This window comes from Pinus tabuliformis, chromosome 1_1, assembly GCF_031772625.1.
Source record: "Pinus tabuliformis cultivar Carrire ecotype Pingquan chromosome 1_1, CPIR1, whole genome shotgun sequence".
NCBI lineage: Eukaryota > Viridiplantae > Streptophyta > Pinopsida > Pinales > Pinaceae > Pinus > Pinus tabuliformis.
Window position 1 is genome coordinate 55630558 of NC_142297.1, and position 144179 is coordinate 55774736.

Genomic DNA, 144179 nt, shown 5'->3' on the forward strand with positions numbered 1-144179 from the left:
TATTGGAATTGTGATTTTGAAGTCTCATGTAGAGCTTACATCCTAGATATGCAAGATATGGTGTATAGGATCGTTCTCAAGGGAATATTGTTGATTGTTTCTATCTCTACCTCCAAACCAGTTGTCATCTCAGCACCTAGGAAGTGCCTCCTAACTAGAGTACTGGTACTCTCACCTCCTAGATGACATCCCAAGAGTTGGATTCTTTCTCCTCTTCTTGAAAATCACATGAGGAAGTAAATGTATATTTCTTCCAATTCCAACTCCTGGTATTTAATTATGAATATTTCCCAATAAGCATCCCGTAAACTAATCATGTAAGGCAACAGTTCCATTTTAGCTCTTAGTCATGTAGTCCCAAAGAACTTCAGCAATCCACAGTTCCTCAAAGCATTTATACATTCTAGAAATTGGGCTACGTGTCGGTCTTCTTCTTCTTGGCCTATTTCTTTCCGTTCTAAGACTACGTTGGCCAAAATCTCCTGCAAAACATCATTAAACATAGCTTAAATTCTTTTTCATCCATCAAAACTTAAACATTTTTCTTCAAAAGAGATATTTCCTTCAGAAAATTCCACCTCATGATCATTGCGTCTATTTTTAATTAACACGCGATGATATTGCGTGGTCCTTTAGGCTTGGAAACGATCATCATAGGTCCGATGAGAAAACCTGTGATGATCGCCCCAACTATTAAAAATAGAAATCCATCCCTCTCGCAAGAAAAAATCTGATGAAAATTCATTAAAATGTAATGAATTGCAAGAGAAAACGTAGAGCTCTTACTTGCTGAAAATGGTTCAAGGAATGATGCTCTCGATCTCCCACACTGATCGCCTAAAAATCGAGGAAAATAGGGCAAAAATGCACTGTCAAACTTACTTTAGTGAAATGGTAAAAATGCTTTTACTTATGGGTTTTTTATAAGTTTTAATTTCATTTTTGCCTTTATTTTACTAATAGTTTATTATTTTTCCTCAATATCAGTGATGGGTGATTCGCTTTGTGCAGTTATAGCTAGTTTTGTTGGATACAGTTGGTGGATACAGTGATTGTTTTTTACAGATTCAATGAGTTTTGTTTTATCTCTTTTTAAGAGTCATTAAAAAAAAACGAAAAATGAACCCCTTTGGAGTCATATTTAAGCTCTTTTCTTACTCGAGAAACATCAAAAGATCATCAAGTACCTATCTTCCCAAAAGGAATTGATGTTGTATCAATATACATTTACCCATTTTTCAAGTTGAGATTGACTATTTACGAAAAAGGTACACCTTGTTCGACATGGTTAAGAGGTTCTCCCAAATATTGTTGTCTACCTTTTCAAATTCGACAGACAAATTATGAAAATGGATTCGATGGAGTTTTCTTTTTCATCTCTTTTCCAAACTCTACAAATGTGAAAAAGATACCGAGTTATTATTCCATCGGACTCGTTAAAAAACCTTATGGTGAAAGACTCGTCACCATGATGAAACCAAGTTTCTCCTTCCTAAGACTCATAAAACTTACTAGGATGGATTGATTCAAAGAATGAACTTATATGACAAGCATATGCTATCTGTTTCAAGCCTGTGATAAAAAATAATGTGGTACTCACTAGAAACAGTGGGGAAAAATGAAAGTGAAACATGTCTTGTATAAGCAGCATGTCACTCTTTAACATGACACTCTTATGCTTCTCGTGTTGGGTTTGAGATATCGTCGCTTAGTCACTTGTCCTCTCAGGTTTGGGTGATCTATTTTACCTCTCATCTGAATTTTCCATTCCATCATCATGACCCTTAGTCTTATGATTGAGTCAAATGTTGCCTCACTCCAGAGTTGTGTCGTCGATGTTCAAGAGAAGTCCTATATGCAGTTTATTACCTATACATTGCCTGACCTTTTGTTATATTCTTGGATCCTATTCATTTCATTCCATTTTACTCCTCGTTTCATGTCGATGATGGGGGACTCATCATGGCCCTCCTTCGATGGGTCACTTACTATCGACTTCAGCACATTATCCAGGAAGACGATTTAGAGACCTTATTTCAGTACCTTAGATCTTTCATGCCTTAGTGACAAGTTATTTGCATCAGATGATAGGTTTTCATCATTGGCTTTTGATCGGGTGATTCCACAAGTGTTCAACTTTGGCATCATTTTTCACATTCACGATTATAGTTTCATACCTTGAGGGCCATTATCATTACTGGTAGTTTCTCTCATGCTTGTTAGCGGTCCACATCATTGTCCGACAATCAGGTACTTTTCTAGCATGTTCGACTTTGACACATTCATTCGCATGTTAAAATTCATACTTTAATCAGGTTGGGATGGAATGCAGACCCTGAGTTTTGTCTAATATGACTCAGGCTACGTAGAGTTATGTTCATGATTGTACACATGTTTCTTCTATATGGGTGGTTGTGACTATACCGTGGGACTTTATATTTTTTAGTATCCTTCTATACCAGGTGGCTGCGTCCATTCCTTGGATCTTAGATTTATAGATGATACTTCTTATTCATATTGTTTTGCCCATGCCACGAATCTTTTCTATATGGATTTTTGTGTTCATACTATGGATTCATGTTTTGATATTAGATATGTATATGTATATATGCATCCTTGATTTGTAGGTTTCTTGACAGTGGTTTTCTTGTCCTTGCAAAATCTCATAAAGCATCTCATCCATCACTCCATGTTTTGCCTTCATGTTTTAAGGGGCATTTGTTACACAGTGTTCCGTCACAACTCTCGCACTGCCCTGTGACATACCCTAAAGTGCCTAAAACACAACCATCATACAATGTACTCATCCGATATACAACTCATCTCCTCCCTATTGCTTTGATTGGAAAATGCCTTGAGCTTCCCTTGAAGGGAATGGCTCTCAAACCCTAATTTTACAATCATCGCTCTTTTGGTAATGAAAGTCGTGATAGTCGCTAGTTTCACTATACTAGACCTATGATGCCATCGCTCTACTTACTTGGATAGCCATGGTGATCCCTAAAAGGAAATTTTCCTAAAGAGGATGAGAAGCTTCCAGAGTGACGAGATGGAGGTTTTTCACCATGGATGACGTCGCGTTCTCTCAACTTGGCCTTTTCGTCTTATCCAAATGTGATACTTCCTTGAGATGAGGGCCTTGTCCTATCTTTGGAGAGATCCTGACTCCCTTTCCCTGCCTATATATTCATCTTTTCCCATTCCCAAATGGTTTGTATTTGGCTATTTGCACCCTTGTGCTGAGATTGTGCCTATATTCTGCTCATTTGACTTGGAGAGCTTAAGCTCGTACTTGGACATCCATTAAAGGAGAGCCTATCAACATCAAGGCTTGGTTGTATGCTTCCCCTTATTTTCTATTAATATAATACAACTGGTTCATTTTCCAGAGATGTGTATGCTTATGTATCATTTATCTTAACACTCCTTGATCTGTTAAGTAGATTACTTTCGAATATGCTATTTGTATTTGCATCCCTTATTATTTCTTGATCTCTTGTGCGGGTGTTTAAACACTATAAACAGTAAGACCGAGCCCATGATGCAATTTATTCAAGGTCTTCAACGAAGGAGGATGTTATAGCATTAGAGTGAGGTAGGTCACCTTCTTCATCTCCCTTTTCAATTGTAACTGAGGAAATTATCTAGTAGCTTGTCACGTAGATTGCTAGTCCCACTCATTAGGATAAATCGATAGGTCGGTTTGGGAAAATGTTGAAAATATATTGGCAGGTTTGTTTCAGACTTTTGTGGACTCTTTGTTTCCCCTAAAAACATCTTTTAGGGCCTGAAAAAGGCTCCGGAAGTTCAGGACGTAAAAAACTGCCAAAAATAGTAAATTGTGCTACAATTAAGGAAACTAGAAAACTGAAAGAGACATTGTTGGGGGTCCAAGTGGAATAGATGGGTGGTCACCAATATCCACCTTGATCATGTCTCCTCTAGCTTATTTTTCCTTTCGACTATTATCTGATTTCACCCTACGACCCAAAGTTCTAAGGATGCTTATCCTATTCTTTCTTCAATATTTTTTTTCGACTAACCTCTTTGGTGAACCATTTACACACTACATATAATTGATGAATGGAATGGCTCTCAAACCTTAATTTTACAATCATCGCTCTTTTGGTAATGAAATCCGTGATGGTTGCTAGTTTCACTATACTAGCCCTATGATGCCATCGCTCTGTTTACTCGCATACCCATGATGATTCGTAAAAGGAAATTTTCCTAAAGAGGATGAGAAGCTTCTAGAGCCATGAGATGGAGGTTTTTCACCATGGATGACGTCGAGTTCTCTCAACTTGGCCTTTTGGTCTTATCCAAATGAGATACTTCCTTCAGATGAGGGCCTTGTCCTATATTTGGAGAGATCCTAACTCCCTTTCCATGCCTATATATTCATCCTTTCCCATTACCAAATGGTTTGCCTTTGGCTATTTGCACCCTTGTGCTGAGATTGTGCCTATATTCTACTCATTTGACTTGGAGAGCTTAAGCTCATACTTGGACATCCATTAAAGGAGAGCCTATCAATATCAAGGCTTGGTTGTATGCTTCCCCTTATTTTCTATTAATATAGTACAACTAGTTCATTTTCCAGAGATGTGTATTCTTATGTACCATTTATCTTAACACTCCTTGATCTATTAAGTATATTACTTTCGAATATGCTATTTGTATTTGCATCCCTTATTATTTCTTGATCTCTTGTGCGGATGTTTAAACACTATAAGCAGCAAGACCGAGCCCATGATGCAATTTATTCAAGGTCTTCAACGAAGGAGGATTTTATAGCATCAGAGTGATGTAGGTCACCTTCTTCATCTCCCTTTTCAATTGTAACTGAGGAAAGTGTCCAGTAGCTTGTCACATAGATTGCTAGTCCCGCTCATTAGGATAAATCGGCAGGCCAGTTTGGGAAAATGTTGAAAATATACTGGCAGGTCCGTTTCAGACTTTTGTGGAATCTCTGTTTCCCCTGAAAACATCGTTTAGGGCCTAAAAAAGGCTCCAAAAGTTCAGGACCTAGAAAACTACCAAAAATAGTAAATTGTGCTACAATTAAGGAAACTAGAAAACTAAAAGAGACATTGTTGGGGGTCCAAGTGGAATAGATGGGTGGTCACCAATATCCACCTTGATCATGTCTCCTCTAGCTTATTTTTTCCTTTGGACTATTATCTGATTTGACCCTAGGGCCCAAAGTTCTAAGGATGCTTATCCTATTCTTTCTTCAATATTTTTTTTCGACTAACCTCTCTGGTGAACCATCTACACACTACATATAGTTGATGATCAATATCTTACATTGGAACATTTTACTCTATGTGATGACTCACCTACCATCTAGTCCTCCATGTTTAACTTTGTGGGGGGGTGACTCTAGGCCTCCTCTAGAAGTTCATCCCCTAATCCTTTCTAGCTTTGATTCTTCACCAAGAAACATCTTTCCATGAAGCATTAAGGTCATTGTTTTGACAATTCATCTGGAAGCCTTTTTTTCCATGATATGTCAAATCTAATGCTATTTAAATCAAATTTCTTCAAATTTGTATCTTGCACTTGAACACCGCCTTGTATTTTCACTTGTTGTCTATTTGCCAAATTTCTCCATGAGTAGCCATTATTTTCTCTTATTTATATCATCTCCTTTAGGCCCATTTCCCATGGAATTGACATATTAGTAACATCATTCCATTCATAGCAATTTAATATCATTCCATGGATATGTCCTTAGGGACCCCCACACTTGGGTAGGTGGATCAACATGTCCATATCTTCCATTTTCCACCTGTCGAGTGTTAGAGCCTTCTTCACATGGGCACGTTAGCACCATTAGCGTATGCATTTTGGTGACCATGCTATTTCATCTCCTGCACTACAGGAGTCCAATTTGTCTTCATACCAGAGCCAACATCACTTTCATTTCTCATTTTCTTCTTGGCAACCCATGTCCCCCCAAACTTCTCCCTCTTCTTACCTCTTGGTTTACCCGAAGAGGGCATTGTAGCACTTGTACTTAGTTTTGTGAGTGACATCACCATTGACTTACGCTTATTCAGAGCATCAAACAGGAGTGACCATTATGTCTGGTTGAGTATGGTTAGAATCATATTGAGTCCTATTAGTGTATGTCAACACCACAGTGCCTTGTACCCATTTTGTACTGCTTAGATTTGACCTCCATATATTTTAATGTGTTTGTGAAAAGCTCTTTACGAGTAATTGACTATCCCCTTTGGAATTTTTTCAGTCATTGCCACGTCACCTAAAATACTGTCATCTAAAATTATTTATTTGTGTTTTTATAATATTATATAAAATTATATTTTGCTCATTAAATAATATATAAAATATATGTCCTTTTAATTAAAAAATAGAATTTGTAAGTCGAAGTGCCATATTTTGTTTCAACCAATGTCCATCTTCATAAATTATGGATGAGTTCACTGGTCCAATTGGATGAATGTATAATTAACAGTATAAAATTCATTTGTGCTCATCTATGGAAAGTTAAAAGGCATACCCTATACCATTTGAAAGGTCTTAGAATAAGCTTTCGAACAATATACCTTATGCTCCCATTTGAGCTAGGTAATTGGAGTAAAAAAATCTTTAAAGATAAGGTTTCCAAATGGGGGCTACTTGTATTTTAGTTTGTTCATCTTGAAAATATATTTTGTATATCCTTATTCTTATGGAATTAGAGAGAGTTCCATATAGCGTTTGAAAGGTCTCAGAATTTCATATTTGATCACTATGTAGTATCCTCTTGGATTTGGACAACATTTGACATCAATAACAATCATTTCCAGGAGATTGAACAATGACTTGTCATTCATTTAATGAGGTAAGTAAAGTGAGAGGACCCGAAAGCACCCACCTAGGTTACAAGATCATATTTGAATTCCTCCGCAAAATGGTTATGCTTTTTGATCTTCTATTTCCAATTAATTTTATACAAGGCCACATAGGCGAGTGTTTAAGTGTGTAGTTATTTTTGTTTGTTTAACCTCACACTGAGATGATAAGGTTTTTGATTTTGGGAAGATGTTAAAAATGATGATCTCATTGATTATTCATATTTGCAAGACTTATATTTTATATGTCTTAGGTTTAGAGCTATTTGAAAAGAAAAATATCAACTTTAATATTAAAAAGTAAGTACTTACTTGTCACCTATAATAAAAAAAAAAAGAGTATCACAAAAAATGATTGATTTTCTTATAATATTATATTATATTTTCTGCAACAAATTTTTCAATTTTTTAAAATTACACGAAAAACTCTACCGGGCAAATTCTTTTCATTTGTTTATAATATTATATTTTCCTAATAAAGTCTATGTACTTTCTATCTGAGCCGACTTGGCCTACTTTTTTCGAAAGAGGCTCAATCTTGATACATGTATTATATATATGTAGTCGTTGGAGAGTTAATTTTTTCGAAAGAGTTTCAAATCTTGGATTCTTTATTGGTCCTTCTGCTTTGTATTGTATTGGTCCTTCTGCTCTGTATTGTATTGTATTGGTCCCCATTTAGTCGTGAATATGGAAATGGAAAATGAAAATGAAAAGGTCGTGAATATGGAAATGGAAAATGAAAATGAAAATGAAAAGGTGGGTTCATGGTGGAACGAATTGCCTACTGACTTTCAAACGGAGATATGTGCGCGTCTGCCGGTGGATTTTGTGTATAGTTTTCGCATGATCTCCCAGCAATGGAAGGACCTCCTTTCATCGAACTACTTGTTAACCAAGTGGGTTGAGGCAGGGGTTAAATTTGATGCCCGTATGCCCGTATTTCGCAATTTTCCCTATAAAATACATTTTAATTTAAAACCTCCACGTCATACGCAACTTGTCATTCATTTTCAAAACCGTCATATTGACGGGCATGTTTAAAAATTAAAAGTTTTAATTTTTTTTTTTATAAATTATATATCTATATATCTATATATATATATATATATATATATATATATATATATATATAAGTTTATAACCTATGGCAGGTCCGTGTGACATGATCGGATGGCTATCACCGATTCACCGTATGGTATTTTTAATATAGTGTACTGTGTGACAGTGATCGGATCTGCGGTGCAGATTTTACATTCAATTCACTACGAGCTTACCACCTGTAAAAGTTAATACGTATCAGATTCCATTAATGAGTCGAGTCCCCAATTTACCACCGTTCTCAATTTACCACCGAATTTGGGTTCTCAGCTTCAGCGACCCGGGGAAATGTAAGCATAATCTCATGGAATTTTTCGAGCCAAACACCACGGAGCCGAAAGACTCCCGTTAAAGTGATTATATTTACCATGTTTCTCACAACCTCTGCACTCATTTCTGCTTGTGCCTGCACCTGTACCCTGCTTCTGACCTGTATCTGTGGAAAATGATGAGAACTATGAAATAATCTATTAATTTACCACCGAATCCCCAATGCGGCAGACACTCAAGGGGGATGTTTAACGCGACGAGTCGGCAATTAGTGCTCAGAGCTCTCGATTCTCGAAATATGCAGTAGGGCATTTCGTTTCGAAATTCCTTTTTGGTGTAATCCCTAGGAATCGAACCTTACGCCCAGACTCCAGTGGTCGATAATCTCCTCGTTATCATCGAGCAGTTAACACAGCGTTCTTTCCAATGTTCTCAAGTGTTCTTTCAACAGTTTAAGACTTTTCTGTATTTTGTTATATAATTTTGGAACATGTTTCTTCTAGATTTAAAGAATTATTTAAGTCCTTTTTGTATGTATCGTTGGTGGAGTTAAATCCATTTTGTAGCTGAAGGGCCAGGGTATATTTATGCCGAGTAATTGCAGAAACAAAGGAAAAGAGAGTCAATCTAGGTTTGGTTGCATTTTAAATGGTCAAATCTGTGCTTATTTTGAATTTTTCCAGATATTTGGTTGTGTATGAAATGTTTTATATAAAATCGTTTATAGATTATATTGTTTAAAAGAAATCATATAAATTTAAATTTATAAATTATTTGCGTTAAAATTAGTTTAAAATTAAAATGTAATTAAATTATTTTAGTGTAGTTTTAAATAGTAACTAAGTTTTAAATTACAACTATTTTTCTTAACCTCAAATGTTGCAGGAGTGCCAATTTTGGCTCTCATTATGAGTTTTTCCAATCTGTGATAGTATCCGTGATAGTTTAGCTTAGTTCAATTTTAATGCTTGATCATTTGTTTTTTAGTTTACTTTGTTTTAAATTGTATTTTTGTATTTTGCTTTCTTCTCTGCCTTAAGTGTAGAAAGTGTAGAATTCATGTAAACAATTTCTTAATTTGATTATATATTCATTATTCAAATTTAACCCTTGGCTACCATTTTCATTGATTATTCACAACTTTTTCACAACTAGGAGGGATGAATAATTTACTTGCCATGAATACCAGCAGTGAATATCAACATTATTTCACAAAAATTACTATTTGTGGTATCCTGCATATTATTTTTTGTTGTTTCTATATATATTTCCCTTCTATTTTATCACTATTTCCATTTTAAACAAAAAAACTCAGAACATTTGAACAATCTGGAAAATTTGTTGAAAAATTTGATCAGCAGGTCTCAAAACAAAGTGTAGCAATGAGACTTGAGCCGAATGGTACAACAAAGAATGGAAACTTTGAACAATTATGAGTACAATTTGATATTAGATGAAACTTGTACAAATAAATTTTAAAAGTCATATGATGGGCAGTTTAAAAATAAAAACGTCACAAAAAAATTCCTTGATGGGTAGGGTCACCCGTCAAATTTAACCCCTGGGTTGAGGCACCTCTCAACAGGAATCAACCACGGCTGGTTCTGTGTGATTTGACTACCAGGAAATCCATCATTTCAAACCCTCTGTGGGAGGGCTCATCTTGGCCACAAATATGGATGGAGGACACTGTAGCAGGCTCTGCAATCCTTATACACGAACGTTCGTTGAAATTTCGGCCCCATACCGAAGGATCTACGTCGAATGTATGGTTATGGATGAGAAAAATAATGATTACAAAGTTGCAGTTGTTGGGACACAGTCGCTAGATGGAGATAGATTTGAGGAACGACAAGATTCGGTGGAAATTCACGAAGCATCCCAAAAAAATGGAAAATAGCGGGATACTTTCCGGAGAATTTAAGTCTGGATAGAAGTTTAAAATTATAGTTTTGTTAATATAGAACGAAAACTAATTACAATGTGAGCATAAGATGGATTATTTTTTTTAAATTTGGAAGCAATAATATTTTTAATATTACCAATATTTTTATGTTGTCCTTACTTGTTTCAAAGATAAGAATTTAGACAAGAGTTAGAAGTAGTAGAGTAGATTAATTTCATCACATGAAAAAATTATGTTAGTTACTAAACTATTTATTTTAATTTTATTCTTTTCACAATTAATTTTATATATTAATGATTTTGTTTCTCAACTATCCTAGGCTCATCGTAACCTAACTAGTCTAGAACCATCTTGATTAAAGTGTTGTTTACAATTTTCTATTTCTATTGAAACCTACTTCAATGTGCTCCTAACATCAAAATCATTTAGGAGCACCTTTTCCTCATCTCAATTTGCTCGAATTTTGCAAAGGTTGTGGAAAAAATAGTTTTTCCTCGTAAAACTCCACTAAAACTGGAGGAACTCCAGTTAACTCAACTAAAACTGGAGGAACTCCAGTTAACTCAACTAAAACTGGAGTAACCACAGAATTTGTCGGTCTGCCAGAAATGCCACCAAACTTAATTGTGAATTTAATTAGTGGATAAGTGCATTTAATTATCATTAAATGTGATTACACATGTCATGGTAACCCGACGGTTTATTGTTGTGGTTATGCTAGTCGTTGGTGTGGTCACATGCGGAGTTAATAGTTGACAGTTGTAGATAATGGTGTGTTTATCTGGCTATCAGTTTTGTAGACTGGTTACGTGGGAGGGGCTAGCCCATAGGCTGGCTCCCTCCTCCCCCCAACTGTTAACATGTTACACACTAAATATAATCAACAACCATAACAGTTAAGAACCAAAGTGTGAGTGGAATGGTAAGGCATGTGGTTTATGTAGTGCAGGTTTTGGGTTTGACTCCCGAGCTTGCCATAAAACTTTCCTCCACGCTCATAACCCAACCTAACCTTTGGGGCAGGACACGTGGTGGCCTTCGAGCTTGCTACATGTCCCTTTTTCATTACTCCACCTCCGACCAATAGAATCACTCCAAATCACCAACCTACAAACCAACCACAGTATGCCACGTGGTGAAACCTGGTTGAACATTGACCAATTCGTTGACTTGCCCAATCACCTGTGATGTTAGTAGTATGAATTGTTGACTGTGCAGTGACTGTACCCATTTTTTTTTTAATTCCTCAATGAAATTCCTTGCCTTATTGATGTTGCTCTGATCATCAATGGTGAAATTTTTATCAAAGATGAAGTCCAATGGCCATATTGGGAGGTACCCTGCCTTATTGATGTTGCTATGATCATCAATGGTGAAATTTTTATCAAAGATGAAGTCTAATGGAAATCTTGGGAGGTACCCAAAACATGTGTCAAATGACGATGTGTTTGTGGAAGAATGCTTTGCTTTGTTGTGTGCATGTTGTATGTAATGCAACTGTTCATCTCACAACTTGGGATGTTTTCTGCAATATCCTCTAAGAAGATGAATTTAAAATAATTAATAAACATAAATTTATAATATTTTTCTAACATATTTTTAGAATTAATTTTTTTTTAAGATGATAATTATGAAAATTGTTAAAGTTTATTAAGATTTATAAAAAATTTCATATTTATAAGAAGACAATAAATTAATGATAATTTTTTAATATCTTAATTTCATGTGTGAACTAATATTTGAGTAGTAGTTTAAATTTATAGTTTTGTTAATATAGAAAGAAAACTAATTAGAATGTAAGTATAAGATGGACTATTTTTCTTAAATTTGGAAGCAATAATATTTTTAATATTACCAATATTTTTATGTTTTCCTTACTAGATTCAAAGATAAGAATTTAGACAAGAGTTAGAAGCAATAGAGTAGATTAATTTCATCACATGGAAAATTTTATGTTAGTTACTAAAGTATTTATTTTAATTTTATTCCTTTCACAATTTATTTTATATATTAATATTATTACTATTTTAATCATTGTATAACCACTGTTCCTAATCATCAAATACCCTTCATTAACTTGTGTTTATGGAATGAGCAAAAGATTAAAACTTATTCATATTGTTAAAATTAAAAACAAATGAATCTACGAAGTATTGTGTTAATAATTTTTTGTATTCAGGAGAATTTCAAATAAGTGATTTTGTTTTTCAACTATCCTAGACTCATCCTAACCTAACTAGGCTAGAACCATCTTGATTAAAGGGGTCAAATATCTAGAGGTTCAAACCTCATTTTTTAGTGCGAAACTTGCTGAAAGGCTTGCACCTTGAGGGATTTGATTCCTCTTGGTGCTTAATGGATCTAGGTTGTTTTGTGTCATGTGCACTAATTAGAATTTTTGTGAACATATGAATACCCTCATTATTTTAAATATGTTAAATATATATATATTTTTTTCTAAATAAGTCTAAGATCTATTACTGTAACAAAATGATACAAGGAGGCTCTGGCCTCTGCAGTTCTGAGCCAAGGTTCATGGCATAATGCAGCAAAAACAAAATTAAGGCTACTCAAAAGTGCGAAACCAGTCCAATCGAAAATAAATTTGCTACCCATGCAGGGGAAACCAACATATGGACATGGTGCAATCTTCTATTGAATTCATTTTCAAGATTAACTATTTTGCTAAAAAATTCAAAAGTAAACCCATAGACTTGGTTGCCGATAACCTAAAACCTAAAGAGGCGTGGTGAATTAGGCTTTGGGGTCGTCCTCGTCTTTCGGCAGTGTGCTCATGTCATCCTTTGGTAGAGGTTCTCGATTTTTCTCTACTACAGAAGGCTTGCCCTGAGCATTATCACTCTTCTCCATTTCACGAGTGGGGCATCCTTCGTCGTTGGAAGGCTCCTCTTCAAAGGTAACTGTGATGGTAGCCTTGATGAGTGGTCGATTCAGAGACAAATGGTAAATGAATTGGGTAGAATGGTTGGACTGCTGAGAGGTGGAAGGGATATTAGTAACTGGAATGGAGGTTTACACAAGCTGGGAGTGGACAGCGTGAGTGCAGCCTCTGCCACTGTGAGTATCGGGATAATGAGATAAGACATAATTTGACGAGGGGGAAGAGGAGTCCGACACTGTTGAGGGTGGAGAACGAGGCAGTCTCCCTCTACTGCTACCCCTCCTGCTATGCATTTGTTAGCGCAGTCGAGCCATGATGGCGTGGGGATGAAGAGACTACCTTTGAGAGGTTAGCACTGAGCGGAGCTCTAAGGTAGAAGGCTCAGAAGGCTCAAAATCGAAAGTCAGGTTGTAGATCAAGCTCTGAGAGTAATGGTTGCCCTTTCCAAAGTCTATGCAATAGAGAATATTGCATCGCTTGCCTATTGCAATGTGTGTTCTCGGCTCCACTACAGCCAAGGGGCACTTGCAACTTAGAGGTGGAGGAGTAGAAATAGAGGAAGTGGGTCGAATGTTACAGGAGGGCTCTGTGATATAGAGCCAAGGTGGGATGGCGCTGGGGAATTGGTTTGGGTACCGCATTGAATGGAATTTACTGCTGTTGTGAGATGTTTTATTGCTCTATGTATGATGTTACAGGTGGCCATGTAGCTATGCCATTTGTCGTCCTGTGCTGTTGCCATCAAGTCACTCTTTGTGTACACTCACATCCAGGATAAACATGTTAAATATAACTAATATTAATAATTATGATATCCAAAAGTAAGATGGATTGTAATTAATGTGATCAATTTTAATGTGTCGATATGTCAAATATTAATTTGATAAGCTACTTATCTTTTATATCTAGACTTCTATTTTTATTAGGTACATAAGCTCTAGCATTTTAGTGCTTAACGTTCATTTCCTCATTCCTTTGTTTGGTTAACTAAAATTTGTTGACTAAGTTTACCTATAGAATTTATATTTGTCAGAGCCTTCTAATGAAGCATGTCTATGCAAAGGTTTATTCACATGAAACTGGGAAAGTTTGTTATCACTCAGGGTTTTCCCAAAATTTGTAAGAAAGGGAATACTGCTGAGGTAACCACAGACCAATATTTTAGATACAGGATCTAGCCAATCTGTATCTAGAGAGGGATCTCTCTTTAAGATTTAGCTTTGTTTTTAAAAGGTATTAGGCTAGTTATGAAGTTCAAGGGTTTTGTTTTGAGTTTGGGTGGTGAGATCCAATAGAACAGTGAGGTTAGACATAATATTTCAGTCCATTGGGCTATGGAGTCAATGAAGATGGATTTCTGGATTTTGTTTCTTAACAGAGGATGGCTTCACAGAGAAAGGTAGTCAAACAGAGAACAAATAAAAGACTTGAAGTAAAAGGAATGGGCTCAAATGGGTGAAGGGAAATTAAGAATCCTTCAACATATTGAAAGAGGGAAAATGAATGAATATTGATAAGGAGCAGTTAAGAATTCTTTACCAAATAACCAACATGAAAGAATCAAGAAATAGGAGCAATTAAAAATTTGTTGTTTATTCTAATTCTGAAGAAAACACAGAGAATAATAAATACTGAATACAGAGTACAGTCACGCAAATTCTTCATTAATCATTTTCTTTATCATTTCGACTATGAAACACAGATGATATAATAAACCAAAAAACTATAAAACACAAGATATAGGGGACTTATTGATCCGGAGGTTGATTCAAGAATTATGTGACATGTCCTCTGCTTCAATTATTCATCTAGTAGGCCAAATAATAGTTGGTTCCAACAGCTTTGTATTCCAAAATATTCAGTATTACAGCAGAGTCTAGAAAAATTCACACACCACAGACTTTCCAATCCTCTCATGGAGGGGGTATTTACACAACAAAATATGTACAAACAATATCTCATAACAGTTGAGAGACAATATCTGGTTTTAACCTAAAATAATTTACAAGCAACATAGAAGCGTCTCGAGAAAGATAACTGATGTTGTGCTAGAGGCAGGTATTTAGGCTTCATCTTGCAGTTGTCTTCTGATGTAGCTTTGCGCCAACTATCTATCTTAATTGATCCATTAATTCTGATATGATAGTCTTTAATTCTTATCTGCTGTCTTTAATTAAGCTCTAATACACTTTAATGCTTGTTTGATACTCTTTGACTTGTTTTAGTGTGGATCAGATACACTTTAATGCTCATTTGATCCTCTTTAACTGTGCTTTGACTCCTGTTCACCATTGTTTGATGCTCTAGTAAAACAAAACTGTGAACATGTATTCACACTACTTTTCTATGGAAATTCATATATCTGATGTTTCTGGTTAGCTAGTGGAAATGCAACCTCAAACGACTTTATTCTGTAAGATAGCATGGGGCGCCGTATGCAAAAAATGTAACAAAATGACCTTTTTCCCCTTTTATTTGACAAACGAAGCTTTGGCAGGAAAATTTGATTTGACCGGGAGGATGACGTTAGTGGGAGTATGGGACAGATGACGTGGTAGTGAAGGATGGATGACGTTAGTGAGGGATGACGTGAGAGGATGATGTCAGCAGGAGGATGGTGGTAAGGGGTTTTTCCCGCACCACTTTTAGGGTTGGGCAGTTTCAAGCGGGGAGGGGCCGAGCATGGCAAGAGCGTGACGTGTGGCGGGAGTATGGCAGCAAAACCACCAATTCCCGTGAGTTAAACAACAGTGGTTAGGGGGGTCAAGAAATGGATTCGGACCGTCAGATGGTTAGGGATTGATCGGACAACAGACGCACTGTGGAGATGGCGGAGAGTTTAAGCAGCGGGTTCAGCGCAATAAACCAAGGTTTTTAATGGTGTCGGGCATGATTTTATTGGTTGCGGGGTTGGTTTGATTATTAATCAATGAGGGGTTAATTAATCCTTTGATCGTGGGGTGGGGAGGTTATTAATAGGTTCCAAATAAATCTATTAATCCCTTGCTTTATATAGTGACTATGGTTATAGTTAACCGGGGGGCAGGAATATTAATATTTGGGGATTTTTAATGTATTTTTATATATAATACGGGATTAGGAAATACAGTATGGGAGTTACATAATAGTGTTAAGAGTTAATATGAAATAATAAATGAAAGCGACAATGCTAAGTCATATGGTTTAAAACCTAGGCTTTAAAAGGGAAACATGGTTTTATATGACAAATATGACTATTCCCTAAGTAAAACATATTTTTACTTAGGCAATCACTTTGAAACGGAATGAGTGGTTCAAGTATATTAAGAAGATCTTAATATCTTTTGGGGGGAAATTAGGAAATGATTAGGGAAAAGCATGAAGGGGAGTTAGTTATGTAATCTACCTTGCTTGAGCTGCATCAAAAATATATGTCCAGGCTCTTTAGAAAGTAAGTATTGTTCCCTTGCAATGCCTAAATGATGAATGGCCCTTTCCACAGGAAGTCAAACTTTCCATGTTTTCCTTTGTCTTCTCTCCTGGAATCCGATCTTAGAACTTTGTCTCCAAGGTAGAAGTCCTTTTCTTTGGTCCTTTTATCAAATATTTTCTTGAGTTTTTCTTCTAACACTTGGGATCTTTGGTGCACGTCTTCTCTGGTCACTGCAAATGGATGGTCTTATTTATTCTTATTTGAATGTCATTTGGTTCCACCTGATCTTCTTGCAGTTATTTCATCACAGGAACTCCTAGAGATGAAAGAAACACAACCTCCATGCCATAAACTAGCTCATAAGGGCTAGTTCCAATAGATCTCTTTGTAGTAAGTCCATCTACCCATAGTGCATTTATGAGTTTCTTGTGCGAGTTTTCTTGTTCTCTTCCAATAATTTCTTAATAATATTGATCCGACTTTTATTTGAGGATTCATCTAGACCATTACCTTGAGGGTAATAGGTTGTGGAATGGTCTAAAGTGATATGTTATTTGCTGCAGAAATTTATCAGTTTGTTAGACTTGAAGGTAGCAGCATTATTGGTTATGATCTTTTGAGGACAGCCAAATCTAGAGAAGATGTTGGTTTCTAAGAATCCTATAATCACTATATCATTGGCTTCTCTAGAAGGAATGGCTTCTATCCATTTGGTGAAATAGTCTGTGGTAGTAAGAATCCATTTGGGTTGGCCAGAAGAGGGAGGATGTATTTTTCTAATGAAGTCCAAACCCCATTGTTGAAAGGGTTTTTCAATGGCAATTGGTCTCAAGGGTAAGGGCAACAGTTTCTTTTTGCCTTCAAAAATCTAGCATTTGTTGAAAGTAGTGACAAACTTCCTTACATCAGTGAACATGGTTAGCTAGTAGAATCCATCCCTTAGGTTTTTGTCTACAGTTGTGTTGTAGGGAAAAGTATCCGACTCGGATGACCCTAACCCACTCTAAGGGTGACAGTTCCTTAGCAACAACTGTAAAAAAAACTACTTAAGGTTTACTTTTTTATGAAAGCAAAAGAGAATGGAGGAAGCACTAACCGTTGCCTTGCGCTTAATGTCGAATCCAAACTCTTCTCTTTGGCCGCTTGCTCCTAGCTCTTTGTCCTTTTGCTCGCCCAGCTACAATGAGATCCTGCAAAACAACAAAGAAGGAAACTACAAGAGGCATGCAATCATAACTGGTTCATGGATTAGTGTAAACCAAACATGCAATCATCACAATATATAATTGAAACAAGAGCACATAGAAGAACCTCAATAGCTTTTATTAATAAAGAAATAAAGGTTCTGAGAGTATTACAACCATTGCAGGCTCCAACCCAGCAACACCTCCCAGTAGAAAGAATTGCTCTTCTTCACCTCTCTCAAACAATCACCCAATAACTCGAGAATGAAACCAACAGCATATCATTACTTTGCACAAAATTCCAGCCTCCTGAGCTCATAGGAGAGAGCTCAATATATAGATGAATTGAGAAAGGATGAGTCAGCTTGCAACTGATGTGTAGCTTCCTTGTGTCCTCTCTCTCTTCAGTTAATCTTTAGTTGATCTTCAGTTCTTGAGTCCACTTGGTGAACCTTGCTTCCACTTGGAGAAACAAAGCCTCTGACTCATCACAAGGCGAAATACCTGATCCAAGTGTCATTTTTGGAAGATTCCAAAGCAATGACTCACTGTGCCACATGTCCAAACTCGCCCAACGCAGGTGGGCTTTGTTCTACCTGCTTTGCAACGCAGGTACACCATGGAGCAGTTGTGTTTCAGTGCAGAAGCCTAGTGGAGCACCTGCTTTGATTTCAGGATTGCTTGTTTTTGAGTGTTTTTAGGTGGAGAACTGATCTGAGAGCTGTTGGTTTGCTGACCTTGTTCCTCTAGGGGTAGCAACATCATGTTTAGGGAACTTCGGATCCCTTGGATTATTGACAATTCATGCTTGTTGCTGTAAGGCACAAAATTGTCTATAACAGATGCCCCCTAAAGTACGAGGTCGTTTATCGGGTGAAATGCTTTATTGAGAGGATCCGAAGTTCATTCAATCTGCTGAGAAGTGTCCTGTAATAAGATACAATACAATACATTATTTTTCATACATTTTTCATGATCTAGCTGAGGCGGGCATTCCCATGCTCAGCTTTATAAATACATTTTGGTACATAGAACAGACGATCGTCTGATTGTAGACTAATAATTCTCTACCGAATTTATCATCCTTTGAAAAGGATGATCATCTGCTGCAATGATGTACATATCAAATGTCTTTATGCCCTGAATATATATCGCAGCCCGGATGGATGAAACTAGATCCGGGGTCTTCAATCTCTTCCGATCTTCACTCGATGTACAAGTCGATCCATGTGAGAATTTCTTGAAGTCGAACATGGAAAGACATCGCTTGATTACCGGTCAATGATGTAAACCGTTAACAAGCGCGAGAGGAATCACCGATAAGGATGATGACCCTTAAGGTACAACAGTACAATCTACATGGTGGGAATAAAGGACTTGGCGTCGACCACCATGCAAAATCTTCTGGTCGAAGGTCATTGATGTATACCTGTCGCCGGAAGTGAGAAACTTGCCATTGAGGCATGCAAGCTTCAAAGTACTGAGGGGGGTGTTCCTAGATCAACTCCTTGGATAATGAGCTGATGTCGACAAGGAGCGATCTGTCAAAGGAGGGCCTTAATGAATCCCACATCAGTGACACGAAACGGAGCTAGTGATTGTGATGAGGTGAAAACAAACTGTGATGTATGATTCAGGGTAGCGGTCATGAAGTGGATGAAGGATAATGTATGGAAGTGGGTGGAACACAGTTGACTCTTTACAGAACCACATCTCTTGAACATATAACGACACTGATGTGATGGATTGGTAGCATTACCCCAATTGTGGATGGTGTGGCGAGGACCATGATTCTGTGACCGGTGAATGAAACAACCCAACCCGATGCCGTACGGAGGACAAAGTGCCATGTTCAAGAGCGACTTGCTACCATTAATGCTGTGAGGTTCTCCCAATTTTTTCCCCAGTCATTGTTGACCAGTACCTCTTTATTTTTGTCAAGCTTGAGGAGGATAACATATGCTTGTTCTATAACCTGCCCTTCGGGCAAGCCCATCGCTATGTTTTAACGAGCCTAGCGATAGGGAAACTCGTTCTCGTCTAAAGACAAGTTTGTCGCTATTTAATCATTTTAACGAGTCTAACGACAAAGAAAACTCGGTTCTTTTCATTTTTAGAGAGTCTGAAAAGGTACGAAAAGTTAACTCCACAATTCCTTTTTCGTCTTCTAATCCCTTAAGTCCGAAAAAGTATAAAACAATACAGAAGGGATGAATTTTCGATTGCTTTAACGAGCCGAACAAAACAATCGCTCGATCTTTTTTTGCAATAATCCCTCAGGTCCAAAAAGATTAAAATCTAGAGGAGGGATAGCTTTCCGGTCGCTTTAACGAGCTGGAAGGCCAAAACTCGGCAAGCTTTTCATATTTTACGAGTCAGTGAAAAGAGCTCAAAGAAGACTCATCTTTTGAGGAACGAGTGATGAACAGGGATAGCAGCAGATTCCAGGTACAGGTTGGAATTCTCCAATCACGGCAGTGTCACAAGGATGGCTAAGTGAAATCATTCTTCGCAGCTGTTCCTCAAAATGGGTAAACACACATATGGAGGTGAACGATTGGCCAAATGAACGGATGGAGGTGATGGCATATAAACACGACCAAGGGTTTTTAATATGGCTTTCAAAGGTTACATTTCTCGAGGTTGTTTACCGGTTCATTTTTTCTGGGTGAGCTTGAACTGTTAGGGAAAGATTGCTCACAATTTATGTTTATTTTTTAACGAGCATGAACTCCACACAAAAACTGCTCGATTCTTGCGTTTATTTTTTAACGAGCATGAACACCGCTAAAACTGCTCGACTTATACCAGTCTTAATACAAGGAATGCTTTAGGTGAGGTAATCTTATTTAAGGAGTGATACTTCACTAATTACTCCAATTTGGCAGGTTTTAACTTTTTCCCTTCATCCTTTCTTTATGCAAGCTGGAAACGGCTAATCCTACGAGTTTAACGGGTTAGACCTACAGGTTTAAAGGGAGGACCTAAAAATTTAAAAAATAAATAGTCGTCCCGTGCTTGCACTCCAAAAGGCTTGCATGCCCCCAAGTATAAAGTATAATTTCTAGAGACTGCCCTCTTACTTATTATCCGAAAAATGGTTTTGTTTGCTGCCACAAACTAAACTCTCTTTTCGGCGATGTCTATCATTAGGTTGCTAAGGATGGTGACTACTTGTTACAGTAATTTCCTCTCTTTCTTTGAAGACTGCCCCTACTTCTCCTTTAAAACATGATGTTTTAATGGGTGAGGCTTGAAATTCAAAGATGGTGCCTTCTTGCTGTCACAAATAGACCCCCTCCTTAGGAGAGCCCACTTCTTTAGACAAAGGGAGCGATTCTTTCGCTTCAACATAACTTTGCCAAAAGAATTTTATCCTAGAACAACCCTCTCTTCCTCTGTCGGACGGGGTACATACTAGTCCATCCTTCTGCGGAAATTAACTTTATACCTAAGGTTTTCTCTGGCCGAGGCAGGCCAGGGTGCATGCCCCCTGGGTCCCCATTCTTTTCTTCTCGAATTACTCGCATTCATCGGGAAGTAGAACCGGGGGCGGTGGCATTCCTTGAGTGAATAAACCGTTAAGGGATGGTATTTGACTATTTGCAATGCGTGATCCTGGAAATGAAAGTTGGTCTACGAGCTTGACCATTCTTCCTTCGTGCGGAAAACACATGACTCTAAAGAGCGAGGACACTATTGCCTCCATGCAATATATATAGTCTCGTCCAAGGAGTAAGTTATATGCCAAGGGTCCCTGGACGATCATGATGTTCATGCGAACTGTCTTCCCTTTCAATGTAACTGGAACATTGGGGAGAATCCCTAACGGGTGACTGGTTCCTTTATCAAAACCTGATAGATTTCTCATCTCAGGTAAAAGCACCGGGCAACCCAGTGCTTTCCAAGCAACAGAGGAAAGGATACTCACAGATGCCCCTTCGTCAATGATAGTTCCAGCCATCACCATTCTGTAGATTTGGACTATGATTCTGAATGGGATACTGGCTGGTAACCGGGGTCTGCCTAGTTGATTCCAATCAAAGGATACAACTAGGTTGCTTGGTGGTGGGACCGAATATACGGCCGGATACGACTCTGACGATGTTCCTTCCTGCGATAAAGGAGTGGGCGCATTGCCCTGATGCTCATCAGAGTCTGTGTTGATGAAAAGAATATGGATGGTGTCATCCTTATCCTCTTCAGTGAGGGTGTCATTTGAAGATGGGTCTTCAATGATGGGGTCATTGGACGATGATACCTCTGAAGGAAGAACCGGGTCAACTGCCGTTTCGACCTTTAGACTTTCATCTGGTCTGGATTCAGTAGGTTCATTCTCAATGACCGACACTTCAGCTGACCACTTGAGCGGGTCAACTGGATTTTCAACTATCGAGGGATTAGGCACGAGCTTTTGGTATCCAGGAGGAAGTCGTAACGGTGAAACCGGGCGATCTTCCAAAACTCTCTTTGCCTCATCTAAGAATGGACATCGGTGGATGGCATGCTCGCCTTTACACAACATACAGGGTGATCTTGGTCTCCCTCTTCGTCCTTCACTCTCGCTAGTTGACGGACTGCAATCAACATGACTACCAGAGGTTGATGCTACCGGATTGTGCAACCTTGGGGACCAGTCCCTTAGTATCCGGGGAATACAAGGACAATCACGATGGAAGTGTGTCCCTTTGCAAATGACACATGGCGATTTAGGCCCGGTTGGTGCAGTGTGTGGGTTTTTGTCAGCTGTCTTTTGCTTTCCCCCAGTCGCCTTCGCCATAGGCTCCTTCTGCTTCTTTTCTCTCTTCTTCTTTTCCTTCTTCTCCATGGGAGGCTGACTTTTGCCGGCTCTACCTTGTGAAGATGAAGGATGAGAGGAAGAATTGTAAGAAGTGGAAGGCTGGTGGGTAGCTCTAGATTGGTCTGACTGTTGATTCAACTGCTCAGGATTAGTGGCGATCTGGACTACATTAGTTGAAAAGAGCCATACAGGTAGGCCAATTGTCAATCCTGGAAGTGACAATGTTGCCATATGAGGCGCACCAACATCTCCCCAAGAGGAGAAGGGATTTGGACTTCCGCCAAGGTTACTTCCTTGGTTGGTGGGCTCCATACTTTTCAACTGGAAGATCAACGTGGGAATAACAGGTGATTATGTTCCGCTTAAAATAAATTTTATTGACGCTTTTAGACACAAACTTGCTTTTTCATGTTTTAAGAGTCGAGAAAAAGCTAAAGATGACTCTAGTCGCCTTCGATGTTTTAACGAGCCCGAAGTGACAAATGCTCGTATGGACTTTTTCAGTTATAGAGTTTGAAAAAGGCCAAAAGAAACTGCTCTGGAGTTCTAGGCAGAGGGTGTGCCAAACTTTTCGCGAAACCACAGAATACGTTTTACGGTACGGGTGGTCGATCTTCTTGAATGCTGTGTTCACTGCATCGCGATCAGTAGGGCGGTCGACACGACTTCCTATCTAGGGAGTTAGTATCTCTCCAAAGATAGGACAAGGCCCTCATCCTGGCATAGGATGTATATCTCCCTCTTTTGGTAGATTCTGCTACTTTCACGAATGATCCTATTGTATTACCTACTCCTTCTAAGCTCTTCGGATCCCAGAACTCCATTGGCAGTCCAAAGAGTCTAATCTAGATAGGAGCTGCTAACCTTTTCTCCACGTCTGGATTGTAGCAATCTTCCCAATGTCGAATGAATAGGCCTGCATTATTCATGAATTAGGGGCCTCCCTCGAAAATTATTTCCTTATCTTTTATATTAGAGAAAATTACCGTGAAAATCCCCTTGGCGCCCAATTTTAATTCTACATGGCCTTTTGGTTTCCATCGCAGTTGTATCCATTTGGATAGGTCTTTCTCTGACGGCCAAAACCCCACAAACTTACATATTAAAGCATAACCTCTCATGTAGCTTCTATCTTCTTCAATTTTATTGTTAGGAATCACAAACCTGGGTTTTTTCGCTTCCCTTGGATGGCATTTTCCACTTAATCTCGTCTCCCAACTAGTTCCCTTTGCAGGGTTCTCTCCGTCGTTTGCCCTCGGCCCATTTTGTGATCGATCTCTACTTGATTCCCCTGTTGTCATGTTCTTATAGGAGGGGATCTCTCCCCTCCCTGCACTTGGTTCCATTTCTCCTACAATTCTCACTGATTTCTACACACTCTCCTCTACTAATGGAGGCCGATTCCCAACTTGTTCCATCGCAGGCGTACTTCGCCGCCCCTCGTATGGTCTTAGCTTCAAAGCTTCCTACATGGCCGTCTACTCACACCGTCCCTATCGCTAAAAACCTAGCTTGATCGCGTCCAGCTTTCAAACCCTAATTTTATAATCATTGCTCTTTTGGTAATGAAAGCCGCGATGGTTGCTAGTTTCACTATACTAGCCCTATGATGCCATCGATCTGTTTACTTGCATACCCATGATGATCCCTCAAAGGAAATTTTCCTAAAGAGGATGAGAAGCTTCTAGAGCGATGAGATGGAGGTTTTTCACCGTGGATGACATCGAGTTCTCTCAACTTGGGCTTTTCGTCTTATCCAAATGAGATACTTCCTTCAGATGAGGGCCTTGTCCTATCTTTGGAGAGATACTAACTCCCTTTCCATGCCTATATATTCATCTTTTCCCATTCCCAAATGGTTTGTCTTTGGCCATTTGCACCCTTGTGCTGAGATTGTGCCTATATTCTACTCATTTGACTTAGAGAGCTTAAGCTCGTACTTGGACATCCATTAAAGGAGAGTCTATCAACATCAAGGCTTGGTTGTATGCTTCCCCTTATTTTCTATTAATATAGTACAACTGGCTCATTTTCCAGAGATGTGTATTCTTATGTATCATTTATTTTAACACTCCTTGATCTGTTAAGTAGATTACTTTCGAATATGCTATTTGTATTTTCATCCCTTATTATTTCTCGATCTCATGTGTAGGTGTTTAAACACTATAAGTAGAGACACCGAGCCCACGATGCAATTTATTCAAGGTCTTCAATGAAGGAGGATGTTATAGCATCAGAGTGAGGTAGGTCACTTTCTTCATCTCCCTTTTCAATTGTTACCGAGGAAAGTCTCCAGTAGCTTGTCACATAGATTGCTAGTCCCACTCATTAGGATAAATCGACAGGTCGGTTTGGGAAAATGTTGAAAATATATTGGCAGGTCCATTTCAGACTTTTGTGGACTCTCTATTTCCCCTAAAAACATCGTTTAGGGCCTAAAAAAGCTTCAAAAGTTCAGGACAAAAAAAAACTGCCAAAGATAGTAAATTGTGCTACAATTAAGGAAACTAGAAAACTGAAAGAGACATTGTTGGGGGTCCAAGTGGAATAGATGGGTGGTCTGAGTCGACTTGCCCAATTTTTTTGAAAAGAGGCTCAATCTTCATACGCGTATTATTGATATATATATATATATATATATATATATATATATATATATATATATATATATATATATATATATATATATATATATATATATATATATATATATATATATATATATATATATATATAGTCGTTCGAGAGTTATATTTAGTACATTGGCAAATCTTCGATTAGTAGGAGTTATATTTCGTACATTCACATATCTTGGATTCTTTATTGGTCCTTCTGATCTATCTTGTGTTGGTCCCCTTGAGGTATAAATATGAGTTATTGATGACTTACCGTCCCATTCTACTAAGTGTCATTACAATTTAGACCACCTTGGATCCATTTTTCTATGTTGTCAACATTACAACATTCATCTTAATCCACATAAGTGTGTATTTTGCGTTGAATCTATTCACCTTTTGGATTTTGTTGTGTCTTGAGAAGGCATCCGAACTAGTCCTCTAAAAGTTGAGGCTCATGTCGAGAAGCTTGCATTAGAAGCTATCCATGTTGTTCAAAGCTTTCATCATTATATTCTTTTACAAAAAACCACGGTGATTTCTGACTACAACCCCATGACTTATATTTTCACCCATCAATTACTTGGGGAAAAATACTCTAAATGGATTTTCATCCTACAAGACATTGATTTGGAATTTATTGCCGCCAAATCAAAGAAATCACTTGTTTTTGTCGAATTTCTTTGTGCCCTTCCTTCCACAAACACTTCCACTGATTTTATTTAGAATATTCCTTATGAAACTTTGATTCTCATTGGCTCTCTTGACCTGTGGTATGGATATGTCATCGTTTATATTCATACCTATACCTTCTGATATGATTTGTATCAATCTGATTGATGTCGCATTCGGCATCGATATCAACTCTATCAGATTCTTGGTAATACATTATACCAAGTAGGTGTTGAATTTGTTCTTCACAGATGTCTAACACTTGAATAGGTTGAACGAGTATTGAATGACTACCACTCTATGGCATGTGGTGGTCGCATGCCACAATATGCCACTTCTCAGAAAATCTTCCAAGCTGATTATTTCTGGCCTTCCATTTTTAAGTATTGTATTGTAGTTGTTCACAAATTCCATGAATGTCAAACCTAAAACCACAAATAGTGTGCCCCACTAGCACCCTTACACCCAGTGATTACTATTGGCCCATTTGATATATGGGGCATAGACTTCATGACATGTAACCCTCGCTCAGCTGGGGGGCATACCTATATTATCATTGTTGTCGACTACATCACTACATGGGCCAAGACGATGCTGACATATAATGCTAACGTTATCACTGCTGCTCAGTTCCTATTCAACCGTGTCATAGTAATTTTTGGTGACCCTTAAGAAATTTTCATTGACCATGGATCACATTTTCATCAGTACATGATGGCAGAGCTGACTACTCAATTGGGCCTTCACCATGATAGCTCGACTACTTACTGTCCATAGGCCAATGGGCAAGTCAAAGTAGTTAATAAAGTGTTGATTAGTATGCTCCAATGCACCATTAGGAAGCATGAAAAGGATTGGAACCTTATTATTTTCTCAGTTCTTTGGGCTTACCAAAATTCAACTAAGACAACCACTCAATTTACTCCATTTCATATGGTTTATGGTTTAGAGGTAACGCTCCCAATAGAATGCTAACTCCCTTCGTTAAAACTAGCTATTAAACTTCTTCTTAATACCTAGTCTAAAGAGATGTGGTTACTCTATATTGAGAGGCTTGATGAGACCTGTCGTATTGCTACGAATTGAATCCCAAAAGGAATGTGTCAAAGATCATTTTGATTAAATGGTTTCTCCACGAACTTTTGCTGAAGGTGACCTGGTCCTCCTTTATGATCAAGACAATGATATGTTTGGAGCATGAATGATCGAATTGATGTGGCATGGGTCATATATTGTAAAACGTGTCTTACAAAAGGGTGCCTATGAGATAGTTGATTATGAAGAAAATGGATTGTCACAGCCCCGCAACAGTTGTCCAGACTTAATGTGAAATTCGTGTGATTACTTTTTGTACATTGGTGTGTGAATTCATTTATGTGTGCTTTTGATTTTTGTTGTGCTTGTTTGATTTGAAGACATGTGTTTTTATGCTTACCTTGTGTTCCACATGGTTTGCAGATGTTTTCAAATCATTACATTAGTTTTGTTGATGGTGCTTGTCATAGCACAAAGAACTTGTCTTCCGTAGCTTGGGCACTCTTTTCCCCTAATGGAAAGTTGATTGATTTATAAGGTATTTTTTTGGGACAGACAACTAATAACATTTTTGAATATAATGTAGTGATTGAACTATTGCCAGAAGCAGTTTCTCTTGGCATTAGAGATTTAGCTATTAAGTTAGATTCACAACTCATTGTGTTACGATTAAACAATCATTACTCAACAAGAAATCCACAAATTTTGTGTATGTATCTACGTGTTCGATTACTGGAAATAAATTTTGATTTTCTCACATATCAACACATTCCACATAATTTGAATACATTAATATATGCATTAGAAAATTATGTTCTTAATAGACATTAGTGTCATTTGTAAAGTAACCATATCATCATGGTACATGGACACATAGGTAGAAAATAAAACTTGTATATATATACATATATATATATATATACATATATATATATATGTGTGTGTGTGTCTGTGTGTGTGTGTGTGTGTGTATATGTATATATATCGCGTCTGTTGGATTAATTACATCAATATCTCCAAATATGAAGTGTTCCAAGACACATGGCTTTCAAAGCCTTCAACATGTGCAAAAAACACTAGAAAGGCTATACACCCACATGATGCTCGTGACAAAACAAGACTGCTTTAATTGCTTAGACTAAAAATCGACGTAGTCTTGTGGATACTCCCACTGTGTGCCTCTCGTATCGCAGTGGCACCTCATCTATGGTGGCATATTTTGAAAGCCCTTGGGTGATCACATGTAGATTATGCTCCATCTCTACTAAAGGGTCCTCTCCTTCCTCATAACCAGCATATAGTATCTGCTGGGCTACTTGTCGTGCTATCGGTGGCATGCTAGGAAGTATTTTTGGTCCAACATCTGCACATGTATCACAAGTTAAGTCTCAGCTACACTTTCACAAAAGAATTCATAAAACTTGAAAAAATCCAAAAAGAAAAAACAAGTTTTACCTACATCAATCCATTGGGAGATATAGATCCCATCTTAAATCCGTGTCGGCATAAGCATAGTCATGCATGACGAGTAATTGGCGATGTAGCCAAATGAAAAATTACGGACGGAAATGCATCTGCTATCCCCCTCCTCCTCGGGGCATGAGTTCGTTCCAATGGGCTAACCTCAGATCTTGTTGGTAAGGATCTTCTACCTCCACCCTCTGATACCAAAATAATGGCACACACTCTAAAAATAAAGTAACAGCATTGAACCAAAACCAAATTATTTCAAGTTCCCTCACTTACCCTTTGTCACGTGCCTTTTCATATTTTCCACTAATACCCCACACGAGTTGAATATTGTTGGAGTAAGACAATCTACTACATATTGGAATTGTGATTTTGAAGTCTCATGTAGAGCTTGCATCCTAGATATGCAAGATATGGTGTATAGGATCGTTCTCAAGGGAATATTGTTGATTGTTTCTATCTCTACCTCCAAACCGGTTGTCATCTCAGCACCCAGGAAATGCCTCCTGACTAGAGTACTGGTACTCTCACATCCTAGATGAGATCATAAGAGTTGGATTCTTTCTCCTCTTCTTGAAAATCACATGAGGAAGTAAATGCATATTTCTTCCAATTCCAACTCCTGGTATTTAATTATGAATATTTCCCAATAAGCATCCCGTAAACTAATCATGTAAGGCAACAGTTCCATTTTAGCTCTTAGTCTTGTAGTCCCAAAGAACTTAAGCAATCCACAGTTCCTCAAAGCATTTATACATTCTAGAAATTGGGCTACGTGACGGTCTTCTTCTTCTTGGCCTATTTCTTTCCATTCTAGGACTATGTTTGCCAAAATCTCCTGCAAAACATCATTAAACATAACTTAAATTCTTTTTCATCCATCAAAACTCAAACATTTTTCTTTAAAAGAGATATTTCCTTCAGAAAATTCCACCTTAGGATCATTGCGTCTATTTTTAATTAACACCGGATGATATTGTGTGGTCCTTTAGGCTTGGAAATGATCATCGTAGGTCCGATGAGAAAACCCGTGATGATCGCCCCAACTATTAAAAATAGAAATCCATCCCTCTCGCAAGAAACAATCTGATGAAAATTCATTAAAATATAATGAATTGCAAGAGAAAACGTAGAGCTCTTACTTGCTGCAAATGGTTCAAGGAATGATGCTCTCGATCTCCCACACTAATCGCCTAAAAATCGAGGAAAATAGGGAAAAAAAGCACTCTCAAACTTACTTCAGTGAAATGGTAAAAATGCTTTTACTTATGGTTTTTTTATAAGTTTTAATTTCATTTTTGCCATTATTTTACTAATAGTTTATTATTTTTCTTCAATATTAGTGATGGGTGATTCGCTTTGTGCAGTGATAGCTACTTTTGGTGGATACAGTTGGTGGATACAGTGATTGTTTTTTATAGATTCAATGAGTTTTGTTTTATCTCTTTTTAAGAGTCATTAAAAACAAACGAAAAATGAACCCCTTTGGAGTCATCTTTAAGCTCTTTTCTTACTCGAGAAACATCAAAAGATCGTCAAGTACCTATCTTCCCAAAAGGAATTGATGTTGTATCAATATACGTTTACCCCTTTTTCAAGCTGAGATTTACTATTTACGAAAAAGGTACACCTTGTTCGACATGGTTAAGAGATTCTCCCGAATATTGTTTTCTACCTTTTCAGATTCGAGAGACAAATTATGAAAATGGATACGATGGAGTTTTCTTTTTCATCTCTTTTCCAAACTCTCCAAATGTGAAAAAGATACTGAGTTATTATTCCATCGGACTCGTTAGAAAACCTTATGGTGAAAGACTCGTCACCATGATGAGACCAAGTTTCTCCTTCCTAAGACTCGTAAAACTTACTAGGATGGATTGACTCAAAGAATGAACTTATATGACAAGCATATGCTATCTGCTTCAGGCCTGTGATACAAAATAATGGGGTACTCACTAGAAACAGTGGGGAAAAATGAAAGTGAAACATGTCTTGTATAAGCAGCATGTCGCTCTTTAACATGACACTCTTGTGCTTCTCGTGTTGGGTTTGAGATATCCTCGCTTAGTCACTTGTCCTCTCAGGTTTGGGTGATCTATTTTACCTCTCATCTGAATTTTCCATTCCATCATCATGGCCCTTAGTCTTATGATTGAGTCAAATGTTGCCTCACTCCAGAGTTGTGTCCTCGATGTTCAAGAGAAGTCCTATATGCAGTTTATTACCTATACATTGCCTGACCTTTTGTTATATTCTTGGATTCTATTCATTTCATTCCATTTTACTCCTCATTTCATGTCGATGATGGGGGACTCATCATGTCCCTCCTTCGATGGGTCACTTACTATCGACTTCAACACATTATCCAGGAAGATGATTTAGAGACCTTATTTCAGTACCTTAGATCTTGCATGCCTTAATGACAAGTTATTTGCATCAGATGATAGGTTTTCATCATTGGCTTTCGATCGGGTGATTCCACAAGTGTTCAAATTTGGCATCATTTTTCACATTCACGATTATAGTTTCATACCTTGAGGGCCATTATCATTACTGGTGGTTTCTCTCGTGCCTGTTAGCGGTCCACATCATTGTCCGGAAATCAGGTACCTTTCCAGCATGTTCGACTTTTACACATTCATTCGCATGTTAAAATTCATACTTTAATCAGGTTGGGATGGAATGAAAGACCCTGAGTTTTGTCTAATATGACTCAGGTTGTGTAGAGTTATGTTCATGATTGTACACATGTTTCTTCTATATGGATGGTTGTGACTATACCGTGGGACTTTATATTTTTTAGGATCCTTCTATACCGGGTCACTGCGTCCATTCCTTGGATCTTAGATTTATATATGATACTTCTTATTCAGATTGTTTTGCCCATGCCACAAATATTTTCTATATGGATTGTTGTGTTCATACTATGGATTCATGCTTTGATATTAGATATGTATATGTATATATGCGTCCTTGATTTGCAGGTCTCTTGACAGTGTTTTTCTTATCCTTGCAAAATCTCATAAAGCATCTCATCCATCACTCCCTGCATAGCCATGATGATCCCTAAAAGGAAATTTTCCTAAAGAGGATGAGAAGCTTCCAGAGCGACGAGATGGAGGTTTATCACCATGGATGACGTCGAGTTCTCTCAACTTGGCCTTTTCGTCTTATCCAAATGTGATACTTCCTTGAGATGAGGGCCTTGTCCTATCTTTGGAGAGATCCTAACTCCCTTTCCTTGCCTATATATTCATCTTTTCCCATTCCCAAATGGTTTTTCTTTGGCTATTTGCACCCTTGTGCTAAGATTGTGCCTATATTCTACTCATTTGACTTGGAGAGGTTAAGCTTGTACTTGGACATCCATTAAAGGAGAGCCTACCAACATCAAGGCTTGGTTGTATGCTTCCCCTTATTTTCTATTAATATAATACAACTGGTTCATTTTCCAGAGATGTGTATGCTTATGTATCATTTATCTTAACACTCCTTGATCTGTTAAGTAGATTACTTTCGAATATGCTATTTGTATTTGCATCCCTTATTATTTCTTGATCTCTTGTGCGGGTGTTTAAACACTATAAACAACAAGACCGAGCCCATGATGCAATTTATTCAAGGTCCTCAACGAATGAGGATGTTATAGCATTAGAGTGAGGTAGGTCACCTTCTTCATCTCCCTTTTCAATTGTAACTGAGGAAAGTGTCAAGTAGTTTGTCACCTAGATTGCTAGTCCCACTCATTAGGATAAATCGACAGGTCGGTTTGGGAAAATGTTGAAACTATATTGGCAGGTCCGTTTTAGACTTTTGTGGACTCTTTGTTTCCCCTAAAAACATCGTTTAGGGCCTGAAAAGGGCTCCGGAAGTTCAGGACGTAAAAAACTGCCAAAAATAGTAAATTGTGCTACAATTAAGGAAACTAGAAAACTGAAAGAGACATTGTTGGGGGTCCAAGTGGAATAGATGGGTGGTCACCAATATCCACCTTGATCATGTATCCTCTAGCTTATTTTTCCTTTGGACTATTATCTGATTTCACCCTAGGGCCCAAAGTTCTAAGGATGCTTATCCTATTCTTTCTTCAATATTTTTTTTCGAATAACCTCTCTGGTGAACTATTTACACACTACATATAGTTGATGAATGGAATGGCTCTCAAACCTTAATTTTACAATCATCGCTCTTTTGGTAATGAAAGCCGCGATGGTTGCTAGTTTCACTATACTAGCCCTATGATGCCATTGCTCTGTTTACTCGCATACCCATGATGATCCGTAAAAGGAAATTTTCCTAAAGAGGATGAGAAGCTTCTAGAGCAATGAGATGGAGGTTTTTCACCATGGATGACGTCGAGTTCTCTCAACTTGGCCTTTTGGTCTTATCCAAATGAGATACTTCCTTCAGATGAGGGCCTTGACCTATCTTTGGAGAGATCCTAACTCCCTTTCCATGCCTATGTATTCATCTTTTCCCATTCCCAAATGGTTTGTCTTTGGCTATTTGCACCCTTGTGCTGAGATTGTGCCTATATTCTACTCATTTGACTTGGAGAGCTTAAGCTCATACTTGGACATCCATTAATGGAGAGCCTATCAACATCAAGTCTTGGTTGTATGCTTCCCATTCTTTTCTATTAATATATTACAACTGGTTCATTTTCCAGAGATGTGTATTCTTATGTATCATTTATCTTAACACTCCTTGATCTGTTAAGTAGATTACATTCGAATATGCTATTTGTATTTGCATCCCTTATTATTTCTTGATCTCTTGTGCGGGTGTTTAAACACTATAAGCAGCAAGACCGATCCCATGATTCAATTTATTCAAGGTCTTCAACGAAGGAGGATTTTATAGCATCAGAGTGAGGTAGGTCACCTTCTTCATCTCCCTTTTCAATTGTAACTGAGGAAAGTGTTCAGTAGCTTGTCACGTAGATTGCTAGTCCCGCTCATTAGGATAAATCGGCAGGTCGGTTTGGGAAAATGTTGAAAATATATTGGCATGTCCGTTTCAGACTTTTGTGGAATCTCTGTTTCCCCTAAAAACATCGTTTAGGGCCTAAAAATGGCTCTGAAAGTTCAGGACCTAAAAAACTACCAAGAATAGTAAATTGTGCTACAATTAAGGAAACTAGAAAACTAAAAGAGACATTGTTGGGGGTCCAAGTGGAATAGATGGGTGGTCACCAATATCCACCTTGATCATGTCTCCTCTAGCTTATTTTTTCCTTTGGACTATTATTTGATTTCACCCTAGGGCCCAAAGTTCTAAGGATGCTTATCCTATTCTTTCTTCAATATTTTTTTTCGACTAACCTCTCTGGTGAACCATCTACACACTACATATAGTTGATGATCAATATCTTACATTGAAACATTTTACTCTATGTGATGACTCACCTACCATCTAGTCCTCCATGTTTTACTTTGTGGGGGGGTGACTCTAGGCCTCCTCTAGAATTTCATCCCCTAATCCTTTCTAGCTTTGATTCTTCACCAAGAAACATCTTTCCATGAAGCATTAAGGTCATTGATTTGACAATTCATCTGGAAGCCTTTTTTTCCATGATATGTCAAATCTAATGCTATTTAAATCAAATTTCTTCAAATTTGTATCTTGCACTTGAACACCGCCTTGTATTTTCACTTGTTGTCTATTTGCCAAATTTCTCCATGAGTAACCATTATCTACTCTTATTTATATCATCTCCTTTAGGCCCATTTCCCATGGAATTGACATATTGGTAACACCATTCCATTCATAGCAATTTAATATCATTCCATGGATATGTCCTTAGGGACCCCCACACTTGGGTAGGTGGATCAACATGTCCATATCTTCCATTTTCCACCTGTCGAGTGTTAGAGCCTTCTTCACATGGGCACGTTAGCACCATTACCATATGCATTTTGGTGACCATGCTATTTCATCTCCTCCACTACAGGAGTCCAATTTGTCTTCATACCAAAGCCAACATCACTTGCATTTCTCATTTTCTTCTTGGCAACCCATGTCCCCCCAAACTTCTCCCTCTTCTTACCTCTTGGTTTACCCCAAGATGGCCTTGTAGCACTTGTACTTAGCTTTGTGAGTGACATCACCATTGACTTACGCTTATTCAGAGCATCAAACATGAGTGACCATTATGTTTGGTTGAGTATGGTTAGAATCATATTGAGTCCTATTAGTGTATGTCGACACCACACTGCCTTGTACCCATCTTGTATTGCTGAGATTTGACCTCCATATATTTTAATGTGTTTGTGAAAAGCTCTTTATGAGTAATTCACTATCCGCTTTCGAATTTTTTCAGTCATTGCCAGGTCACCTAAAATATTGTCATCTAAAATTATTTATTTGTGTTTTTATAATATTATATAAAATTATATTTTGCTCATTAAATAATATATAAAATATATGTCCTTTTAATTAAAAAATAGAATTTGTATGTCGAAGTGCCATATTTTGTTTCAACCAATGTCCATGTTCATAAATTATGGATGACTTCACTGGTCCAATTGGATGAATGTATAATTAACATTATAAAATTCATTTGTGCTCATCTATGGAAAGTTAAAAGGCATACCCTATATCATTTGAAAGGTCTTAGAATAAGCTTTCAAATAATATATCTTATGCTCCCATTTGAGCTAGGTAATTGGAGTAAAAAAATCTTTAAAGATAAGGTTTCCAAATTGTATTTTAGTTGGTTCATCTTGAAATTATATTTCATATATCCTTATTCTTATGGAATTAGAGAGAGTTCCTTATAGCGTTGGAAAGGTCTTTCATATTTGATCACTATGTAGTATCCTCTTAGATTTGGACAACATTTGACATCAATAACAATCATTTCCAAGAGATTGAACAATGACTTGTCATTCCTTTAATGAGGTAAGTAAAGTGATGATCCAGGTGGATATTGGTGGCCACCTGCCAAGTCCACCTGGACCCCCACCATTGTCTTTCTTAGCAATTTCAGTTTCCTTAATTGTAGCACAACTTACTATTTTTAGCAGTTTTTCGGGTCATGAACTTCCGGAGCCGTTTTGAGGCCCTAAACGACATTTTTTGGGGAATCCGGGGGCAACACGAGTCCATGGGATGGACTGGTGTTTCCCGTTCCAAAAATGATAGTGCTCGGATAGATATTTCTAATGAGCTATTGTACGCATCAAACAGAGATCATATGCCAAAGTTACGACCCCGGGAAGTTGATGTACCAACTTACCCCCAAACGGGGCCCACAGTTTGGCGTTTCATCTCCTAGGGTTAGGTTTTGGAATGTTAAGGGTTTTTCCATTGTTTCTCAACAATAAATAGGCCTTCGAGCCTCATTGTAACACAGTTCAGAGGCATGTAGCCATCACATCTCTTCTCAGAGATAAGCTACCATCGCCCTAGCTAGTTTATTGCCATTTCTGTTTGTAAGCATATTTCAGTATTTTCCATTAATGAAATGAAGTATTATTTCCACTGCATCTTTGTGTATATGGTTATCTCTGTAATTTGTTGCGTTCCTGTTTAAATCTGGATCAGTGGTATCAGAGCGGTCTGCTTTTTCTCTGTTTTTCTTTGCATGTCCCCAACAAGGTCGGGATATAAGGAGTTAGGGCTTGAACTGGTTGAACCTTTGCAAGACTAGCCTCACAAATCCCGACGGCCTCCCATGGCGGACGAGAAGAAAGATGAGGGGGCAGGAGATCCCATCAAAATCTTGCTCGAAGAAGGGCTCGAGCGACAACGGAACGCGATGATGGACAACTTTGCGCAGATCCTTCAACGGCTACCCAGAAGCGGCGCATCGGCTTCCAGCAGCTCCTCTGGAAACGCCACACCCTTTAAGGTACAAGTTAATTTTGAAATCCCCATATTCGAGGGTCAGATAGACGCCGATGCCGTAGATAAATGGTTAAATCTGCTAGAGGGTTATTTTTCTATTCATGAATTTTCGAGTCGGGAAAAGATTGTTTTTGCTCTTCTCAAAGCAGCCCCCACGTCAAGGACTGGTGGGAAACCTACTGCGAGCAGAAGGATGAAAGTACTGGCTCACTATTTTCAGCCGCACCCACCTGGGATTCGTTCCGGGATGCCATCAAGGAGCAGTACTACCCTGTCGGAAGCTATGAGGATGAATACATAAAGTGGACCACGTTGCGGCAGGGAAGGGACCAAGACGTGCCGGAGTTCACCAATCTTTTCCATACCCTTCACACAAAGTTGGGTATCAAGGATTCGGAGCAACATTTGATACTCAAATACCGTGGCTGCCTGCACAAGTACATCCAGGAAGAAATACAGTTCCTAAACATCCCCTCGCTCGGCGCAGCATACCGGTATGCCGTCAAGGTCGAGCAGAAGTTTAAACAAAAGAAGCGAGACTTTGGATCTGCGAATCCAAAGTAGGGGAAAGGTGCCCCTAAACCACAGAACAAAGGACAAAGCCAAGGCGGGACAGCCCAAGACAACCAGCCGAAGCTGCAAGCAAAGAGAAATGCCGCGAAGCCGAGAAAGGACAATGGAAAATGGTGCGAGTTCCATAAGAGCTCCACTCACAACACAAGTGAGTGTTGGGCCAAGCAGTCACTGGTGGCTGAGCTAAAGGTTTCAGAATCAGATGCATGTTCCGACTCTGAGTCAGAACCCGATAAGGGGTATGAAAAAGGGAAGCAGATCATTGATGCGGATCCCAGCGCCACTGTTGCTACCGCAAAGATCCAGAAAAATGAACCCGAAGATCCAGAGGAGGAGGAGCGTCTCTTCCACTCCCAGATGTGGGTAAAGGGCTCCCCGATACAGTTCATTGTTGATAGCGGGAGTCAAAAGAACCTCATTTCGACAGAGGTCGTTAAGCGGTTGGGCTTACCGACCACAGCACATCCACAACCATACACCATTGGGTGGCTTCACCAAGGGCGAGATCTTCGCGTGAGCCAGCAGTGTCGCCTTCCATACAACATCAAGCCCTTCACGGATGAGGTATTGTGTGACATTGCTCCCCTTGAAGTTTGTGATGTATTACTAGGACAACCATACTTGTGGAAGCGACATGCTGTGTATGAATCAAGGCCCCGTGCTGTTATTATTACATTGGGAAATAAGTTGTTCAGGATACCAGAGGTAGCACTACCTGCCGCCATCTCTTTGATTACTGCAAAACAATGCAGTAAGATCATTTCCAAAACCAGGAAATTTGTTTTCCTGATGATACGCCCTCAAAGGAAGAAGAAGACAGTGGCCGCGGTCTCCAAACGGGTTCCCTCTACACGACAGCTACAGATGGACAAGATTGTGGAGGAGTACGAAGACATCTTCACCTCCCCGGCAGGGGTTCCTCTGCACTGTCAAGTCAAGCACTCCATCGATCTGACCCCAGGTGCGCCGCTACCCAATGGACCAATTTATCGGCACTCCGTTCTGGAGAACAATGAAATCAAGAGGCAGATTCAGGAGCTCCTGCAGAAAGGTCACATCCGTCCGAGTTCTTCGCCCTGTGGGAGCCCGATAGTGTTGGTACAGAAGAAGGATGGGACGTGGAGACTCTGTATTGACTATCGGGCGCTGAACAAGATCACTGTCCGTAATAGGTACCTGATCCCGCGGATTGATGACCTCCTAGACCAACTAAAGGGGGCAAAATATTTCAGCAAGATCGATCTGAAGTCAGGATATCACCAGGTACCAATTGAACCCTCAGATGTGTGGAAGACTGCCTTCAAATCCAAGGAGGGCCTCTTCGAATGGTTGGTCATGCCTTTCGGATTGACGAATGCTCCTGCAACCTTTATGAGGCTAATGGATGACATCTTGCGGCCATTCACCAACTCCTTTGTAGTAGTATACTTGGATGACATTCTGATCTTCAGCCAGAGTTGGGAAGAGCACCTTCACCACATCCGACAGGTTCTCCAAACACTGCGGCAACACAAGCTATGTGCCAATTTGGAGAAATGCACTTTTGGCATGACCGAGGTTCAGTATCTGGGATACATCATTGATGAACAGGGGGTGCATGTCGATCCAGCCAAGGTCCAAGTCATTCGGGATTGGCCCTCTCCAACCACTCTAACAGAGCTCCGCAGCTTTCTAGGTCTTGCCAACTTCTACCGCAGGTTTGTGTTGGGATTTTCTCATATTTCTTGGCCCTTGAGTCAAGTCACCAAGGGCGGGGCGAAAGCAAAATTCTTTTGGTCTGAATCTCAACAGAAGGCATTCAGGGAGTTGAAGGATCGCCTCTGCACGGCACCAGTGCTCGCGTTACCAGATTTACAACAACCATTTGAGGTCGAGACAGATGCCTCTGACTATGCTATTGGGGCAGTCCTTACTCAACATGGACATCCAGTGGCATATCACAGTGAAACACTTTCAGACACAGTCCGGAAGTACCCCACTTATGATAAAGAGATGTATTCCATTGTACAGGCCTGCCGACAATGGAAGCATTACATTTTGGGGAAGGAAACGGTCATCCACACAGACCACCGACCTCTGCAGTTCATACAGACCCAAGGGAAATTGCAGAATGATCGCCATCAAAAGTGGTCTACATACCTGCAACAGTTTCACTTGAATATCAAGTATAAAAAGGGCAGCACCAATAATGTTGCAGATTGCCTCAGTCGACCACCGATCATGGCGCTAACCACAGTGCTCAACTCTTGCGGGCACGAGACTTCTGATTGGCCACTTCTCTACAAAAGCGACCTAGAATTCGGCCACACATACCAGAAACTCTTGGAGGGTCGGCAGGTTGCAGATTTTCACCTCCAGGATGCCCTATTATGCCACCTCGGTCACCTCTGTGTTCCTTCAAGCGAGCGTGCCAAGATGATTTGGGAAGCACACTACAGTCGGGCTGCTGGGCATTTCGGGGTCGAGAAAACAGTGGCAGTGCTGCAAAACTATTTCTATTGGCCGAATCTTCGACAGGATGTTGGGAAGTACATCCGATCATGTACTGCCTGTGCCATTGCCAAACCGACCATTAAGAAGCAAGGCCTCTATACCCCGTTGCCTACCCCTAGTCAACCTTGGGAATCCATCTCCATGGATTACATGTCAGGCCTTCCTTCCACTAAGCATGGAAATGACTGTGTTTTTGTGGTCGTCGACAGGTTCTCAAAGATGGCCTGCAAGAAGAATATCACAGCAGAAGCCACTGCTAAACTCTTCTTTGAACGAGTGTGGGTGCACTTTGGGATCCCACAGTCTATCATCTCAGATCGGGACAGTCGGTTTCTCAGCACCTTTTGGTCCAGTCTCTGGTCAATGTTGGACACCAAACTCACGAAGTCCACAGCCTTCCATCCTCAAACTGATGGCCAGACAGAGGTTATTAACAGGATGATTGTGCACATTCTGCGCATGTATAACTCAAAGCATCCACGCACATGGGACGAGAGCCTCCCCTACGTTCAGCACAGCTACAACCGAGCTCTTCACAGCTCCACTGGCCATAGCCCTTTTCAGGTGGGTTTGGGATTCCAGCCACTATGCCCCATTGATGTGGCCATGCCACTTGCAGCTACTCACATGAATTCAGCTCATGTCCAGTCCGAAACAGATAAGGCCACCAGCTTCATTGAGCGCATCCAACATATTCGCCAGCAGGTCCATGACATTCTTGAGAAATCAAATGCCAAGTACAAGCAGCGACATGATCAACATCGGGTGCCACACAAGTTTCAGGTGGGCGACAAAGTCTGGTTGCATTTGCAAAAGGAACGCCTTACTGGAGCCTATCGGAAATTGAGACCACTCCGATATGGTCCTTACACCATTACTAAGGCTATGGGAGACAATGCATTTGAGCTCAGCATTCCCCCATTCCTTGGCCTGCACCCAGTATTTAATGTGGACCGCCTTCGGCCATACTTTCCACCATTGCTAGACACATCCGACATTGCAGAACAACTCAAACCCACATAATTAAATCCAGATTGCATGGAACAAGCTGCAACTAATCAGATCATGGACACACAGATCAAGAACACTCGCCAACATAATATCCAACTGTATCGAGTTGTCAAAGCAGGCCAACTCCTTCAGCAGGGCAAGTGGCTCACAAGGGAACAAGTTCAGCAGAAGTTTCCTCATCTCATGGAGGAGCTCAACGCAATGGGGACCATTGCTTCCTAAGGGGGGAGGAATGATCCAGGTGGATATTGGTGGCCACCTGCCAAGTCCACCTGGACCCCCACCATTGTCTTTCTCAGCATTTTCAGTTTCCTTAATTGTAGCACAACTTACTATTTTTAGCAGTTTTTCGGGTCCTGAACTTCCGGAGCCGTTTTGAGGCCCTAAACGACGTTTTTTGGGGAATCCGGGGGCAACACGAGTCCATGGAATGGACTGGTGTTGCCCGTTCCAAAAATGATAGTGCTCGGATAGATCTTTCTAATGAGCTATTGTACGCGTCAAACGGAGATCATATGCCAAAGTTACGACCCCGGGAAGTTGATGTACCAACTTACCCCCAAACGGGGCCCACAGTTTGGCGTTTCATCTCCTAGGGTTAGGTTTTGGAATGTTAAGGGTTTTTCCATTGTTTCTCAAAGATAAATAGGCCTTCGAGCCTCATTGTAACACAGTTCAGAGGCATGTAGCTGTCACATCTCTTCTCAGAGATAAGCTACCATCGCCCTAGCTAGTTTATTGCCATTTCTGTTTGTAAGCATATTTCAGTATTTTCCATTAATGAAATGAAGTATTATTTCCACTGCATCTTTGTGTATATGGTTATCTCTGTAATTTGTTGCGTTCCTGTTTAAATCCGGATCAAGTGAGAGGACCCGAAAGCACCCACCTAGGTTACAAGATCATATTTGAATTCCTCCGCAAAATGGTTATGCTTTTTGATATTCTATTTCCAATTAATTTTATACAAGGCCACATACGCGAGTGTTTAAGTGCGTAGTTATTTTTGTTTGTTTAACCTCACAGTGAGATGATAAGGTTTTTGATTTTGGGAAGAAGATGTTAGAAATGATGACCTCATTGATTATTCATATTTGCAAGACTTATGTCTTATATGTCTTAGGTTTAGAGCTATTTGAGAAGACAAATATCAACCTTAATATTAAAAAATAAGTACCTACTTGTCACCTATTATAACCTATATAAAAAAGAGAGTATCACAATTTTTTTTTATTAACTCTCTTACAATATTATATTATATTTTCTGCAACAAATTTTTCAATTTTTGAAAATTACACGAAAATCTCTACTGGGCAAATTCTTTTCATTTGTTTATAATATAATATTTTTCTAATAAAGTCTACATACTTTCTATCTTAGCCGACTTGGCCTATTTTTTTTGAAACATGCTCAATCTTGATACGTGTATTATATATATGTAGTCATTGGAGAGTTATATTTAGTACATTCGCAAATCTTGGATTAGTTGGAGTTATATTTCGTACATTCACAAATCTTGGATTCTTTATTGGTCCTTCTACTCTGTATTGTATTGTATTGGTCCCCAATTAGTCGTGAATATGGAAATGGAAAATGAAAATGAAAAGGTCGTGAATATGGAAATGGAAAATGAAAATGAAAACGTGGGTTCATGGTGGAACGAATTGCCTACTAACTTTCAAACGGAGATATGTGCGCGTCTGCCGGTGGAGTTTGTGTATAGTTTTCGCATGATCTCCCAGCAATGCATTCCAGTGGCTATCACATGGTTCCTACATAAAACGTGAAATAATACTGACTGCATAAGATATATCAGGACGAGTATTTGTCAAATAAATCAAGCTGCCAATCAACTGTCTGTAAGTTGTAGTGTCCACCTTTTCCCCCCTTTCAAATTTTGAAATTTTCAAGTTTTGTTCCATGGGGATAAGAACGGGCTTGCAATCCTACATGCCAAAGCGCTGAAGAACCTCTGCTGCATACTTACTCTGAGAAATGAAAATATGATGTGGACGTTGGAAGACTTCAACTCCAAGATAGTAGTGAAGTAATCCCAAATCTGTCATCTTAAAACCTGCATGTAACTCCTTTTTCACCTGTGCAATATGATCATCATGGTTGCCAGTAATGATCAAATCATCTACATACATAACAAGAATTACCAGATATTTTCCCTGTTGTCGCACATACAAAGTATCATCAGATTCACTTCGTTGAAAACCAACTTTCTTAATGTATTCATCCATCTTTGCATACCAAGCTCGGGGAGCTTGTTTTAATCCATATAAAGCCTTGATCAATTTGCAGACTTTATGTTCTTGTCCTTCAACTTCAAAACCTGGCAGTTGGGTCATATACACTTCCTCTTGTAAATCTCCGTTGAGAAAAGCACTTTTCACATCCATTTGATGAACTTTCCATCCATTCTAAGCGGCCAACGCAAGTGTTAATCGGATGGTGTTCCATTTAGCTGTTGGAGCAAACGTTTCTTCATAATCAATGCCTTCCTGTTGTGCAAAACCCTTTGTGACAAGTCGTGCTTTATACTTTTCAAGTTCACCCTTCTGATTATACTTAATTCTGTAAACCCATTTACATCCTATGGGTTTAACATTTGCTGGACAATCAACAAGTTTCCAAGTGTTGTTATCAATTACTGCTTGATATTCTTTAACCATAGCCTGTTTCCATTCTTTATGTTTTACTACTTCTTTGTATGTGGAAGGTTCAGTAAAATCATTTGCTATCAAGGCAAAATTGCCTTCACTTCTATGTGCCCTTCTGGTGTCACTTTTATTCTGTTCATCAGGCTTTACATCTTTCAAAAGTTGAACTACCCATTTTGGAAGTTGGTGCTCACTTGTTTGTGCTTCTGTAAAGTCCCCATCATTGTAAATAGGATTAATATAAACTGATGTTCGTCGTTCAGGTGAAGAATGTGGAGAATCACTGTCAGAAGAACTGCTGCTGCTTGGAGATGCGGATGAACTGCTAGAAGACCCAGATGATGTTGTTGATGTAGATGGACTGGAGGACTCATCTTCAGAGGAGGGAAAATCAAGTTCATACCAATTTGGTGAAGTTGGTTGACTTTGCATTTTTCCATTTCTTTTACTTCCTTTAGTTTCTAACTTGTGAAGAAGACTTTCAATTTCTTCAGCACTCTTACTCTATGTTTCATCAAAAATGACATCGCTGCTCACAATGAATTTTCCATTGGTCAAAAGACGATACCCTTTCTTCTCATCAGAATAGCCAATCATTGTGCATTTTAAACTTCTTGAGTCAAGCTTAGTTCGTTTTTCTTTCGGAACTAAGGCATAACACACTGACCCAAAAACTCTAAGATGTTTAACTCGAGGTTTGAAACCAAACCAAGCTTCATAAGGTGTGATTCCGTCTAAAGAAGTAGTTGGAGATCTGTTTCTTAAATAGACAACTGTATGGATTGGTTCTGCCCAATATGTTGGACTTAACCTTTTGAAAGTTAACATGGATCTTGCCATGCCTAACAAAGTGGGATTCATTCTTTCGACTACTCCATTTTGCTGTGGAGTGTAAACATTAGTAAGATGTCGTCTGATGCCATTTTCACTGCAATCAGTTTTGAATTCATTTGAAGTGCATTCTCCCCCATTATCTGTCCCGAGAGTACCTATCTTTTATTTAACTTCATTTCCAACACGTTGGCGAAAAATTTTAAACTTATCAAATGCTTCTGACTTGTTCTTCAAGAAGTAAACCCGAGTCATTCTGCTGAAATCATCAATGAATAGTAAGAAATATTTGCAACCACCAAATGAAGTTTGTAGTGGACCACAAACATCACTGTGAACTAGTTGTAGCCGCCTGTTTGCACGCCATGAACTTGTTGGAAAACTTTCTCGATTTTGTTTGCCATAAATGCAAGCTTCACATTTTGCATTTTCCCTTTTGAATGTTGGAAGTCCTTTAACCATTCCTTGTTTCTGCAATTGAGAAAGACTCTCAAAATTCAAATGTCCATATCTTACATGCCATAGTCTTATAGGTGAAATACCTGTAGTCACTGCCCCTGCAAAATTAGAATGCCTTGGAATAACTGTCCCTTTCATCTGTAACAGTTTTCCATCTTCATAACCTGTCATGACTATTTTCAAGTTCTGTTTCACTGAATTAATCTTCACTAAACCATCTTCCATAATCACCTGATGTCTTGCTTGTCGAATCATGACTAAAGAGAGAAATGTTTTCTTGAAACTGGGTATATACCATACATTGGAAATCATTTTTTCTCCAATGCCAGGGAGAAAATTTTTTACTACTCCTTTTCCATAAGGAGTATGTTTTGTATCATCAGCAAGAAAAATGGAATTAAGTTGGCAATCTTGAAAATTCCAGAAAAAATCACGTCGACAAGTCATGTGCTGAGTTTCCCTGGAATCCAAGATCCAGGCATCTTCATAGTCACTTCTAAGATGGGATGAAAGTTGTGATGCTGGTGAGGAAGTAAAAACATATTCTGAGTTATCTTCATCTTGATCATTTGCAAATTGTGCTGAATGCTGCTGAAACTTGGGAATTTTATTAAGTGATGTTCAACAATCTTTAGCATAATGGCCAACTTTGTTACATCTTCGACACACAATTTGACTTAAGTCTCTTCCTCTTCCTGTATATTTTCCTCTGCTTCTTCTTTGACTTCTATTTTGAGATTGTCCTCTACCTTGATTATTATATCTTTGTCCTTGAAAATTGCCTCTTCCTTGGTTGTTTCCTCTACATTGAAAATTATTTCTTCCTCCTCTGTTAAAATTGTTTCCTCTGCTTTGGCTTTTAGACCTTGATTATGTGTAGCTTGATTCTGATTCCATCTGCCTCTGCCAAATGACTATCGGCTGATGACTTACTAGTGTTGGCCTCTGTGAGAAAAACATCTTCACCAACTTTCTTCTTCTTCCCAAAAGTTTTATCATGTTGAGTTAACATTTCACAGAGTTCATCAAACTTTAATTTCTGTAATTTCCCAGTTACTTGTAGAGTCTCCAAAAAATGCGTATAGGAAGAAGGAAGCCCCGCAATTACAATTGTGACCATAAAGCTATCATCAATTGCGGAAAAACTAGCATTAATAATTTCTTGCCTGATATTCTTAAGTCTTGAGATATATTCAAGAAAATCACCGCCTTCAGTTAATTTTTGTTGCAACAGTTTTAATTGTAGATCGACTTTCTTTGATTCAAGCTAAGTATCAAAGAGGTCTTTAAAAGTTTTCAAAGCAGTCCATGCATCTAAAGCATTTTCTCTATGGACATACATTTCATCATTCACAGACGATTTAATAAGAGCTAAGGCTTTAGAATTCTTGATTTCCCATTTTGCTAGTGCAGCTGCATCTGTGGGTTTATTCGGCTTAACATCTCCATTACATATTCCCTGCCATAATTCATTGTAAATGAGTGTGCTTTCGATGAGACGATGCCATGTTTTATAAGACTGGGTGCCTTTAAGTTTGTCGGAATCAGAAAACAAATTAATGAACTTAGACATTTTAGCATTGAAGCATCGCACCAAGAATCAGAACAGAAATGACAAGATAGTCAACACAACACACCACGCAAAAAACACGATCTATCGGGGCTTGGCCTTGACCCTTGTATAGTCGTTTGAAGTAGGAGAAAAATGACTAAGCTTTGCACTTGGCTCTAGTCAATTTCTCAAAAATTACAGGGCAACTTTCAAAATTTGAGTTTTACAATGATGCTCTTGCAAAACTTTGGTAAAAAAAATAAAAAATTACTCCCCCTCAAAGTAAAATTACTTTGAGCTACAATATCATACTTATCTCTCCAAAGAAAAATTAAAGATAATATCCCCTTATTACTCCAAAAATATTTTTTAGAAACAATAAATTCCCAAAATACAAAAATCACCAGATCTCTCCAAAAATATAATATTCCTTATCTCTCCACAAAAATTACAAACAATGGAAAAAACCTTACCACTCCATTAAAATTACAAAATTAAAAAATATTTCTTATTGCTGGCATGCTGACTTGTTGCTGGAAGACTAGCTCACACTGGCTTCTAGCTCTTTCCATAACCTCTGCACGCTCTAACTCTTGAATGGGCTTTAGTTTGCCCCAAAGTTATGAAAGATGATGCTTGTCTCAGATCAACATCACTCCATAGCAAAGTTCACTGAAATATTTATATCAAAGCCACATGAAACCCATTCCCATCTGCTAAATGTTGTTCTGGATGGTACAGATGCAATTTTATTATGTGCAGAAACATACCGCGGATTATACGCTTTTCAGGCGATCTCAATAATAGGAAAGATTTGTGCAGAAGTAAAGAAAGTGTACAATCAAGCTATTTATTTTAAGAGAAGTATGAAATATAGCAATGATCCACCTTGGAATCTATTGCAACTAGTGTGGTAAGTGCAACAATCAAAGTGAACGATTTGGTTATTGTTAATAGAAAATTCTTAGCCTACGACTTGATCCCAGTTGAGTACAGTGAAAATTTCATCACTTCCAGCCAAAATGCATTCGCCTGCAGCGCTGTTCAGTTTCCTTGGCGTTAATTGCTGGTGTCATTTTCTAATTACACTCTGCTCAATACATACGCACTCCGTGACAAAATAATTTAGATTAAAATAAAGCACTAATTCAGAAAACCGTTGACTGAATTTTGCTTCTGCCAATGCGGCGGGAACACCCTTCCCAATGTATCATTATACTTATATTGAAACGAAGCTCTCTAGTCAACTATGACAGCCGGCGCGCACTGCAAGAAGTAGCCCAGCCGCATACAGTGCTCACAACCTGGGCAATGTGTCAAATGAAACTCGATGGGTCAAAAATTAAATATGGTCCAAAGTATGAATGGCTTCGGCATTCCGAACGCAATGAATTTTCCAGATCCCTTGTCGGCCATTGAATTTCAGAGTTTCACTGAAAATTTGATTGGACACAATTACATAACACAAGAGGAAGAAAAATCTGAAAGAAGAAATCGAAACGTAAGGACTGAATGGCACGATTTGCCCAACCACAGACTCGCCAACATGTGCACAATCCAAACCCACCGATAGGAACTCTAGACTCACCAAGTGTCTTCTTGTTCTCCAAAATCTTCCCCAATAATGGTTTAGGCATTCAATTTGACAGGACACAGTGGCAGCAGTAATTCTCACAATTGATTTTCAGATTTAAAAAAAAAATCTAAAATCACTAAAATAATAAAATTTCATTTCTTTTGAAAATAAAACTGGACAAATTCATACCAATCATTTGTTGAGCACTTTAATGGAGTTTTCCAAAAACTTGTAGAGCTGGAATCTCCTCTTCACATCTACTGTAACATTACTGGAGCTCTGATACCACAATAATGGCAGAAGTGTCCTCAGACACGTAATTTTATTAATCATAAAGAAAACAATTACATAATTGATTTTGCAAGAGTTTACACCCAAACAACACAAACACTCTTGCAATGAGCTATATATAAGCTCCATGTCCTAACTACCTCTAATTATGGATCACTTATTAAATAACAAGTGTCCATTTACAATAAATGCTATTCAAACCAACTAGCTAACTAATCTCCTAAAATAGAGCCTAAGATACGACACATTTGGAGAGTCATATCTAGTTACAACAATATGCTAATTCTAAAAGTCTCCATTAAATAAATAAACATTCTAGAATAATAATTATTAATTTAATATCTTAAATTAATAATTATTTTATTCTAATTTTATAACCTATGACAAAATTGTATTTTTGGATCATCTAACAAAATATGAGCTATTTGTTGAGCTGTAATTGTATTTTTACATGGTGTTAGAATACACATCCCACTTATGAGGCCGCCAATTATGGAGCTATAGCAGCTGAACCAAATCCACGTATCAAAATCTAGTGAAACAATTTTGCAGTGGTGTATCTAGAATAAAATGTGTGTTTACATATTTAGAATTTTGACGTTCAGAATTTGTATTTATGAATTTAGTGATCAATGGATGTTTTGTCTTTTCCAAATTTATAATTTGGTAGGGGTTGTTTAGTCTTTTCAATATTTATAATTTTGTGGGGGAGAAAAATAAAATAAGTATATAATATTTAAAATAATTAATAAAAATAAATTTATAATATTTTTCTAAAATAATTTTAGAAATAATTTTTTTTAAGATGATAATTATGAAAATTATTAAAGTTTATTAAGATTTATAAAAAATTTCATATTTATAAGAGGATAATAAATTAATGAGAATTTTTTGATATCTTAATTTCATGTGTGAACTAAAATTTGAGTAGTAGTTTAAGTATAAGATGGACTATTTTTCTTAAATTTGGAAGCAATAATATTTTTAATATTACCAATATTTTATGTTTTCCTTACTTGATTCAAGGATAAGAATTTAGACAAGGGTTAGAAGCAATAGAGTAGATTAATTTCATCACATGGAAAATTTTATGTTAGTTACTAAAGTATTTATTTTAATTTTATTCCTTTCACAATTTATTTATATATTAATATTATTACCATTTTAATCATTGTTTAACCATCGTTCTTAATCATCAAATAGCCTTCATGAACTTGTGTTTATTGAATGAGCATACGATTAAAACTTATTCATATTGTTTAAATTGAAAACAAATGAATCTATGAAGTATTGTGTTAATTATTTTTTGTATTCATGAGAATTTCAAATAAGTGATTTTGTTTCTCAACTATCCTAGACTCATCCTAACCTAACTAGGCTAGAACCATCTTGATTAAAGGGGCCAAATCTCTGGAGGTTCAAACCTCATTTTCTAGTGCAAAACTTGTTGAAAGGCTTGCATTTTGAGGGATTTGATTCCTCTTGGTGCTTAATGGATCCTAGGTTAAGATGGATCTAGGTTGTTTTCTGTCATGTGCACTAATTATAATTTTTGTGAACATATGAATACCCTCATTATTTTAAATATGTTATATATATATATATATATATATATATATATATATATATATATATATATCTATATATATATATATATATATATATATATATATATATATATATATATATTTCTAAATAAGTCTAAGATCTATTACTGTAACAAAATGTGTTATAGATCTGATATGAAAATATAAGACAATGCAAATAAACCCAAGAAATAACAAGATCTGAATATAGATAGAAATGATTCACTTTATTGATCAAACCCTTAAGGTAGGGCAACACCATATATTCACTCCTTAGGGAAGGAGAACACTCCACAAGCCATATGCTTGTTCATTCAATAATCCTTCATATCCCTCAATGTGGAGTCTCTAGCCTCTTTATAGGCCTCATACATATAACACCATGGATCATTACCATGGTTCCCTCAATACCATTTATCTAATACCATGGGCCCATTACATTATTACTAACTACTTGTGGTCCCTTACATGATATGGGTTAAGCACCTTATTTATTACTATGGCCATCCCATTATTACATTATTCCCTTGGGTACCTCCCTTTGTACCCCATGTTATCCCCCCTGGGTATATAACATTCCACCCCCCTTAACATGTTTCGTCCCCGAAACATGAGAAGAACACAAATAATAAGATCTAATCAAAAGAGTAGTCCACTGGTACCATGCACGTGCATCTAGCCATCAAAGAAAAAGGTGAACCCTCGATCTCGCTGGTGCCTCACTCGCATGAGATGGAAGTTGACCGTGGCAGCTCTTCTGTGTTGATGTGTAGTAGGTAGATCTTCCCTCCTCTCTATCTGTCATGCGGGGGTTGTTGTCCTTGTCACTAATTGGTTGCCATTTTGTTGGTTGTTTTCTTGCGGAGTGATCTGGGTGATGATATGTTGAAGTTTTAAACCACGGTGTCTTTTTATTTAATTCACCCTGTTGTGGTGTCTTATCTTCCAATATTACTTCAACCACTATGCCCTCATCTGATGTATCAACACCTGTATCCTTTTCTGCTTCAGCCTCTGTTTGTGTTTGATTTTTGATCATCAATGGCTCATCATTTGATATGTTAGTCCTTGGAACACCTTCTGCGTCAACTTTAATGGACTCTACCTGTTTATTGATGGAAATATCCTGTAATGTAATTTTCTTCTTTTTATACCAGAGCTTTAGAAATTTCTTCTGCACATTAATATTGATAGTACCCACGAATTCCATCCAAGGATATCCGAAAACAACATCCATATTATCCATCTCTGAAGTATAAAAATCACCATGCAACACATACTTATCCATAGGAATCTTCAAATCCTTATACACTTGAACATCCTCATCATCCACCTGTGTGTTTTCAATGTGTTTTGCTAGAACTTGCAATTTTTTTGCCAAATGAACATTCATAAAATTATGCTTGCAACTAGGATTTATAGATACAACGATTTTCTCCTTCTAAATCAATCCATGAACCTGCAATAAGGAGACACCCGTAGAAAATAACCCCTTACGTGTCTCATTCTCCTTTTTTCTAGTCCGAGACCATTTGTCTAAAAGGACTCATTCAAATTCTGCATCTGAAAGTTTGGACAACTGCTTGTCGTCAAGTGAGAAATACCATTTATGAGCCTCATCTCTGAAATTAAGCCACACTGAATCCTTCCAATTTTTTTCCCATACTGACTTATTTTTCTCTATTTATTCTTCAATAGTAGGACCATTACCTTTTCCTGTAAAACATAGAACCGCCATGAAGAGGGTTTTGAAAAAAATTCACTTACTTCGCAAAAATTTGAAATGGCCACAAATTCCGTCAATATTGCTTAGAATCCCTATTATGACCTATTTTCGGAAATGGAACAACCATTCTGCATCTTCTCATGTGTTAGAAATCCCGATCCAGGCACTGGAATTTCCGATCCACGCTGCAACTATCCCATTGTCACAAAAAAATTGCTGAAAATAGTTGATTTTAAATCAACGATATCTACCTTATCTGGACTCCGATTCGACTGATTTTCTTTTGAAATCGGGTATTTTTTCACAAAGAATCTAGATCTGCAATTAGATTTTGCAAATCTTGCACCAGGACGTCTAGATCTGCACCGTAAACTCTTTTCCCCGAAAAATTGTCTACAACACCACTAATATTTAGATCAGCGATATCTCCTTCATCCGGACTCCGATTCGGCCGTTTTTTTTTTTTTTGAAATCGGGTACTTTTTCACAAATAATCCAGATCTGCAATTAGATTTTGCAAATTTTGTACTAGAACACCTAGATCTCTACCGCAAACTCGTTGCCTGAAAAATTGTCTGCAACACCACTGATTTTTAGATCAGCAATATCTCCCTCATCCGAACTCCGATTCGGCCGATTTGTTTTTTGAAATCGGGTATTTTTTCACAAAGAATCTAGATCTGCAATTAGATTTTGCAAATTTTGCACCAAAACGTCTAGATCTATGCCGCAAACTCGTTGCCCTAAGAAATTGTCTACAACACCACTGTTTTTTAGATCAGCGATATCTACCTCATCCGGACTCTGATTCTACCGATTTTTTTTTTTGAAATCGGGTGTTTCTTCACAAAGAATCTAGATCTACAATTAGAATTTGCAGATTTTTCACCAAAACATACAGATCGGATCTGCAAACGCACTGCCCCAGAAAATTCCTGCAAAAAAAAAAAAAAAAATCTCCTCTTTTGCCCAAGAAAGTGCTCTTATACCACTTGTTATAGATCTGATATGAAAAGACAATGCAAATAAACCCAAGAAATAACAAGATCTAGATAAAGATAGAAATGATTCACTTTATTGATCAAACCCTTAAGGTAGGGCAACACCATATATTCACTCCTTAGGGAAGGAGAACACTCCACAAGCCATATGCGTGTTCATACAATAATCCTTCATATCCCTCAATGTGGAGTCTCTAGCCTCTTTATAGGTCTCATACATATAATACCATGGGTCATTACCATGGTTCCCTCAATACCATCTATCTAATACCATGGGTCCATTACATTATTACTAACTACTTGTGGTCCTTACATAATATGGGTTAACCACCTTATTTATTACTATGGCCCATTCCATTATTACATTATTCCCTTGGGTACCTCCCTTTGTACCCCATGTTATCCCCCCTAGGTATATATCAAAATGATACAAGGAGGCTCTGGCCTCTGTATTTCTGAGCCAAGGTTCATGGCATAATGCAACAAAAACAAAATTAAGGCTGCTCAGAAGTGTGAAACAGGTCCAATCCAAAATAAATTTGCTGCCCACGCAGGGGAAACCAACATATGGACATGGTGTAATATTCTATTGAATTCATTTTCAAGACTAACTATTTTGCTCAAAAATTCAAAAGTAAACCCGTAGACTTGGTTGCCGATAACCTGAAACTTGAAGACGCGTGGTGAATTAGTTGTCATTTGGTGTTGACGGGTGTTCTTCAATAATTAGACACCTGTAGGCTTTGGGGTCGTCCTTGTCTTTTGGCAGTGTGCTCGTGTCATCCTTCGCTAGATGTTCTCAATTTTGCTATGCTACAGAAGGCTTGCCTTGAGCATTATCGCTCTTCTCCATTTAGCGAGTGGGGCATCCTTCATCGTTGGAAGGCTCCTCTTGAAAGGTAACTGTGATGGTAGCCTTGATGAGTGGTCGATTCAGAGACAAATGGTAAATGAATTGGGCAGAATGGTTGGATTGATGAGAGCTGGAAGGGATATCAGTAACTGGAATGGAGGTTTACACAGGCTGGGATTGGACAGCGCGAGTGCATCCTCTGCCACTACGAGTATCAAGATAATGAGCTAAGACATAATTTGACGAGGGGGAAGAGGAGTCCGAGAATGTTGAGGGCGGAGAATGGGGTAGTCTCCCTTTGCTGCTACCCCTCCTGCTACGCATTTGTCAGCGTAGTCAAGGCATGATGGTGTGGGGATGAAGAGACTACCTGCGAGAGGTTAGCACTGAGCAGAGCTCTAAGGTAGAAGGCTCAAAAGGCTCAAAATCGAAAGTCAGGTTGTAGATCAAGCTATGAGAGTAATGGTTGCCCTTTCCAAAGTCTATGCAGCAGAGAATATTGCATCACTTGCCTATTGCAGTGTGTGTGCTCAGCTCCACTATAGCTGGGGGGCACTTACAGCTCAGAGGTGGAGGAGTAGAAAGAGAGGAAGTGGGTCGAATGTTAACGGAGGGCTCCGTGATGGAGAGCTGAGGCGGGATGGCGCTGGTGAATTGGTTTGGGTGTCGCATTGAATGGAATTTATTGCTATTGTGAGACGTTTTATTGCTCTATGTGCGATGTTACAGGTGGCCATGTAGCTATGCCATTTGTCGTCCCGTTCCATTGCAATTAGGTCACTCCTTTTGTACACTCGCATTGAGGATAAATATGTTAAATATAACTAATATTAATATGATGAGATCCAAAACTAAGATGGATTGTAATTAATGTGATCAATTTTAATGTGTCGATATGTCAAATATTAATTTGATAAGTTACTTATCTTTTATATCTAGACTTCTATTTTTATTAAGTACATAAGCTCTAGCATTTTAGTGCTTAATGTTCATTTCCTCATTCATTTGTTTGGTTAACTAACATTTTTTGACTAAGTTTACCTATAGACTTTATATTTAGAGAGATTTTTCGGCGAAAATCACATGGAATACCATTTGTCAACGCGTTTCGAACCAACAAGTGTGGTTCATGACGATGAACCACACTTGTCGGTTTGAAACGCGTCGTCAAATGGTATTCCATGTGATTTTCGCCGAAAAATCTCTCTAAATAGACTTTATATTTGTGAGAGCCTTCTAATGAAGCATGTCTATGCAAAGGTTTATTCACATGAAACTGGAAAAGTCTGTTATCACTTAGGTTTTTCCTAAAAGTTGTAAGGAAGGGAATACTGCTGAGGTAACCAAAGACCAATCTCTTAGATACAGAATCTAGCCAATCTGTATCCAGAGAGGGCTCTCCCTTTATGATTTAGATTTGTTTTTAAACGGTATTCAGGTAGTTATGAAGTTCAAGGGTTTTGTTTTGAGTTTGGGTGGTGAGATCCAATAGAACAGTGAAGTAAGACATAATAGTTCAGTCCATTGGGCTATGGAGTCAATGAAGATGGCTTTCTAGATTTTGTTTCTTAACAGAGGATGGCTTCACAGAGCAAGGTAGTCAAACAGAGAACAAATAAAAGACTTGAAGCAGAAGGAATGGGCTCAAATGGGTGAAGGGAAATTAAGAATCCTTCAACATATTGAAAGAGGGAAAATGAATGATTACTGATAAGGAACAGTTAAAAATTCTTTACAAAATAATCAACATGAAAGAATCAGGAAATAGGAGCAATTAAGAATTCGTTGTTTATTCTAATTCTGAAGAAAACACAAAGAATAATAAAGACTGAATACAAATTACAGTCACGCAAATTCTGCATTAACCATTTTCTTTATCATTTAGACTATGAAACACAGATGATATAATAAACCAAAAAACTATAAAACACAAGATATAGGGGACTTATTGATCCGGAGGTTGATTCAAGAATTCTATGACATGTGCTCTGCTTCAATTATTCATCCAGTAAGCCAAACAATAGTTGGTTACAACAGCTTTGTATTCCAAAATATTCAGTATTACAGCAGAGTCTAGGAAATTCACACACCACAGACATTCCAATCCTCTAATAGAAGGGGTATTTACACTTTAATGCTCCTTTGATACTCTTTGACTTGTTTTAGTGTCGATCATTTGGTTCCACCTGATCTTCTTGCAGTTATTTCATCACAGGAACTCCTAGAGATGAAAGAAACACAACCTCCATACCATAATCTAGCTCATAAGAGCTAGTTCCAATAGATCTCTTTGTAGTAAGTCCATCTGCCCATAGTGCATTTATGAGTTTCTTGTGCCAGTTTTTCTTGTTCTCTTCCAATAATTTCTTAATAATATTGATCAGAATTTTATTTGAGGATTCAGCTAGACCATTACCTTGAGGGTAATAGGGTATGGAATGGTCTAAAGTGATATGGTATTTGCCGTAGAAATTTATCAGTTTCTTGGACTTGAAGACAGCAACATTATCGGTTATGATCTTTTGAGGACAGCAAAATCTAGACAAGATGTTGGTTTCTAAGAATCCTATAATCACTATATCATTGGCTTTTCTAGAAGGAATGGCTTCTATCCATTTCGTGAAATAGTCTATGGTAGTAAGAATCCATTTGTGTTTGCCAGAAGAGGGAGGATGTATTTCTCTAATGAAGTCCAAACCCCTTTGTTGAAAGGGTTTTTCAGTGGCAATTGGTCTCAAGGGTAAGGGTAACAGTTTCCTTTTGCCTTCAAAAATCTGGCATTTGTGGCAAGCAGTGACAAACTTCCTTACATTAGCGAACAGGGTTGGCCAGTAGAATCCAGCCCTTAGGTTTTTGTCTGCAGTTGATTTCCAGTACAGGTGTCCACCGCAGTCCCCTGCATGAAATTCTCTGAGAACTTTGTCAGCTTATTCTTTTATTAAACAATTCAATATAATACATCCATGATTTTTCCAAAAAAGAGCACCATCTAAAATATATAATTTTGAAGCTTTCATCTTTAAAAACCTTTTCTTTGTTCTGGATAACCCTGTAGGAGCCTACAGGCTTAAAAATACATGAATTATATCAGCATACAAAGGTGATTCTAAGAAGGCCTGACTGATTTGTGGAATCACCATCTACTGTTCGTTATCCAGTTCATTAATATCCAGGGCTTGAAAGTTTGTTTCAGTAACGAGTTTTGCTAATCCCTATCCTTCTATAATCTTTGCCAGTTTTATTTGAATGTCATACTCCAATATTTTAGCTATCCATTTACCTCATTTGCCTTCAATTCCATCACGAGTTAGGATGCCTTTAACAATATCATTTGGTACAAAAGCTACTACATGGGATTACAATATATATACTCTAAAATCTTGAGTGGCTTTCACAAGAGCATCAACTTTCTTTTCCATGATTTTGTATTTCAGAGGTGCATCTCTAAGTACTTTATTGAAAAAGGCTATGGGTTTTTCACATTCTTGGTCATCCTTTTGTAGTAAAACAACTACTATAGTGTGTTCTAATGCAAATGAGAAAATTATGAAGTCTCTATCAAACTTTGGACTTGTGAGGACTAGTGTTCTGGTCAAAGCCATTTTAATTTCTTCAAATGCTTGTTTGGCTTCTGTTGTCCATTCAACCTTTGAATCCTTTTTTAACATATTGTTCAAAAATCTAATTAATTCAGCCAGATTAGATATGAATCTTCTCAAAAAGTTGATCTTACCTAAGAAAGCTTGAAGTTCTTTGACATTTCTGGGGTGGGGTATTTTCAGAATAGTTTCTATTCTAGTAGGATCAATTCAGATGCCATCTTTGGAGATGATATGGCCTAAGAGTTTGCCTTCTTCTAGACCAAACAAATAACTTATGGGATTTAATGAAATACCATACTCTCTGCATTTTAAAAACACTTGTCTCAACTAATCTAAATGTTATTGATCTGATCTAGAAAACATAGTGAGATCATCTAAATATACAACCAGAAAATCGTGAATTTCTATTGCAAAAGCTATGTCCATTGCTCATTGAAAGGTTGCCCCTACATTCTTAAGTCTGAATGGAATTTCAACGTATTTGAAGATACCCCATGGTGTTGTAAATGAGGTCTTTTCTTGGTCATTAGGATGAACCAAAATCTGATTAAAACCTGAAATCCCATCCAAAAGTGAAATTATGGAAGCACCTACTACTCTTTGTAAAATATGATCCATCTTAGGTAAAGGGTAGTTATCCTTCAAAGAAACCTTGTTTAGATTTCTTAAGTCAACACATAATCTGGTTTCTCCTGTTTTCTTCCTTGTAGGCACTAAATTAGATACCCACTCTGAAAATCTGATTGGAGTGATTATCCCTGCATCACGCATTCGTTTGATTTCCTTTTCAATTAAAGGAAGAAGTACCGGGTTGATTCTTCCGAGCTTTTGTTTGAATGGTTTTTGATTTTCCTTGAGGGGTATTGTATGTTGAATTACAAAGGTGTCATAAGACCTCATGTCTTCATAGCTCCAAGCAAAAAAGAATTGGAATTCTTTGATCAGTTCAACATATTTAAGCTTTTGATTAGGGGGAAAAGATTTGGATAATTTTACCATTTTTGGGTTCTATTCAGTCCCTATGTTGTAGTCTTCAATGTTTGATTTTAGAGGTTCCATTTGGGGATTCTTTAGAATATCATTGAAATCAAAGAGATCTTCCAAAGGAGTTAATCCTTTGGGAAAATGATTGTCTTTCAAATTGATAATTTTAGATTCTCCTTCAATAATATCATCAACATTTGTTTCTTTAAGATCCTATATTTCCTCTTTGGTAAATTTTGTTGGATAAAGCATTTGAATTGTGTTTTCTGTTGAAATGTCTGTTTCCATCTGATTTGCTAGATCAAACTCACTAACTATACCTCCATCTGCGTTAGTGCTCGAAAATTCCTCTTCTAGGGTTAAAAAATTGTTGATCTGGTTATCACTTTCAAACACTTGCCAGTTCTTTACATTATCAGGAATAACTGGCCTGTGTCTAATTTCAGCTGTGAATTGATGATTTGGTTCAAATGGTAATTTATAGGTGCTGGCGAACATTGCTAGGCTGTGATCTTGCAAGTTATGTTTTCTTGGGATTTTGGCAAATTGAGTTTCCAAAAATGTTTTAAAGGAACCTATTTAACTCATCATCATCATCAAAAACCTTCCAATGGTGGACATTATCAGGCAAAGAGGGTCTATACTTCATTTGCACCTCATAAACTAGTTTGGGAGGCGATGGAGGGATGAACAAACTAGCTGAAACAGTAAGGGAATCAACAAGCTGATTTTGGGCTCTAGGAATATATGAAATGCAGAAAATATCAAAGAACTCTTTGACTCTCCATACCTCATCTCTGTAAGCTCTCAGCCTTGGATGCTTTGCTTGGAATGTTTTATTTACTTGCTGAATTATCAGATCAGCATCTCCAAACACCTTCAGATTTTTTATTCCTCTATCTTTGGCTGCATGAAGGCCCAACAACAGTGCTTCATATTCTTCTATGTTGTTTGTCACCTGAAAAACCAGCTTTAGGGACAACTGAATTGTTTCTTGTTGTGGAGATACTAGCACCACCCTTGCTCCTGCAGTCTCCTTGGTTCATGCTCCATCAAAGAACATCTCCCAAATCTGACCTCCTCTATCATGCTCAGCCTCAGCTGTTTGTTTCCTGATCTACAATGCAGCCTTCTGAGATTCTTCTATTTGGAGAATGCAAGCCCCAAAATCAGTGTCCACTGCATATATGGGATGGTTTGTAGGATTATTCTCATCCCTAATGATATATGCCAGATGTGCTTCTCTATATAACCTCCTGCTCTCTCCTCCAAACACTGGAACAATTGGATAAGAAAGATCATTCTGCAATGTCCCACCTAGTCTCTTAATCCCACCTTCTAGACAACAGCATACCAAACTTCGGAGGAACATCGGCCACCACTATATCCATCATCATACTTTTCATGGGCAGCTGGGTTAAGGTAATGGCCAGATCCTTAATTAATCCAAGGCATTTTACCTTCCTTGAATCAAAAGAGAACAAATCATGATAAGGTCTAGTGATATCAAGGCCTAACTCTTCCATGACAGTTTTAGGCATTAGATTGTGGCTAGCCCCTGTGTCTAGTAGGCAATTGTGGAGGATTTTATCATGGATAGTTAATGAAAAATAGAAATATGGAGAACTATTATCAGTAGGTTCAATCATGGGGCTAAGCACAATAGCAGGCTTGTCATATTGCAAATTGACAGAGTCAATGGAGGTTTGTTTAGATTCTAATTCAAGGGCCTCAAGGATGGGTTTTCTAAATAATTCACTCTTCACCAACTCAGCCAGAGGCATGGATATTTTCAATTTCTGAATTTCTGACTCAAAACTAAAAGAAGAGAATACTCTATCAGTAGTTTTTACCTCTTGAACTGGAGCTTTGAGGGTGACACGATCAGCTGCTGGTCTTCTTTGCCTGGTATTCTGTGGCATTGTTTGAGCAGCTGCTTCTTGTTGAACATTTTCTTTGACATTCTTTGCATTGGATCATAGATTATATCTTTGCTGCTACTCACCAGATTGCATAACAGCACCACTGTCCTACCTCTGATTGTTTTGCTCTTGCAGCAATGACTCTTCATATTTGGCCAATGTTAAAAATGCAGCGCTGCCTTTATCTCCCAAGCAGCGGATTTCATCCTCATCTTCTTCAAATTGTTCCCCCGCCACGACTACATTTTGAAAGGGAGCTTTAACTTTATGATCTTCTTTTGTTTCTTCACCCCTTTTCATAATTTGTAGCTGCTCATTTGCTTTTCTAAATGGGTTTGGATTTCTTGGAGCAAATGTGTTTTGCTGCCTTGTTTTTCCTGAAGTTTGCTCAACCTTTAACTTAGAAATTTCAGCAACCAATGACTCAATCATCTTAGTCATTTTGTCTAATTTAGGCTCTGAAGTTGAGGCAGGGGAAGAAGAAGCCTCACCTCTCAGCCTTCTTCTATCAACTTGACTCTTTAACTTCTCTGCTGCCATAATATTGGACTCCACCTCCAGGGCTGCATCTTGCATATCACTCAGAGTAGCACATCGTCTTTCTCTCAACAATAAGCAGAATTCAGAGTCAAAAGCATTGGCATATGTGAGTTTGGCAGCAGTGGGGGTAGGCTTTACCTCAGCTGGTATTTTACTATACATTCTATTAAATCTTTTATTGAAGTCAGGCAAAGACTCACCCTTTTCTCTTTTCAAGTTTCCAAACTCTGTATGATAATACAACAAGTCCTTCTTATCTCCCCATTGCTTCAAAAATGCATCATCTAATGCTTCAATATCTGTTATAGATCTTTGGGGTAATTCTCTAAACCACTTCCTAGCCTCTCCATCAAGGCTTTGGACAAAAACTCTCATCCATACATCATTCTCACATATATCTAAATTATCAGCATAACTATAAAAAGCTTCAAGATGTTCTTCTACTGTCACTCCCTCTGTTCCTATAAATTTAGGCATATATTTTTTATATTCTCCTATAGGCATGGCATTTAAAGGTGTAGGCAAGAACAAAGGTCCATACCTAGCAGCAACAATCCTCTCAATCCTAGTAGGTGCTTGTTGTCCTGCCATGTTTGGAATATGTGGAAGAACACTAGCAGATGGAGCAGTAGGAAATAATGTAATGGATGGAAGAGATATTGGGATGTTTTTGACAGTATGGGAAGCATTCTTTGGACTGATATTCCAAGGGGAACTAACTGCACAAGGGGCTGAACCAATATTTGAAGGAATTTCTATATTAACAGTGCTGGGATCTAAGCCTTCAAGCTGTAATTCTTCAGTTATGAACTCATCTTTTAGAGATAAATCAGTGTTTTTAGGCTTACCTGATCCTAATGTCCCTTTCTGTGATGATTTCTTCGATTTAACAATTTTCTCAGTGTCATGCAATGGTTCAATTGGAGACTTCTGAGGATTTCTTCTAGTATGCCTCACAAACTGAGCCAGAACTTCAATGTGGAGTCACCAAAGGATGGTCTTCCACCAATGGAGTCGCCAGAAAGAAGATTACAACCAATCCTGTGTTCAAACCTTATCTGTCATCAAATCTTGAAACTATGTCATTCTCCCAGGGAAGCTTGAGCTCTGATTCTCCTCTCCCCGGCAACGGTGCCAATTAATGTTATCACCCCAAGAAACTCACCTAGGTTGTAACTCAGTGATGCTCAGGAACATTATAAATTCAACAATTATGGTTGGATAAGATGATGGATAAATGGAGATATGTTGCAAATTTGAGCCAGATAACCACTCCTACTATGATTATCCCCAGACATGGGTGAAGACCCCCAAACTACAAGGCTTTGAACTGACAACTACTCACAGTTTAAGGTAAAGGTGATGATGGAGAAGACTAATTACACCAGCAGATGCACATGACCCTCTGAATGGCCAACTACAACCAGTTAGAAGATCTGCAGAACTATTGTTTAATACACAGACCATATGATAGCTCCCTGATAATAAAACAACAACAATCTGCAAGCAATTTAAATGAACCACTAAATTATAATACAGAGGTGGGATGACAGCCCCTCTGATATTAAACATTCACAGCACATCAAATGGATGCAAGCAGGCACACCCTGGAACAAGAAAGAGAAGTGGAAAGTGAACAAATGATAGCAAAAGAAGCTTGTATTAGTTGAAAATCTAGACCAGAAGCTGCAGGTCTCATAGTATTTACAGTCTCCATAAGTTAAAGGCAAAAACAAAAACTCTCATTCATCAAACACTCATCAACCTTGTTACATCTGTTTTTTTCAGTATATATGGTGTTACATTACAAAATATCTCTGCTACCCATGCGTGGAGGAGACAATAAATGGCCACCAACCACATTTACATTCAGAAATGGGCCTCTGATACAAATCTGGTTGTGTTGTAAATTGATTTGACCCTTTTGGTGCTCTGTAGTCCTCCTTTGAGCAGGTGGCGTGAAATAACAATGGAACCATAACCATTGAATGCTCTGATCAGATAAGAGGTGTCCTACTTCCTCCTCGGCCATACTGCTGATTAATTTCATGATCCAGATTTAAACAGGAATGCAACAAATTACAGAGATAACCATATACACAAAGATGCAGTGGAAATAATACTTCATTTCATTAATGGAAAATACTGAAATATGCTTACAACTAGAAATGGAAATAAACCAGCTAGGGCGATGGCAGCTTATCTATGAGAAGAGATGTGGTGGCTACATGCCTCTGAATTGTCTTACAATGAGGCTCGAAGGCCTATTTATTGTTGAGAAACAATGGAAAACCCTTAACATTCCAAAACCTAACCCTAGGAGATGAAACGCCAAACGGTGGGCCCCGTTTGGGTAAATTGGTACATCAACTTCCCGGGGTCGTAACTTTGGCCTACGATCTCCGTTGGATGCGTACAATAGCTCGTTAGAAAGATCTATCCGAGCACTACCACTTTGGGAAGGGCAACCTTGGTCCATGGACCCATGTTGCCCCCATATTTCCCAAAAAACGTCGTTTAGGGCCTCAAAACGGCTCCAGAAGTTCAGGACCCGAAAAACTGCTAAAAATAGTAAGTTGTGCTACAATTAAGGAAACTGAAAATGCTGAGAGAAACAATGGTGGGGGTCCAGGTGGACTTGGCAGGTGGCCACCAATATCCACCTGGATCATTCCTCCCTGCTTAGGAAGCAATGGTCCCCATTGCGTTGAGTTCCTCCATGAGATGAGGAAACTTTTGCTGAACTTGTTCCCTGGTGAGCCACTTTCCCTGCTGAAGGAGTTGGCCTACTTTGACAACTCGATACAATTGGATATTCTGTTTGCGAGTGTTCTTGATCTGTGTGTCCATGATCTGATCAGTTGCAGCTTGTTCCATGCAATCTGGATTTAATTTTGTGGGTTTGAGTTGTTCTGCAATGTCGGATGTGTCTAGCAATGGTGGAAAGTATGGCCGAAGGCGGTCCACATTGAAGACTGGGTGTAGGCCAAGGAATGGGGGAATGATGAGCTCAAATGCATTGTCTCCCATAGCCTTAGTAATGGTGTAAGGACCATATCGGAGTGGTCTCAATTTCCGATAGGCTCCAGTAAGGCGTTCCTTTTGCAAATGCAACCAGACTTTGTCGCCCACCTGAAACTTGTGTGGCACCCGATGTTGATCATGTCGCTGCTTGTACTTGGCATTTGATTTCTCAAGAATGTCATCGACCTGCTCGCGAATATGTTGGATGTGCTCAATGAAGCTGGTGGCCTTATTTATTTCAGACTGGACATGAGCTGAATTTATGTGAGTAGCTGCAAGTGGCATGGACACATCAATGGGGCATAGTGGCTGGAATCCCAAACCCACCTGAAAAGGACTATGGCCAGTGGAGCTGTGAAGAGCTCGGTTGTAGTTGTGCTGAACATAGGGGAGGCTCTTGTCCCATGTGCGTGGATGCTTTGAGTTATACATGCGCAGATGGTGCACAATCATCCTATTCACAACCTCTGTCTGGCCATCAGTTTGAGGATGGAAGGCTGTGGACTTTGTGAGTTTGGTGTCCAGCATTGACTAGAGACTGGACCAAAATGTGCTAAGAAACTGACTGTCCCAATCTAAGATGATAGACTAGTGGATCCCAAAGTGCACCCACACTCGTTCAAAGAAGAGTTTAGCAGTGGCTTCTGCTGTGATTTTCTTCTTGCAGGCCGCCATAATGGCCATCTTCGAGAACCTGTCGACGACCACAAAAACACAGTCATTTCCATGCTTAATGGAAGGAAGGCTTGACATGTAATCCATGGAGATGAATTCCAAAGGTTGACTAGGGGTAGGCAATGGGGTATAGAGGCCGTGCTTCTTAATGGTCGGTTTGGCAATGGCACAGGCAGTACATGATCTGATGTACTTCCCAACATCCTGTCGAAGATTCGGCCAATAGAAATAATTTTGCAGTACTGCCACTGTTTTCTCGACCCCGAAATGCCCAGCAGCCCGACTGTAGTGTGCTTCCCAAATGATCTTGGCATGCTCGCTTGAAGGAACACAAAGGTGACCCAGGTGGCATAACAAGCCATCCTGGAGGTAAAAATCTGGAACATGCCGACCCTCCAAGGGTGTCTGGTATGTGTGGCCGAATTCCGGGTCGCTTTTGTAGAGAAGTGGCCAATCAGAAGTCTCGTGCCCACAAGAGTTGAGCACGGTGGTTAACGCCATGATTGGTGGTCGACTGAGGCAATCTGCAACATTATTGGTGCTGCCCTTCTTATACTTGATATTCAAGTGGAACTGTTGCAGGTATGTAGACCACTTCTGATGGTGATCATTCTACAATTTCCCTTGAGTCTGTATGAACTGCAGGGGTCATTGGTCTGTGTGGATGACCGTTTCCTTCCCCAAAATGTAATGCTTCCATTGTCGGCAAGCCTGTGAAATGGAATACATTTCTTTATCATAAGTGGGGTACTTCCAGACTATGTCTGAAAGTGTTTCACTGTGATATGCCACTGGATGTCCATGTTGAGTAAGGACTGCCCCAATAGCATAGTTAGAGGCATTTGTCTCGACCTCAAATGGTTGTTGTAAATCTGGTAACGCGAGCACTGGTGCCGTGCAGAGGCGATCCTTCAACTCCATGAATGCCTTCTGTTGTGATTCAGACCAAAAGAATTTTGCTTTCGGCCCTCCCTTGGTGACTTGACTCAAGGGCCAAGTAATATGAGAAAACCCCAACACGAACCTGCGGTAGAAGTTGGCAAGACCTAGAAAGTTGCGGAGCTCTATTAGAGTGGTTGGAGAGGGCCAATCCTGAATGACTTGGATCTTGGCTGGATCGACATGCACCCCTTGTTCCTCAATGATGGATACCAGATACGGAACCTGGGTCATGCCAAAAGTGCATTTCTCCAAATTGGCACATAGCTTGTGTTGCTGCAGTGTTTGGAGAACCTGTCGGATGTGGTGGAGGTGCTCTTCCCAACTTTGGCTGAAGATCAGAATGTCATCCAAGTATACTACTACAAAGGAGTTGGTGAATGGCCGCAAGATGTCATCCATTAGCCTCATGAAGGTTGCAGGAGCATTCGCCAATCCAAAAGGCATAACCAACCATTCGAAAAGGCCCTCCTTGGATTTGAAGGCAGTCTTCCACACATCAAAGGGTTCGATTGGTACCTGGTGATATCCTGACTTCAGATTCATCTTGCTGAAATATTTCGCCCCCTTTAGTTGGTCCAGGAGGTCATCAATCCATGGGATCGGATACCTATTACGGAAAGTGATCTTGTTCAGCACCCGATAGTCAATACAGAGTCTCCACATCCCATCCTTCTTCTGTACCAACACGATCGGGCTCCCACAAGGCGATGAACTCGGACGGATGTGACCTTTCTGCAGGAGCTCCTGAATCTGCCTCTTGATTTCATTGTTCTCTAGAACGGAGCGTTGATAAATTGGTCCATTGGGTAGTGGCGCACCTGGGGTCAGATTGATGGAGTGCTTGACCTGACAGTGCAGAGGAACCCCTACGGGGGAGGTGAAGATGTCCTCGTACTCCTCCACAACCTTGTCCATCTGTAGTTGTCGTGCAGAGGGACCCCGTCTGAAGGCCGCGGCCACCGTCTTCTTCTTTCCTTGAGGGCGTATCATCAGGAAAATAAATTTCCTAGTTTTGGAAATGATCTTACTGCATTATTTTGCACTAATCAAATAGATGGCGATAGGTGGTGCTACCTCTGGTATCCTGTACAACTTATTTCCCAATGTAATAATAACAGCACGAGGCCTTGATTCATACGCAGCATGTCGCTTCCACAAGTATGTCTATCCTAATAATACATCACAAACTTCAAGGGGAGCAATGTCACACAATACCTCATCCGTGAAGGGCTTGATGTTGTATGGAAGGCGACACTGCTGGCTCACGCGAAGATCTCGTCCTTGGTGAAGCCACCCAATGGTGTATGGTTATGGATGTACTGTGGTCGGTAAGCCCAACCGCTTCACGACCTCTGCCGAAATGAGGTTCTTTTGACTCCCGCTATCAACAATGAACTGTATCGGGGAGCCCTTTACCCACATGTGGGAGTGGAAGAGACACTCCTCCTCCTCTGGATCTTCGGGTTCATTTTTCTGGATCTTGGCAGTAGCAACAGTGGCGTTGGGATCTGCATCAATGATATGCTTACCTTTTTCATTCCCCTTATCGGGTTCTGACTCAGAGTCGGAACATGCATCTGATTCTGAAACCTTTAGCTCAGCCACCAGTGACTGCTTGGCTCGACACTCACTTGTGTTGTGAGTGGAGCTCTTATAGAACTCACACCATTTTCCAGTGTCCTTTTTCGGCTTCGCGGCGCTATTCTTTGCTTGCAGCTTTGGTGGGTTGTCTTAGGTTGTCCCGCCTTGGCTTTGTCCTTTGTTCTGTGGTTTAGGGGCACCTTTCCCCTGCTTTGGATTCGCAGATCCAATGTCTCGCTTCTTTTGTTTAAACTTCTTCTTGACCTTGACGGCATATTGGTATGCTGCGCTGAGCGAGGAGATGTTCAGGAATTGTATTTCTTCCTGGATGTACTTGTGCAGGCAGCCACGATATTTGAGCATCAAATGTTGCTCCGAATCCTTGATACCCAACTTTTTGCGAAGGGTATGGAAAAGATTGGTGAACTCCAGCATGTCTTGGTCCCTTCCCTGCCGCAGCGTGGTCCACTTTATGTATTCATCCTCATAGCTTCCGACAGGGTAGTACTGCTCCTTGATGGCATCCCGAAATGAATTCCAGGTGGGTGCAGCTAAAAATAGTGAGCCAGTACTTTCATCCTTCTGTTCGCAGTAGGTTTTCCACCAGTCCTTGACGTGGGGGGCTGCTTTGAGAAGAGCGAAAACAATCTTTTCCCGACTCGAAAATTCATGAACAGAAAAATAACCCTCTAGCAGATTTAACCATTTATCTACGGCATCTGCGTCTATCTGACCCTCGAATATGGGGATTTCAAAATTAACTTGTACCTTAAAGGGCGTGGCTTTTTCAGAGTAGTTGCTGGAAGCCGATGCGTCGCTTCTGGGTAGCCGCTGAAGGATCTGGGCAAAGCTATCCATCATCGCGTTCCGTTGTCGCTCGAGGGCTTCTTCGAGCAAGATTTTGATGGGATCTCCTGCCCCCTCGTCTTTCTTCTCATCCGCCATGGGAGGCCGTTGGGATTTGCGAGGCTGGTCTTGCAAAGGTTCCACCAGTTCAAGCCCTAACTCCTTATATCCCGACCTTGTTGGGGACATGCAAAGAAAAACAGAGAAAAAGCAGACCGCTCTCATACCACTGATCTGGATTTAAACAAGAACTCAACAAATTATAGAGATAACCATATACAAAAAGATGAAGCAGAAATAATACTTCATTTCATTAATGGGAAATACTGAAATATGCTTACAACCAGAAATGGAAATAAACCAGCTAGGGCGATGGCAGCTTATCTCTGAGAAGAGATGTGGTGGTTACATGCATCTGAACTATCTTACAATGAGTTTCGAAGGCCTATTTATTGTTGAGAAACAATGGAAAACCCTTCACATTCCAAAACCTAACCCTAGGAGATGAAAGGCCAAACGGTGGGCCCCGCTTGGGTAAATTGGTACATCAACTTCCCGGGGTCGTAACTTTGACCTACGATCTCCGTTTTACGCGTACAATAGCTCGTTAGAAAGATCTATCCGAGCACTACCACTTTCGGAAGGGCAACATCAGTCCATGGTCTCATGTTGCCCCCATATTTCCCAAAAAAACGTCGTTTAGGGCCTCAAAATGGCTCCATAAGTTCACGACCCGAAAAACTGCTAAAAATAGTAAGTTGTGCTACAATTAAGGAAACTGAAAATGCTGAGAGAAACAATGGTGTGGGTCTAGGTGGACTTGGCAGGTGGCCACCAATATCCACCTGGATCATTTCAACTGCTGAACATTAAAAACGGCTCCATTATGACTGTGTTGCTTTAAAACAGTGAAACGCTGCCCAAACTGTTCATTCCCGCCCATCATTGTTTTAATTTTGACCTTTAAATGGTTCAAGCATGGTTCATTCAACTATCGGGTCTGCCTCTTGGGTTGCAATGCATATTTAACAGGCCAATCCTTTGTTTTTTAATATTTGACAAATACACACAAAACTGCTGCAAAACCATGAAAAATGGCTTTGGCGGATTTGAATCATATATATATTTTGTTTCTGAATCCTTTCGGAACCGAAACCCATCGCAATCACACCATCCCAGGCATCCTTTGTATTTTCTTATATTTCCTTATATACAGAAAATGTGCCCAAAACCATTGAAAATGGCTTAAGCGCGGACTTGAAATTTTAAGTAAAATGATTCATAAACTATCAGGTCTGACCCATCGGGTCCGAATTCCATCGCAATCAGCATCTGCCAAAGGCTTCCTTTATATTTTCTTTATACAAAGAAAATACACAAAAAACATTAAAAACGCGAAGGGCGCGGACCTGAAATTTTATAAAATGGAGTGTTGTATAGCCGTCGAGTCCGGCCCATCGCATCGCAACATAACTCATGTTAATGCCCCGCCCCTTTGTAATTGCCGATAGCGATACGCCGATAGCGATATCGGCGATCACTCATCACACAATAATAAAGCCCTCTTGTAAGTTCTCCATTGCGATACGCTGATAGCGATATCGATAATCACTCATCGGCGATGTCTCATGTCATTGCCGCTGCCTCCCCCGACTTGTGATATGCTGACACGATCTGGACCGTTGATCAGCCAGATCCAACAGCTGAGATGAATTCGGATCTTTAAGCCTGTAATTTTGATTTTGCATGGTTTTTGGAGTATTTTCGCCTCCCGATAGTGTATTTCTGCCCTCCAAAGGGCTTTCCTCTTGCAGCTTTTTTGATCGGTGGAAGGCTTTTAGCCAACATTTGAGGATTTTAACAGCAACAATGGATCCTTTGGCATAATTATAAGTGTATTTGCAGCCTTTGAGAGCGTTTTGAATCCATTTTTGATCCTTTTGCATAGCAAAGCTAACAGAGTCTAAAAATATATTATAAAGGAATAACATGACTCTATAACTCAACTATGTGAGTTTGACCTTCCTATCACCAATGACTCATACATACATCAATCCCCTAATCAAGTGGGGATATACCAAATTTGACTTATCCACCCAACCAAGTGGGGATATACCAATTGTTTATACATGACAGAAATACAATAAATATTACATCATCCATCCCATGTAAAGTGGGGATACAAATTACATCATTTGTCCAATAGGAGTCATTCAAATGTATGAGAAGTCATATCACACCCTCGAATTTTACATGACTCAAGCAACAAATGGTATAAATATATGAAGCCATAGATGGACTCAGCAACCATAATTCCAACAATGCAGAATTCGTGTGAAGGCTAATTCTCCCCCTGAACTTGTGCTACCTGTGCATTGTTAACAAGTCATTAATCAAGGCATCTTTGTCAGTCAAAAAAAATAATAATGAACAAAGCATATCTTTAGACTGTAATCATCAACATTAGACAAAGCACACATATCAGAGTCTGACCCATTGTTTTTCCTGTCAGAAAATCATATACGCTTCTTCATCCACAGAAATCCGCATGTATACATGAGTATACTTCATGAAAACTCCGTATAATAACCTTCCTTTAAAAAAAATAGATCTAATAGCAGGATGATGCAGCAAATACTCCCAGCTTTTCTCTGAGATATTCAAATGTCTCTTTGGGCAGTGGTTTAGTGAATATATCAACAACCTATTCTTTGGAGGGAACATACTCCAATTTGACCTTTTGTTCATGCACTTGTTCTCGTAGAGAATGGCACTTGATGGGTATGTGCTTGGTCTTGGAGTGCATGACTGGATTCTTTGAAATATTGATGGCACTTGTATTATCACATAGGATGGAGATGGGTGGAGTACATGTGATATGAATGTCTTGCATAGTTTGCATCATCCAAAGTAGTTGTGTGCAGTAAGATGCAACAGCCACATATTCTGCTTCAACTATAGATAAAGACATTGAACTTTGTTTTTTGTTGAACCAAGACACTACCCTGGAACCAATATAGAATGCATCACTGTGGAGTACTGAAGAAGGTATGCCTTTATTGACTATTTTGTCATATTTTCTTTAGAACTCGTAACATCTTTGCATCATGAACTAGGTAGATAATGGGAAATCATAACAAATCTATAAGATTTATATGCAACATGAAAACGCTAATAATTTCCATTTCTTATGCAGGAAAAGGGAAAAAATAAAGATTTCCGCTCCAAAGAAAAAGACAGGGCCAAGCTAACTATTATCCCTTTGGCGGGGAACCATATGAAAACAAGACGATCTAAATTAAAACATCTCAACCAAGGAAAGGTAAAGGAGATATCGACATGGCACAAGAAAACAACCAGATAACTGAGGATTAACAGCTTGGCGAATCTTTAATTGTTTTCACATCCTTGATATCTCCACTTCAGCTGTTATAAGTAGGGGTAGCACTGCTAGCCTAGGGGGGAAACTGCTAATTTTTATGTAACTTTTCTCTATATTTGAAACTTTGATCATCGACTCTCGTTGATAAGTGATCCACTTTAACTCTGTTTTAATGCTTTAATATAAATCTGGTTGTTGTTCCATCTTTGATCCTAGAATAATTTCAAGTGGTGTGTCCCTGGAGGCTAAGGGCCGGCCCTAGTGGAACACTTGCTCCCGTATCATTATCTTTAGTTCGTGTGTGGTTTTTGTTATCAGCTTTGATTGGTAATCTGGTGTGTTTCGTTATTTTATATCACATCTCTGTTATATTTACAATATCGTTCTCTGCAACAGGAAAGTTGTATTGTTCATTTTGACCTTATAACATATTGTTGTTCCTTTAAGTCATTAATGTAACATTACTGTTCTTTACAACATGCTATTGTTGTTCAATTGCAGAGTAACCGAGCTGTAATATTCTTAAGTTGGTATTACTGTATTCATCTATGGTTTATACTTCATTACGATTGTTGTTTAATTGACATTGTTGTTCCATTATGAATTGCGATCGTTATCCTTTTTAACTGAGATCAATATTCGTGGTATCAGACTCAGATTACTATTTCTCTTAATATCTTCGTGTGTTGTGTGTGTTATTTATTTCGGTACTGTATGTTCAAAATTGGCTCTAAGCGCAGTTCTATATTTTATTAGTAATTGGTTGCTATTCCATTTCTATTTGCTGTGTGATTTATCCTTTAAGTAAAGGTTGCCATCTTATTTCTATAGGATAAGATTACTGCACTTGTTCTTGTAGCTTAAGTTGTTGCTATTCATCAGACTTAGTTGCTGTTACATTTCTTAGTTGCTATTCCATTTCTTGTTATCTGCGTTATTGTCGCTTTGGTGTGCAGAACGATCTGAAACTGTAGTGGGCGTTGGCATTTGTTGTCTAGTCCCCATATTGAAGATCTGTTCCTTGATTACCTTTAGTTACATCATTTTCCAAAGCGAAGAGTTATTGTTACTGGACTGTTGATTGATAAATTTCTTAGTTTTCCGAGTGCATGATTTAGTTTTCAAAGTATTTTGCTGTAAGTAGATCTTGTTTCAAGCATCCGTTTACTCTTGTATTTTCTTGAGCTATACTACTAGCATTACTCTAACAAATGACCGCCTCAAAATGAGTACATTCTTTGAGATAACAAATCATTCCTGGATTGAAAAGTTAATGTGAGGTAATTAGAGGTGAAAAAGACACTTTTTACGGCTCGACAACCACCACTAGTGCTTTTTCTATCATCAACACTTCCTGCCCAATTTGCATCTGTATATGCATGAAGAGTAAGATCTGCATCTCTAGGATACCATAATCCAAAGTCCTGAGTTCCTTGAATATATTTGAAAATTCTTTTGACTACCTTAAGGTGTGATTCCTTTGGATTTTCTTAGAATCTTCCAACTATTCTTACTGCATGCATGATGTCAGGTCGGGTACCTATTAGATAAAGCAGACTTCCAATCATGGATCTGTAAGTTAGTTTATGTACTACTATTGATTCATGATTTGAGCTTTGACTGCATCTTGTTACCGTTGGAGTACATACAAGTTTAGAATCTTCCATTCCGTACCTTTTCAAGATCTTCTTGAGATATTTTATTTGTGAAAGAAAAATAAATTCTTTAGTTTACTGAACTTGTAGACCAAGACAATAGGTAACTTCAACAAGCAAGAACATTTCAAATTCTTGCTGCATTACTTAAGCAAAATAATGACTCATGGATTCTTCATTGATACCAAAAATGATGTCATCAACATAAACAATAATAATTATCAATTTTATTATTTTCAATCTTTGTATATAAATTGCTATCTGCAGAACCTTTTGTAAAACCATGTTGGTGTAAATTTTTGTCAAGATGGTAATACCAAGCCCTTGGAGGCTATTTCAAACCATAGAGAGCCTTTTTGTGTCTGCATACAAGTTTTTCATCATTTCAAAGAATGAATCCTTCTAGACGTTCAGTATAAACTTATTCCTATAAATCTCCATTAAGGAAGGATGATTTTTACATCCATTTGGTATACTTTGAATTTTTGAAAATTGGGAAGAGCAAGAAACATTATTATGGCTTCATGTTTGGCAACAGGTACAAAAGTTTCTTCAAAATCTATACCTTCTTATTGAGAATATCCTTTACAAACAAGTCTAGCCTTGCTTCTAATGACTTCTCCATTTTCATTCAGCTTGTTCTTGAATATCCATTTAGTTTCTATAATATTTTTATCATGAAGTCTAGGAACTAATTCCCAAGTGTCATTTTTTTCAGTTTGCTCAAGTTCTTCATCCATGGCCTTGACCCAACATTCATCTTTGCATGCTTCATTTACATTTTTAGGTTCGGTGGAGGATAGTAATGCTAGATAGCTTGAGGTCCCTGTAATAGTTCTTGTCTATACACCAGCCTCCCTTTCTCCTAAAATTTGAGTTTCTGGATGATTTTACTGAACATACCTGGACGAAGTCTTTTCTTCTACCAATATATCTACTTTTGGTGCTTCATTGGTTTCTTCTTCAAAATAATTTTTTATTTGATGTGGGAAAGTAATCCCCGTGTTCCTCATTGTCATAATCTTCTATTGATTTTATCTATTTTGGAGTTCTGCATACTTTATCAACTACAACATCAATGCTTTCAACAATTTTCCAAAGTCTTTTATTATAACATTTATATCCTTTACTTTTGTAAGAATAACCAAGAAGAATCCCTTCATCTACTCTGGGTTCAAACTTACCAAGTTTTTCATCAGTCCTTTTGATAAAACATTTTCTTTCAAAAGATTTAAAGTAATTTACAGTAGATGTCTTACCATACCAAAGTTCATGTGGAGTTTGAGTGCTATTTACTTGAACATTTTCTTTGTTGAGAATAGTCATGGCAGCGAATGCGGCTTCACCCGAGAAGGTTGTAGGAGTTCCATATTCATATAGCATGGCTCGAGCCATTTTTTGAATTGTTGTGTTCATCCTTTCTACTACACCATTTTGCTAAGGTGTTCTTGCAATGGATAGTTCCCTTTTTATTCCATGTTGTTCACAGAAGTCAAAGAATTCATCCAATATAAATTCCCCTCCTCGATCAGATCTAAGGCATTTTATTTTTCGATTCGATTCATTTTCAACCAAATCTTTGAAGGCTTGGAAATTTTCAAATGCTTCATCTTTATGCTTTATAAGACCTATCCAACACATTTAGGAAAAATAATCAATGAAAAAAATAAAGTATTCTTCTCCATGAGGTGACTTTTTCCTTGTTGGTCCACATAAATAAGTATGGATAAGTTCAAGGGCTTACTAGCTAACCCTTCTTTTTCAATGAAGTGAACTCTAGCTTTCTTACCGATTTCACATGGTTTGCATATTTTATTTTCTTGGATTTTGATATCTGCAAGATCACAAACAACCCTGAATTTTCATGTTTTCATTATTTGAGAAAAGATTAGATGTGCCAATCTTCTATGCCACAGCTAGTTTTCGTCTTTTTTTCTTAGATATCACTGTTGTTGTCCTCCTTTGAGTATGTATAAGTTGTTTGGATTTCATGTACCTTTGATCAAAATCTTTACTATATCAAGCTCACGAACAACACCTTTGTTTGATCGAAACACCACTTCATTTTCTTGATCACACATTTGACTGACACTCAACAGGTTATGCTTTAAACCATCTACATACATAACATTTCCATCTTTAACCTATTCTTTCTAGAAAACATAACCTTTACCTTTTATGATAGTTGGAGTGTCATTTCCAAATGAGACATTATTTTCCTTTTCTAAGGCAATATATGAATGAAGTTTCTCTTTGTCACTTGTCATATGTTTGGAGCATCCACTATCAATGTACCATTAATTTTCTTGTCCTTCTGCATACAAGGATATACCACATTTTTCTGTTTGAGATTCTTTCCTTCTCCATATTTTGGGATTTAATGGTGTTCGCTCCTTTGTTCCATATCTTGATCTGTTCTTCTTAATCCTCCTCTCTTTTCTGCTAAGGACGTGATCATATTGAAATCATCGCCTATTATCAATGGCATCTCTGGGTATAGTCTTCGGATTGCTTTCACATTCTGCAAGAATCCTTTGCATTCATTTGGTGAGTGCGGACCATACACTCCTGAGAGTAATACTCACTCTGATGAGCCTATCAAGTTGAACATACCTGAGAGGTTCCACGGGAAACTAGTCCAATTGCCAAATTGTATTTCCTCAAGTTTCCATAGGATTGCCAATCCTCCTGCCCTGGCTGCCGCATCCTGCCCCATTATTTCATACCTAGTATTCCATCTTCTCATTATTTCTTTCATTTTTTTCATGCTAATCTTTGTTTCTTGAACTATCATATAAGTCTGGATATATCCCAGGACCTTATTTACTACAAAGGAGCATTCTACACATGTTGTTGTTCAGATATAGCGTCTTTCACTATTCCCTTACCCTTAGAGGAGGGAAGCGGTACTTCACCTATAACCATTCCCATGCGTTTTGTACCATTCCCTCACAAGTGGGGGAACCGTCGTAATTATCATCATTCGCGGTTGATCACCTGCGGTTCCCGTCTCCTATTTGTCTCTGCCTACATCGATTTCGATACGAAGCACAACACCGTGCATATGATTAGTGTGTGGGAGTTTATGTTTAAGAGTGAGGAAAGGCAGCCGGCGTCAGAGTGGGAATGGGAAGAGATTGAACAGATGCCTTCCTCCCTTTGGAAAGAGTGGAGGAGAAAGTTTAAACCAGATCCTTTATTTTGGGATTGCACAGGAGTTGGAGATCACGTTTGTTTCGTACCATCGGGAAGGCCTCTATCCAGCGAAGTAATACATGCAGTTATTGTTTTCAGTTTAATTGATAACACATGGAGTTGGCTTCCCAACTGTCCCATAACCCATGAGGCCGAGGCCCAGGCTCAGGCCGCCCGTTACGGATTTATAGCCGTCGAACCAAATCCACGTACTACTCTCAAATAATTGGTTCATCTATTTAGAATAGTATTCCAAATCCATAGTTTTGGTAATTTAGAATTGAAGAGAGATTGGTAGCATGAAAAACATTATGAAAACAAAACATAATGTAAGTATAAGATGGATTATTTCCTTAAATTTAGAAGTGATAATATTTTTGATATTATCATTACTCTTTTTGAGATTATTGGTAGCATGACAAATATTATGAAAACTAATTATAATGTAAGTATAAGATGGATTTTTTTCTCCTTAAATTTAGAAGCAATAATATTTTTTATATTATCATTACTCTTTTTGAGATGATCTTCTCCATGAAATTTACCAAGTATCCCAAAAAAGATGGAGAATAGGGCGATACTTTCCATAGAATTTAATGTCGCCAATATCCCTGGAACTTAATTACTACAAAGGAACCTTCTACACACATTGTTGGGTGAACCTTCTACAAATATTGTTGGGGTGGCCTAAGTGGTATCTCGTCTTTCACCATTCCTTTAGAGGAGGGAAGAAACTCCCTCAGAAGTTGGGGAACTGTTGTCTACATTCGCGGAATATCTTAATTTCATGTAGTAGTTTAAAATTATAGTTTTGTTAATATAGAATGAAAACTAATAACATTGTAAGTATAAGATGGATTATTTTTCTTAAATTTGGAAGCAATAATATTTTTAATATTACCAATATTTTTATGTTGTCCTTACTTGTTTCAAAGATAAGAATTTAGACAAGATTTAGAAGTAGTAGAGTAGATTAATTTCATCACATGAAAATTTTATGTTAGTTACTAAACTATTTATTTTAATTTTATTCTTTTCACAAATAATTTTATATATTAATATTATTACTATTTTAATCATTGTTTAACCACCATTCTTAATCATCAAATACCCTTCACTCACTTGTGTTTATGGAATGAGCATAAGATTAAAACTTATTCATATTTTTAAAATTGAAAACAAATGAATATATGAAGTATTGTGTTAATTAGTTTTTGTATTCATGAGAATTTAAAAAATATTAATAAGTGATTTTGTTTCTCAACTATCCTAGACTCATCCTAACCTAACTAGGTGAGAACCATCTTGATTAAAGTGTTGTTTACAATTCTCTATTTCTATTGAAACCTACTTCAATGTGCTCATAACATCAAAATCATTTAGGAACACCTTCTCCTGATCTCAGTTTGCTCGAATTTTGCAAAGGTTGTGGAAAAAATAGTTTTTCCTCGTAAAACTCCACTAAAACTGGAGGAACTCCAGTTAACTAAACTAAAACTAGTGTTACCACGGAATTTGTCGGTCCGCCAGAAATGCCACCATAATTTATTCTTGTGTGCCTCTTCTTAGGTTCTCATACTCTGATAAAATGTGGAGAGGATCTTTATTCTTTTCCCATATTTTCAAGAAGATTTGATAAAGAGCTTGTGGGTCATTGATATTGTTTGCAGGGAGGGCTCTAAACTAGGTTCTAACATCTCCAGTTAAACTTTGAACAAATACTTTCATTCTAACATCATCATCATCAATCTCATAACTTTCAAGATAGTTGGTCATTTTATTGGTACGTTGTTGAGCTGTGTAAGTGCCAGTACCTTCAAAAGAAGGGATTTTACTTTGACAGTCTTTAGGCATAGCCCCTGGATTGGCAGGTAAGTTTAGGGGACTATATCGGTTTTCCATGGTTGTAGAAGTAGATGTGACAACTGGAGGAGTAGGGATAACAATGGAAATGTGAGTTGAAGATGGAGGAGTGGAAAGGATGACTTGAGGTGCTGAAGGTGAACTTGGAGAAGCTGCAGTAATCACAGAAAGGTTTGGTGTTCTTTCAGAGGTAAGTTCAGATTGAAAGGAGTTCTGCAAATGTCTATCAAAGTGTGAAATAGCAGAATTTCCTTGGTTCTCTTGACTTCTAAGAATCCTAGGAATCAGATTAGGATTTTGATCTACGTGTCTATGTATCTACGTGTTCGATTACTGGAAAATAAATTTTGATTTTATCACAAATCAACACATTCCACATAATTTGAATACATTAATAGATGCACTAGAAAATTATGTTCTTAATAGACATTAGTGTCATTTATAAATTAACCATATCATCATGGTACATGGACACATAAGTAGAAAATAAAACTTGTATATATATACATATATATATGTGTGTGTGTGTGTGTGTGTGTGTGTGTATCGCGTCTGTTGGATTAATTACATCAATATCTCCAAATATGAAGTGTTCCAAGACACATGGCTTTCAAAGGCTTCAACATGTGCAAAAAACACTAGAAAGGCTATATGCCCACATGATGGTCGTGACAAAACAAGACTGCTCTAATTTCTTAGACTAAAAATCGATGTAGTCTAGTGGATACTCCCAATGTGTGCCTCTCGTATCGCAGTGGCACCTCATCTATGGTGTCATATTTTGGAACCCCTTGGGTGATCACTTGTATATTATGCTCCATCTCTACTAAAGAGTCCTCTCCTTCCTCATAACCAACATATAATATCTGCTCGGCTACTCGTCGTGCTATCGGCAGCATGCTAGGTAGTATTTTTGGTCCAACATCTGCACATGTATCACAAGTTAAGTCTCAGCTACACTTTCACAAAAGAATTCATAAAACTTGAAAAAATCCAAAAACAAAAAATAAGTTTTACCTACATCAGTCCATTGGGAGATCTAGATCCCATCTTAAATCCGTGCCGGCATAAGCATAGTCATGCATGACGAGTAATTGGCGATGTAGCCAAATGAAAAATTATGTAGGGAAATGCATCTGTTGTCCCCCTTCTCCTTGGGGCATGAGTTCGTTCCAATGGGCTAACCTCAGATCTTGTTGGTAAGGATCTTCTACCTCCACCCACTGATACCAAAATAATGGCACACACTCTAAAAATAAAGTAGCAGCATTGAACCAAAACCAAATTATTTCAAGTTCCCTCACTTACCCTTTGTCACGTGCCTTTTCATATTTTCCACTAATACCCCACACGAGTTGAATATTGTTGTAGTAAGACAATCTACTGCATATTGGAATTGTGATTTTGAAGTCTCATGTAGAGCTTACATCCTAGATATGCAAGATATGGTGTATAGGATCGTTCTCAAGGGAATATTGTTGATTTTTTCTATCCCTACCTCCAAACTGGTTTTCATCTCAGCACCCAGGAAATGCCTCCTGACTAGAGTACTGCTACTCTCACCTCCTAGATGAGATCCCAAGTGTTGGATTATTTCTCCTCTTCTTGAAAATCACATGAGGAAGTAAATGTATATTTCTTCCAATTCCAACTCCTGGTATTTAATTATGAATATTTCCCAATAAGCATCCCGTAAACTAATCATGTAAGGCAACAGTCCAATTTTAGCTCTTAGTCTTGTAGTCCCAAAGAACTTCAGGAATCCACAGTTCCTCAAAGCATTTATACATTCTAGAAATTGGGCTACGTGTCGGTCTTCTTCTTCTTGGCCTATTTCTTTCCGTTCTAGGACTACGTTGGCCAAAATCTCCTGCAAAACATCATTAAACATAACTTAAATTCTTTTTCATCCATCAAAACTTAAAAAATTTTCTTCAAAAGAGATATTTCCTTCAGAAAATTCCACCTCATGATCATTGCGTCTATTTTTAATTAACACGCGATGATATTGTGTGGTCCTTTAGGCTTGGAAACGATCATCATAGGTCCGATGAGAAAACCCGTGATGATCGCCCCAACTATTAAAAATAAAATACATCCCTCTCGCAAGAAAAAATCTGATGAAAATTCATTAAAATGTAATGAATTGCAAGAGAAAACGTAGAGCTCTTACTTGCTGAAAATGGCTCAAGGAATGATGCTCTCGATCTCCCACACTGATCGCCTAAAAATCGAGGAAAATAGGGCAAAAATGCACTCTCAAACTTACTTCAGTGAAATGGTAAAAATGATTTTACTTATGGTTTTTTTATAAGTTTTAATTTCATTTTTGCCATTATTTTACTAATAGTTTATTATTTTTCCTCAATATCAGTGATGGGTGATTCGCTTTGTGCAGTTATAGCTAGTTTTGGTGGATACAGTTGGTGGATACAGTGATTGTTTTTTACAGATTCAATGAGTTTTGTTTTATCTCTTTTTAAGAGTCATTAAAAACAAATTAAAAATGAACCCCTTTGGAGTCATATTTAAGCTCTTTTCTTACTCGAGAAACATCAAAAGATCATCAAGTACCTATCTTCCCAAAAGGAATTGATGTTGTATCAATATACATTTACCCATTTTTCAAGCTGAGATTGACTATTTACGAAAAAGGTACACCTTGTTCGACATGGTTAAGAGGTTCTCCCGAATATTGGTTTCTACCTTTTCAGATTCGAGAGACAAATTATGAAAATGGATTCGATGGAGTTTTCTTTTTCATCTCTTTTCCAAACTCTCCAAATGTGAAAAAGATACCGAGTTATTATTCCATCGGACTCATTAAAAAACCTTATGGTGAAAGACTCGTCACCATGATGAGACCAAGTTTCTCCTTCCTAAGACTCATAAAACTTACTAGGATGGATTGATTCAAAGAATGAACTTATATGACAAGCATATGCTATATGTTTCAAGCCTGTGATAAAAAATAATGGGGTACTCACTAGAAACAGTGGGGAAAAATGAAAGTGAAACATGTCTTGTATAAACAGCATGTCGCTCTTTAACATGACACTCTTATGCTTCTCGTGTTGGGTTTGAGATATCGTCGCTTAGTCACTTGTCCTCTCAGGTTTGGGTGATCTATTTTACCTCTCATCTGAATTTTCCATTCCATCATCATGACCCTTAGTCTTATGATTGAGTCAAATGTTGCCTCACTCCAGAGTTGTGTCGTCGATGTTCAAGAGAAGTCCTATATGCAGTTTATTACCTATACATTGCCTGACCTTTTGTTATATTCTTGGATCCTATTCATTTCATTCCATTTTACTCCTCGTTTCATGTCGATGATGGGGGACTCATCATGGCCCTCCTTCGATGGGTCACTTTCTATCGACTTCAGCACATTATCCCGGAAGATGATTTAGAGACCTTATTTCAGTACCTTAGATATTTCATGCCTTAATGACAAGTTATTTGCATCAGATGATAGGTTTTCATCATTGGCTTTTGATCGGGTGATTCCACAAGTGTTCAACTTTGGCATCATTTTTCACATTCACGATTATAGTTTCATACCTTGAGGGCAATTATCATTACTGGTAGTTTCTCTCATTCCTGTTAGCGATCCACATCATTGTCTGGCAATCAGGTACTTTTCTAGCATGTTCGACTTTGACACATTCATTCGCATGTTAAAATTCATACTTTAATCAGGTTGGGATGGAATGCAGACCCTGAGTTTTGTCTAATATGACTCAAGCTGCGTAGAGTTATGTTCATGATTGTACACATGTTTCTTCTATATGGGTGGTTGTGACTATACTGTGGGACTTTATATTTTTTAGGATCCTTCTATACCAGGTGGTTGCGTCCATTCCTTGGATCTTATATTTATAGATGATACTTCTTATTCAGATTGTTTTGCCCATGCCACGAATCTTTTCTATATGGATTGTTGTGTTCATACTATGGATTCATGTTTTGATATTAGATATGTATATGTATATATGCATCCTTGATTTGTAGGTTTCTTGACAGTGGTTTTCTTGTCCTTGCAAAATCTCATAAAGCATCTCATCCATCACTCCCTGTTTTGCCTTCATGCTTTAAGGGGCATTTGTTACACAGTGTTCTGTCACAACTCTCGCACTGCCCTGTGACATACCCTAAAGTGCCTAAAACACAACCATCATACAATGTACTCATCCGATATACAACTCATATCCTCCCTATTGCTTTGATTGGAAAATGCCTTGAGCTTCCCTTGAAGGGAATGGCTCTCAAACCCTAATTTTACAATCATCGCTCTTTTTGTAATGAAAGTCGTGATAGTCGCTAGTTTCACTATACTACACCTATGATGCCATCGCTCTACTTACATTCATAGCCATGATGATCCCTAAAAGGAAATTTTCCTAAAGAGGATGAGAAGCTTCCAGAGCAACGAGATGGAGGTTTTTCACCATGGATGACGTCGAGTTCTCTCAACTTCGCCTTTTCGTCTTATCCAAATGTGATACTTCCTTGAGATGAGGGCCTTGTCCTATCTTTGGAGAGATCTTGACTCCCTTTCCCTGCCTATATATTCATCTTTTCCCATTCCCAAATGGTTTGTATTTGGCTATTTGCACCCTTGTGCTGAGATTGTGCCTATATTCTGCTCATTTGACTTGGAGAGCTTAAGCTTGTACCTGGACATCCATTAAAGGAGAGCCTATCAACATCAAGGCTTGGTTGTATGCTTCCCTTATTTTCTATTAATATAATACAACTGGTTCATTTTCCAGAGATGTGTATGCTTATGTATCATTTATCTTAACACTCCTTGATCTGTTAAGTAGATTACTTTCGAATATGCTATTTGTATTTGCATCCCTTATTATTTCTTGATCTCTTGTGCGGGTGTTTAAACACTATAAACAGTAAGACCGAGCCCATGATGCAATTTATTCAAGGTCTTCAACGAAGGAGGATGTTATAGCATTAGAGTGAGGTAGGTCACCTTCTTCATCTCCCTTTTCAATTGTAACTGAGGAAAGGGTCCAGTAGCTTGTCACGTAGATTGCTAGTACCACTCATTAGGATAAATCGGCAGGTCGGTTTGGGAAAATGTTGAAAATATATTGGCAGGTCCATTTAAGACTTTTGTGGACTCTTTGTTTCCCCTAAAAACATCGTTTAGGGCCTGAAAAAGGCTCCGGAAGTTCACGACGTAAAAAACTGCCAAAAATAGTAAATTGTGGTACAATTAAGAAAACTAGAAAACTGAAAGAGACATTGTTGGGGGTCCAAGTTGAATAGATGGGTGGTCACCAATATCCACCTTGATCATGTCTCCTCTAGCTTATTTTTCCTTTCAACTATTATCTGATTTCACCCTACGACCCAAAGTTCTAAGGATGCTTATCCTATTCTTTTTTCAATATTTTTTTTCGACTAACCTCTCTGGTGAACCATTTACACACTATATATAATTGATGAATGGAATGGCTCTCAAACCTTAATTTTACAATCATCGCTCTTTTGGTAATGAAAGCCCCGATGGTTGCTAGTTTCACTATACTAGCCCTATGATGCCATCGCTCTGTTTACTCGCATACCCATGATGGTCCGTAAAAGGAAATTTTCCTAAAGAGGATGAGAAGCTTCTAGAGCGATGAGATGGAGGTTTTTCACCATGGATGACGTCGAGTACTCTCAACTTGGCCTTTTGGTCTTATCCAAATGAGATACTTCCTTCAGATGAGGGCCTTGTCCTATCTTTGGAGAGATCCTAACTCCCTTTCCATGCCTATATATTCATCCTTTCCCATTCCCAAATGGTTTGCCTTTGGCTATTTGCACCCTTTGTGCTGAGATTGTGCCTATATTCTACTCATTTGACTTGGAGGGCTTAAGCTCATACTTGGACATCCATTAAAGGAGAGCCTATCAACATCAAGGCTTGGTTGTATGCTTCCCCTTCTTTTCTATTAATATAGTACAACTAGTTCATTTTCCAGTTATGTGTATTCGTATGTATCATTTATCTTAACACTCCTTGATCTATTAAGTAGATTACTTTCGAATATGCTATTTGTATTTGCATCCCTTATTATTTCTTGATCTCTTGTGCGGGTGTTTAAACACTATAAGCAGCAAGACCGAGCCCATGATGAAATTTATTCAAGGTCTTCAACGAAGGAGGATTTTATAGCATCAGAGTGAGGTAGGTCACCTTCTTCATCTCCCTTTTCAATTGTAACTGAGGAAAGTGTCCAGTAGCTTGTCACGTAGATTGCTAGTCCCGCTCATTAGGATAAATCGACAGGTCAGTTTGGGAAAATGTTGAAAATATATTGGCAGGTCCGTTTCAGACTTTTGTGGAATCTCTTTTCCCCTGAAAACATCGTTTAGGGCCTAAAAAAGGCTCCGAAAGTTCAGGATCTATATCTTATATATCTTAGATTTAGAGCTATTTGAAAAGACAAATATAAACCTTAATATTAAAAAGTAAGTACTTACTTGACACCTATAATAAAAAAAAAAAGAGTATCACAACTTTTTTTTATTCAATTTTTCAATTTTTGAAAAGTACACGAAAAACTCTAGCGGGCAAATTCTTTTCGTTTGTTTAATATATTATATTTTCCTAATAAAGTCTACGTACTTTCTATCTGAGCCGACTTGGCCTACATTTTTCGAAAGAGGCTCAATCTTGATACATGTATTATATATATGTAGTCGTTGGAGAGTTGGAGTTATATTTCGTACATTCACAAATCTTGGATTCTTTATTTGTCCTTCTGCTCTGTATTGTATTGTATTGTATTGGTCCCCAGTCACCTGTGATGTTAGTAGTACGAACTGTTGACTTTGCAGTGATTGAACCCATTTTTTTCTAATTCATCAATGATATTCCTTCCCTTATCGATGTTGCTATGACCATTGATGGTGAAATTTTTATCAAAGATGAATTCCAATGGAAATCTTGGGAGGTACCCAAAACATGTGTCAAATGGCGATGTGTTTGTGGAAGAATGCTTTGCTTTGTTGTATGTAATGCAACTCTTCATCCCACAACTTGGGATGTTTTCTGGAATATCCTCTAAGAAGATGAATGACTATCTTGTTGACCACCTCGGTTTGTCCATCTATTTAAAGATGAAAGGTTGTACTCTTCTTCAACTTAGTATCCATCATGTCCCACAAATTGGACCAAAAATTCCCAACAAATCAAGAATCTTGATCACTTACAACGAAAGTAGGAAGACAAAAATGAATCCAAATATTTTGAAATAAAATATAATGGCAGAAGTGTCCTCAGACACGTAATTTTATTAATCAGAAAAAAAAAACAATTACATAATTGATTTTGCAAGAGTTTACACCCGAACAACACAAACACTCTTGCAATGAGCTATATATAAGTTCCATGTCCTAACTGCCTCTAATTATGGATCACTTATTAAATAACAAGTGTCCATTTACAATAAATGCTATTCAAACCAACTAGCTAACTAATCTCCTAAAATAGAGCCTAAGATACGACACATTTGGAGAGTCATATCTAGTTACAACAATATGCTAATTCTAAAAGTCTCCATTAAATAAATAAACATTCTAGAATAATAATTATTAATTTAATATCTTAAATTAATAATTATTTTATTCTAATTTTATAACCTATGACAAAAATGTATTTTTGGATCATCTAACAAAATATGAGCTATTTGTTGAGCTGTAATTGTATTGGCCGCCAATTATGAAGCTATAGCAGCTGAACCAAATCCACGTATCAAAATCTAGTGAAACAATTTTGCAGTGGTGTATCTAGAATAAAATGTGTGTTTACATATTTAGAATTTTGAAGTTCAGAATTTGTATTTATGAATTTAGTGATCAATGGTTGTTTTGTCTTTTCCAAATTTATAATTTGGTAGCGGTTTTTTAGTATTTTCAATATTTATAATTTTGTGGGGGGAGAAAAATAAAATAAGTATATAATATTTAAAATAATTAATAAAAATAAATTTATAATATTTTTCTAAAATAATTTTAGAAATAAATTTTTTTTAAGATGATAATTATGAAACTTATTAAAGTTTATTAAGATTTATAAAAATTTTCATATTTATAAGAGGATGATAAATTAATGAAAATTTTTTAATATCTTAATTTCATGTGTGAACTAAAATTTGAGTAGTAGTTTAAAATTATATTTTTGTTAATATAGAAAGAAAACTAATTAGAATGTAAGTATAAGATGGACTATTTTTCTTAAATTTGGAAGCAATAATATTTTTAATATTACCAATATTTTATGTTTTCCTTACTTGATTGAAAGATAAGAATTTAGACAAGAGTTAGAAGCAATAGAGTAGATTAATTTCATCACATGGAAAATTTTATGTTAGTTACTAAAGTATTTATTTTAATTTTATTCCTTTCACAATTTATTTATATATTAATATTATTGCTATTTTAATCATTGTTTAACCATCGTTCTTAATCATCAAATACCCTTCATTAACTTGTGTTTATGGAATGAGCATACGATTAAAACTTATTCATATTGTTTAAATTGAAAACAAATGAATCTACAAAGTATTGTGTTAATTATTTTTTGTATTCATGAGAATTTCAAATAAGTGATTTTGTTTCTCAACTATCCTAGACTCATCCTAACCTAACTAGGCTAGAACCATCTTGATTAAAGGGGTCAAATCTCTACAGGTTCAAACCTCATTTTCTAGTGCAAAACTTGTTGAAAGGCTTGCATTTTGAGGGATTTGATTCCTCTTGGTGCTTAATGGATCCTAGGTTAAGATCGATCTAGGTTGTTTTCTGTCATGTGCACTAATTAGAATTTTTGTGAACATATGAATACCCTCATTATTTTAAATATGTTAAATATATATATATATATATATATATATAGAGATATATATATATATATATATATATATATATATATATATATATATATATATATATATATATATATATATATATATATATATATATATATATATATATATATATATATATATATATATATATATATATATATATATATATATATATATTTCTAAATAAGTCTAAGATCTATCACTGTAACAAAATGTGTTATAGATCTGATATGAAAATATAATACAATGCAAACAAACCCAAGAAATAACAAGATCTGAATATAGATAGAAATGATTCACTTTATTGATCAAACCCTTAAGGTAGGGCAACACCATATATTCACTCCTTAGGGAAGGAGAACACTCCGCAAGCCATATGCTTTTTCATTCAATAATCCTTCATATCCCTCAATGTGGAGTCTCTAGCCTCTTTATAGGCCTCATACATATAATACCATGGATCATTACCATGGTTCCCTCAATACCATCTATCTAATACCATGGGCCCATTACATTATTACTAACTACTTGTGGTCCCTTACATGATATGGGTTAAGCACCTTATTTATTACTATGGCCATCCCATTATTACATTATTCCCTTGGGTACCTCCCTTTGTACCCCATGTTATCCCCCCTGGGTATATAACATTCCACCCCCCTTAACATGTTTCGTCCCCGAAACATGAGAAGAACACAAATAATAAGATCTACTCAAAAGAGTAGTCCACTGGTACCATGCACGTGCATCTAACCATCAAAGAAAAAGGTGAACCCTCGATCTTGCTGGTGCCTCACTCGCATGAGATAGAAGTTGACCGTGGAAGCTCTTCTCTGTTGATGTGTAGTAGGTGGATCTTCGCTCCTCTCTATCTGTCATGCGGGGGTTGTTGTCCTTGTCACTAATTGGTTGCCATTTTGTTGGTTGTTTTCTTGCGGAGTGATGTGGGCGATGATATGTTGAAGTTTTAAACCACGGTGTATTTTTATTTAATTCACCCTGCTGTGGTGCCTGTTGTGGTGTCTTATCTTCCAATATTACTTCAACCACTATGCCCTCATCTGATTTATCAACACCTGTATCCTTTTCTGCTTCAGCCTCTGTTTTTCTCCTTTGATTTTCGATCATCAATGGCTCATCATTTGATATGTTAGTCCTTGGAACATCTTCTGCGTCAACTTTAATGGACCCTACCTGTTTATTGATGGAAATATCCTGTAATGTAATTTTCTTCTTTTTATACCAGAGCTTTAGAAACTTCTTCTGTACATTAATATTGATAGTACCCAGGAATTCCATCCAAGGATATCCCAAAACAACATCCATATTATCCATCTCTGAAGTATAAAAATCACCATGCAACACATACTTATCCATAGGAATCTTCAAATCCTTATACACTTGAACATCCTCATCATCCACCTGTGTGTTTTCAATGTGTTTTGCTAGAACTTGTAATTTTTTTGCCAAATGAACATTCATAAAATTATGCTTGCAACTAGGATTTATAGATACAACGATTTTCTCCTTCTAAATCAATCCATGAACCTGCAATAAGGAGACACTAGTAGAAAATAACCCCTTACGTGTCTCATTCTCCTTTTTTCTAGTCCGAGACCATTTTTCTAAAAGGACTCGTTCAAATTCTGCATCTGAAAGTTTGGACAACTGCTTGTCGTCAAGTGAGAAATACCATTTATGAGCCTCATCTCTGAAATTAAGCCACACTGAATCCTTCCAATTTTTTTCCCATATCGACTTAGTTTTCTCTATGTATTCTTCAATAGTAGGACCATTACCTTTTCCTGTAAAACATAGAATTGCCATGAAGAGGGTTTTGAAAAAAATTTACTTGCTTGGCAAAAATTTGAAATGGCCAAAAATCCCGTCAATGTTGCTTAGAATCCCTATTATGACCTATTTTCAGAAATGGAACAACCATTCTGCATCTTCTCATGTGGTAGAAATCCCGATCTAGGCACTGGAATTTTCGATCCATGCTGCAACTATCCCACTGTCACAAAAAAATTGCTGAAAATAGTTGATTTTAAATCAGCGATATCTCCCTTATCCGGACTCCGATTCGACTGATTTTCTTTTGAAATTGGGTATTTTTTCACAAAGAATCTAGATCTGCAATTAGATTTTGCAGATCTTGCACCAGGACGTCTAGATCTCCACCGTAAACTCGTTGCCCCGAAAAATTGTCTACAACACCACTAAGTTTTAGATCAACAATATCTCCTTCATCCGGACTCCGATTCGGCCGTTCTTTTTTTTTTTGAAATCGGGTACTTTTTCACAAATAATCCAGATCTGCAATTAGATTTTGCAAATTTTGCACCAAAACACCTAGATCTCTGCCGCAAACTCGTTGCCCGAAAAATTGTCTCCAACACCACTGATTTTTAGATCAGCGATATCTCTCTCATCCGGACTCCGATTCGGCAGATTTCTCTTTTGAAATCGGGTATTTTTTCACAAAGAATCTAGATCTGCAATTAGATTTTGCAAATTTTTCACCTGAACGTCTAGATCTATGCCGCAAACTCGTTGCCCTAAGAAATTGTCTGCAACACCACTATTTTTTAGATCAGCGATATCTCCCTCATCCGGACTCTGATTCTACCGCTTTTTTTTTTGAAATCGGGTGTTTCTTCACAAAGAATCTAGATCTGCAATTAGATTTTTCACCAAAACATACAGATCGGATCTGCAAACGCACTGCCCCAAAAAATTCCTGCAAAAAATTAAAAAAAAAAATCTCCTCTTTTGCCCAAGAAAGTGCTCTGATACCACTTGTTATAGATCTGATATGAAAATATAAGACAATGCAAATAAACCCAAGAAATAACAAGATCTAGATATAGATAGAAATGATTCACTTTATTGATCAAACCCTTAAGTTAGGGCAACACCATATATTCACTCCTCAGGGAAGGAGAACACTCCACAAGCCATATGCCTGTTCATACAATAATCCTTCATATCCCTCAATGTGGAGTCTCTAGCCTCTTTATAGGTCTCATACATATAATACCATGGGTCATTACCATGGTTCCCTCAATACCATCTATCTAATACCATGGGCCCATTACATTATTACTAACTACTTGTGGTCCTTACATAATATGGGTTAACCACCTTATTTATTACTATGGCCCATCCCATTATTACATTATTTCCTTGGGTACCTCCCTTTGTACCCCATGTTATCCCCCCTAGGTATATATCAAAATGATACAAGGAGGCTCTGGCCTCTGTATTTCTGAACCAAGGTTCATCGCATAATGCAACAAAAACAAAATTAAGGTTGCTCAGAAGTGTGAAACAGGTCCAATCCAAAATAAATTTGCTGCCCACGCAGGGGAAACCAACATATGGACATGGTGCAATATTCTATTGAATTCATTTTCAAGACTAACTATTTTTCTCAAAAATTCAAAAGTAAACCCATAGACTTGGTTGCCGATAACCTGAAACTTGAAGACGCGTGGTGAATTAGTTGTCATTTGGTGTTGACGGGTGTTCTTCAATAATTAGACACCTCTAGGCTTTGGGGTCTTCCTTGTCTTTCGGAAGTGTGCTCGTGTCATCCTTCGCTAGAGGTTCTCGATTTTGCTATGCTGCAGAAGGCTTGCCCTGAGCATTATCGCTCTTCTCCATTTAGCGAGTGGGGCATCCTTCATCATTGGAAGGTTCCTCTTGAAAGGTAACTGTGATGGTAGCCTTGATGAGTGGTCGATTCAGAGACAAATGGTAAATGAATTGGGCAGAATGGTTGGATTGATGAGAGATGGAAGGGATATTAGTAACTGGAATGGAGGTTTACACAGGCTGGGATTGGACAGCGCGAGTGCAGCCTCTGCCACTGCGAGTATCAGGATAATGAGGTAAGATATAATTTGACGAGGGGGAAGAGGAGTCCGAGAATGTTGAGGGCGGAGAATGGGGTAGTCTCCCTTTGCTGCTACCCCTCCTGCTACGCATTCCTCAGCGTAGTCGAGGCATGATGGTGTGGGGATGAAGAGACTACCTGCGAGAGGTTAGCACTGAGCAGAGCTCTAAGGTAGAAGGCTCAAAAGGCTCAAAATCGAAAGTTAGGTTGTAGATCAAGCTATGAGAGTAATGGTTGCCCTTTCCAAAGTCTATGCAGCAGAGAATATTGCATCACTTGCCTATTGCAGTGTTTGTGCTCGGCTCCACTATAGCTGGGGGGCACTTACAGCTCAGAGGTGGAGGAGTAGAAAGAGAGGAAGTGGGTTGAATGTTAACGGAGGGCTCCGTGATGGAGAGCTGAGGCGAGATGGCGCTGGTGAATTGGTTTGGGTGTCGCATTGAATGGAATTTATTGCTATTGTGAGACGTTTTATTGCTCTATGTGCGATGTTACAGGTGGCCATGTAGCTATGCCATTTGTCGTCCCGTGCCATTGCAATCAGGTCACTCTTTTTGTACACTCGCATTGAGGATAAATATGTTAAATATAACTAATATTAATATGATGAGATCCAAAACTAAGATGGATTGTAATTAATGTGATCAATTTTAAAGTGTCGATATGTCAAATATTAATTTGATAAGTTACTTATCTTTTATATCTAGACTTCTATTTTTATTAAGTACATAAGCTCTAGCATTTTAGTGCTTAATGTTCATTTCCTCATTCATTTGTTTGGTTAACTAACATTTGTTGACTAAGTTTACCTATAGACTTTATATTTAGAGAGATTTTTCGGCGAAAATCACATGGAATACCATTTGTCAACGCGTTTTGAACCAACAAGTGTGGTTCATGACGATGAACCACACTTTTTGGTTTGAAACGCGTCGTCAAATGGTATTCCATGTGATTTTCACTGAACAATCTCTCTAAATAGACTTTATATTTGTCACAGCCTTCTAATGAAGCATGTTTATGCAAAGGTTTATTCACATGAAACTGGAAAAGTCTGTTATCACTTAGGTTTTTCCCAAAAGTTGTAAGAAAGGGAATACTGCTGAGGTAACCAAAGACCAATCTTTTAGATACAAAATCTAGCCAATCTGTATCCAGAGAGGGCTCTCCCTTTATGATTTAGATTTGTTTTTAAAAGGTATTCAAGTAGTTATGAAGTTCAAGGGTTTTGTTTTGAGTTTGGGTGGTGAGATCCAATAGAACAGTGAAGTAAGACATAATAGTTCAGTCCATTGGGCTATGGAGTCAATGAAGATGGCTTTCTGGATTTCGTTTCTTAACAGAGTATGGCTTCACAGAGCAAGGTAGTCAAACAGAGAACAAATAAATGACTTGAAGCAGAAGGAATGGGCTCAAATGGGTGAAGGGAAATTAAGAATCCTTCAACATATTGAAAGAGGGAAAATGAATGATTACTGATAAAGAACAGTTAAGAATTCTTTACAAAATAATCAACATGAAAGAATCAGGAAATAGGAGCAATTAAGAATTCATTGTTTATTCTAATTCCGAAGAAAACACAAAGAATAATAAAGACTGAATACAGAGTACAGTCACGCAAATTCTGCATTAACCATTTTCTTTATCATTTAGACTATGAAACACAGATGATATAATAAACCAAAAAACTATAAAACACAAGATATAGGGGACTTATTGATCCGGAGGTTGATTCAAGAATTCTATGACATGCCCTCTGCTTCAATTATTCATCCAGTAAGCCAAACAATAGTTGGTTACAACAGCTTTGTATTCCAAAATATTCAGTATTACAACAGAGTCTAGGAAATTCACACACCACAGACATTCCAATCCTCTCATGGAAGGGGTATTTACACTTTAATGCTCCTTTGATACTCTTTGACTTGTTTTAGTGTCGATCATTTGGTTCCACCTGATCTTCTTGCAGTTATTTCAACACAAGAACTCCTAGAGATGAAAGAAACACAGCCTCCATACCATAATCTAGCTCATAAGAGCTAGTTCCAATAGATCTCTTTGTAGTAAGTCCATCTGCCCATAGTGCATTTATGAGTTTCTTGTGCCAGTTTTTCTTGTTCTCTTCCAATAATTTCTTAATAATATTGATAAGAATTTTATTTGAGGATTCAGCTAGACCATTACCTTGAGGGTAATAGGCTATGGAATGGTCTAAAGTGATATGGTTTTTGCCGTAGAAATTTATCAGTTTCTTGGACTTGAAGGCAGCAACATTATCGGTTATGATCTTTTGAGGACAGCAAAATCTAGACAAGATGTTGGTTTCTAAGAATCCTGTAATCACTATATCATTGGCTTTTCTAGAAGGAATGGCTTCTATCCATTTCGTGAAATAGTCTATGGTAGTAAGAATCCATTTGTGTTGGCCAGAAGAGGGAGGATGTATTTCTCTAATGAAGTCCAAACCCCTTTGTTGAAAGTGTTTTTCAGTGGCAATTGGTCTCAAGGGTAAGGGTAATAGTTTCCTTTTGCCTTCAAAAATCTGGCATTTGTGGCAAGCAGTGACAAACTTCCTTACATTAGCGAACATGGTTGGCCAGTAGAATCCAACCCTTAGGTTTTTGTCTGCAGTTGATTTCCAGTACAGGTGTCCACCGCAGTCCCCTGCATGAAATTCTCTGAGAACTTTGTCAGCTTATTATTTTATTAAACAATTCAATATAATACATCCATGATTTTTCCAAAAAAGAGCACCATCTAAAATACAAAATTTTGAAGCTTTCATCTTTAAAAACCTTTTCTTTGTTCTGGATAACCCTGTAGGAGCCTACAGGTTTAAAAATACATGAATTATATCAGAATACAAAGGTGATTCTAAGAAGGCCTGACTGATTTGTGGAATCACCATCTACTGTTCGTTATCCAGTTCATTAATATCCAGGGCTTGAAAGTTTGTTTCAGTAACGAGTTTTGCTAATCCCTATCCTTCTATAATCTTTGCCAGTTTTATTTGAATGTCATACTCCAATATTTTAGCTATCCATTTACCTCATTTGCCTTCAATTCCATCCCGAGTTAGGATGCCTTTAACAACAACATTTGGTACAAAAGCTACTACATGGGAGTACAATAGACTCTAAAACCTTGAGTGGCTTTCACAAGAGCATCAACTTTCTTTTCCATGATTTTGTATTTCAGAGGTGCATCTCTGAGTGCTTTATTGAAAAAGGCTATGGATTTTTCACATTCTTGGTCATCCTTTTGCAGTAAAACAACTACTATAGTGTGTTCTAATGCAAATGAGAAAATTATGAAGTCTCTATCAAACTTTGGACTTGTGAGGACTAGTGTTCTGGTCAAAGCCATTTTAATTTCTTCAAATGCTTGTTTGGCTTCTGCTGTCCATTCAACCTTTGAATCCCTTTTTAACATATTGTTCAACAATCTAATTAATTCAGCCAGATTAGATATGAATCTTCTCAAAAAGTTGATCTTACCTAAGAAAGCTTGAAGTTCTTTGACATTTCTGGGGTGGGTTATTTTCAGAATAGTTTCTATTCTAGTAGGATTAATTCTGATGCCATCTTTGGAGATGATATGGCATAAGAGTTTGCCTTCTTCTAGACCAAACAAAGACTTTTTGGGATTTGATGAAATACCATACTCTCTGCATTTTAAAAACACTTGTCTCAACTGATCTAAATGTTGTTGATCTGATCTAGAAAACACAGTGAGATCATCTAAATATACAACCAGAAAATCGTGAATTTCTTTTGCAAAAGTTATGTCCATTGCTCGTTGAAAGGTTGCCCCTACATTCTTAAGTCCGAATGGAATTTTAACATATTTGAAGGTACCCCCATGGTGTTGTAAATGCGGTCTTTTCTTGGTCATTAGGATGAACCAAAATCTGATTAAAACCTGAAATCCCATCCAAAAGTGAAATTCTGGAAGCACCTACTACTCTTTGTAAAATATGATCCATCTTAGGTAAAGGGTCGTTATCCTTCAAAGAAACCTTGTTTAGATTTCTTAAGTCAACACATAATCTGGTTTCTCATGTTTTCTTCCTTGTAGGCACTAAATCAGATACCCACTCTGAAAATATGATTGGAGTGATTATCCCTGCATCACGCATTCGTTTGATTTCCTTTTCAATTAAAGGAAGAAGTACCGGGTTGATTCTTCCGAGCTTTTGTTTGAATGGTTTTTGATTTTCCTTGAGGGGTATTGTATGTTGAATTACAAAGGTGTCATAAGACTTCATGTCTTCATAACTCCAAGCAAAAAAAATTTGGAATTCTTTGATCAGTTCAACATATTTAAGCTTTTGATTAGGGGGCAAAGATTTGGATAATTTTACCATTTTTGGGTTCTATTCAGTCCCTATGTTGTAGTCTTCAATGTTTGATTTTGGAGGTTCCATTTGGGGATTCTTTAGAATATCATTGAAATCAAAGAGATCTTCCAAAGCAGTTAATCCTTTGGGAAAATGATTGTCTTTCAAATTGATAATTTTAGATTCTCCTTCAATAATCTCATCAACATCTGTTTCTTTAAGATCCTATATTTCCTCTTTGGTAAATTTTGTTGGATAAAGCATTTGAATTGTGTTTTCTGTTGAAATGTCTGTTTCTATCTGATTTGCTAGATCAAACTCACTAACTGTACCTCCATCTGCGTTAGTGCTGGAAAATTCCTCTTCTAGGGTTAAACAATTGTTGATCTGGTTATCACTTTCAAACACTTGCCAGTTCTTTACATTATCAGGAATAGCTGGCCTGTGTCTAATTTCAGCTGTGAATTGATGATTTGGTTCAAATGGTAATTTATAGGTGCTGACGAACATTGCTAGGCTGTGATCTTGCAAGTTATGTTTTCTTGGGATTTTGGCAAATTGAGTTTCCAAAAATGTGTTAAAGGAACCTATTTAACTCATCATCATCATCAAAAACCTTCCAATGGTGGACATTATCAGGCAAAGAGGGTCTATACTTCATTTTCACCTCATAAACTAGTTTGGGAGGCAATGGAGGGATGAAAAAACTAGTTGAAACAGCAAGGGAATCAACAAGATGATTTTGGGCTCTAGGAATATATGAAATGCAGAAAAAATCAAAGAACTCTTTGACTCTTCATACCTCATCTCTGTAAGCTCTCAGCCTTGGATGCTTTGCTTGGAATGTTTTATTTACTTGCTGAATTATCAGATCAGCATCTCCAAACACCTTCAGATTTTTTATTCCTCTATCTTTGGCTGCATGAAGGCCCAACAACAGTGCTTCATATTCTTCTATGTTGTTTGCCACCTGAAAAACCAGCTTTAGAGACAACTGAATTGTTTATTGTTGTGGAGATACTAGCACCACCCTTGCTCCTGCAGTCTCCTTGGTTCATGCTCCATCAAAGAACATCTCCCAAATCTGACCTCCTGTGTCATCCTCAGCCTCAGCTGTTTGTTTCCTGATCCACAATGCAGCCTTCTGAGATTCTTCTATTTGGAGCATGCAAGCCCCAAAAATAGTGTCCACTACATATATGGGATAGTTTGTAGGATTATTCTCATCACTAATGATATATGCCAGTTGTGCTTCTCTATATAACCTCCTGCTCTCTCCTCCAAACACTGGAACAATTGCATAAGAAAGATCATTCTACAATGTCCCACCTAGTCTCTTAATCCCACCTCTAGACAACAGCATACCAAACTTCGGAGGAACATTGGCCACCACTATATCCATCATCATACTTTTCATGGGTAGCTGGGTTAAGGTAATGGCTAGATCCTTAATTAATCCAAGGCATTTTACCTTCCTTGAATCAAAAGAGAACAAATCATGATAAGGTCTAGTGATATCAAGGCCTAACTCTTCCATGACAGTTTTAGGCATTAGATTGTGGCTAGCCCGTGTGTCTAGTAGGCAATTGTGGAGGATTTTATCATGGATAGTTAATGAAACATAGAAATATGGAGAACTATTATCAGTAGGTTGAATCACGGGGCTAAGCACAATAGCACGCTTGTCATATTGGAAATTGACAGAGTCAATGGAGGTTTGTTTAGATTCTAATTCAAGGGCCTCAAGGATGGGTTTTCTAAATAATTCACTCTTCACCAACTCAGCCAAAGGCATGGATATTTTCAATTTCTGAATTTCTGACTCAAAACTAAAAGAATAGAATACCCTATTAGTAGTTTTTACCTCTTGAACTGGAGCTTTGAGGGTGACAGGATCAGCTGCTGGTCTTTTGCCTGCTATTCTGTGGCATTGTTTGAGCAGCTGCTTCTTGTGGAACATTTTCTTTGACATTCTTTGCATTGGATCCCAGATTATATCTTTGCTGCTACTCACCAGATTGCATAACAGCACCACTGTCCTACCTCTGATTGTTTTGCTCTTGCAGCAATGACTCTTCATATTTGGCCAATGATAAAAATGCAGCGTTGCCTTTATCTCCCAAGCAGCGGATTTCATCCTCATCTTCTTCAAATTGTTCCCCCGCCACGACAACATTTTGAAAGGGAGCTTTAACTTTATGATCTTCTTTTGTTTCTTCACCCCTTTTCATAATTTGTAGCTGCTCATTTGCTTTTCTAACTGGGTTTGGATTTCTTGGAGCAAATGTGTTTTGCTGCCTTGTTTTTCCTGAAATTTTCTCAACCTTTAACTTAGAAATTTCAGCAGCCAATGACTCAATCATCTTAGTCATTTTGTCTAATTTAGGCTCTGAAGTTGAGGCAGGGGAAGAAGAAGCCTCACCTCTCAACCTTCTTCTATCAACTTGACTCTTTAACTTCTCTGCTGCCATAATATTGGACTCCACCTCCAGGGCTGCATCTTGCATATCACTCAGAGTAGCACATCGTCTTTCTCTCAACAATAAGCAGAATTCAGAGTCAAAAGCATTGGCATATGTGAGTTTGGCAGCAGTGGGGGTAGGCTTTACCTCAGCGGGTATTTTACTATACATTCTATTAAATCTTTTATTGAAGTCAGGCAAAGACTCGCCTGTTTCTCTTTTCAAGTTTCCAAACTCTGTATGATAATACAACAAGTCCTTCTTATCTCCCCATTGCTTCAAAAATGCATCATCTAATGCTTCAATAACTGTTATAGACCTTTGGGGTAATTCTCTAAACCACTTCCTAGCCTCTCCATCAAGGCTTTGGACAAAAACTCTCATCCATACATCATTCTCACATATATCTAAATTATCAGCATAACTATAAAAAGCTTCAAGATTTTCTTCTACTGTCACTCCCTCTGTTCCAGTAAATTTAGGCATATATTTTTTATATTCTCCTATAGGCATGGCATTTAAAGGTGTAGGCAAGAACAAAGGTCCATACCTAGCAGCAACAATCCTCTCAATCCTAGTAGGTGCTTGTTGTCCTGCCATGTTTGGAATATGTGGAAGAACACTAGCAGATGGAGCAGTAGGAAATAATGTAATGGATGGCGGAGATATTGGGATGTTTTGGACAGTATGGGAAGCATTCTTTGGACTGATATTCCAAGGGGAACTAACTGCACAAGGGGCTGAACCAATATTTGAAGGAATTTCTATCTTAACAGTGCTAGGCTCTAAGCCTTCAAGCTGTAATTCGTCAGTTATGAACTCATCTTTCAGAGATAAATCGGTGTTTTTAGGCTTACCTGATCCTAATGCCCCTTTCTGTGATGATTTCTTCGATTTAACAATTTTCTCAGGGTCATGCAATGGTTCAACTGGAGACTTCTGAGGATTTCTTCTAGTATGCCTCACAAACTGAGCCAGAACTTCAACGTGGAGTCACCAAAGGATGGTCTTCCACCAATGGAGTCGCCAGAAAGAAGATTACAACCAAACCTGTGTTCAAACCTTGTCTGTCATCAAATCTTGAAACTATGTCATTCTCCCAGGGAAGCTTGAGCTCTGATTCTCCTCTCCCCGGCAACGGTGCCAATTAATGTTATCACCACAAGAAAATCACCTAGGTTGTAACTCAGTGATGCTCAGGAACATTACAAATTCAACAATTATGGTTGGATAAGATGATGGATAAATGAAGATATGTTGCACATTTAAGCCAGATAACCACTCCTACTATGATTATCCCCAGACATGGGTGAAGACCCCCAAACTACAAGGCTTTGAACTACCAACTACTCACAGTTTAAGGTAAAGGTGATGATGGAGAAGACTAATTACACCAGCAGATGCACATGACCCTCTGAATGGCCAGCTGCAACCAGTTAGAAGATCTGTAAAACTATTGTTTAATACACAGACAAGATGATAGCTCCCTGATAATAAAACAACAACAATCTGCAAGAAATTTCAATGAACGACTAAATTATAATACAGAGGTGGGATGACAGCCCCTCTGATATTAAACATTCACAGCACATCAAATGGATGCAAGCAGGCACAGTCTGGAACAAGAAAGAGAAGTGGAAAGTGAACAAATGATAGCAAAAGAAGCTTGTATTAGTTGAAAATCTAGACCAGAAGCTGCAGGTCTCATAGTATTTACAGTCTCCATAAGTTAAAGGAAAAAACAAAAACTCTCATTCATCAAACACTCATCAACCTTGTTACATCTGTTTTTTCAGTATATATGGTGTTACATTACAAAATATCTCTGCTACCCATGCGTGGAGGAGACAATAAATGGCCACCAACCACATTTACATTCAGAAATAGGCCTCTAATACAAATCTGGCTGTGTTGTAAATTGAATTGACCCTTTTGGTGCTCTGTAGTCCTCCTTTGAGGAGGTGGCGTGAAATAACAATGGAACCATAACCATTGAATGCTCTGATCAGATAAGAGGTGTCCTACTTCCTCGTCGGCCATACTGCTGATTAATTTCATGATCCAGATTTAAATAGGAACACAACAAATTACAAAGATAACCATATATACACAAAGATGCAGCGGAAATAATACTTCATTTCATTAATGGAAAATACTGAAATATGCTTACAACTAGAAATGGAAATAAACCAGCTAGGGCGATGGCAGCTTATCTCTGAGAAGAGATGTGGTGGCTACATGCCTCTGAATTGTCTTACAATGAGGCTCGAAGGCCTATTTATTGTTGAGAAACAATGGAAAACCCTTAACATTCCAAAACCTAACCCTAGGAGATGAAACGCCAAACGGTGGGCCCTGTTTGGGTAAATTGGTACATCAACTTCCCGGGGTCGTAACTTTGGCCTACGATCTCCGTTTGGTGCGTACAATAGCTCGTTAGAAAGATCTATCTGAGCACTACCACTTTGGGAAGGGAAACCTCGGTCCATGGACCCATGTTGCCCCCATATTTCCCAAAAAACGTCATTTAGGGCCTCAAAACGGCTCCAAAAGTTCAGGACCCGAAAAACTGCTAAAAATAGTAAGTTGTGCTACAATTAAGGAAACTGAAAATGCTGAGAGAAACAATGGTGGGGGTCCAGGTGGACTTGGCAGGTGGCCACCAATATCCACCTGGATCATTCCTCCCCGCTTAGGAAGCAATGGTCCCCATTGCGTTGAGTTCCTCCATGAGATGAGGAAACTTTTGCTGAACTTGTTCCCTGGTGAGCCACTTGCCTTGCTGAAGGAGTTGGCCTGCTTTGACAACTCGATACAGTTGGATATTCTGTTGGTGAGTATTCTTGATCTGTGTGTCCATGATCTGATCAGTTGCAGCTTGTTCCATGTAATCTGGATTTAATTCTGTGGGTTTGATTTGTTCTGCAATGTGGGATGTGTCTAGCAATGGTGGAAAGTATGGCCGAAGGCGGTCCACATTGAAGACTGGGTGTAGGCCAAGGAAAGGGGGAATGTTGAGCTCAAATGCATTGTCTCCCATAGCTTTAGTAATGGTGTAAGGACCATATCGAAGTGGTCTCAATTTCCGATAGGCTCCAGTAAGGCGTTCCTTTTGCAAAAGCAACCAGACTTTGTCACCCACCTGAAACTTGTGTGGCACCCGATGTTGATCATGTCGCTGCTTGTACTTGGCATTTGATTTCTCAAGAATGTCATGGAACTGCTGGCGAATATGTTGGATGTGCTCAATTAAGCTGGTGGCCTTATTTATTTCAGACTAGACATGAGTTGAATTTATGCGAGTAGCTGCAAGTGGCATGCACACATCAATGGGGCATAGTGGCTGGAATCCCAAACCCACCTGAAAAGGGCTATGGCCAGTAGAGCGGTGAAGAGCTCAGTTGTAGCTGTGCTGAACATAGGGGAGGCTCTCGTCCCATGTGCGTGGATGCTTTGAGTTATACATGTGAAGAATGTGCAGAATCATCCTATTGACAACCTCTGTCTGGCCATCAGTTTGAGGATTGAAGGCTGTGGACTTTGTGAGTTTGGTGTCCAGCATTGCCTAGAGACTGGACCAAAATGTGCTGAGAAACCGACTGTCCCGATCTAAGATGATAGACTAGGGGATCCCAAAGTGCACCCACACTCGTTCAAAGAAGAGTTTAGCAGTGGCTTCTGTTGTGATATTCTTCTTGTAGGCCACCATAATGGCCATCTTCGAGAACCTGTCGATGACCACAAAAACACAGTCATTTCCATGCTTAGTGGAAGGAAGGCTTGACATGTAATCCATGGAGATGAATTCCCAAGGTTGAATAGGGGTAGGCAACGGGGTATAGAGGCCGTGCTTCTTAATGGTCGGTTTGGCAATGGCAGAGGCAGTACATGATCTGATGTACTTCCCAACATCCTGTCGAAGATTCGGCCAATAGAAATAATTTTGCAGTACTGCCATTGTTTTCTCGACCCCGAAATGCCCAACAGCCCGACTGTAGTGTGCTTCCCAAATCATCTTGGCACGCTCGCTTGAAGGAACACAAAGGTGACCCAGGTGGCATAACAGGGCATCCTGGAGGTGAAAATCTGGAACATGCCGACCCTCCAAGAGTGTCTGGTATGTGTGGCTAAATTCCGGGTCGCTTTTGTAGAGTAGTGGCCAATCAGAAGTCTCATGCCCACAAGAGTTGAGCACGGTGGTTAACGCCATGATCGGTGGTTGACTGAGGAAATATGAAACATTATTGGTGCTGCCCTTCTTATACTTGATATTCAAGTGGAGCTGTTGCAGGTATGTAGACCACTTCTGATGGTGATCATTCTACAATTTCCCTTGAGTCTGTATGAACTGCAGGGGTCGTTGGTATGTGTGGATGACCGTTTCCTTCCCCAAAATGTAATGCTTCCATTGTCGGCAAGCCTGTACAATGGAATACATTTCTTTATCATAAGTGGGGTACTTCTAGACTGTGTCTGAAAGTGTTTCACTGTGATATGCCACTGAATGTCCATGTTGAGTAAGGACTGCCCCAATAGCATAGTTAGAGGCATCTGTCTCGACCTCAAATGGTTGTTGTAAATCTGGTAACGCGAGCACTGGTGCCATGCAAAGGCAATCCTTCAACTCCATGAATGCCTTCTGTTGTGATTCAAACCAAAATAATTTTTCTTTCGCCCCTCCCTTGGTGACTTGACTCAAGGGCCAAGTAATATGAGAAAACCCCAACACGAACCTGCGGTAGAAGTTGGCAAGACCTAGAAAGCTGTGGAGCTCTGTTAGAGTGGTTGGAGAGGGCCAATCCCGAATGACTTGGATCTTGGCTGGATCGACATGCACCCCCTGTTCATCAATGATGTATCCTAGATACTGAACCTGGGTTATGCCAAAAGTGCATTTCTCCAAATTGGCACATAGCTTGTGTTGCTGCAGTGTTTGGAGAACCTATTGGATGTGGTGGAGGTGCTCTTCCCAACTCTGGCTGAAGATCAGAATGTCATCCAAGTATACTACTACAAAGGAGTTGGTGAATGGCCGTAAGATGTCATCCATTAGCCTCATGAAGGTTGCAGGAGCATTCGTCAATCCGAAAGGCATAACCAACCATTCGAAAAGGCCCTCCTTGGATTTGAAGGCAGTCTTCCACACATCAGAGGGTTCGATTGGTACCTAGTGATATCCTGACTTCAAATTGATCTTGCTGAAATATTTCACCCCCTTTAGTTGGTCTAGGAGGTCATCAATTCGCAGGATCGGATACCTATTATGGACAGTGATCTTGTTCAGCACCCGATAGTCAATACAGAGTCTCCACGTCCCATCCTTCTTCTGTACCAACACGAGCAGGCTCCCACAAGGCGATGAACTTGGACGGATGTGACCTTTCTACAGGAGCTCCTGAATCTGCCTCTTGATTTCATTGTTCTCAAGAACAGAGCATCGATAAATTGGTCCATTGGGTAGTGGCGCACCTGGGGTCAGATTGATGGAGTGCTTGACCTGACAGTGTAGAGGTGGTGAGCTCCAGTATTGTAGCAATAATCCTACAACTCCTGGGGCTTCCTGTCTCTCATTTTATCAACCCGGTAGTTCGTACAAACTTGGAAGCGACGATGCTGTATGAACAAGTACTAGCTCTTGTCGCAGCTGTCACTTGGTCAGCTGGCACAAGTCTGCTAGGGCTCAAGCCAACTTCTATAGGCTCTCAGAAGAAGCTTGCTAATTGATGGACGAAATCTAATCTCAAAGGAAAGCTATTCTACTTGACAAAAATGAACTGAGAGCAAATCAAAGCATGTAAACCCAGGAAACCCTAATTCAACTAGTCTGACCTCTACAATGCATGGAATGTGAATGCAACTTCTACCAATGCTGTCACTACCTCTGATAAATGAAAATGCATCATTCTAAACTACTTGCATCATGAAAGTTATGTTTTTGTATTTTCTTGTGAGTGTGTGTGGGATGATGGTGATCTTGAGCTAACTAGGGTTTGGTTGTGCAGATGGGATGGAGAAGGAAGGAAAGCGTGGGATAGGTTGGGGAGGCTAGGAGAGGTCCCTAGGGATCCTTAGCACCCATCCACAGAGGTTCCTCGCATTCAGATCCTCAGCAACCGAGAGAGTGGCCTCCTACAGGATGGCTGTGGATAATCCTACAGGATACTCTGTTTTCTACAGGATGTCTAGAAATGGCTACAGGATGACCTACCGTGAGTGTTTGGAGTGATGGAGGGATGGTGAAATGGTAGAGGGAGATGTGGAAGGTAGGGATGAGGTTGGTGATGGCCTTAGAAGTGAAAGATTAGGATGGGAGGTGAGTGTAGGAAGGAGGATGGAAGGTGAAGGGCTATGTCAACGAAAGGCTAGAGAATGGAGACACGTGAGGAATGAAAGACTTGGTGAGGTAACAGAGCGGAGCAGGGGTCAAAGAGATGTCTGCATGCATGATCAAGATGGAGGACAAAGTGATGGAACGAGAGAGAGAGAGCAGTGTAAGTGAAACAAATGATTATGACTGTTACTTAACCAAAAATGCATCAACCTAAACTACTTGTGCTTGTAAATTCAATGAGCAGCAATCGAAATGTGAAAGAGAACGTGCATGAAGCTATGGTAAGGAAGTGTGGTGCCTGATTGGATGACAAGGAAGCATCTAACGTAACAGTGACTGTATTGGCAGCAATCATGGAATCAAGAAATGCGTATTTTTGGTGGTTAATCATGGACTTGACTCCAATCCCAGATGAGACGGCACTGAGCCTTAACAACCTTTTTTGTTGGAGCTCCAATCGATTATATCTATCCTCTGCTACACTAAGCAAATGGAAACAAATACACTATAATAAATCTCCTATCTAACTCATGAGAAAGACCAACTCAACAACCTGTAATTCGAATTGCATGTACAAATGAAAAGCTCAAAGTGCTGGAAATGAAATGGGAACAACACTACAGTAGAGGGGATCTATGGCTCTCAGGTTGGGCCCTAACCTGAGAGCTATAGTCTCCTTAAGAAACTCAGAACTAGATCACAAACTGTCTTCTTTATTCATAATCTGATATCATGCCAAATTGGCTTACAAAAGAGAACGAAACTTGAGCTGTGCTCCAAAATTACAATAGTAACACGAGAGTTTCAACAACCTCACCAAGGCTAAGGCCTCTATACTTATACAAAACGATGCTCCAACAAGTATCCATGATTCTAGGAGCTCGGCTGTTCAATCTATAGTTTAACTGCTGATCCTGTAGGATGATCATAAATGTTGTTTCCTGTAGAGCAGTTTTGAACTGCTGTTCCTGTAGAACAGCTGGCCGTGTATTAAGCTTGGAGGGAGGATGGAGTGGGGCTTGGAGTTCTTGGTGAGGATCACGAGGAATGTCCCCCAAGACCGTGGACAACCTCTCCTTACGTCAGCAATGCCAACTCGTTGTCTCCTTGCCACCTTTTCATTGTCTTTTGCTCCCTTTTAATGCCAAAACCTGGAATCACAATGCATTAGCTACGTAGATAAAGTGCTTATCCTTTCTCCTACAAAAAACATGAATAAACTAAGAAGTGTATGCATAAACAATAAAAATGAATGGTTTGAGCAAGCAAAATAGGCCAAAATGAGCCCAAATTGTACCAAAATTGGGGCTCATCATCACCCCCCAGCTGAACCATTTGCTCAGCCTTGAGCAACCTTGTCCCTGCTCCTTGTCCTTGGCCGAGGACTCAGGACCGGAACAGGCTGTTTCTTTTCTGCTTTTGATGGCCCTGCCTTTTCTGCCCCTGATAGTGATGAGGGTGATGCTTCCTTCCCTTTTTCTATTTCTTTGAGTCGGGCTTCAGAAGGTGACTGGCCTATCTTTCGAATCCAGGAGGTTATTTTTGGGCTCCCCTTTTCTGGGGTGGCTGATGTTTTAAAGGGGGTCCTTGGACTGGGTGAAGTAGGTACATCCCCTGAAGTGGTTTGGCTGCTGGGTGGAGGCTGTGGCTTGCCCGTGGTCATCCTTTTGCTCCTCCTGACTTCAGGTGGTAGAGGGGTCTCTGTTATAGACATTTTTGTGCCTCGCAACATGGAGCATGAAATGTCAATAATTACAGGGATCCTCAGTCCCTAAACATGTTGTTCTTACCCCTAAAAGAACAAGGTCATCAAACAACAGCACTTCCAATCAGTTCTCCACCTGAAAACACTTCAAAACAGGTTATTTTTGGATCATGTCAGCTGCTCCACTGAGCTTCTGCGCTGGAATGCAACTGTTCCTCCTTGTACCTGCGCTGGAAGTCAAATTTAATGAAGGCTACCTGCGCTGGGCGAGATTGGCCAAGTGGCACAGTCATTCTGCAAGGTGTCAACTGCCCAGGAAGCTTCCAAACTGACACTTGGTTCATGAGATTCGCCCTGTGATGAGTAAGAGGTACTTGATCACCATGTGTAAGCAAGGATCTCCAAGTGGACTCAAGAACTGAAGATTAACTGAAGAGGGAGAGGACACAAGGCAGCTTCATGTCAGTCTCAAGCTGACTCATCCTCTCTTCTTCTCTCCTATATATAGAGCTCTCTCATGAGGTCTCAGGAGGCTGGAATTTTATGTAAAGCAAGGAGGTGTTGTTGGTTTACAGTTAGAGCTATTGGGTGATTGTTTTACTAGAGGTGAAGAGGAGAGTTCTTGCTGCTGGGGAGGTGCTGCTGGATTGGAGCCATCAATGGTTGTAACCTTCTCAGAACCCTGTTACTTCTATCAATAAAGTTTTGCATGTTCTCCTATATACTTGTATTGCATTGATGTATTGTATTTACTTGTATATTTGATTCACTCTAATCCATGCATCAGTTATGAGTACATGTATCTTGTAGTTTCCTCTCTTGTTTTGTGCAGGATCTGTGTGTAGCTGAACCGACAAAGAGAGCAAGGAGCTGAGAACAAGAGACAAAGAGAGAGGATAAGGATCGACTAAGCGAAAGACACCAGGTTGGTTAAGCTTTTCTTCCTTCTCTCTGTAATTTCATAAAGGAAAATATCAAAGCTTTACTTTCAGTTGTTGCTAAAGACTGTCACCTTTAGAGTAGGGATAGGGTCATCCGCGTCGGATACTTTTCCCCACAACAAACTGGCGACTCCGCTGGGGAGCCTAGTATCTTGTTGGTGTTTGTAGTATCTTTGCTATTCATTTCCTGAACCAAAGAGTACCAAATCGAAAAGCTTTTGACTATATCAAAAGCGAAGTAGAGGGGCTGTTACTCTTGCTCATTTACTGAGCAGATTCATGATTTGAAGAGCTGATCTACAAAAGACTCTTGTACTCTTTGTGATAGCTTTTCATCCTCTTGATCATCCCTTAGCCTGTACTTGACCTATAGCTTTTTATTTCAGCAAAAACAATGCATTTTTGAGCTTTTTATGACCCGGAAATCCTTGTAAACGCAACTCTCGTGTCTCAGTGCAGGCTGTCCACAGGCAGTCTGCATTTCAGCGCAGGTACTCCCTTTGGGAACTGCGCTGAGAGTCAATTTGACAGACCAGAGCCTGCGCTGATCCAATTAGGCTATGTCTTCCTGAGGTTTCCCACTGTGTCTTAGCCCTGTTTTCACTGATTTTTTGCTGCTGATTGCTTGTCATTGTACTTGCTGTAAACCAACTTTCCTTGACATTATTCCGCCTCAGTTGTGTGATGAAACTGTGATTGTTCTTTCAGTATTTCTTGCTTCAGTTACAGTTTCCCATTGTGAAAAGCGAACCAGTATAGCTGTGGCCTCTTAGATCCTGAACTGTAAAAGAGTCTTTGTGATCTTAAGAGCTAGTTTTATTACTGTTCATGGCTGTTTGAGTTTGTTCGTTTTTCATATTATGGTTTGAATTCATATATTTTTAGTGTCAAAACAAGTACCTGTGAGGCGTCTTTTGATTTTAGACAAAACTTGTTTGTTTACGCTTCAAATTGAATTCGAAAATTATACGACAGTTTCCTTTTTGTCTACATCAACATTAAGGGAAAAGAAAAGAAATACATGCATCTTCCATTTGCATTTTTTGATAAGTTTGCGTGATTGATCTAGGAGAAAGTTCATTAGTTTGTGCTTTGTGCTCTGTGTGGAAAGATAATGTTTTTCTCTCCCCTCAGTAGTTAGGATTTTCAAAGCTAAAAGGATTGTAAAGCTTGCTTATCATTTTAGCTGCATTTAGGAATTTGTACCAATACATCTCGTGGTGATCCTGAAAGACAAACTGCTAAACAAGATCAAATTAAAATATATTGAATGAATCTAAAAATGCATTGTAACATAACGCTCACAATAGAGGTCTAGGTAGAGACGTGTTCCGACGTCGTTAAACGTAGTGACTGTCGATCTCTACGAAGGTGGGTGATTCCTCCTGAGGGACGATAGCACTAATACGGACTTGTGCTCCCGCGTACCGTCGCGTATATTGGGAGACCCCTATAGGCATTTATCCTTTATCCTTAGGAAGCCGTGTCGGCTGCCCTACTGATCGCGATGCAGTGAACACAGCATTCACGAAGATCGACCACCCGTACCGTAAAACGTATTCTGTGGTTTCGCGAAAGGTTTGGCACACCCTCTGCCTAGATCTCCAGAGCAGTTTCTTTTGGCCCTTTTCAAACTCTATAACTGAAAAGGTCCAACCGAGCATTTGTCACTTCGGGCTCATTAATACATCGAAGGCGACTAGAGTCATCTTTAGCTTTTTCTCGACTCTTAAAATATGAAAAAGCAAAGTTGTGTCTAAAAGCGTCTAATAAAATTCATTCAATACGGAAACATAATTCCCCTTTTTGTATTTTAGTTGATCAAGTAATCCGCAACCGTGGAGGAAAGTCAATTAGAACTCCGTCGTTCGAGGAGACTCGCGAGTTAACCGTCTTTGTCTCCGGAACCGAGAGTAGTACGGACGAAGCAAACTCGCTTGACCGGGTCAAAATCTCCCATTAAAGTTAGAACAACAGTTCCAACTACATCTGAGATTCTGGTCACTCCTAATATTTCTGGAATCCCTGCCTCTATTGAAGAAGTTCAACAGCAACAAAGGGACAGTTGTACTGATCCTAGTCTGAGGACAAGTACTTGCATAACTGAACCAGTTCCATCTGGAACCGGTCCACAGAGTCTTGTTGCTCAAACAACTGTCACTGTCGAAGCAACCCCTTCTTCGGCACCGGAAATCTTTTACAGACCTGACGGTCTTCCTCTTCCTCCTGGTCTGATTGCAATAGAGGAAATCGTAGAGGACCAGCAAGCAAATACTCCAACTCATTTTGGAGTAGGCACCACTCTTTTTCCTTCTGCATCAGAAGTTTGTCCATCGCCAGTGGAAGTTCCTGTAGAATCGTTAGGCAGTTTATTGGATAGACTTAAAATGTCTGAGCAACCGTCGACATCTAGGACTGTGCCAAATGACACAGCGACAGCAGAAGCTCCTGCTGTCACTCCGACGATGTTTGCCGGCATACCAGCTGTCCCGACTAGCTCTCAACAGCTAGAAGGAGTCCACCCAAGGACTATTATGACAACTTGGTCTGTTCCAGTTTGTTCTTCCGGTATAATACCCGGTAATTCTTATGTTGAAACTAGACAAATTGATCCCTTTGGAAATCAATTTGGGCCATCTAGTCCTCAAAGGCAATCTATACCCTTGAGCTCCGAATTGTTACCGTATGGGGGGCAATATGCCCTTTCACTTCCCCCTCCGGGAGGATACCCATACGGCAGTTTTCAACCACATTCAGGTCTGACTGAAGTTACGACGACTGGTTGGGTGCCTATGTTACCCCAACAACTGAGAGTTGTATATTCCATGCAACAATGTGTACCTATGTCTATCATCCCGATGGCGCCAGCAATTGTAACCGTGTCGCAAGTTCAATCGACGCCTGTTGTATGTCAACCCCAAGTTGTAATGCAACAACCCCTTGACCCTGCAACACAACCACAATTGCCAACTGCCGGGACGACACAGATACAAACGGGAACAATACCCCCGCATCTTGGTCCGTCGGTTAGTATAGCACAGCAAAACATGGCTTCACAACCATGGATGGTGCAATACCAACAACCTCAGTTTCAACAGGTGTACCAGGGATCTGAGCAACAGATCTTTGCAAGTAGTGGAAAACCCTATATTCAGAACGGGTTAAATCAACCACTTTACAGTGGCCAAATCCACCAGCCATATCAGTCATATAAACATCAGTTGCATTATGCTGGTATGCAAAGGCCTAATGCTCAGGCGATTCCATCGTATCCTGGGTACGCCTCGCCAAACCTGAATCAGCAGTTGCCATTCGTGGCAACTCTAGAATTACCAGATTTACATTGATTAACGAACGATCCAATCGCCTATGCCCATTGGTGGCCAGCGATTCCTCACAAACTTCCTTTGGACATTCCTAAATTCAATGGAAATCCTGGCGAAGACCCGTCGAATCATGTGATGACTTTTCATCTGTGGTGTTCGTCGAATACCTTGAATGATGATTCGATAAGGCTTCGCCTTTTTCAGAGGACATTGATAGGTCTGGCGGCTAAATGGTATATTGAATTACCTAGAGCCTCTTTCGACAATTTCAGTTCCCTAGCCACGACTTTCTTAACCCACTTTCAGTTACCTATAAGGTACGAAACTGGAACAGAGATCTTAACCAATTTCAAGCAGACAACGGCCACACATATATCTGATCATATACATGAGTGGCGTCGTCGTCGCAGAATGGTAAAGACTTACGTTCCAGATCAGCTATTAGCTGAGTGGTTTATAAAGTCGCTTCTTCCTGCTATAACAGAAGATGTGGCCAAGGGGGGAGTCGTAACAGAGGAGCAGGTTATTGCTCGTGCCCAGTATTTAGACTTAGTATATACTCAGTCTGGCACGCTCTATGACAAGATACCTGACGCCCCTAGACCAGAATTTTCAATTCCTCCCCCTCCTGGATCAAATAGTGACTCTCATGCCGGCGATGGTGTGATTGGCACTGCAAACGCAAAGTCAACACGGGATTTGTCTAAGAAAACCCGTAAGACTTCGAATCAAAATGCAAATGAAGAACTTCTTGCCTCGGAAGTAAGTGCCGTGTCGGACGACAAGGGCAAACAACTGAAGCAACCAGGGGGCAAGAAGAAAAAGAAAGGGAAACCCCCTTCGGGGTGTCATATATGCGATGAGGATCATTGGACAGCAGATTGTCCATACAAAGCTGAGCTTAAAAGATTCTTTAAGAGTCCGAAAACCTCAGCTGTGTTGACTGATCCGTTTCCTAATCCTGGTCAAAATTTGGTTGCTAATCAAAATGCTTCCCGATCCCAAGTGCTTATGTTGTCCACCTCAAAGCAGCAGAATAATGCTTTGACAAGGAATAAAGGTTACCGGAATCCACAGCGGTCGAATAACAAGGCTGATAAACAACCTAGTAGTTCGACAACAACTTTGAACGAAGTTGTGCCACCCATCGTTCCTAAGCTGATAATAAACTCGCCAAAGGGAGTAGTACACAAATCGACATTTAATCCTCGTGCAAAAGTAGCACATAATTATAATATAATAGAGGATCTGGCCCAATCGTTGTCCGCTATGTCGACACTTGAGGTAGCGCAAAATTGCACCTCCCAGGAGCAAGCTTTATTATCAGCCATAAGTGGGATAGGCCCAATGGATTCCAATCTTGTGGCCTTTGATCATAAAGGATATGACCCTCAGTTACCAGCTCAACAAGCTTTCCTTATTAAAGTGAAAGCCCTCAACAAAACTGTTCATCGAACAATTATTGATGAGGGGGCATCTACATGTCTTATGTCGATGAGTTGCTGGAAAAATTTAGGCTCACCACCCTTGTCGAAATCGTCGACGACATTAAAAGCATTTGATGCACGATCATATACTCCATACGAGATTCTAAGTAACTTGCAAGTTGAACTGGGGGGCAAAACAGTAGAAGTCGACGTTGAAGTAATTGATGGAAACCTCGATTACAACATCCTACTAGGAAGGCCCTGGATATATGCCATGGCCGCAGTCGTGTCGACCTACTTCAGGAAGATTGCATTTCCCTTTCAAGGAGGGATTACAGTCGTCGACCAACAAACTTTCCTCCTCGACAGTTCACAAGTTACGGGAAGCATTCCAATGATCCATGGAAGCAATCATTCGCTTCAAAATGTTGGAGTAGGTTTCCTAAAAGACCCTGCCTTAATGGGTACTTTTGCCCTACCGCCTGCAAGAAATCTGGCGGAAGTGGCCACAGTGGAAACCTACAATATGAAATCTTCTATATCTAATGGATTCGGAAGATTCCTAAACATTTTGTCAGCATGGATCATCGCCCTAATGGAAATACTGTAAATACAGTGGGCTCCGAGGACGGTTCTTATCTCGTGTCAACCTCGTTAAAAAATGAAACAAGTAGTCACGAGGATAGTTCTTTTTCTATGTCAACCTCATTAAAAAATGAAACAAATCCCCTTTTCAAAATTCAAAGGTAAACCTTCATTCCAACCACCAAGTTGAATGCAATGAAGCTTGGGGGGCACCCTCCTTTGACATGCGTCATTATGATGCTGGGGGCATGCAAATCATCGAGCAGTTTTAGCATATATTTCATGCTCGTTAAAAAATAAACGCAAAATTCGAGCAGTTTTATGACTGAATTTATGCTCATTAAAAAATAGAAAAGTGTGAGCAAAAGTTTCCCCCAGAGTTCAAGCTCATGGAAAAAATGAACCGGTAAATAACCTTTTGAGATCGTAAATTCATTAGCCATAAGAACCTTGATCGTGTTTTCATCCATCACCTCCACTGTTCATTTGGCCGATCATTCACATCCATTTGTGTGTTTACCTCTTTTGAGAAACAGCTGCGAAGAGTGATTTCACCTAGCCATCCTTGTGACACTGCCGTGATTGGAAAATTCCAACCTGTACCTGGAATCTACTGCTATCCCTGTTTATCACTCGTTCCTCAAAAGACGAGTCTTCTTTGAGCTCTTTTCACAGACTCGTAAAATAGGAAAAGTTTGTCGAGTTTTGGCCTACCAGCTCGTTAAACGACCGGAAGAGCTATCCCTCCTCTAGATTTTAATCTTTTTGGACCTGAGGGATTATTGCACAAAAAGATCGAGCGCTTGTTTTGTTCGGCTCGTTAAAGCAATCGAAAATTCATCCCTTCTGTATTGTTTTATACTTTTTCGGACTTAAGGGATTAGATGACGAAAAAGGAATTCTCGAGTTGACTTTATGTACCTTTTCAGACTCTCTAAAAATGAAAAGGACCGAGTTTTCCTTGTCGTTAGACTCGTTAAAATGATTAAATAGCGACAAACTTGTCTTTAGACGAGAACGAGTTTCCCTATCGCTAAGCTCATTAAATCATAGCGATGGGCTTGCCCGAAGGGCAGGTTATAGAACAAGCATATGTTATCCTCCTCAAGCTTGACAAAAATAAAGAGGTACTGGTCAAAAATGACTGGGGAAAAATTGGGGGAACATCAAAGCTTAATGGTAGCAAGTCGCTCTTGAACATGACACTTTTCTTCCGTACCACATCGGGTTGGGTTGTTTCATTCACCGGTCTCATCACCATGGTCTTTGCCAAACCATCCACATTTTGGGGTAATGCTACCGATCCATCGCATCAGTGTCGTTATATGTTCAAGAGGGGTCATTCTGAAAGTGTCAACCGTGTCCCATCCACTGCCATACATTATCCTTCATCCATTCATGATCGCCACCCTGAATCATATGTCACAGTTTGTTTTCACCTCCACTAAAATCATTAGCTCCGTTCCATGTCATTGATGTGGGATTCATTAAGGCCCTCCTTTGACGGATCGCTTCTTGTCGACTTCAGCTCATTATCCAAGAAGTTGATCTAGGAACACCCCCCATCAGTACTTTGAAGCTTGCATGCCTCAATGGCAAGTTTCTCACTTCCGGCAACGGGTATACATCAATGACCTTCGACCAGAAGACTTTGCGTGGCGTTCGACGCCAAGTCCTTTATTCAAGCCACGTGAATTGTACTGCAGTACCTTGAGGGTCATCGTCATTATTGGTGATTCCTCTCGCGCTTGTTAACAGTTTTCATTATTGACCGGTAATCAAGCGATGTCTTTCCATGTTCGACTTCAACGAAATTCTCACATGGATTGACTTGTACTTAGAGTGAAGATCGAACGGGTTTGAAGATCCCGGATCTAGTTTCATCCATCCGGGCTGCGATATATATTCAGGAAATATAAAAGCATTTGCCATGTACATCATTGCAGCAGATGATCATCCTATTCAAAGGATGATAATTTCAGCAGAAAATTATCAGTCTACCTTCAGACGATCGTCTGTCATATGTACCAAAATGTATTTATAAAAGCTGAGCATGGGAATGCCCGCCTCAGCTAGATCATGAAAATAGAATGAAAAATAATGTATTGTATTGTATTGTATTACAGGGCGCCTCCTCAGCACTGGAATGAACTTCGGACCCTCTAGATAAAGCATTTCACCCGATAAACGACCTCATACTTTAGGGGGCAACTGTTATAGACATTTTTGTGCCTCGCAGCATGGAGCATGAAATGTCAATAATTACAGGGATCCTCAGTCCCTAAACATGTTGTTCTTACCCCTAAAAGAACAAGGTCATCAAACAACAGCACTTCCAATCAGTTCTCCACCTGAAAACACTTCAAAACAGGTTATTTTTGGATCATGTCAGCTGCTCCACTGAGCTTCTGCGCTAGAATGCAACTGTTCCTCCTTGTACCTGCGCTGGAAGTCAAATTTAATGAAGGCTACCTGCGCTGGGCGAGATTGGCCAAGTGGCACAGTCATTCTGCAAGGTGTCAACTCCCCAGGAAGCTTCCAAACTGACACTTGGTTCATGAGATTCGCCCTGTGATGAGTAAGAGGTACTTGATCACCATGTGTAAGCAAGGATCTCCAAGTGGACTCAAGAACTAAAGATTAACTGAAGAGGGAGAGGACACAAGGCAGCTTCATGTCAGTCTCAAGCTGACTCATCCTCTCTTCTTCTCTCCTATATATAGAGCTCTCTCATGAAGTCTCAGGAGGCTGGAATTTTGTGTAAAGCAAGGAGGTACTGTTGGTTTACAGTTAGAGCTATTGGGTGATTGTTTTACTAGAGGTGAAGAGGAGAGTTCTTGCTGCTGGGGAGGTGCTGTTGGATTGGAGCCATCAATGGTTGTAACCTTCTCAGAACCCTGTTACTTCTATCAATAAAGATTTGCATGTTCTCCTATATACTTGTATTGCATTGATGTATTGTATTTACTTGTATATTTGATTCACTCTAATCCATGCATCAGTTATGAGTACATGTATCTTGTAGTTTCCTCTCTTGTTTTGTGCAGGATCTGTGTGTAGCTGAACCGGCAAAGAGAGCAAGGAGCTGAGAACAAGAGACAAAGAGAGAGGATAAGGATCGACTAAGCGAAAGACACCAGGTTGGTTAAGCTTTTCTTCCTTCTCTCTGTACTTTCATAAAGGAAAATATCAAAGCTTTACTTTCAGTTGTTGCTAAAGACTGTCACCTTTAGAGTAGGGATAGGGTCATCCGCGTCGGATACTTTTCCCCACAACAGTCTCCCTCTCCCTTTTCTCTTTCGGTTTTGGAGGTGTGCTGAGGGCAGCCAGTGCCACTGCTGCCTCCTTCTCAAGAATGCCAGCCTTCTCTTTCTTGCGATTTGCCCTCTCAGAGCTCCTTGTAGAAGGCCTCTCCTTTTTAGATTTTGGGCTTCTTGTGGAAGACCCTGCTTTGCCTGCTTCCGGGCTTCCTGTAGAAGACTCTTTCTTTGTCTTCAGACTCTCTATAGGAGGCTGTTTCTCAATGTCCTTCGGGTCTCTTGTAGAAGCCCCTCTTTCCAATATTGGGCTTCTTGTAGAAGCCCCTGTCTTTGTCTTCGGGCTTCCTGTAGAAACCCGAGGTTGCACTTTCGGGCTTCCTGTAGAAGCCTCTTTCTCCGTTTTTGGGCCTCCTGTAGAAGCCTGTCCTCCAATGATTTTCGGGCTTCATGTAGAAACCTTGGTTGTTGCTCTTGGGCTTCCTGTAGAAGCCTGCTCCTTACTGATCTTCGGGCTTCCTGTAGAAGCCTTTGTCTTTGTTTTCGGGCTTCTTGTAGAAGCCTGTTTTTGTGTTTTCGGGCTTCCTGTAGAAGCCTGTGCTTGTGTTCCTGTAGATGCAACTTCCGCCACCTTTTCTTTCTTGGCTGCATGGATTTTTCTTTTGGCTTTGCCTGCAGGAGCTGACGAGGTGCTTGGGCCGGCAGGGGCCACCTCAGTTTTGACTGCCCTGCTTTTCAACCTCTGTTCCCTTGCTGATAGGATGGGGGTGTCCTCTTTGAATTTGTCATCTTTTCCCTCCTCCTTCTTCTTTCATTCCTTTTTCTGTGCTAGAGCCGGAACTTTTTGGCTTTTTCCTTTCTTACTCCCGGCTGCTGGCTCTTCTTCTTCTCCGTTAGAGGATTCCGCTTCTTTAAGCAACATTTTTATGTTCCCCGTTCTGGATAAGTTCCTAAATGATTCCCAAGCGAGGGGGACTTTATATGAGCGGAGAGCATCCTCCACGAGGAGCTTGACTAGCCCATGGTGGGCTATCTGGTCCGGAATTCCGTCCTTGAGCTTGGTGGAACACTCCATTAAGGACTGTAGTAGAAAGTAAGGAATGCTCAACCTCTGTGCTGCAGGGAGGTCAATCTGGTGTCTTAGTTCGTTAAGCAGCCTGAAGTGATACGCATATACAATGCTATATCGACCCTCACAGGTGATATATTTCATAATTTGTAAACTGAATTCGTTCCATGGCGGCAACAGGCTTGCCCTTTTGACTCCATTTTTGTCTTCGGTGAATGACTCTTCCGGCAGGAAGAACTCCTTCTTTGCTTGCTGGCTCATCTTCCGCTCTTCTTTGTCCCACGGCAGACCCATGGGCAGCTCTGTAATCCGACTGATATGCTCTGGGGTGAGTTCGAGGCTGAGACCTCTGAAGGTTACCGTGGCCAATGTCTGTGATTTAGGCTGCAGAGCCTGCAAAAATTCCTCGGCTACTTCATCATCGTAGCCTTGTAGTTTATCACAGAAAGGCATCCATTGTGCTCTAGTGAAGAGCTCAACCACTGCCGGGTTTCTCCTTAATGCATTTGAATTAGTGGGCTCTCGCCTGATAATCCCGCCAGGCATGATGAACACAGTGGTTTATACCAGAGGTGGTGGATACACAGGAAATTCGGTCTTAAAGACAGAACATGCAATGAATTTTCAGACCACAGTTGATTATACAGCTATCCTGTAGGAGCGATAGTATAGACACGGAAATCCAATTTTTTTATGACCAGCTGGTGAAAAAAATGACTTTGCCACCTTTGGAAAACAATTGCGGAAGGAGTTGCAGGGTTACCTCTTTTCTGCCACCCTTTTTTTACGTGAAGACTTCACCTTCCTGTAGAGCCGCATTCCTGTAGAAACTGCTTCCTGTAGGACGACGTTCCTGTAGAAACTGTTCCTGTAGGAGCAGTGCGTAGGCTTTGGGAAGAGCTTTAGTTGGCTGGCGGTCGAGAGGTACTTTACCATCGTTCAGGTAGCCGAGAGCTCGGCGTATCAACATGCAGAGGTAAGCAGAGGATCGACTCGAGTTTTGAAGTGAGGTTGATGGAGATACACGCTTAATCGAGCCGATTAGATTTTGAATCGGCGCAGCTCGTGGCACGGGGGTGAGCTGTCCCCGCCGGACCGTTGGGTGACATCACCCATCATCCGCCTGCACATTCGTTTGTTGCCGCATTCATTCCCACAGATCTGTCGCCGCCCTTTTCGGTTAAACTTCACTTCTCGGTTGACGGGACTGATCTTCACGTGCTTGCTGCGTGTGTCTTTCGTCGTGGCTGCCACCTCGTCCTCTGACTATCCCTTTACTACCTGACGTGGCCAATCACTGGCCTTTAGGCCGCTCAACCATTCACCTTTATGCAATGCAAAACAAATCGACGTAATAATCATGCAGTTTGATGGAGAGAAGGATTAGAACACTTACCTGCGCGCGTCTGCATATGATTCTCAGGTTTTTGGACGATGGATCTACCTGCTGCATGTAGCTTACACAGTCCGGAGGCTCGTGGTCACGGGATGCTGGTGCTGTGGTGGACGTTCTGGTCGCATGCGCCCGCGCTTTGCTTGCAGATGGCTGGGCGATGAATGGCATCCACTCCTGCAGGTTTGACTGCTACAGGATTCCCGCGGGAGCCTTGCAACAGTCTCACCTCCTGGGGTGCATGCTGCATGCTGGCGGTTCTGGCTTCTCGATCACGACCCCAGCGCTTCTGATGCACAACGTGGATGTGGTATGGCTCTCGGTGCTTGGTTTTTTTTCTTTGACAAATGTTTTTTCACGAGAACTCATTGCTTTGTTGTGCTGCTGCAGGGATCTTGTTTGCATGGCGACGAGGATGGTCGAGCAAGATAATAGCAATGTTCAGGGGTGCCATCAGTGGCATGCAAGCATTCAATCCATTCCTCAGTCACTAGATCTTCATTTAAAACACATTTTGGCCGTCGCAACCTTCTACAGGAAGTTTCCTGTAGAACACAGAGCTTCCTGTAGAAACTTTGCACTTTCCTGTAGAAGATCTGCGTCTTCCTGTAGGAAGACTGTCTGTTCCTGTAGAAAACTGTATCTTCCTGTAGAAGATCCAAATCATGATGAAAATTGCACGTACCTTGGAAAACATTGTTATTCTTGGAGGAGGTGTTGATGACATCCTTTGATAGCATGATGAAGGCCCCTGGCTTGGAGTGGAGAGGCTTCTTCTCCTCCATAGAACATCTGCATGCAAAACTTTTATTGTGCTTATTGTTTTTTTTCTTTTTTTTATTTTTTTTTCTCTTTTTTTTTGAAAAGATAGCAGGGGCGCCCCAGAGAGGTTTTCACCCTTGCTACCTGCCCCGAGTGCCTCAGGGAGGTTTTCACTCAAGGATCTTTTTTTTTTTTTTTAACTTTTTTTCTTTTTTTTTTTGAAAGACAATAGGAGCGCCTCAATGAGGTTTTCACTCCCACTGCCTACCTTGGGCGCCTCAGAGAGGTTTTCACCCAAGGATCTTTATTAATTTTTTCCCTTTTTTTTTTCTTTTTTTTTCTTTTTTTTTTTCTTTTTTTTCTTCTTTCAGGGCATGCCCAAAATGGAGGCAGAACCCTTCTCGATGACCAAAACAGACTTCTCCATAGTGCTGATAAACTCTTGTCTTGAGGGAGGCTTCCTGTAGATCTTCAATCGGTGCCCATTGACAAGCATGGGAATGGCTTCCTCATCAATGGTTCGAATGAGGACAGATCCATTGTCATGGCACTGCTCCACTACACATGGTCCTAGCCATCTGGTTCTCAACTTCCCCTTGAAATCTTTGAATCTGGAGTCATACAACAAGGCCCAATCTCCCGGCTGAAATTGCTTGTCATGGAGATGTTGGTCATGCCACACCTTCCTCTGAAGTTGAACCACTTCTGAGTGAAGGAGGGCCTGCATGCGGTGCTCATCCAGTCCATTCAGCTGCAATAACCTTTCTTGCTGTGCATGGCTGAGATCTAGGTCCAGCTGAGCTGCCATCCTCAAAGTGTTATACTCAAACTCAATGGACAACAAAGCTTTCTTCCCATAGACCAGCTCATAAGGTGTGAAGCCGGTGGTGGTCTTCCAAGTGGTGTTGTAAGCCCATGTGGCCTCAACTAGGCGATCTGCCCAGTCTTTTCTGCTGCTGCTCACCACTTTGGTCAAGATCCCTTCTAATGCTCTATTGGTGACTTCCACCTGCCCATTTACTTGAGGATGATAGGGGGTGGAAGTCCTATGCTTGATCTTGTGATGAGCTAGTAGATCTTCAACCAAGTTGGATGTGAACTGGCTCCCTTGATCGGTCACCAGCTCTCGTGGGTAGCCAAACTTGTAGAAAATGTTCTCTCTTAAGAACTCGACCACCTTCTCTTCTGTTGCTGCTTTGATTGTTTTAGTCTCTGCCCACTTGGTCAAGTAGTCAGTACACACAATGATGTAGGATCTCTGCCTCGAAGAGGGATTGATTGGATCCACAAAGTCCATGCCCCACTTCTCAAATGGCTCAAGAGTCACTTGAGGTTGGAGAGGCATCTCATCCCTTTGGGTAGGTTTCCCCATTCTTTGGCATTGGTCACACTGGCTGACATATCTTCCGACATCTTGATGAAGTGTGGGCCAATAGTAGCCTGCCTGCAGGATCTTGAAGGTAGTTCTCTTTGCTGCAAAATGTCCTCCACAAGGCCCATCATGATAGGTGAGGAGAATGTCAAAGACTTCCTCCTCCCTTACAAAACGCCTTAAGATCTGATCAGGGCTAAGCTTGAACAGGTTGCCCCTGATCCAAGTGAATGAGGCACTTTTTCTGATGATTTTGCTCTTCTCCTTTGAAGAGAGGTGCAGAGGAAACTGAGCTGAAACAAGATAGTTTGCTATATCAGCAAACCATGGAGAGAGTATTGAAATAGCAAATAGATTCTCATCAGGCATCTGGTCATCCACCATCTCATCTTCACCTGCAGACAAATCCAATCTAGATAAAAAGTCAGCAACAACATTTTCTCTTCCTGGTTTATCAACAATGGTTAGATCAAACTGCTGCAATAAAAGTAACCATCTAATAATACGAGCATTCACATCTGGTTTATTCATCAAATATCTAATAGCAGCATGGTCAGTATGTACAAATGTTTGATATCCGGTAATGTAATGACGGAACTTGTTTAGTGCATGGACTACAGCTAAGAATTCCTTCTCGGTTACCGTGTAGTTCAGCTCGGCTTTGGACAAGTTTTTGCTAACGAAGTAAATGGCATATGGAAGTTTTTCCTCAATTTGTCCTAAAGCTGCCCCTATGGCTTTGTTTGAGGCATCAGTGTGGATGTGGAAAGGTAGGGCCCAGTTTGGACCTCTCAAGATTGGTGCTGACACCAACTTGTCCTTTAACTCATTCAAACTATTCTGACAAGCATCAATCCACTTAAACTCCACATCTTTTGCCAACAACCCAAACAATGGCGAGGCGAGCTTGCTGAAGTCCTTAATGAATCTCCTATAGTATCCCACTAATCCCAAAAAACTCCTTACATCCCTTACTTTTTGAGGAGGTGGAACCCTCTTGATGAGAGAAATTTTGTTAGGATCCACCTGCAATCCTTGGGAAGAAATGGTATGGCCTAACACTGTCCCTTCAGTCATTAGGAATTCACATTTCTTAGGGCTAAGGGACAAGTTCATCTCGATGCACTTGGTTAGGACCTTTCCCAAGTTGGAAAATGCTTCCTGGAAGTTGGCCCCATAAGGGGTAAAGTCATCCATGTAGATTTCCACTGCATCATGGACCAACTCCGAGAAGATGCTCAAGACAGCTCTTTGAAAAGTAGCAGGAGCATTGCATAGCCCAAAGGGAAGGACTCGGTAGGCAAAGGTACCCCAAGGACAAGTGAAGGTGGTCTTATCTTGGTCTTCCGAGCTGATTTGGATTTGATTGTACCCGCTGAACCCATCCAGGAAAGAGAAGAACTTCTTTCCTGCCAGTCCATCCAACACTTGATCTATGAAGGGTAGAGGGAAATGGTCTTTCTTGGTAGCTTTGTTCAGCTCCCGGTAATCTACATAGATCCTCCACTTCCCATTCTTCTTGGGAACCAACATTAGAGGGGACACCCATTCACTATCTGAGATGGGGTAGATGAATCCGGCATCTAACAGTTTTTGCAATTCTTCCTTGACAATGTCTTTAAGGGCTGGATTCATTTTCCTCTGCGGTTGCCTAACCGGTTTACAGTCCTCTTTGATGTATATATGATGAGTACAGACCGAGGGATGGACTCCTTTCATCTCCTTATAGCTCCAAGCAAAAGCATCTAAGTGGCTGGCCAACAGGTTGCACAGCTCCTTTTCCTGAGAAGGAGATAGGGAGGAGCTGATTTTCAATGCTCTCTCAGGGCCGAGCTGCACATTCTTAACTCTGGGAGGGACAGGGTTGGTTGTACAAAGATCCACTAAGGTGCTGGCTTGGGCATCCTCCACCAATTTTTCTAAAGGTAGTGCACTGGTAGGTGGGTTTTGGATCAAGTTCTCGATCAAATCATCCTCGGTTGGGGGATTTCTTCTATTGGTTTCTATGGTACATAGAGGTGCTGAATACACCTCGTCTTCTTCTCCTTCTTCCAACCAGAGTGGTAAGTCATGCTCTAAAGAGGGTTGGGCAGGAGGGTATAGGACAAGTTGCTTGGACATAGGACCATTTTTGATGGTCATATTTCCGGCATGACAACTGATATAGGCATCTGCAGTGGCTAACCAAGGCCTTCCCAAAATGAGGGGATATCCAATAAGCTTTGCCTTTGGTTGCAGAACCAGGAAGTCTGCAGGATACTCCCAAGAGTCAATAGAGACCAAGACGTCCTCCACAATTCCTTCAGGAGTCACAGTGGAGCGATCTGCTAATTGCAGTATTGTCGAGGTATTCCTCAAGGAACCTTGAAGATTGAGTTTGCACATGGTATCCCTGGTCATTACATTAATGGCAACCCCCAGATCAATCAGGGTGTGGGGTATGATGGTGCCATTGATGTGGACATCTACTACAGGACTTCCAGGATCTAAGTACTTTGGGCAGATGACTTGTCCTAGCATAAGGTCAGACAGTTGTCCTATGACATTGATAGTTGAAGCATCTTTCTTCCATCTGCCTGGATGTTTGAAACACTTCTCCTTAACCAGCTTGTTATAGATTGGCACATCCTTGATGGCCTGGAGAAGGGGTATCTTCACACACAACTGCTTGAGCTCTCCCAGAAGCTCATCTTCCTCCGGGTTGGGTTGTGTGGTGGCTGTAAGTCTCTCAGGAAAGGGTGGAATAGGCTTTGGTTCACTTTCCTGATGGTCTTCCTCCTCCTCTGGGGGAGGAGGTTGGCGATCTGGAAGAGTCTTTCTAGATCTAAGATTGATCTCCTGGATCTCCACAGCATAGGTAGGGCATGAGGTCTCCCCACTATATACCTGCTGAGCCTGTCTATTGTTGGGGTTCGGGTTCGGTTGAGCAGGCATTTGAGGTTGCCTTGGAGGAGCAGGAGCTAATGGTTGTGGCTGAACTGGAGGTGGAGGCAGAATGGCGGGAGGATTGTTGTATTGAGGCCTCCACCCCGACTGAGGTGCACTCCATTGAGGCTGCGACTGGGTGTGTGAGTGATATGGATGAGAAGTAGGTTGAGTAGGGTACTGAGGTGGATAAGACCATGGAGGAGGCATGGACCAGGAAGGATGAGCAGGGGGACCCCAGGAAGGCATGGGAGTCAAGTGGTTGGGGTTGTAATAAGCTTGAGATGCCCCTTGCATCCCCTGCTGATAAGGTCTAGATTCTTGAGGCCTCCTTTGGTTGATGAAGTAGAGAGGTTCAGTGGGGGCTTCAGTTCCTTGGTACATGGCTTTAAACCCAGGCAAGGTTGGACACTGATTTGTTGGGTGGTCCTCCTCACAAACGAAACACACTTCAACCAAATGCAATGGACATTCGTTCTTAGGGTGTCTTCTGGTGCACCTAGGACAGAAGACAGCCAAGGCTCTCTCAGCTTCCTCTTTCTTTTGCTGGATCCTGAATGTGTCCAGCTGCATGGCAATGGTATGTCTCACCTCACTCTTAAGATCTTCTAATTGGTTTGTAAGCTCATGTTTGGAGAAAGGGACACCAGTGGAGAGGAGGTTTCCTCTACCTCGTTTTCTAGCTGTCCTGGAATGATTTCGAAACACAGTATTGATGTCCTCATAAGGCAGTTGGTAAATGTCCCCCCCAGCTAGCATGTGAAGGGTATCTAAGAGATCTTCAGGTACTCCTCGGAGCAGAACCAACTTAAGGGATTCAGGGTCAAGTGTGCACCTGGCCCGCTTGTAACTAAGTTGGAACCTTTCCTCATAGTCCTCTAAAGATTCATCGTTTCCCATGGTCATCCGAAAGATTTCCCCCTTTGTTTCCTTGGACCTACAATAATCCCGGTACTTGGTGTTGAAGGCTTGCTGCATCTGAGCCCATGTGGTGATACTATTCCCAGGAAAACCCATGAACCAGCGTAGTGCTGCATCCTTGAGAGTAGAAGGGAAAAGTTTTAGCTTTTGTTCATCCTCAGTATAGTCATAGGTTCTACAGAGGACAGCAAACTCAAATAGGAAGGTATCAGGATCCTCAGTGGTCATTCCATGGAAGTGAGGCAAAGCAGAGGGGCTAATGTTTTTCATTTTCATCTCACCATTGGTCTCTCGGATGGGGGAAGCTCCTTCTATCCTCTCATCCTCTCTATTATCAGCCATAGCTTTAGGTGGAGTGGTCTCTAACTCTTTTTCTTCTATAGGATTTCGGTATGTCTTGGGATGTTCACCTATAGTTTCCTCTGAATCATTGTCACCACCGAAGAGTGTAGGGTGACTAAGTGATGTGGTGGGGGTGTTTGGTAGGAATTTGCCTGATCTATCTCGGTTCCTACGAGGCATGAAATGGAAAAGAATTCTCTTTTTTGATTGCTTTTGTTTTTCTCTGTGCACCTGCAAAAATGAAACAGATTGATTGCAAAATTTGAAATTCTAATCTACACTTGTAGAATCGAAAGTCTAATCTATGAAAGTAGGAAATTCTAAGCTATGAAAGCAGGAAATACTAATCTATGAAAGCGGGAAATGCTAAGCTATGAAAGCAGGAAATGCTAAGCTACTTTTGCAGAAGGGAAATGAAATAAACTACTAAGCAGAAGTAAGAGTACGAAAGTAGAAGAAAAGCAACAATTACTAATACTCTGACGCTTCCCCGGCAACGGCGCCAAAAAGATGGTGAGCTCCAGTATTGTTGCAATAATGCTACAACTCCTGGGGCTTCATGTCTCTCATTTTATCAACCCGGTAGTTCGTACAAACTTGGAAGCGACGGTGCTATATGCACAAGTACTAGCTCTTGTTGCAGCTGTCACTTGGTCAGCTGGCACAAGTCCGCTAGGGCTCAAGCCAACTTCTATAGGCTCTCAGAAGAAGCTTGCTAATTGATGGACGAAAGCTAATCTCAAAGGAAAGCTATTCTACTTGACAAAAATGAACTGAGAGCAAATCAAAGCATGTAAACCTAGGAAACCCTAATTCAACTAGTCTGACCTCTACAATGCATGGAATGTGAATGCAACTTCTACCAATGCTGTCACTACCTCTGATAAATGAAAATGCATCATTCTAAACTACTTGCATCATGAAAGTTATGTTTTTGTATTTTCTTGTGAGTGTGTGTGGGATGATGGTGATCTTGAGCTAACTAGGATTTGGTTGTGCAGATGGGATGGAGAAGGAAGGAAAGTGTGGGATAGGTTGGGGAGGCTAGGAGAGGTCCCTAGGGATCCTTAGAACCCATCCACAGAGGTTACTCGCATTCAGATGCTCAGCAACTAAGAGAGTGGCCTCCTACAGGATGGCTGTGGAGAATCCTACAGGATACTCTGTTTTCTACAGGATGTCTAGAAATGGCTACAGGATGACCTACCGTGAGTGTTTGGAGTGATGGAGGGATGGTGAAATGGTAAAGGGAGATGTGGAAGGTAGGGATGAGGTTGGTGATGGCCTTAGAAGTGAAAGATTAGGATGGGAGGTGAGTGTAGGAAGGAGGATGGAAGGTGAAGGGCTATGTCAACGAAAGGCTAGAGAATGGAGACACGTGAGGAATGAAAGACTTGGTGAGGTAACAGAGCGGAGCAGGGGTCAAAGAGATGTCTGCATGCGTGATCAAGATGGAGGACAAAGTGATGGAACGAGAGAGAGAGAGCAGTGTAAGTGAAACAAATGATTATGACTGTTACTTAACCAAAAATGCATCAACCTAAACTACTTGTGCTTGTAAATTCAATGAGCAGCAATCGAAATGTGAAAGAGAACGTGCATGAAGCTATGGTAAGGAAGTGTGGTGCCTGAGTGGATGACAAGGAAGCATATAACGTAACAGTGACTGTATTGGCAGCAATCATGGAATCAAGAAATGCGTATTTTTGGTGGTTAATCATGGACTTCACTCCAATCCCAGATGAGACGACAGTGAGCCTTAACAACCTTTTTTGTTGGAGCTCCAATCGATTATATCTATCCTCTGCTACACTAAGCAAATGGAAACAAATACACTATAAGCAATCTCCTATCTAACTCATGAGAAAGACCAACTCAACAACCTGTAATTCGAATTGCATGTACAAATGAAAAGCTCAAAGTGCTGGAAATGAAATGGGAACAACACTACAGTAGAGGGGATCTATGGCTCTCAGGCTGGGCCCTAACCTGAGAGCTATAGTCTCCTTAAGAAACTCAGAACTAGATCACAAATTGTCTTCTTTATTCATAATCTGATATCATGCCAAATTGGCTTACAAAAGAGAACGAAACTTGAGCTGTGCTCCAAAATTACAATAGTAACACGAGAGTTTCAACAACCTCACCAAGGCTAAGGCCTCTATACTTATACAAAACGATGCTCCAACAAGTATCCATGATTCTAGGAGCTCGGCTGTTCAATCTATAGTTTAACTGCTGATCCTGTAGGATGATCATAAATGTTGTTTCCTGTAGAGCAGGCTTGAACTGTTGTTCCTGTAGAACAGCTGGCTGTGTATTAAGCTCGGAGGGAGGATGGAGTGGGGCTTGGAGTTCTTGGTGAGGATCACGAGGAATGTCCCCCAAGACCGTGGACAACCTCTCCTTACGTCAGCAATGCCAACTCGTTGTCTCCTTGCCACCTTTTCGTTGTCTTTTGCTCCCTTTTAATGCCAAAACCTGGAATCACAATGCATTAGCTACGTAGATAAAGTGCCTATCCTTTCTCCTACAAACAACATGAATAAACTAAGAAGTGTATGCATAAACAATAAAAATGAATGGTTTGAGCAAGCAAAATAGGCCAAAATGAGCCCAAATTGTACCAAAATTGGGGCTCATCAAGAGGAACCCCTTCAGGGGAGGTGAATATGTCCTCGTACTCCTCCACAACCTTGTCCATCTGTAGTTGTCGTGCAGAGGGACCCCGTTTGGAGGCCACGACCACCATCTTCTTCTTTCCTTGAGGGCGTATCATCAGGAAAATAAATTTCCTGGTTTTGGAAATGATCTTACTGCATTATTTTGCAGTAATCAAAGAGATGGCGAGAGGTGGTGCTACCTCTGGTATCATGTACAAATTATTTCCCAATGTAATAATAACAACACGGGGCCTTGATTCATACACAGCATGTCGCTTCCACAAGTACGGTTGTCCTAATAATACATCACAAACTTCAAGGGGAGCAATGTCACACAATAACTCATCCGTGAAGGGCTTGATGTTGTATGGAAGGCGACACTGCTGGCTCACGCGAAGATCTCGTCCTTGGTGAAGCCACCCAATGGTGTATGGTTATGGATGTACTATGGTCGGTAAGCCCAACCGCTTCATGACCTCTGCCGAAATGAGGTTCTTTTGACTCCCGCTATAGACAATGAACTGTATCGGGGAGCCCTTTACCCACATCTGGGAGTGGAAGAGACACTCCTCCTCCTCTGGATCTTTAGGTTCATTTTTCTTGATCTTGGTGGTAGCAACAGTGACGTTGGGATCTGCATCAATGATCTGCTTACCTTTTTCATTCCCCTTATCGGGTTCTGACTCAGAGTCGGAACATGCATCTGATTCTGAAACCTTCAGCTCAACCACCAGTGACTTCTTGGCCCGGCACTCACTTGTGTTGTGAGTGGAGATCTTATGGAACTCACACCATTTTCCAGTGTCCTTTTTCGATTTCGCGGCGCTGTTCTTTGCTTGCAGCTTCGGTGGGTTGTCTTGGGCTGTCCCGCCTTGGCTTTGTCCTTTGTTCTGTGGTTTAGGGGAACCTTTCCCCTGCTTTGGATTCGCAGATCCAAAGTCTCGCTTCTTTTGTTTAAACTTTTGCTCGACCTTGACGGCATATCGGTATGCTGCGCCGAGCGAGGAGATGTTCAAGAATTGTATTTCTTCCTGGATGTACTTGTGCAGGCAGCCACGATATTTGAGCATCAAATGTTGCTCCAAATCCTTGATACCCAACCTTTTTGCGAAGGGTATGGAAAAGATTGGTGAACTCCAGCATGTCTTGGTCCCTTCCCTGCCGCAGCGTGGTCCACTTTATGTATTCATCCTCATAGCTTCCGACAGGGTAGTACTGCTCCTTGATGGCATCCCGAAATGAATTCTAGGTGGGTGCATGTTATAGACATTTTTGTGCCTCGCGACATGGAGCATGAAATGTCAATAATTAAAGGGATCCTCAGTCCCTAAACATGTTGTTCTTACCCCTAAAAGAACAAGGTCATCAAACAACAACACTTCCAATCAGTTCTCCACCTGAAAACACTTCAAAACAGGCTTATTTTGGATCATGTCAGCTGCTCCACTAAGCTTCTGCACTGGAATGCAACTGTCCCTCCTTGTACCTGCGCTGGAAGTCAAGATTAATGAAGGCTACCTGCGCTGGGCGAGATTGGCCAAGTGGCACAGTCATCCTGCAAGGTGTCAACTGCCCAGGAAGCTTCCAAACTGACACTTGGTTCATGAGATTCGCCCTGTGATGAGTAAGAGGTACTTGATCACCATGTGTAAGCAAGGATCTCCAAGTGGACTCAAGGACTGAAGCTTAACTGAAGAGGGAGAGGACACAAGGCAGCTTCATGTCAGTCTCAAGCTGACTCATCCTCTCTTCTTCTCTCCTATATATAGAGCTCTTCTATGAGGTCTAAGGAGGCGGGAATTTTGTATGAAGCAAGGAGGTGCTGTTGGTTTACAGTTAGAGCTATTGGGTGATTGTTTTACTAGAGGTGAAGAGGAGAGTTCTTGCTGCTGGGGAGGTGCTGCTGGATTGGAGCCATCATTGGTTGTAACCTTCTCAGAACCCTGTTACTTCTATCAATAAAGTTTTGCATGTTCTCCTATATACTTGTATTGCATTGATGTATTGTATTTACATGTATATTTGATTCACTCTAATCCATGCATCAGTTATGAGTACATGTATCTTGTAGTTTTCTCTCTTGTTTTGTGCAGGATCTGTGTGTAGCTGGGCCGGCAAAGAGAGCAAGGAGCTGGGAACAAGAGACAAAGAGAGAGGATAAGGATCGACTAAGCGCAAGACACCAGGTTGGTTAATCTTTTCTTCCTTCTCTCTGTACTTTCATAAAGGAAAACATCAAAGCTTTACTTTCAGTTGTTGCTAAAGACTGTCACCTTTAGAGTAGGGATAGGGTCATCCACATCAGATACTTTTCCCCACAACAGTGCAGCAAAAAATAGTGAGCCAGTACTTTCATCCTTCTGTTCGCAGTAGGTTTTCCACCAATCCTTGACGTGGGGGGCTGCTTTGAGAAGAGCGAAAACAATCTTTTCCTGACTCGAAAATTCATGAACAGAAAAATAACCCTCTAGCAGATTTAACCATTTATCTACGGCATCTGCGTCTATCTGACCCTCGAATATGGGGATTTCAAAATTAACTTGTACCTTAAAGGGCATGGCATTTCCAAAGTAGCTGCTGGAAGCCGATGCGTCGCTTCTGGGTAGCCGCTGAAGGATCTGGGAAAAGTTGTCCATCATCGCGTTCCGTTGTCGCTCGAGGGCTTCTTTGAGCAAGATTTTGATGGGATCTCCTGCCCCCTCATCTTTCTTCTCATCCGCCATGGGAGGCCGTCGGGATTTGCGAGGCTGGTCTTGCAAAGGTTCCACCAGTTCAAGCCCTAACTCCTTATATCCCAACCTTGTTGGGGACATGCAAAGAAAAACAGAGAAAAAGCAGACCGCTCTGATACCACTGATCCGGATTTAAACAAGAACACAACAAATTATAGAGATAACCATATACACAAAGATGCAGCAGAAATAATACTTCATTTCATTAATGGGAAATACTGAAATATGCTTACAATCAGAAATGGAAATAAACCAGCTAGGGCGATGGCAGCTTATCTCTGAGAAGAGATGTGGTGGTTACATGCCTCTGAACTGTCTTACAAAGAGGCTCGAAGGCCTATTTATTGTTGAGAAACAATGGAAAACCCTTCACATTCCAAAACCTAACCCTAGGAGATGAAACGCCAAATGGTGGGCCCCGCTTGGGTAAATTGGTACATCAACTTCCCCGGGTCGTAACTTTGACCTACGATCTCTGTTTTACGCGTACAATAGCTCATTAGAAAGATCTATCCGAGCACTACCACTTTGGGAAGGGCAATATCGGTCCATGGACCCATGTTGCCCCCATATTTCCCAAAAAATCGTCGTTTAGGGCCTCAAAATGGCTCCAGAAGTTCAGGACCCGAAAAACTGCTAAAAATAGTAAGTTGTGCTACAATTAAGGAAACTGAAAATGCTGAGAGAAACAATGGTGCGGGTCCAGGTGGACTTGGCAGGTGGCCACCAATATCCACCTAGATCATTTAACTGCTGAACATTAAAAACAGCTCCATTATGACAGTGTTGCTTTAAAACAGTGAAACGCTACCCAAACTGTTCATTCCCGCCCATCATTGTTTTAATTTTGACCTTTAAATGGTTCAAGCATGGTTCATTCAACTATAGGGACTGCCTCTTGGGTCGCAATGCATATTTAACAGGCCAATCCTTTGTTTTTTAATATTTGACAAATACACACAAAACTGCTGCAAAACCATGAAAAATGGCTTTGGCGGATTTGAATCATATATATATTTTGTTTCTGAATCCTTTCGGAACCGAAACCCATCGCAATTGCACCATCCCAGGCATCCTTTGTATTTTCTTATATTTCCTTATATACAGAAAATGTGCCCAAAACCATTGAAAATGGCTTAAGCGCAGACTTGAAATTTTAAGTGAAATGATTCATAAACTATCAGGTTTGACCCATCGGGTCCGAAATCCATCGCAATCGGCATCTGCCAAAGGCTTCCTTTATATTTTCTTTATACAAAGAAAATACACTAAAAACATTAAAAACGCGAAGGGCGTGAACCTGAAATTTTATAAAATGGAGTGTTGCATAGCCGTCAAGTCCGGCCCATCGCATCGCAACATAACTGATGTTAATGCCCCGCCCCTTTGTAATTGCCGATAGCGATACGCCGATAGCGATATCGGCGATCACTCATCGCAAAACAATAAAGCCCTCTTGTAAGTTCTCCATTGCGATACACTGATAGCGATATCGACAATCACTCATCGGCGATGTCTCATGTCATTGCCACTGCCTCCCCCGACTTGTGATATGTCGACGCGATCTGGACCGTTGATCGGCCAGATCCAACGGCTGAGATGAATTCGGATCTTTAAGCCTGTAATTTTGATTTTGCATGGTTTTTGGAGTATTTTCGCCTCCCGATAGTGTATTTCCGCCCTCCAAAGGGCTTTCCTCTTGTAGCTTTTTTGATCGGTGGAAGGCTTTTAGCCAACATTTAAGGATTTCAACAGCAACAATGGATCCTTTGGCATAATTATAAGTGTATTTGCAGCCTTTGAGAGCGTTTTGAATCCATTTTTGATCCTTTTGCATAGCAAAGCTAACAGAGTCAAAAGATATATTATAAAGGAATAACATGACTCTATAACTCAACTATGTGAGTTTGACCTTCCTATCACCAATGAGTCATACATACATCAATCCCCCAATCGAGTGGGGATATACCAAATTTGACTTATCCACCCAACCAAGTGGGGATATACCAATTGTTTATACATGACAAAAATACAATAAATATTACATCATCCATCCCATGTAAAGTGGGGATACAAATCACATCATTTGTCCAATAGGACTCATTCAAATGCATGAGAAGTCATATCACACCCTCGAATTTTACATGACTTAAGCAACAAATGGTATAAATATATGAAGCCATAGATGGAATCAGCAACCATAATTCCAACAATGCAGAATTCGTGTGAAGGCTAATTCTCCCCATGAACTTGTGCTACCTGTGCATTGTTAACAAGTCATTAATCAAGGCATCTTTGTCAGTCAAAAAAAAATAATAATGAACAAAGGATATCTTTAGACTGTAATCATCAACATTAGAAAAAGCACGCATATCAGAGTCTGACCCATTGTTTTTCCTGTCAGAAAATCATATACGCTTCTTCGTCCACAGAAATCTGCATGTATACGTGAGTATACTTCAAGAAAACTCTGTATAATAACCTTCCTTTAAAAAAACTAGATTTAATAGCAGGATGATGCAGCAAATACTACCATCTTTTCTCTAAGATATTCAAATGTCTCTTTGGGCAGTGGTTTAGTGAATATATCAAAAACCTATTCTTTGGAGGGAACATACTCCAATTTGAACTTTTGTTCATGCACTTGTTCTCGTAGAGAATGGAACTTGATGGGTATGTGCTTGGTCTTGGAGTGCATGACTCGATTCTTTGAAATATTGATGGCACTTGTATTATCACATAGGATGGAGATGGGTGGAGTACATGTGATATGAATGTCTTGCATAGTTTGCATCATCCAAAGTAGTTGTGTGCAGTAAGATGCAACAGCCACATATTCTGCTTCAACTATAGATAAAGAAATTGAACTTTGTTTTTTGTTGAACCAAGTCACATAGGATCGAGATGGGTGGAGTACATGTGATATGAATGTCTTGCATAGTTTGCATCATCCAAAGTAGTTCTGTGCAGTAAGATGCAACAGCCACATATTCTGCTTCAACTATAGATAAAGAAATTGAACTTTGTTTTTTGCTGAACCAAGACACTAACCTGGAACCAATATAGAATGCACCACTGTGGAGTACTGAAGAAGGTATGCCTTTATTGAATATTTTGTCATCTTTTCTTTAGAACTCGTAACATCTTTGCATCATGAACTAGGTAGATAATGGGAAATCATAACAAATCTATAAGATTTATATGTAACATGAAAATGCTAATAATTTCCATTTCTTATGCATGAAAAGGGAAAAACTAAAGATTTCTTCTCCAAAGAAAAAGACAGGGCCAAGCTAACTGTTGTCCCTTTAGCGGGGAACCATATGCAAACAAGACGATCTAAATTAAAACATCTCAGCCAAGGAAAGGAAAAGGAGATATCTACATGGCACAAGAAAACAACCAGATAACTGAGGATTAACAGCTTGGCGAATCTTTAATTGTTTTCACATCCTTGATATCTCCACTTCAGCTGTTATAAGTAGGGGTAGCACTGCTAGCCTAGGGGGGAAACTGCTAATTTTTTGTAACTTTTCTCTATATTTGAAACTTTGATCATCGACTCTCGTTGATAAGTGATCCACTTTAACTCTGTTTTAATGCTTTAATATAAATCTGGTTGTTGTTCCATCTTTGATCCTAGAATAATTTCAAGTGGTGTGTCCCTGGAGGCTAAGGGCCGGCCCTAGTGGAACACTTGCTCCTGTATCATTATCTTTAGTTCGTGTGTGGTTTTTGTTATCAGCTTTGATCGGTAATCTGGTGTGTTTCGTTATTTTATATCACATCTCTGTTATATTTACAATATCGTTCTCTGCAACAGGAAAGTTGTATTGTTCATTTTGACCTTATAACATATTTTTGTTCCTTTAAGTCATTAATGTAACGTTATTGTTCTTTACAACATGCTATTGTTGTTCAATTGCAGAGTAACCAAGCTGTAATATTCTTAAGTTGGTATTACTGTATTCATCTATGGTTTATACTTCATTACGATTGTTGTTTAATTGACATTTTTGTTCCATTATGAATTGCGATCGTTATCCTTTTTAACTGAGATCAATATTTGTGGTATCAGACTCAGATTACTATTTCTCTTAATATCTTCATGTGTTGTGTGTGTTATTTATTTCGGTACTGTATGTTCACAATTGGCTCTAAGCGTTGTTCTATATTTCATTGGTAATTGGTTGCTATTCCATTTCTATTTGCTGTGTGATTTATCCTTTAAGTAAAGGTTGCCATCTTATTTCTGTAGGATAAGATTATTGCACTTGTTCTTGTAGCTTAAGTTGTTGCTGTTCATCAGACTTAGTTGCTGTTACATTTCTTAGTTGCTATTCCATTTCTTGTTATCTGCGTTATTGTCGTTTTGGTGTGCAGAACGATCTGAAACTGTAGTGGGCATTGTCATTTGTTGTCTAGTCCCCATATTGAAGATCTGTTCCTTGATTACCTTTAGTTACATCATTTTCCAAAGCGAAGAGTTATTGTTACCGGACCGTTGACTGATAAATTTCTTAGTTTTCCGAGTGCATGATTTAGTTTTCAAAGTATTTTGCTGTAAGTAGATCTTGTTTCAAGCATCCGTTTACTCTTGTATTTTCTTGAGCTATACTACTAACATTACTCTAACAAATGACCACCTCAAAATGAGTACACTCTTTGAGATAACAAATCGTTCCTGGATTGACAAGTTAATGTGAGGTAATTAGAGGTGAAAAAGACCCTTTTTACGGCTCGACAACCACCACTAGTGCTTTTTCTATCATCAACACTTCTTGCCCAATTTTCATCTATATATGCATGAAGAGTAAGATCTGCATCTCTAGGATACCATAATCCAAAGTCCTGAGTTCCTTGAAGATATTTGAAAATTCTTTTGACTACCTTAAGGTGTGATTCCTTTGGATTTTCTTAGAATCTTCCAACTATTCTTACTGCATGCATGATGTCAGGATTGATTCATGATTTGAGCTTTGACTGCATCTTGTTACCGTTGGAGTACATACAAGTTTAGAATCTTCCATTCCGTACCTTTTCAAGATCTTCTTGAGATATTTTATTTGTGAAAGAAAAATAAATTATATAGTTTGCTGAACTTGTAGACCAAGACAATAGGTAACTTAAACAAGCAAGGAAATTTCAAATTCTTGCTGCATTACTTAAGCACAATAATTACTCATGGATTCTTCATTGATACCAAAAATGATGTCATCAACATAAACAATAATAATTATCAATTTTATTATTTTCAATCTTTGTATATAAATTGCTATCTACAGAACCTTTTGTAAAACCATGTTGGTGTAGATTTTTGTCAAGATGGTAATACCAAGCCCTTGGAGGCTATTTCAAACCATAGAGAGCCTTTTTGTGTCTGCATACAAGTTTTTCATCATTTCCAAGAATGAATCCTTCTAGACGTTCAGTATAAACTTATTCCTATAAATCTCCATTAAGGAAGGATGATTTTTCATCCATTTGGTATACTTTGAATTTCTGAAAATTGGAAAGAGCAAGAAACATTATTATGGCTTCAAGTTTGGCAACAGGTACAAAAGTTTCTTCAAAATCTATAACTTCTTATTGAGAATAGCCTTTACAAACAAGTCTAGCCTTGCTTCTAATGACTTCTCCATTTTCATTCAGCTTGTTCTTGAATATCCATTTAGTTTCTATAATATTGTTATCATGAAGTCTAGGAACTAATTCCCAAGTGTCATTTTTTTCAGTTTTCTCAAGTTCTTCATCCATGGCCTTGACCCAACATTCATCTTTGCATGCTTCATTTACATTTTTAGGTTCGGTGGACGATAGTAATGCTAGATAGCTTGAGGTCCCTGTAATAGTTCTTGTCTATACACCAGCCTCCCTTTCTCCTAAAATTTGAGTTTCTGGATGATTTTACTGAACATACATGGACGAAGTCTTTTCTTCTACCAATATATCTACTTTTGGTGCTTCATTGGTTTCTTCTTCAAAATAATTTTTATTTGATGTGGGAAAGTAATCCCCGTGTTCCTCATTGTCATAATCTTCTATTGATTTTATCTATTTTGGAGTTCTGCATACTTTATCAACTACAACATCAATGCTTTCAACAATTTTCCAAAGTCTTTTATTATAACATTTATATCCTTTACTTTTGGAAGAATAACCAAGAAGAATCCCTTCATCTACTCTGGGTTCAAACTTACCAAGTTTTTCATCAGTCCTTTTGATAAAACATTTTCTTTCAAAAGCTTTAAAGTAATTTACAGTAGATGTCTTACCATACCAAAGTTCATGTGGAGTTTGAGTGCTATTTACCTGAACATTTTCTTTGTTGAGAATAGTCATGGCAGCGAATGCGGCTTCACTCGAGAAGGTTGCAGGAGTTCCATATTCATATAGCATGGCTCGATCCATTTTTTGAACTGTTGTGTTCATCCTTTCTACTACACCATTTTGCTGAGGTGTTCTTGCAATGGATAGTTCCCTTTTTATTCCATGTTGTTCACAGAAGTCAAAGAATTCATCCAATATAAATTCCCCTCCTCGATCAGATCTAAGGCATTTTATTTTTCGATTCGATTCATTTTCAACCAAATCTTTGAAGGCTTGGAAATTTTCAAATGCTTCATATTTATGCCTTATAAGACCTATCCAACACATTAGGAAAAATAATCAATGAACAAAATAAAGTATTCTTCTCCATGAGGTGACTTTTTACTTGTTGGTCCACATAAATAAGTATGGATAAGTTCAAGGGCTTGCTAGCTAACCCTTCTTTTTCCATGAAGTGAACTCTAGCTTTCTTACCGATTTGACATGGTTTGCATATTTTATTTTCTTGGATTTTGATATCTGGAAGATCACAAACAACCTTGAATTTGCATGTTTTCATTATTTGAGAAAAGATTAGATGTGCCAATCTTCTATGCCACAACTAGTTTTCATATTTTTTTCTTAGATATCACTGTTGTTGTCCTCCTTTGAGTATGTATAAGTTGTTTGGAGTTCTTGTACCTTTGATCACAATCTTTACTATATCAAGCTCACGAACAACACCTTTGTTTGATCGAAACACCACTTCATTTTCTTGATCACACATTTGACTGACACTCAACAGGTTATGCTTTAAACCATCTACATACATAACATTTCCATCTTTAACCTATTCTTTCAAGAAAACATAACCTTTACCTTTTATGATAGTTGGAGTGTCATTTCCAAATGAGACATTCTTTTCCTTTTCTAAGGCAATACATGAATGAAGTTTCTCTTTGTCACTTGTCATATGTTTGGAGCATCCACTATCAATGTACCATTAATTTTCTTATCCTTCTGCATACAAGGACATACCACATTTTTTTGTTTGAGATTCTTTCCTTCTCCATATTTTGGGATTTAATGGTGTTCGCTCCTTTTGAGGTATTTGCCGAAATTTTCTCCTGCATTGAGATTCTTTATGACCAAATTTGGTACAAATTGAGCATTCTATTTCATTTTCAAGAGGATAAAAGTTATTAGAGGAACTTCTCTTTATCCCTATTACATTTCTTTGATTTCATGCTTCTCTAGTCATGATGGTTTTGTAACCAACACATTGAGTAGCTTTGTGCCCAAAATTATGACATGAAAAACATTGCCCATTAAAGAAATTTCTGCGACTATCGAATCTATTTATCTTTTGATTGTAGTTTCTATTAATATTCATCTTTGGAGAAAATTGAGTATGATTTACCTGAGGTTGGTTGTGGGTTCTATTGATATTCATCCTGGAGAAAATTGAGTATGATTTACTTGGTGGTCAGCTTTATGTCTTTTCTTACTATTTTCATATTGTTCACTGGTCTTTGCTGCATCAAGATAGATTTTGGTCATATTGCCATCTTGTCATATTGTTCACTGGTCTCAGCGATTATTCATATTTGAAAGACTTATATCTTATATATCTTAGGTTTATAGCTATTTGAGAAAATAGATATCAACATTGTTATTAAATAGTAAGTACTTACTTCTCACCTATAAAAAAAGTATCACAAAAAATTATTGATTCTCTTATAATATTATATTATATTATATTCAATAGATTTTTCAATTTTTGAAAATTAAAAAAAACACACGAAAAACTCTACTGGAAAATTCATTTCATTTATTTATAATATATATTTTTTTAATAAAGTTTATGTACTTTATATCTGAGTCGACTTGCCCAATTTTTTTTCAAAAGAGGCTCAATCTTCATACACGTATTTTATATATATATATATATATATATATATATATATATATAGTTGTTTGAGAGTTATATTTAGTACATTCACAAATCTTCGATTAGTAGGAGTTATTATTGGTCCTTCTGCTCTGTCTTGTGTTGGTCCCCTTGAGTTATAAATATGAGTTATTGACGACTTACCAACCCATTCTACTAAGTGTCATTACCATCTAGACCACCTTCGATCCATTTTTCTACGCTGTCGAAATTACAACATTCATCTTAATCCACATAAGTGTGTATTTTGCGTTGAATCTATTCACCTTATGGGTTTTGTTGTGTCTCGAGAAGGCATCCGAACTGGTCCTCTAAAAGTTGAGGCTCATGTCGAGAAACTTGCCTTGGAAGCCATCCATGTTGTTCAAAGCTTTAATCATTATATTCTTTTACAAAAAACCATGGTGATTTCTGACTACAACCCCATGACTTATATTTTCACCCATCAATTACTTGGGGGAAAATACTATAAATGGATTTGCATCCTACAAGACTTTGATTTGAAATATACTGCTGCCAAATCAAAGAAATCACTTGTTTTTGTCGAATTTCTTTGTGCCCTTCCTTCCACAAAAAATTCCACCGATTTTATTTAGAAGATTCCTTATGAAACTTTGTTTCTCATTGGCTTTGTCGACCTGTGGTATGGATATGTCATCATTTATATTCATACCCATACCTTCTGATATGATTTGTATCAATCCGACTGATGCCGCATTCGGCATCAGTCTCAACCCTATTGGATTCTTGGTAATACATTATACCAAGTAGGTGTTGAATTTGTTCTTCACAGATGTCTAACACTTGAATAGGTTGAACGAATATTGAATGACTACCACTCTATGGCATGTGGTGGTCGCTTGTCAGGATATGCCACTTCACAGAAAATCTTCTAAGCTGATTATTTCTAGCCTTCCATTTTTAAGTATTGTATTGTAGTTGCTCACAAATTCCATGAATGTCAAACCTAAAACCACAAATAGTGCTTCCCACTAGCACCCTTACACCCAGTGATTACTATTGACCCATTTGATATATGGGGCATAGACTGCATGACATGTAACCCTCGCTCAGCTGGGTGGCATACCTATATTATCATCGTCGTCAACTACATCACTAAATGGGTCAGGACGATGCTGACATATAATGCTAACGTTATCACTGCTGCTCAGTTCCTATTCAACCATGTCATAGCCCTTTTTGGTGTCCCTCAAGCCATTTTCATTGACCATGGATCACCGTTTCATTAGTACATGATGGCAGAGTTGACTACTCAATTGGGCCTTCACCATGATAGCTCGACTGCTTACTGTCCATAGGCCAATGGGCAAGTTGAAGCAGTTCATAAAGTGTTGGTTAGTATGCTCCAACGCACCATTGGGAAGCATGAAAAGGATTGGAACCTTATTATTTTATTAGCTCTTTGGGCTTACCAAACTTCAGCTAAGAGAACCACTCAATTTACTCCATTTGAGATGGTTTATGGTTTAGAGGTAACGCTCCCGATTGAATGCTAACTCCCTTCATTAAAACTAGCTATTGAACTTCTTCTTAATACCTAGTCTAAAGAGAAGTGGTTACTCTATATTGAGAGGCTTGATGAGACTTGTTGTATTGCTACGAATTGAATCCAAAAAGAAATGTGTCAAAGCTAATTTTGATCAAACAATTTCTCCACGCACTTTTGTTGAAGGTGACCTGGTCGTCCTTTATAATCAAGACAATGATAAGTTTGGAGCATGAAAGTTCGAACTGATGTGGTATGGGTCATATATTGTAAAACATGTCTTACAAAAGGGTGCTTATGAGATAGTTGATTATGAAGAAAATGGATTGTGATAGCCCCGCAACAGTTGTATTTGAAAAAGTGTTACGTGTGAAATTCGTGTGATTACTTTTTGTACATTGGTGTGTGAATTCATTTGTGTGTGCTTTTGATTTTTGGTGTGCTTGTTTGATTTGGAGACGTGTTTTTATGCTTACCTTGTGTTCTAATTGGTTTGCAGTTGTTGTCAAATCATTACATTAGTTTTGTTGATAGTGCTTGTCATAGCACAAAGAACTTGTATTCTGTATCTTGGGCACTCTTTTCCCCTAATGGCAAGTTGGCTGATTTATAAGATATTTTTCTGGGATAGACAACTAATAACATTGTTGAATACAATGCAGTGATTGAACTATTGTTAGAAGCGGTTTCTCTTGGCATTAGAGATTTGCTATTAAGTTAGATTCATAACTCATTGTGTTACGATTAAACAATCATTACTCAACAAGAAATCCACAAATTTTTTGTATGTATCTACGTGTTCGATTACTGGAAATAAATATTGATTTTATCACATATCAACACAATTCACGTAATTTGAATACACTAACAGATGAATTAGAAAATTATGTTCTTAATAGACATTTGTGTCATTTATAAAGTAACCATATCATCATGGTACATGGACACATAAGTAGAAAATAAAACATGTGTATATATATATATATATTGCGTATGTTGGAGTAATTACATCAATATCTCCAAATATGAAGTGTTCCAAGACACATGGCTTTCAAAGCCTTCAACACTTGCGAAAAACAGTAGAAAGGCTATACACCCACATGATGCTCGTGATAAAACAAGACTGCTCTAATTGCTTAGACTAATAATCGACATAGTCTTGTGGATACTCCCACTGTGTGCCTCTCGTATCGCAGTGGCACCTCATCTATGGTGGCATATTTTGGAAGCCCTTGGGTGATCACATGTAGATTACGCTCCATCTCTACGAAAGGGTCCTCTCCTTCCTCATAACCAGCATCTACTATCCGTTGGGCTACTCATCATGCTATCGGTGGCATGCTAGGCAGTATTTTTGGTCCAACATCTGCACATGTATCACAAGTTAAGTCTCAGCTACATTGTCACAAAAGAATTCATAAAACTTGAAGAAATCCAAAAAGAAAAAACAAGTTTTACCTAGTCCATTGGGAGATATGGATCCCATCTTAAATCCATCCCAACATAAGAATAGTCATGCATGACAAGTAATTGGTGATGTAGCCAAATGAAAAACTATGGAGGGAAATGCATCTTTTGTCCCCCTCCTCCTCGGGGCATGAGTTCGTTCCATTGGACTAACCTCAGATCTTGTGGGGAGGATCTTCTACCTCCGCCCACTGATACCAAAATAATGGCACACACTCTAAAAAGAAAGTAGGCAGTATTGAACCAAAACCAAATTATTTCGAGTTTCGTCACTTACCCTTTGTCACGTGCCTTTTCATATTTTCCACTAATCCCCCACACGAGTTGAATATTGTTGGAGTAAGATAATCTACTACATATTGGAATTTTGATTTTTAAGTCTCATGTAGAGCTTGCATCCTAGATATGCAAGATATGGTGTATAGGATCGTTCTCAAGGGAATATTGTTGATTGTTTCTATCTCTACCTCCAAACTGGTTGTCATCTCAGCACCTAGGAAATGCCTCCTGACTAGAATACTGGTACTCTCACCTCCTAGATGAGATTCGAAGAGTTGGATTCTTTCTCCTCTTCTTGAAAATCACGTGAGGAAGTAAATGTCTATTTCTTCCAATTCCAACTCGTGGTCTTTAATTATGAATATTTCCCAATAAGCATCCTGTAAACTAATCAAGTAAGGCAACAATTCCATTTTAGCTCTTAGTCCTGTAGTCCCAAAGAACTTTAGCAATCCACAGTTCCTCAAAGCATTTATACATTCTGGAACTTGGGCTACCTAATGGTCTTCTTCTTCTTGGCCTATTTCTTTCCGTTCTAGGACTACGTTGGCCAAAATCTCCTGCAAAACATCATTAAACATAAGTTAAATTCTTTTTCATGGATCAAAACTCAAACATTTTTCTTCAAAAGAGAGATTTCCTTCAGAAAATTCCACCTTAGGATCATTGCGTCTATTTTTAATTAACACATGATGATACTGCGTGGGCCTTTAGGCTTGGAGGCGATCATCATAGGTTCGATGAGAAAACCCGCGATGATCACCCCAACTATTAAAAATAGAAATCCATCCCTCTCGCAAGCAAAAATCTGATGAAAATTCATTAAAATATAATGAATTGCAAGAGAAAAGGTAGAGCTCTTACCTGCTGCAAATGGTTCGAGGAATGATGCTCTCGATCTCCCAGACTGATCGCCTAAAAATCGAGGAAAATAGGGCAAAAATACACTCTCAAACTTACTTCAGTGAAATGGTAAAATTGCTTTTACTTATGGTCTATTTATAAGTTTTAAATTTCATTTTTGCCATTATTTTACTAATAGTTTATTATTTTTCCTTAATATCATTGATGGGTGATTCGCTTTGTGCAGTTATAGCTACTTTTGGAGGATACAGTTGGTGGATACATTGATTTTTTTTTTACAGATTCAGTGAGTTTTTCTTTATCTCTTTTTAAGAGTCATTAAAAACAAACGAAAAATGAACCCCTTTGGAGTCATCTTTAAGCTCTTTTTTGACTCGAGAAACATCAAAATATCATCGAGTACCTGTCTTTCCAAACTTGTTAAATTAAAGGAATTGATGTTGTATCAATATACGTTTACCCCTTTTTCGAGCTGAGATTGATTATTTATGAAAAGGGTACACCTTGTTCGACATGGTTAAGAGGTTCTCTTGAATATTGTTTTCTACCTTCTTGGATTCGAGAGACAAATTATGAAAATGGATACGATGAAGTTTTCTTTTTCGTCTCTTTTCCAAACTCTCCAAATGTGAAAAAGATACCGAGTTATTCTTCCATCGGACTCATTAAAAAACCTTATGGCAAAAGACTCGTCACCATGATGAGACCGATTTTTTCCTTCCTAGGACTCGTAAAACTTAATAGGATGGATTCATTCAAAGAGTGAACTTATATGACAAGCATATGCTATCCGCTTCAAGCCTGTGATAAAAAATAATGGGGTACTCACTAGAAACAGTGGGGAAAAATGAAAGTAAAACATGTCTTGTATAAGCAGCATGTCGCTCTTTAACATGACACTCTTATGCTTCTCGTGTTGGGTTTGAGATATCCTCGTTCAATCACTTGTCCTCTCGGGTTTGGGTGATCTATTTTACCTCTCATCTGACTTTTCCATTCCATCATCATGACCCTTAGTCTTATGATTGAGTCAAATGTTGCCTCACTCCAGAATTGTGTCGTCGATGTTCAAGAGAAGTCCTATATGCAGTTTATTACCTATACATTGCCTGATCTTTTGTTATAGTCTTGGCTCCTGTTCATTTCATTCCATTTTACTCCTCGTTTCATGTCGATGATGGGGGACTCATCATGGCACTCCTTCGATGGGTCACTTCCTGTCGACTTTAGCACATTATCCAGGAAGATGAGTTAGAGACCTTATTTCAGTACCTTAGATCTCGCATGCCTCAATGACAAGTTATTTGCATCCGACGACAGGTTTTCATCATTCGCTTTCGATCGGGTGATTCCACAAGTGTTCAACTTTAGCATAATTTTTCACATTCACGATTATAGTTTCATACCTTGAGGGCCATTATCATTGCTGGTGGTTTCTCTCATGCGCTCCACATCATTGGCCGATAATCAGGTACATTTCTAGCATGTTCGACTTTGACACATTCATTCACATGTTAAAATTCATACTTTAATCAGGTTGGGATGGAATGCAAGACCCTGAGTTTTGTCTAATATGAATCAGGCTGCGTAGAGTTATGTTCATGATTGTACACATCTTTCTTCTATATGGATGGTTGTGACTATACCGTGGGACTTTATATTTTTTACGATCCTTCTATACTGGGTGGCTGCGTCCATTCCTTGGATCTTAGATTTATAGATGATACTTCTTATTCAGATGGTTTCGCCCATGCCGCGAATCTTTTCTATATGGATCGTTGTATCCATATTATGGATTCATGTTTTGATATTAGATATATATATGTATATATGCGTCCTTGATTTGTAGGTCTCTTGACAGTTGTTTTTCTTGTCCTTGCAAAATCTCATAAAGCATCTCATCCATCACTCCCAGTTCTGCCTTCATGCTTTAAGGGGCATTTGTTACACAATGTTTTTTCACAACTCTTGCACTGCCCTGTGACATACCCTAAAGTGCCTAAAACACAACCATCATACAATGTACTCATCCGATATACAACTCATATCCTCCCTATTGCTTTGATTGGAAAATGCCTTGAGCTTCCCTTGAAGGGAATGGCTCGCAAACCCTAATTTTTTTTTTGTAAGCTAGTGTGGGTCCTTTTCTATTATATGCAACTAAGATTAATATATACAAGCAGAAGAAGTCCTCAACCCACCCCGAAGGGAAACGGGGTCTGTTGGGCCTCAAAAAAGTGACAGTGTCAACCACAGCACAAGTCTAAGTCATATATTTTACTCTTTCAATCGACAACACTATAAACTTATCGCCTATACCAGTTCAACAAGTTTCCAAAAATTCTGCTTCTCCTAGTGTCTACCATAAAATTCATTTGTAAAACAGAGCATAGAAAAATTTTAATCTACCCTAGACTCCAGCTTGATCTTCGCCTCGCATTGCTCAATCACGATCTTCTGTAGTAGCATTTGAAATTCCCTTAATCTACTGTCTTGCCTCAGAAGAGTACGTTGTATGTTATCCATCTCCTTTCTCCGGTTTGGAATTCCTTCGGCAATATCGATCATCTCTTCAGCCACCTGTTCCCTGGATTTAGCTAATAACCTTTTCATAAACCAGTAAAAGTGCAGCACTTGTTTATACAGAGATAAGCGACCCCTGGTATGTCCTAGGTCTGGTAAGAGTCTATTCCAATCTTCCATTTCAGGGTCAAAGGCTTCCTGCAGAACGTTATTTTCTAGCTATTGTATAATTTTCCTGATGTCGCAATGTGTCCCGTCATTATAAGCCTCTTCTGCTTCCATAGCCCTCTGCTCCAGCGATTGTTGAAATGATAATTTCAACTGCATTGTTTTCCTTCTTTTGCGATGCGATCCTATCGCAAATCACAAATCACATTCCTTTATGTTTTAAGGTTTCACCCCTATGTTTTCTGCCGATTACGATCTTGTGATGCGATCCCATTGCATATCACAAATCACACTCAAATCACAAATCGCAAATCGCAATATCGCAAATCGCAATATCGCAAATCGCAATATCACAAATCGCAATATCGTAAATCGCAAATCGCAATATCACAAATCACAATATCGCAATATCGCAAATCAAAGGTTCGCCCTCCCATTTTTTTTTTTTCTTTTTTTTGCCGATGCGATATTGTGATCGCAGTGTCTGCCGCACATCGCACATCGCGTCACCTGCAAATGATCCCCACCATCCTGATCCGGGGCTGGGAGTAATCTTGATCAAAACTGTGTTGCTTCATTATTATCCTGGTTGGTGATTAGATTTAAGCTTTTCAAGTGTGTCTCTTCCAGTTGGGTTGTCCATATGCTATCCACCTTCCCGTCTGGTTCACTGCAGCCCCAATTGGCAAGGTGATCAAACATTCTATTTCCTTCTCTCCAAAGATGATGAATAGCCATATATTCTATATATTTCATTGATTCTGCTAGGTCCTGGATAAGACCCGCTGTTATCCAACACTTAGCCACCTGTTCCCATGCCTTTCCATTATTTACTTTTCTTATTGTTTCTATTACCAAAGTTGAGTAACCT